Consider the following 143,076-nt stretch of genomic DNA (forward strand, 5'->3'; position numbering starts at 1 on the left):
ATGGAGTGCCTTGCTGCTCCTCACTGTGAGTGTTGTCTTCATCACCCAGCAGTGCCCTCATCATCTGGGTCCCAGCCTTGAGGAGTCCCCTTTTCTTGGGATGAAACCAGACTCAAGGCCCAGAGCGGGAGACAGTGACACCAGCCACCATGCCAGCAGATGTGGGGCTCACGGGGTGCTGTTTGCAGCCCTTGCTCACGCTGTCCCTAGCCCTGCGGGAGGCAGCAGCCTTTGGGCCACCCCTCAACCTTGTTGGCCCCTGGTGATGGGGCTGCCAGAGCTGAGGTCCTACCAGACCTACCCCCAGCTCGCCGTCAGACACCAGAAGAGGACATGGTGTTCAGCCAGCGGTGTTTGGTTTCTGAGTTTGCCTTCAGTCAGCATCAACAAATGCTCACAAATGTCTGAAAATTCACAGTTGGATGTGGTCGATCAGCACCCCAACCTTGGCTGGAAGAGAGACCATCTCTCTCCACCAAGTCTGGTAGAGGAAGACATTCAGCTTAGTCTCCTTCTGCAACACTGTGCCACTACAGTCAAGCTATGTCTTGCTCTCCACCACATTCTGGAAAAAGCATTTTGGGAGCTTCAGCTTCAATCTTGCTGAACTTTAAAAAACAACCTTTTTAACCAAAATTTCACCTACGCAAAAAGTGTCTGAGCAGCTCCCCTGGCAGTCCCGCTGCATGTTTCCCACTGCCTTCTCTGCTGGAGGAGTGGAAACTCTGACCTACCTTCTTCACTGAGACCTCCCAGAGACCTGGATCCCTCTGTAATAGATCTAATCGAGGCATTACAACTGTAGGAGGAGCTCAGCTGGGATGAGGATGAAATGGCTCATTGAAGAGGCTCATCTGCAACACTCAGCACTTGTCGCTGCTTGGATGACATGCTCACACTCAACTCTCCTGCTGGTTTGACTGGCATTGCTGCATGTTGGCTCTGCCGGGCACTCATGTTGGGGTGAACTGCCAGGGCCTCTTGTTTGGCAAGATGGTTTCTTCTCGACGTTGTTGCTGCAGAAGGTGGAATTACCTCTGTGTTTTATAAGCTTTGGAAGAAGCAGTGGCATCAGCCACAGCTGAGCCCTGAGCAGACATGGAGCCGGCTAAATGCCATGTGCTGAGCTCCACAGAGGTCACAGCGGGTCAGGTATGAGACGGTGGATCTCCCTGGGGTGCTCTCTGTCCTCCATTTGGTTCTGGCTGTTGGTTCAGAAATGGAGAGAATTTAAAGCCTTTATCTTCAGGGCAAGACATGAAATTTCCAGCCATAATTATACCTGGTACAAGCCAATAATTTCATTTTCCACTTAGGTCTTCCAGAGTTGCCATCCCACCTGGCTTATGAAAGCAAGTGGTCAGGAATGCAGCACTTCCAATAGTCAGTTGGTCCAGTAGCTAATCAAACACCTTGTTAGAAAATATTACCACCCTGACTTTACGTGGCTACAGCTTGATCTTGTTTCGTATTTACTGGCTATAGGTTTGTCTACAATCTCTCCTTGTATAACATGCATGTCTTTCTTGGTCTCCCCCCGAAAAGTTCCATACCGTCAGCTGGTTGCTTGCTGGCTGTTAGCAGCAATGACACGCGTGTGGCCATGAAATGGGCCAGTCTGAGCCCAGCAGAGACTTAACCTCCACAGAGAGATTTCTAGATCTTGGAAAAGATTAAAAACTTTCACGGTGAAGTACTTCCCATTGCAGACAGGGCAGCGGATGAACGTTCTTTTAGAGGTGCCTGTCCTTCCAGTGGTGGGAAATGCCTCGATGACTCTCAGACTGGGGGCTGCGCTTCCAGACAACAGGAATTGGGTGTAATAAAGGTCCCATCTCCACTCAGAGTATTGAGACCTTGGGTGAAAAACATCAGCTTCAGCCAGTTGCAATCACCACCAGTGGCCTCTCAAACTGAAAAGAGCCTAGGAAAGGCTTCGCTGGGATACCAGCAGATCCGAACACAAGTTAAAACAATCTGAGTGAACACAGGGATGCACTTTTCACCTCCGTAATTAATTGCCTCCGTGGGCCTGGGAGGCAAAGCTGTGAAGAGGAGAACTGGGATCATTCAGGAAGCAATTAGAGACTGTCCTCAGGGAAGAATGATACGGAAATTGATATGCACTGATGGGACAAGTGGACATTTCTAATTCCCAGTGTCCATCTATTTATTTAATGTGTGAGTAAACACCGTGGTTATGGGGTATAGCATGCGTTGGAGCTGCTGGCTGCAACATTAACGTGCCAATAACAGCACTTTATGGTAGAAACATGGCTGCGTTATCATTAATAAATTGAGCCCGGAGGGAGCTGGATGGTGTAAACTGCTCATGTGCAGCAGCATTTGTGCCAGCAAAGCGTCAGTACCTGGCAGACCTTTGTCTGAGTGTGGGTGAGACGACCTGGATGGATCTGGGCATGTGCCACCCCCTGCCTGCAACCTGCCATCTGTGCGAGCACCAACCACCAGACACTGCCCTGAGCCCCAGCGCTGCCCGCCCCCGCTTTGCTGGCCTGACTTCCCCACCAAATGGTGTCTGCGTGGGGTCCTCCCCACCGGACTTGCAGGATCTGCACCGGGAACGTTTATTCATGGAGCAGGATGCTTGGGCATGGATCGGCGCTGTGCGTGCCGGCTCTGCTCGCAGCTGGTGCGTGCACGGCCGCGGCAGCGTGTGCGGGCGTGCAGAGAATCACAGAACGCCTTGGGTTGGGAGGGACCTTTAGAGGCCATCCAGCTCAACCCCCTGCAGTGAGCAGGGGCATCTTCAACTAGATCAGGTCGCTCAGAGCCCCGTCCAACCCGACCTGGAGTGTTTCCAGGGATGGGGCCTCCACAGCCTCTCTGGGCACCCTGTGCCAGCGCCTCACCGAAGAGGCACCGTGCCCCTTTGCCCAAGTCTTTACCCACAAGCCCATCCACCTGCTGGAAAAGCAGCTGGATCTCCATTGTTTTGGACCTTGGGGTTTTGGTGCTGCGAGTGCTCGGACCAGCTCCTCTCCCTTCCTCAGCCAGCTGCCCTGCTGGTCTCTTTGGCTCTCTAATATAGAGATAGCAAAATTGCAGAGTGCCTGGTGCCTCAGGAAGCAAATACACCACATAAAAAACCCTTGCCAGGGAAAACGTAAGATGCACATTTAGCATCACAGGCTCCCGAGGAGATGGCAGTCGCCTGTCAGCCCCCACGCCGAGCAGCTTGCTTGCAACGTTTGAAGTTAATACCTCCCGACGCAGAGACGAGAAGACCTCTAAAAGCACAAATTAATAAAAGTGACATGCCAAGAGGAAGCGTGAGCGTGGCGGTGACAAGGAAGAGGCTCTTTGATGTTATCAGAGCAGGAGAGAAGGCAACAGAGGAGGATATTAAAAAGATGAGAGAGGAGCTGAATTTGACTGGATGGGTACGATCAGGATCAAAATGAATTAAGATTTTTTACAAGGAAAAACCATATGAGAAATAAGTTTCAGCAACTCAAATTAATAGGAGGAAAACTTCAGCTTCCTGTAGACAGGCTGGCTGTATGATGTACAGAGAGAATTTATGCCTCCTGGAAAATCTCTAACAGTTTTGGCGGGTGTTTAAAAAGCAGTGCAGACAGAGGGAAGAAATTGGAGCATCCAGAAAGCTGGCTGTTGGCAGGAGCTAGATAAAACTATCTCCAAAGGTTTTATTGTAGCTGCTGGAAAAGCTTCTCTGATGAAAAGAAAATGCTCAGTTTGAAGGGGTTTCTCTTGAGAAAGGCTGTCTTAGAAACTGAAGGTAAAAAGGGACAGTTGGGATGGCTGGTCTTACCAAACTGCAAGGGAAGTGTTTCATCTCAAAGAGGCATTTTATCTGGAGCTGAGGTTTGTGCTACTGGGTGCATAAAGCAAGCTAAAATCAAACATGAGGGTTTAGTGTTACTGAGCTGAACTCCTTTGAATGGCCCCAACGGCAGATAACAGGAGGGAAAAGCTGTGATTGATGCTCCTTCCTCTCCACTGCAGAAGGACAAACACCACAAATTTTATGGCTTTGGAAAGGAGACTCCAAAACCGAACCCATTTTGCTCGGATGCACCCAGAAAATGCTGCAGAGCCTTCTGGTGTTGCCATGAGTCAGAGAAGGGAGAATCAACAGGGAGTCACGAGCCTGAGCACGCCGCCAGCATTGTCCCTCCATTCTCGGATGCGTTTTGAGTCAGACGTGGCGTGATAGCAGCACTGGCACTTAGAGCTGGCATTTGGGCACCCTGCAAAATGGTCCGGACCAGGGTGTCATCACTTTGCTATTTTGGGCTCTCACTTGCACACAGACGCCAGAGGGAACGATGTGACAGACACACGTGTGCGCATGTGCTTTTTAATTTTTCAAGACTTGTCAGCTTGAAAGGGGAGGTTGGGAGATGTAACAGCTTTGTCATGTTCCCTTATCAAACCCACAACAGTGACCTTCTCTGCTTTTATATCAATTACATCAGCTGAACAGCACATCTCCATCATGTGCTGCATCCCAGGAGTGGCTTATTTTGCCTTAATGCTGCAGAGGTCGCTGGGAAGGTTGAGAGTCAGCAGATGAGCTGGCTGGAGGAGGCGGGACGGTCCCCCCGGGAAAGCCACCGGTGATGAGAACAGAAGCCTATGTACAGGAGACAGTGCTGGGGGTGGCAGGGAGATGGCAAAGCTGCAACTCGAAGCCGAGACCCATCAGACAAGCTGGTATACCAGCATCTTATAACAGGACCATGCCAGCGAACTGCCTCAGAGACTTTCTGATGGGCTACTAGTGCCTTGCAGGGATATTACATATTTGGAGGAGTATCTTAGCACGCTAATGAAATCCCGAGGGCATGTGCAATAATTAGGCCACTTGACAGCCACGCAGAACCACCTTTGGCTGCCACAGGCAGCCTCTTTGCTGTATTAAGTGCTTTTGAGAGAGTGGCATTGCTCTCTTGGGGCAGAAGGAAGTATGAAGCTGGGGCATCCTGTTGATATTTTATTCATGCTGTCTTGCAAGTCAGAAGTGGCTCAGCTCCAGCAGTCTCAACTCCTCCTCTCTTTGTTAATGCCTGAATTTTCTGGAGAATGCCCATCTGGCTGCTGGGCAGGAGGCAGTGCCCAGCCTGCACCCTTGCTAGCCCAGGCAAGAGAGGCCCGTGGGCTAACACACCACAGCCACGCTGAACCCGCTGAGCTGCACGTTCAAGACTGTGGAGGATCCAGGGCATGTTGTCTCAGCTTGGTGTCTTTTCCCTGCCTTTGTGGTGGCAAATGGGCCATACGCCTCTCAAAACTCTGTATGGGGAGCACAGGTCAGCAGGGCAATGCGCTTTTATCCAGCTCTTCCTTGGGCAGGAGGGGAATCCGTGCAGGGAAGGTATGTCCAGGTTTTTCACAGGAAAGCAACAGCACCAGGATTGAGTCAGCTTCTCACACACTTATAAACGGGAATGGAAAACCTCCCCATGCCCCAGTGTTTTCTGCGTATTCGCTGATCTTGTCTGGGTGCTAAGCAGGGAAGCTGGCTGCAGGCAACCATTTCACCATGCCATTCCCCAGCTCATTTTCTGTCCTAATCTCTGTTTTTTTCAGTAGTTCTTTGCCTGCTATTCCCACTCCTCCCACAGCAGTGGGAAGCTGCAGCAGCATCCCTGCTGTCAGCAAACAGCAGGAACGCCGGCTCCCAAGGTGCTGCAGGCATCGGAGACAGGACATGGCATTGCGAGGTGCCGGTGTCAGATATGATGGTGGAGCATGTAGAGAGCTGCAGCTATTTCTCCTGGTCCTCATGGGAAAGGACAGATGTTGGATGGGAGGCAGAGGTGGCCACATACACAGAAGCTGCTGGAGACAACCTGGATAGATGGCCAGGTGCTTCCAGATACCTCGAAGGATTCCCCCAGGCATAGTTTGGAGGCATCTTCATCTGGATAAGAAATACATACATGTGGCTGAAAGGCAGAAGCAGGAGGAGGACGCTTTCTGAATGCAGGATGAACTGAATGGACAGCATTGGCCAAGGAAAGGGAAGCATTTGATAAAGCATAAACAAAAGATTATTATTATTCTGACATTGTCAAAGTCAGTACTCTTTTTCCTTCAGTGTGCAGCTGGCTGATTTTAAAAAGAGGAGGGAGAGGGTTAAAAAAAAATCCGTGACAAAAAAATGTGGTTTGGGCCACCTGAACTGAGGGGATGTTTTAAGTTCTTTTTTGCATTCATGCAGGAATTGTGCAAAAATTAATAAATCCTCAGATATGAGGCAAATCATCCACCCTGTCCCACATCCTCCTGTCTTGCTCTAAAGCCCTGGGAAATGTCAGAGCAATAGTGCAGGATTCATATTTTTTTAGAACTGTTTTCCCCAGGAGCTCTTGTTGCAGCTCCAAAATATCTTGCTGATCCTCTCTGCTGGCTCAAGCCTTGTTTATTGCTGCTTGTGCTCTTCAGTCCCCCCACTTATATCTCCCCCAGCCCTGCCCCGCTGGTGGGCTGAGCTCTGCCCAACTCGTGGGCGTGAAGGACCCTGGTGTCCTTGTGCTTCCTCCAACACCAGCACTCGTCATTGATAACCTCGGCCAAGCCAGCTGCAGGATGCGACCGAGTAGAAAGCTATTTTTGCTTTTGAATTCATACCCACTGAGTGCTTCTTCCACCGATTCCAGTCCCTGGACATCTCTCGCTAACAAACTTCTCCCAGCAAGCACTGAGGCTACGCGCAGGCTCTGCTTTGTACCTTTGTCTCCACCTTTGTAAAACAAGAAGAAAGGTCTTTGCTTTGTGGAAACCAGCCCTGTATGAGCAGCTGGGCAAGCGAAGCTTGGGTCTTCTGGGCTGGGTCCTCTGCTATCTGCCCATGATGCAAGCTCTGATTGCCCAGTAGGGACATTTGGGGCGTCTACATCTTATTTTGTGCTTATTGAGCTCTCTCTGCATCCTTTCTCTCAACATGGGAATAATGAACATTTCTTATCTCTCAGTCATCCCTAATATCATAATTCTGCAGTGAGGGCACCCAGTAAAGGATTGCACAGGGGCAACGATCACAGTAGCTCCTTTGGGACCATGGGCACATACCTAACCCTGACCCATGGGACTGTGACCGTACAAGTTTCCCAAAAGCCCTAAATTATCTTTGCACTGCTCAGCCCTGTTCAGAAGGAGCTGAACAAAGACTTTTGGGGAACAGCTTCCTTCTCCCTGGCTCTGGACACCACCAGGAGCTAAAATGTCTCAGGCTTGGTAGGAAACGTGCCACCTCCAAGCACGTGCTGCTCCGAAAAGCAAGATGTGAGAAGCCATAAGATGTAGACAGGGCTCATCCTCATGGCAGAGATAACTGGGACTGGGCTTTTGGCAGAAATCTCTCCCTGCAGGAAGCAAGAAACCTGCCAGAATATTTTTTTTTACAGTTTTATACCCACCGGGCTCTGCCCACTCACTGAAAAGGCTGGGGATGCTGGTTGGAAAAATGCCTCCCATCAAAATAAATATTTTTTAAAAAGTCTTGTTTATTTGTTTGTTTTAACTCAGGATGTGGAAACATTTTTATTCTCCTTCAAAAGCCAAACCTTTCATATCCAGAATATTGGGCTGGAAAACAGTTTTGCTGCTTCCAGATTTCACAGCAGAGGGTCCGTTTTCAGCTGCCAAGAACAACAAACCGGTCTCTCTTTTCCTTTCATTTGCTTTTTTCCCAAGCCCTTCCATTTTCAAGCAGAAACCTTTGCAAAGACTGAACCTGGAGTTGCAATGATCTTTTCCCTGAAGCCGAAGGGATTTGCCCTCAGCCCGTGGCCAGGAGGCTGCTCCCATGCCCTGGGCTCTTCTGGCATCTGGGCTCCAGCTGGAACCAAGCAACTTCCAGCCACTTCTATCTTGCAAATACAGCAGCCTTTGACTTCCGAGGCATTTCAAGTGATTTATTGATCTAATGACTCCAGCCGTGCGGCCCAGAGTGTCTAGCTGTCTTCCACGAGTTTGCCGATGTAGCCTTGTGAGCTTTTAATGCTTTTCTTGGCAAAGTGGCCTCTTCTCCTGCAGCTTTAGCTCTGGACTTCTGGCGTAGCCATCCCCATCCCTCCCACCTGTTTTGGCTGAAGTTCATTCACAATTTCTATTTTTAGCCACTGTCTTGTGTTCCTGACTTCTCAGACATTTCAGCCTTTGTATGTGTTATTCCATGGCAACTTCAGCCTGTGATAGCTCATTTTGGTGGCCTTGGGAGCGTGTTATTTATTAGTGTTGGGTGTCTGATTTGTGCACTAAGAATCCTGCTCTTTACCTGTCCTCCAGGAGACACCAGAGGATCCTTCTCAGCTGAAATCCACCTGAAGGGTGGTCAAACAAAGACCAAACCCGCACCATCTCACACTGCAGTACCTGGCTGGTGGGGCCAGACTTGGTCCAGAAGATGCAACCCATACAAAACCTTAGGGAGCAGCAGCCACAGCAACCGGCATCTCCTCCCATGGTGGAGATGGGAGATTTTGCGATGTTGTAAGTCCCCCAGATGCCTTCAAGGCGGTTTTCAGAGAGTCTTTTGCAAGAGCTGATGGAGCACCTTGTGAAGTCTACACCCAGGCCTTTGAAGCCATCTGAGCACTCACCCAAAGCACTCCCCCTGCTTTGTCTGCTCACAGCTGCTGCACCTGGATCTGCCAGGGGATAAGAGCAAAGAGGATGATGCCTCCAGGAAGGAGGCAGGAGACATTAAACCCCAGCTTGCTCTTTAGCGGCTGCTGGCAGTGCAACGTGGGGCCATCTCATCCTGTTAGCTTCTAGCAGGCTGAGAAGATGCAGGCTGCTTCAGTTTTAACAACACAGAAAAAATTCCACCTTCTTTCTGACCTTTTCTTTTTTTAGTGCATGAGAAATAAAAAACAAACCCCAAAACCAAGTTGCTGCATCTTAAGGTGATCTAAATTTCCTTACCCTTGTGTCCTTCAGAGCCGTGTGAGTGCCCAGCCTTCAGCTGGCTGCAGTCTCTGCTCTTCCATGAAACATCCAACAGATGAGTTGCTTCAATAAAAATTGTGCTGATGGAATCAGCTCAGGAAGAAGTGGAGCCAGAAAATGTTTCTAAATCCCCATGCTCTTAAAATCAAAAACTTAACCAGGAAAAGTTTTACTGGGCCCAGGCAGCAGGAGGCTGGTGCCCACGGACTTTCCCAGTGGAGGCTTCCTATGCTGTAGCAAATATTAATAAATAATCAGGAAAGTTGTTTATCAGCGAAAGGGTGCAATTGCCAAAAAAGCTGCAGCTGCCTGAGATAGCAATCCGCAGAAGGATCGTACGCCGGCAGCGCAGACCTTTCTTTTCCAGCCGGGGAAAACAAGGCGCTGCAGCGCAGCCATCACCTCTGGTCCCCTTCTTCAGACAGCTCAGCAGACTGAATGCAAAGCGCCTTGCACCGTACAGACAGATCACAGCAATAAACAGACAGTAATGGGGTAGCGGGGATGTGCCGTGCCGTGTCTGTTACGTTCCTCTGTCCTTTTGTTGAAATGTGCTCTAAGCCAGCGTGGGGCTAATTTGCAGCAAATAATTTATAAGTGCTTAGAGCTGCCCTTTTTTCTTGGCAGATCTTCTCACACTTCAGCATAGCTGTTCTCTGTGCTTGCTCATCAGGTTGGGTTTGGATGTTGCTTTTTTTATCTGAAACCCCCAATAATGCTGCTTTCCTTGATCTTTAATCACCCTTTTTTTTTCCCCTCAATAAGGGACTATTAGTCCCAACAGAAGATGGGGTTTTGCATTGGCAGTGCAGTCTCCTTCCACCCTACCTTGTCCAAGGGGGCTGCGGGTCCCTTTTCCAGGGAAAGCCTCAAACCCTCAGCTGGCTCATTGAGTTGGTTTCAAGTTTTAATGTCTCTCCTGCTGCTGAAGAAGTGGCAGAGCTGCCACTTGGTGCCCGGACCCAGGAATGAAGCCGCTGCCAACACGCTTGTTAAAGGGGAAGGCTCGAGCGGACGCGCTTGAATGTCACTTTATTTTCTTATCACCCTTTTGAGCCAGGTAAAGTTGATCATAAAGGGAAAGGTGTAACCAGCTGCCAGCGTAGCGCTGCTCCGAACCTGCCAGCCCCAGCTGCGTGGGGTTTCACAGAGCGGCTCTCCCTGGCTGCTAAAACCTATGGCTTGGTGGAAAGTAATTGCTCCTTGAGCAGTGGCCTGAAAGAAACCTGATTTCTTATGGCTTCATGCCCTTTATCCCCCCTTTGCCTCCAGCAATGCATGTGCACCCCCCGCCTCCTCAGACAGTGCTTCAGAGAACGCAGCAGATGCTGGGAGGAGCTCGGAGCCACGTGCGTGGTCCATCAGCCCCGCCGCTGCTTGGGCTGTGCCTGTCTTCATCCCAGCAGAGCTGCCAACTTGGTTTCCCCTCTCCTACTCAACCGGCGGTACTCGTAATGTGCAGGACCTGAATTATTTCTGAGAACCCACTGCCAAATTTTCTTGGAACTGGCTCATGGATTTGAAAGCTGCCGGGGGTGATGAATGAGCAGACAAATGGGCTGACAACAAGATCTCGTTAGGTGTTTCCTCTGGAGATGGGGTCAAAGTCATGACTTGCTGTTGCATCCTTAAAAAAAAACCATAGCACGGCTACAATTCCTGGCTTTTTCATGACCCCATCCAGGCGCAGCACGTCTGCGCCCGCCAAATCTGCTTGCCGATCCTGGTGGGGGAGAGGACAAGAGCTAGAGGAGAGCCAGAAAGCTGGTGATTAGGTTGAGGAAAACCCTCCAGCATGCCATGCCATGGGCTTTTAAAATGGTGGGAGCGTGCTGCCAGCCCTTGTGAGCGTACCCTGAGTCTCACCAGCTCCTCGCCGGGCGGGTGGGTGGAAGCAGAGGATTTGCGTGAGAATTGCAGTTTTCTTTGCACATTTCCAGGCTTCCTCCCGAGCGCTCGAAACTGTGAAGCGAATGTCACCTTTCTCGCTCGGGAGGTGGGAGGAACAGGAAGAGAAAACAACACCCAATTTGGATTTATTTTTTTTTTAGAGGAAATTCTTATGATTGTTTAAGGCAATCTTGTGATTTTGGGGAGGTTTGCTGCCGGGTGTTGTTGCTCTGGGCATGCAGAGCAGGGGTGAGCATGTGAAAATACCCAGTGGTTGAATAGCTTCCAGAGGGTGTTGAAAAGCTCCTGTCTGGTGACTGCAGCACCAATGTGTCTAAGCCCTCATGGGATGATGCACCTTCTCATGAAGTTTCTCCCACCTCACTTGATTCAGAGCTCCAAGATCTGAATACTTGATCCCTGGGATGCCAGGAAAGGGGATGTGAGAGCATCAGGAGACGGAGAAGTGCATCAGGAGACAGGTGTGAGGATCAGGACCTGGGAAAAAGCATCAGGGTGAGGGTGAGAGCATCAGGATACTGGTGAGAAGATCAAGAGAGGGAAGTGGGGTTTTTTTGTTTGTTATTTTGTTTTGTTTCATTTTTTCCCAGCAACTGTGGAACAAACCACATTTCCCAGCCTGCAGAACTTGAGCCTCACTTATTTTTTGACATCTTGAAGAGAGAAACACCATGAGGTTTCTGTGCAAGGGGGTTTTGAGACTATGGTGAGCTGCAAGACATGGTGCAGTGCTGGGTGAGAGCAGAGAAGGATTGCAAAGAGCTTTTTAAGCCTGAGGATGGGACTTTTCTCCCAGAGCTGAGTGCTGCAGCTCTTATGAGTGTGGTGGCACTGGGAGAGGTGATGGAAGATTTGTCACCCCGGGGCACAAGCAGGGAAGCTGCAGGATGTGAAGCTCTGCTGCCTGCTAAGGAGAACCCAGAGGAGCGAACCAGCTCCTTCACTTCCCAGCACCCATGGGTGCACAGTGTTAGGCATTAGAGCAGGAGAAAAACAGGTAAAAATGGGAAAACTGATCTGGAGAGGCAGGAGGAGGATAGGGAGAGCAAAGCGAGGGCAGAGAGGACTTCCAGCATGACACAAGTGCTCAGGCTGAGGTTTTAAGGCAAGTGTTCAAGTACATTTTTCCTTTGGCCAGCTCAAAAGTTTATGTTTTGAGGACCACACACCCAAGCCTTGTGGGTCCTGTGTCACCAGGTGAAGGCAGCTGTCCTTCTGGAGGGTTCATGACAGTTTCAATCCCTGTTTTATAGCCTGGACAAGAGTTGTGGATCGATGTGTATTGCTTACCCCACCCCATGGGGGCTCTTGCAGCAGCCCCAGCCATCGGGCTCAGCTCAGCATCACCCTGTGATGCCCTCCTGCCTGCTGCCATTGAGATGCCTCTGAGCACAACAGCCCCTAAAAGCTGAGCTGTTTATTAGTGCTTATATTAGTGTAGGGAGTGGGCAAGAATGTCCTCAGCCACCCCCAGGACGTGGTATAATGTTCCCTTTCTTCCAGTATGAATTTGGCTTTGCAGCTGATAGATAAAAGACAGCCGGAGTCAACACAATGTGCGTTGCCTCTAATCAATTGACACGCCAGACCCTTGACAGAAAAAGGCTTTGTACCCAGTGGTAATTATTTGTTCCCTGCCAGTCTTGGAGATCACACCGCTTTCAGTGTGATAAGCGATTGAAATATGGACTTTTTTTTTTTAAACCACCCCTCTGAGGCTGAAAGTCAAAGACGTCAGAGATATAGCCAGGAGTGGAGGAATAACTCTGGTGCAAAGACCTGTCCAAGCTCTTGCTGTGAATTCCTAGGGAAGAGAAAGGCTTGCGGATGTCTAAGAGGGGGAGAATCCAGTACAAGTCCAGCTTTCTAAGGCCTTGGGTGAACTCAGACACCAACAGGCTCAAATGCAGAGTTTTGGGGTCTTCACGTCTAAAACCTTTACTACCATCTGCAAGGTCTTCTTCATAAGCCAGCCCAGAGAGTGCTGGAGGGATGGAGACCTGCTCTAGGAGCACATCTATTGGGAAAGGATGTCCTATCTTGATTTAAAGACTTCAGGGGCTGTGGGACCATCTGTGGTCCCAGGCAGGCTCTTTCATTTGAATGCCTTTAGCTTCCCCCTGTCATGACCCCCCTCTCCCTCCCCGTTCTGGCTTTGTCTGCCCAGTTAAAGAACCCTTTATTAGAAATCTCTCCACAGAGGAATTTCTAGGCTGATGGACCCACCTTTTCACCTTCCCTTTGTTAAACTAAATGACTTGAACTTTCGTCTCCCTGGCAGGCAGCTTGCCAAGCCTCGTGCCTGCCCTTGCAGCTCTCGGTTGAAGCCTTTGCGATGCACCAGTGTCCCTCCCCAGGGCTGCTGCCTGAACGAGGCTCCATGTTGCACGGGAGGGTGGCAGTGGGACAGCTGTGGATATGACCTGCCTTAGCAGAGTGTGAGGCTCTTAAATTTGGGATATATTATACCGACCACTGGCAAGAGATACTGTGTTTTGACTCCTCCAGCCCCTCCTTCCTCCATCACCCACCCCCTCTGCTCCCCAAACACAGGCTTTTCAGGAAGAAGAGGGCAGGCAGCTGAAGGGAAGAAGGCTCTTGAATGACCACCTGTGCTGAGCCTGCCTGAGAGCAGAGGTGGCTCCAACCAGCGCTACCTCTATGGGCTCAGTGGACACAGGAGCAGCCTTAGAGCTGTGGGCTTGCAGAGCCGGGCAGCATGAGCCATCAGCATCGCTGCTGGAGAAACCTCAGGGCCAGACCCCATGGTAGGAGGTGGGAAGGGGACAGCTTCTAGGCAAGTATAAATCCACCAGTGTTAAAGCTGCCAAACACAGTGAGTGCCCCAGAGCGACCCACCTTACACGGAGGGATGGAAGACATCATGGCTAACAGTTCACCTTTTTCCACCTTCTGCTACCCTCCTGCTCAGACAGCCGGTGCCCCAGGGCACTTGGGGCCAGCACAGAGCCAGAGCAGTATGTTTGCAGTTACCGCAGCCCCCTAAAGCATGGGAGCACCCCAGCGCTGGGTGTGGGATGGCTTTTCATCGCAGCTGTTCATACATATTGAATTCACAGGGCAAAAGGACACAAGGCAGCCAGAAGCTTTGCAAGCCTCCAGCATGGCTGGTCTCTGGGTCAGCTTGCTTTCAGCGTGGGGTAGTGGCTGTCCTTCAAGCTACCCACTACGCTGCTGCTGTCCCAGCTGTGCTGATGTGATGCAGTTTGGCGGTGACCCCTAAGGTGCCTATGGGGCTCTTTTTGTGCCTTGAGACGCATGCTTAGCAGCCAAACACCTCTTTTGGTAAAGGGCTGCCCCACAAATTTAGCAAAGTATCCCAGGAGCTGAGATTTATTAATTTGCCCAGTCTGGTGGTATCTCCTCCAGGCTTAGATGTCAAATGGTACCAGCTTATCTTCTAGGGACGGGCACTGTCGGCAGTGTCTCACCGCTCATCCCCCACCCCCTCGCGATACCTGCACTCTGATGGTGAGTTGCTTTTGCATTTGAGGGGATGGATCCTGTAAAGTCCCAAGTTCACCCTTGGACTCCAACACAAAGGTGGGGACACTTCTGCTCCTTCAAGCACAAAGAAATCCAGTACAAAGGTCCACCATGGGTAGAGGGACAACCCCCTTCCCAGCCATTAACGTGCATAAGGGATAGAAAGACCAGTTTGTACCAGAAGCCCAGACCAGGCTGGTCTTTGATGGCTGGTTCGACCCAACGGGCATGGCTAAGAGCCTGGAGATGCTGCAGTGAGTCACCTTGAGCCAGGCCTGGCACGAATTTCCTCCACTGGTCCAGAAGGGACGACAGGGACCAGGCTGGCACAGGGATTTGGCAACAGGAGACAGAGCTTGGCAGCTCTGCAGCTTCACGGCCAGGCTGTCGATGAGCACTTGTTACCAGCCGATGGCTGCTGGGCAACCCACGGATAATGAACGCGTGGCCAGCGTCCAGGTCTCAGGAGATAATGAAAACTGATAACACAAAATGAGCTCTTCAGCAAGTCTTTTGGAGAGTGTGCTTTTCAGGAGCAATCTGAGATGCCATGCCTGGGCCAGCCTCTCTGTTCAAGTGGCTTTCCAAAACTCTTCACAGCACCTCTGGGCACCCCTGTGGTGCCCCACCTCATCAAGCTTCAGCAGATTTCCAATGACTCTACCAAAATTTCTAATGGAGATTTAATAAATTGCCAAGTGGAGAAAATCATATGCATGGAAATGACTCTTGGAGTCACTGTCACCCTTAAGCCTTTAGAGGACACACATCTGAGCACACGTCCTCTAAGCACTTCTCTGCCAGCCTGGAGAGAATTGGACTGAAACCCATCTGCTGCTACTCACTATCTGAAAGGACTCTGCCTGCCTCCTTCCTTGGTGAGGGTTTTGTTGGGCGTGTTCAATCCCACAAACCAGGTATTTTGTTGGGAGCCTTGCTGCTTTTATTTTTGTCTAAGGGAGAAAACACCTGAGGGGCTGTAGAGTACCTTCTGCTGTAGAGCAAGGCAGGGAGGCGGAGGTTGCAGCTAAATAGCCTGCAGGATGTGTTAATGTGGTTCCTTGGTGCCACAGCTCATGTTTGATTGAAGGAGGACCCTGATGAGCTGGGAACAGCTTTGCAGCAGCCAGAGAAGACCCCTCCAACCCAGCTGCTGGAGGAAAAACCGCAAACCACTTCCTATGGGCTTGGGAAAGCCACGGGCATGGCTTGGGAGACTGAGCTTGGGGCGGGCTCCAGCCTTTGGCGCTGGGGCAGCTTTGGATGGCTTGTGCTGTGTCTGAACAGGTGGGTCACCATCAGAGCAGCTTCTTGGGCTTGATGAGCAAGTACAGGGGAAGGGAAGAGCGGGGCTTCAGCCTGCCCTTGGCGGACAGTGAGCACGGCAGAGGGCTGGGCTGCAATCCTGCCCCTTGGTCTTGCTTCAGCAAGGCTCTCTTAACACAGTCAGCCAAAGCAGGGAGGTGAGCCAAAACATCTCCAACCAGGGAAGGACGCGTGGCAGCTCCAAGGCACGGAGCTTGCTGCATCGGAAGAGCCCATTGCTGCGGCTGCCCTGCCAACGTGCTGCTTCGCAGGGGCCATTTCGGGCAGCCGCAGCAGCACAGCTGGGAGCGTTGCTCCAAGGCACTGCCTTTGGCATGGTGGGGTGGGCAGTGGACTCGGGTTTGGTGGCGTGTGATGGGGGGGGACATTGTTCGGGCTCTGCAGAGACAGGATCTGCCTTTCCCCGAGGCAATGGAGTGCACTGAGGTTGTCTGTGTGGTTGCCCAGCTGGGACTTCTGCCCAAGCACAGGGAAGCTCTTACTGACTCATATGGCCCAGGACAGACCCACCCTGAGCACCCTTGGCCGGCTGCCGCTGGGGGATGGTCTAGTCCAGACCAAGCGACAGACTGGGCGCCCTTTGCACCATGCTCTGGGCGGCAGCAGGATTTGTCCCGCAGGAAGGCGTTTCTGTGCATGAACATGAGCACTCAAGACAGGCTTGGAGGATGGATTTGCACCTTCTGCAGGGCAAAGGGATGTCCTCAGTCCCTCAGCTGGCTGCAGACCCCAACACATCTCCCATCTGCAGCATCCCCTGTGTGTAAATCTGGGCTGGCCTCCACTCCCTGGAGTCCCAAGGTTTGGGACTCCATCACTTCTCCCAAAACAACTTTTCAAAGGCCGGCTGTGATTCTCCCGGCTGTGGCCACTGTGTTGGTGAAGGTCACTGGCCATTCAGCAGCACCCAGCCATGAGCTAGCAGAGGTGCAAACACACCCACACGTTGCACCCTGCTCCAAATCCTCCAGGCTACAAAACCAGCAGAGTTTGGAGCTCCAGGAAAATTGCCTTCTCTCTTTATTGGGGTAAAGCAGCATCATTTTGACCCTGTTTTATTTAAACTCCTGGTTGCTAATAGATAAGACTCCAAGAGATGACCACACTGCACAACATCAGAGCTGGCCCCACCATCACAGAGCAGATGGGGATAAAGCTGAGCATGGCCATGGCATCATGCCCACCCCATCAGGAGGTGTGTGAGGACATGGTGGAAGGGGTAAAAGGGGGGTGAGGGATGAGGAACGGCTCCGGGCAGCCCCTGGGATGGGCTTATTCTGGTGTCTGCCCCTCACCCTGCGCTGAGGCTGCGCCGGGGGCTTCAGCTTGGGGTGGGGGGGCAAGGCAGAAATGACACAGCCTGGCCATTTCCACAAGACCAGCTTTAATATCAGTCATGAGAACGAGGAGAAAGCACAGAATCCATTAATGGGAAAAAATAAAAAATATTTTTTAAAAACATAAAAAAATATATAAAGAAACCCACCGCCCCGTGCCCACCCGCCGCAGATGGACTATCCAGGTACTGCAGACAGAGGAGCACGACACAGCAGCCGGGGGGACACGATCCACCGAGAGCCACCGGTCCGGCCCCTCTCCAGGGATGCTCACCTTGGGGTGACTGGTAGCGCTGAGGAGCCCCGGCGGTGGCCCGGCCTTGGGGGACCTGGCTTAGCTTAAATTCATCACAGACTGACACGAAGGACAAGAACGTAAGAAGAATCCAAGAGCTGCGACTTTTTGTTTCTTTATTCTAATTCAGCCTACGACGTTAGTAATGGTGATTTCAGGGGATGGCTGGGCCCGCGAGTTCCTTCTTGTAGTGAAAATCAGAGACTGTAAAGAGGAACAGAGCTTATAAAGACAGATAGGAATATATTGCCATAAAAAGAACTGGCATGCAAGTGCTTTATACATTTGGCAGTATGTGAAATGGTGGGGCCTCGGTTTTGGTTTTGGTGGTGGTGGTCTCTGTTTTGTACAGTTCAAAAATGAGCTGCTGCCTTCACATCTTGAAGACAACCCCCCCCACAGGAAAGGACAACACAAGTCAAGTCCAAGGTGCCTCTCGCTTGGTTTTGGCAGAGTATATATATAATATATATATATTTATTTTTTTAAATGCATAGCGATTTTCTTCCTTTTTTTTTTTTTTTCCCCCGTTGCAAACCTGAGCTCGGTCCCTGCTTTCCCGTGCAGTTTTCCTTCCTTAGGTGTTGGCACTGTGGAGTGGTCGGACGGTGTCAGCAGGCGATCTCCTCCAGCGTTCCCAGGGTGGCCTGCAGTGGCACGTTCACAGTGTGGCTGATGGTTTCCGAATGATTTGGCATGGGGTCGCAAGTGCTCTGCGGACGGAGAGCGGGGGGACAGGGTTACCCCGGGACCGCTGGATGCTCCCCGTCCCTCCCCAACCTCTATCTCCTTTCTTTGGCTGAGCCATAGCATTAATCCTTTGGGAATAACTCAAGCCGGGGCTGAACGCTGCATCCGTATCGAGCAACTTCACCTGCCTACGGAGCCGACCGCAGGGCAATTTCCTCCTCTCTCCCAATGGGGCTCCTTACCATGTTCTCATCATGGCTCCCCTCCTCTTCCTCCTTTCCGAGTAGGTCTAATAATTTCTCCTTGATCAGCTGCAAAAGGAGGAGGTTGGGTTAAGGAGGGCAGGAACATGCAAGACATCTGTCATGCCTGCGTGGGCATCCGCGAGGCACGGGGCAGCCTCACCCAGCGGGGCTGGGGGCGCAGCCCTGGGGACGCGCTGGCTTTGGAGGTCACCCTCCAAAGGAAATGGAGGAGACAAGCTTTCCAAGAAAACCACCCCAAGCATCAAAACTGACCTCTTCCTGTGGCAACAAAACACCAAACCCTCAATTTTAAAAATATATTTGGGGCTTTATTGAAAAATGTCAGCTATGTGAGCGTTATTTCCCTTAACAGCCACATTATTTCTCTGTCAGCCGCTGCTGCCAAAAAACGTATTTTCAAGGGAAATCCCAGAACAGTTGAAAAGTGAGTGTTTTTCTGAAAAACTTCCACTGGGAGAAAAGGAAAAAAAAATGCAAGCAAAAAACATGAAAAATTGGGTCAGTTCCTAAGGAAGCAAGGTGGCTGGTGGCTGGCATGCAGAGGCGAGGGGTGGGATTCGGGACCGCGATGAGCCCAGGAGCACAGCTCTGCCCTGGGGCAGGGCCAGGAGGATTGCACTGGGCGAACAATGAAAGAAAACCATCTCTAGGGTCAAATCATCACCTGATTTTGGCTAACCCACTGGAGAACCTGGCAATCTCAAAGAGTTTATACATGCTTTGGTTGAAAACGCAATGAGTTTTAGGTGTGCTGAGCCCCACCTTGAAAAAACCTGTGCAGATTAGCTCAGCCACGTAGATTAGGCGTTGCTGAAGACATTTTATTCCTTTTCTCCCTGTCTGGTTTGGGTTAAATATCTGTCACGGGTGACCATGAAGATGCCCTGCATAGGGCATAGCTGGGCAAACCTGCTGGTGCATCCCCAGGTGTGCACAGGGAGCCTCTCTAAGGAGTCAGGATACTCTCTTAAGCCTTGTTTGCCCAAAAAGCAGAAGAAAAAAGGAAAAAAAACCCCAACAAACAACACCAAGAGGAAACTATTTGCTAAGTTTTATAAGCAGATGTCAAACAAAGGAGTAAAAAGAGAAGAAAAATGCAAACTTTGCAAGGTTTCTTATTACCTTCTTATGAAAGAACCCCAATAAAGCTGGAAATAGGTGATTTTAATGAAATATTGTGTGCATTCAGCCTGAGATATAAACTGAGGCACAGGTTTTGTTTGCACTCTGAAGTCATTACGAGCTTTATGCTTGTAATTTTCAATATATTTTATTGCAAAATAATGCCACCAAGTGCTAACAGCTGCCCAGAAGGGACTGTGATAGGGAGTAGCTGTCTTAAAACGTAAAGCCAGCAACCCGACTTTAATAACGTTAAGGGTTTTTTCAAGCTGCCCCAGTGAGTTTGGAACAGGGACCGAGGTTCCCTGACATCCCTGTGCACCCACCTGGCTTGGCACACACTAATGCAACAGCCACGAACAACCCCTGCCTGCAATATCCCATGGGATTAAAAATCCCTGGTCCCATTATGATACGGGGCTGTGAGAGCGCTGGGCTATGCGGGTCTAAGATATTGCGTATTTGGGTTCAGGGGGCCCAAAGCCATTGCATTTAAATCACCAGGCAACGGATAGATGAGCTGAATTAGCAGGAGGCACCTTCCCAGGGACAAGGGCAAAGGCGCTTGGGCTGGGATGTCCCAGATCTGCTGGGAACTGCCTGTCTCCATAGGCGTTTGCATCCTCCATGAAACTATCCCAATCCATAAACTCATTCTTTCCTGCTATAAAACAGGACACACGCTTGCGTGTTCAAGTCCCTGGGGTTATCTTGGTGTAAACTGGGTGCTCCTCAGCAGCTCATATCCAGCTGCAGCCCCCCTCCCTGCCTCAGTTTCCCCTTTTATAAACAAAGATCACGAGCCTGACCCCCAACATGAAGCCTCTGCAGTGCAGCGATGAATACTGGGAAGGAAAATCAGCGACTGGTGGGGAGGATGCTCCAGGGAGCGTTATTTTGGACTGTAGCCCATTTAGGTGAAAAAGTAGGGTGGAAAAAGTCCAAATAGGAGAAGGGTGCAGAGAGCACCTGGAATCTGCCTCTGTGCTCGCAGGGGCAGTGGTGGAGGATGCTGGCGGGACGATGCCCGCAGGCAGGCTGTGACAGCATGGGACCACCGAGGCCTGTGTTGGCACAGGAAAGTCGAAATCCCCTGGGAGATGCTGAGCTGTGCTGCTGGGCCGAGGCATCAGCGTTCACTTGGGGAACTTGCTTAGTCAAAATAAGATTAAAAATATACAAGTTACAAGCAGTAACTCCGCTGCTGGAGGGCAGGAGGAGGGAGGGCTGCCAGAAGGCAACGTCCCTCTGGACTGCTTATTGCAATAATTCCCAATAAAAAGGGCTCGCGCTTCTCCCTGGAGCAGCTGCTCTTGGCCACTGCGGAGCCACGAGACCACGCTCGAGCTCATTTTGGTGCTTCCTAGAAAGCTCCTTGCTCCAGGGCTGCTGGCAGAGCTGCAGACAGCAGATAACAGGGACTGGGGTTTTTCCACCTGCCGGCAGCAGTACAAGGTCTTGCCTCACTATTTCTCCCGCCTGACGGCTGGACTGGGACTCACTCAGGCATTAAGTAAGGGTGCTTCTATGGGATTATGATACCGGTGTGCTGCTGGGAGCAGCCCAACTCGGGACAGGGACAGGAGGGTGCATGAACAGGTCCCCAGCCAGCACCCCAGGCAGTGCAAGCCTCAGGGTGGGCAGCAGCACAGCCACATGAAGGTGGTGCTCAACTAGCCCAAGCGAGAAGCAAACCTCATTAGTGGAGGCAGGGCGCCAAGTGAACCTGGCCATGCCATGCCATGGCTGCATGCTAGCCCACCCCCACGGAGAGCACCTGCTGACGCAGGGACCTCGCACCACGCTGCACAGCACTGTTGTAGAGCATTAATTGTGCAGTATCATTAATTAAAATCAATAATCCACATGGGCATGGGGGTTCTGGTCCATGCCCACCCCAGCCTGGCATCAAGCTGGCAAACCCACACCCTGCCAGAGGAAAAAGGAAAAGGGCGAAGGTCTTACCTCGTATATATAATCGAAGAGCTCTAGTATAGTGAGGATGCTAGCACCGATAAATAGCCCCATCTGACCTCCAATGTCACCTAGGAGAGAGAACAACGTGCAGATAGATGGCTTTTACCCCTGGGGTAAATGTTTTTAGGGGCACCTGTGCAACTGCGGTGCAGCTGCCCTGGGTGCTGCTGTCCCCAAAGAGTGAGGAAATGCATCACTCCCAGAAACACCAACAGCTCTAACGGCATGAAAAGCATGCCGGGAAGGACGTTGCCAGCCACCGAAGCATTTCTCCTGCTAAGGGGGCCGTCAGCTGGAAGCCTGATGAGGATGCGATACCGCTGTAATGCACGCACTGGCATCCAAGGAAGCCATCTGTCAGAGTTAGACAGCAGGTTTCATCCCAGGAATCCCACAGCCCAATTCCCAAACTGAGCGGGGGAAGGAGAAAGATGCTGGAGAAAAATTAGGTAACGTCCCCTGGAGCTGAGAAAAACCCAAACCTGCCAAAGAGAGGAAGGGGAGAAGGAAGGGGGCCTGCTTTCTGGGGGGGCATCTCAAGGCTGTCTCTGCTTGAGGCCTGCGATTCCCCAGGGCTGGGGAAGGACTGCAGAGGAGGCACCTTGGGGAGAGGAGACTTCCAGGGATCTGCTGGGAAGATAACTCCTGATGTGAGATGCTGTGCTGTGCCAAACTGTGTGCTTCAGGGAAGACAAACCTCACGGATTTTGCTGCAAAATGCCCATGTTTCAACTGTGTTGCTGCTCAAAGCAAAGGCACCCGCGGGTGCAGGGGCTACAGGACCTTTGCTGTGGGTGTCCATGAGACAGAGGCAGAAGAAAGAGAGGAAAAAAGATGCTTGGGGATGAACTGCTGGTTCAAAAGGGGTTGGCAGGCTGGGGGAAGATGAGACTCTGCCCAAAGCCCGCAGTGCCCTGGGAACAAGGGTTGTGCAAGGTCGTGCAAATAAGGAGGCTTATGTCAAAGAGGCTTCATCACCAGCCTCCTCTTCCTCACCGTAACACTCTTTGGGAAACCCACAGCGGGTGCAGAAGGGCTCATGGCATGTATGTTTTGCAGAGCTACCGCTGCAGGGTGACGTGGGGGCACCCAGTAGGACATGGGGTGCTCTGCTCCCCGCAGTGTTCCCCATCCCGGGGCAGGCTCGCAGCACCCAGCCCCACGGGATGGCCCAGCTCCAGCTTTCAAACAAAGGTGCTGATCGCTCCCTCGTTCCAGGAGGGATCTGGGGACTCAGGGTGGCTCATGGGGGAGCTGCAAGGCTGAGCACGGCCACAGAGCATGCTTGCTTTTCCCGACTGAACACCTCCACCCTGAAGACCCAAGCACCCAAATCTGTAGCCAGCGCCCATAAAGCTTGACACAATTTGAGGCTGAGCAACTCAACAACTCCTCCACTTTCTCTGTCAAGCTGCAGGGAACCACCCAAAGGCACAAGGTCCTGGCTGGCCTCCCCGGAAAGGAGGCTAGATTTGGAGCATGTAAGAGGCGATGGGTAGATGGTTTTAAGGGATGCCCTCCTCCACACGCTACCCTTCCAGCATGGGGGGCACCACAGAGAGCATCCATCACCCGCTCGGCCCTGGGATTTCCAAACAGGGCCCTGGTAACAAGCTGAGATGGAGCAGCTCATGTTAGCCTTTCATGGGTGACACACGGACTAGCTGTGGTCTCTGAGACATTCCTGGGATGGCTTGGTGTTGGAAGGAAAATAAGGGATGGGGTTGAAAGCATGCTGGCCAGGAAGGTGGCAGGACCTTGCTGGGATTTTCAAGGCAATGCACATAAGTTGTGCACCCACTCGTGGCATCCGTCTGTCCCATAAGCACACAGGGACTCCAGCAAAGGCTCACACAGACTCCAAAACGCCCCCCCATCTCTCCTTACCCAGTAAGGCTGCCACCTCATAGGCTTTCTTCTGCTCAATTGTCTCATAGTTGAGTGCTTCAAAAAATATGTCCAGCACAAGAATATTCTCTCTGTAGAAAGAGGACAACAGCATCAGCCCATCAGCCACAGTGGCCTCATGTGCTTTGGGACGAGAAAAAAAATGGGACTTTGGGGCTTTATTCCCCTCCCTGTCCTGACTGTTCTTTTCCTGGGGTCCTCAGCAACCCACAGACACTTGGACCTCCTGGAGACCAAGACACGGGCACCATTAGGACTCTGGCAGCCTTACCAGAAGCTGGAAAATGTTTCCCCAAGATTTCTCAGGATTTCTCTGAGCTCTGGATCTCACTTTGATGATAACAGCAAGAGTCCAAAGGATGAGTCAATAATACAGGCAGGGCTTGGAGAGGTCCAAGACTGTGGCTGCCTGAAGTCCACAGCCCAGGCTTAGGTAGAGAGCAGCCGTGTCTCAGACAGGGAGAGCAAGACAGGGCTTCCCTGTGTAAAATAAGAGGAGTTTTTGCACTTTTTTTGTGGATATGGACTATGCTCATGAAGGCAAGGCCAGGGAAGGAACATACAGTTGTCTGGAAACACGTCTACTGAGGAGAAAGCAACCGACACCTCATCTCTTCAAGGGTTTCACCCTAACCCTCCCTGCAGGACACACCTCTGTTCGGTGATGGGAGGCATTGGCAACGTCTGCTCTTAGCACAGGCTGGTTTAAACAGCCAATGGGGCCTTACAGACACTTTGCCTCCATAAAGCAAAGGCGATCTATTTTCTGCAACACTTACGAGATATATTTTTCTGACTTGTTGAACTTCTTCTCCAGGTACTTGGCCGAGGTCTTGCTGGGGATCTTGACCATGGAGAGCTCTTTGTTGTATCTGGTAAGGTTGCAGGGTGTCCTGCAGATGCAGTAATTGCTGTCCTTTTCAGCAAGCAAACCTGGAGGAGGTCACAGAGTTAGATCTCATGGAGTCAGGGACATACAGCAGATGAGGGAGCAGAGGTCACGCCACCCAGAGAGGGGCCAAGGAGTCACATTTCAGAAGAGCCGCAGGAAACCCAGTCCTGGCCATCCCCACCATCTTGGAGAGAGGCCTTTTGCTGGAGGCTACCAGCATCTGCTCAGGTAATGTGTGGTGACTGAGTCTCCTAAATCCAGACCTAGAACAGTTCCCTCCATCCCAGACTCAGACCCAAACCAAGACCCAGAGACACTCCCCATCTATATATCCTGGGGTGCCCATTATCCCGAGGGTTTCTGTGCTGAGGGAGCCCCATGTCCTGTGTACAACGAGAAGAAACTTTGTCCCAGGGTGTACCCAACTTTTCCCAACAAGTTGGGTCTCATCAAACCCCATCGCTGGGTTGCAGCTGCTCTGGATGACCCCAGTCCTGACAGCCAGGAGGATGCAGGTTGCTGGAATTCCCTCCAGCTTGGGACACCCGTGGTACCCAAGGATAGCTCTTGGTACTCACCGAGTGCAGGCTCTGCACATTCCTTGTACTGCTCCGGGGTACAGAAGGGAGCATCCCCTGCATGGAAAGGACACATCCATCAGTGGGCATCAGCCACCGCTGCTGCAAGGGAGCTGGGGACTGCTGGGCTCTCCGCGGGGGCCACAAGGACCTCCCCTTAGCCAGGTGAACCCAGGCTGGGGGTGGGCAGCAGAGGTACTGCAGTGTCTGCCCCACTTCTGCCGGCCACGGGGATCTTTTCTTGCAAACTGAGGAAGGGGCTGCTGGAAATGCCGCACTGGCGTGTTAATGGGGGCTAAGTAAGAGGAAATCAGACCCATGTCCCTCTGCCACATCTTGCCCCTAGTTCAGGGCCCTTTGCAGAGGATATTAGCACCCTGCTTTCCTTCAGGAAAGGTATTCCCAGCTTCTTTAATCCCTGGTCCCTTTCCAGCTCGTTAATCCTTAATGACCCAGGCTGGGTGGAGGGAGGGGGTCCCTGTCCCTCCAGCGCACTGACCTGGCATGTGAACCATTTTGCAGTTGCAGTTTTCCACAATATACCGGGTCTCGCAGTCGATCCTGCAAGCCGTGATACTGTAAACGGGAAAGAAGTCTAAGCCCATATCCGACGAGCGACATTCACCCCACGGCGGAGGCAGGTACGTCAGCTGCAAGAGAGGGAGGAGCGGGGTGTCAGGGGGTGCTGGGGACCGACAGTGAGGAGTGGGGCGCAGCATCTCCCTCCTTTTGCACAGAAAGTGCCATTTTAGTGGTGTTTTTAAGGAGAAGACCAAGCAGTGCTGTTGCAAGGAAAGGTCACAGCATGATTTTTGCCAAGTGAGAGGTTTGAGCAAGCTCGTTGGCTCCAGAGCGGCTCTCCTGCACCCCTCCAGCCCAGCAGCTCTGGGAGCAGAGCCGCAGCAGGATGGTGCACTGGAGATGTGCAGCACCAGAAGTTCTGCAAGACCAGCTCTGTGGTCTTTCTTGCACCATCGGGAAAATCCTGCCCATGCAGGGACTGAAGGGGAGGCTCTGACCTGCAAATCATCTCCGACTTTGGTGAGAGCAAGCACGGGGTCGTTGGCACTGCTGTGTCGACAGCTCCCACTTCCAGCTTACTCTAATCTCCTGGCTGTGCTGCTACATGCCACTCATGGGGACAATGCAGACAGTGCTGGTGACACTGAGGAGCGGAAAGGGGTGGCAGTGAGATCCTGGCAATGGCTGTGATTGCTCTGGTGTGAGAAAGCTGCCACATTTGCACCCTTCCCTTCTTCAGGCACTTTTGTCTTTGATAAAAAAATGCAGCAGTTCACAAGCCTCAGAGAAGGCCAGGGACTTGGGAGCACACGGAAGGACCAAGAACAGTTTAACATCTAGAGGTAAATGCCAAGGCAAGGGCGTACCAGTGCCAGAAGAAGCCTCCAAACCTCCATGCTCCCCATGGAGGGATGGCTCTGCTCAGAGCAGTGCTACCATGGGAGATGGTGCTGCGTTGCAGAGCAGTACCTCGCTGCAGCCTCAGAGAAGGCAGACAAGTCAATCATGTCCTTTTCCAAACACCCAAGCTCCGGGAGAGCCCCATGGAGCTGGATACACTTTTCCTGGCACCCCATGATGTTGAGGAACCTGCCTTCTTCTCCCATTTGCACACCACCTTGTGTGAGGCTCATAAGTTGCTCTGCTCAGTGCTAGTGCAATGCAAACTCTTCTGCTGTTACCGCTTTATTTAACACAAATGCAAAGATAAGATAAGCAGAACTCCACAATCCAACTTGGAGACCTTAATTCAGAGCCAAGAACACGCTGGAGGAAAAACAGTCGCTCTCTGGCCCCCACGGCCAAATCTACCTTGTTCCTCTTCTGTCTGCAGCTTGGCAGCCTTTCCCGTTTATCTTTGCTAAATGCTCTGCACTACTCTTCGCTAGAGAACAGAAAATAGCATTCCCCTAACCCCTCCTTCTTTGTGTTTTAAAGCAGCATCCAATTTGCTGTGCTTTGCTCCAAACATAGAACGTTTTGTGCTGGCAAAGCACGTTGGCTGAACAAAAACATTCCTTTAAAAAAATGTAGTAACATTAATCACATCCGAAAATAAATATGTAAACATATGTTGAGGGACTATGAGCCTAGAACCTAGCGGCAAGGCTCTGTGGCGCTTGTTTTGGGTCTCTTCTGGAGATGTGTGGGAAAGGGAGGAGAGAAGAGATGACCCACGAAGTGGAGGCACATTGCAGATGCTATTGGATAAATAACAACCCCATGAATCCTTCAGGCATGGACGTGGGGTAGCTATGACAGCACTACCATGGCACGAGCCATTCAGAACCCATGGTCTAGGTCTGCCCCATGAGATCTGCTGTGAGAGCAGAGCTCCACCTCTCCAAAGCACCCTGTGAAAAGATGTTCACCTTGTGCACCAGCTTGCAGTGCTGTGGGGCTGGTAAAACTCCCTGTGGCTTTGACTTATGAACCACTCAGACGTTAAAAACCTGTAATGGCCTTAAATTGCAGCCAGGAAGAGAAAGATGAGGCACTGGGATGAACACGTCCTGTGGCGAGGACACTTGGGTATGGGAACAGTCTGCCTTGGCGGGGCACAAAACCTGGAAGCTAAAGGAGAATTTGGGGAAGATGCCAGGCTTCAGAGAGGGTGATCCTGCCCTCTGGGGCTGGACAAGCTCTCAACTCAGCCAAGCCAAAAGAATTACTTCTCTAGGAACAATTTTGCCATGAACAGGTCCCATCTAGCAATCCAGAGGCGCTTTGCTTACTCCAGCACTTTGCTTGCTGCATCTCTGGGCACTATACTGGTTCCCAGTTACTTATGTCTCTACCAGGCTGATGGAGGCTTTGTGGGACCAGCTGGAACCACGGAGGTGGCAGCCCTGTGGCATACCCACCTTCTAGATGAGCCTCAGGTGCTCTCCATGATGTTCAAGGTCTCCCCTTGCATGACCCCAGGATACACCTCAGAAAAGCTCAGACCCTGCCTGCACAAGGGTGAGGGGGGGGTCTCCATGTGATGGTGAACCCCCTGTGGCTCTGCTTCCCCCACCAGCCGGGCATCACCAACTCCCTTCCCTTGCTCCTGTGAGCATCATCCCCAGTCTCAAGTGTCAACAAGACAGAAAACTTTGCAGAGATGCTCAGTCACGGCAGGTCTGCGCAGCGCCTCTGCATCCTGTGCACACCTGCAAAGAACCAGGGTGCTCTGCATGCCGGAGCTAGCATCGCCCACAGCCTCCCCGGGCTGCTCGCTGAGGGACGCGAGCTCCGGCGTGCCCAAAGTCTGCCTCAATCCATGCTGCTGCTCGGGCTGCTCTGAAAAGCAACAGCAGCGAGAGCTATTCAGCTGCTTTGAGCAACACGCACTGACCTCTGCGTTAAGCGGGCCCGGTCTGAAGAGCAGACAGTATCCACAGCGGTGGGAGATGCAGCAGGGGATGGAGGGATCCCATCTGCGGGGACCGGCTGAGGCATTACGGGGGAAAAACCACAGGTGCCAGCAATCCTGGCATCCTCTAAGAAACAGGCCTGGCTCTGAACGGGATGGTTTTGAAAGTCAGCAAAGCAGCACCTTGGAATGAAACTATCAAAAGCATCTTTGTGACAATAGAAAAGTGCTGTTTGAAGGGGATCTTTTCTCATTTGCTTTACACTTGTAATATAACAGAGTACCAGATGCCATCATTTAGTCATCTGCGGTGGAGAAAGGGGCCCATATGTTGCACGTTGTATGATAAAGGAGAATAAATAATCACGGTCTCAGATGGAATCAGCTCTCTTCCAAGCACAGCTACACACAAATCTTTTAAGCCCTTTAAACTGTATGCTGAATGTAGGTGACTGGATCAGAAAATGATGGAGTCGTGATCAGATATTGAGCTTACTCCCTTTTTTGTTCAGCCAGTGTTGCATTTGAGCCACGGTGCTATAAACCGGCACTGCGACCGCTGGAGGTGCACGGGCCAAATGATTAATTAAACGCTAATCGATGCAACTTCATTAACAGAGTTATGGCCTGTTTTGCAGCCAGGACCGTGAGCACTGACTACTTGCATACCGCGAAGCAAAGCTGGTTTGCAGGTCCCCAGAAGCATGGCGTTCCTTGGGGACTTGTCGCCTTGCGATGCACACACTTGCACGCACGCACAAGTGTGCAAGTGCAATTCACTTTTCCCTGGTGTCCTAAAAAAGCAGGACTAGATGCAACACATCTCCCCTGCCGCATGCCAAGACTTTTGCTCTCCCCACCACTCTCTGAATCGCTGATACTTAAGAGCAGAAAAGCCTCTTGGCACTTTTGACACCTGTGGAGGTTTTTTTGCTCTGCGATATAAAGGCTCTCCCTGTTTTGTGTCTGGGACTGACAGGAGACTCCAGGGAAGCTCCAATTTTTACTTTTTAATGGAAATTTCCCCAGTGAAACTCCTGGCCATGGAGCAGAGCCTTATGGGGTGTGACACAGGCACCTCGGTCCTACCTTGGTTTATATTAAACCCTACCTCTTCTGTCTCTGTAACACAGGGCAGGATTTCCTGCTGCTGGCTGTGCCTCCCAGCAGAGCCCTGAGATGCAGCAGCTGTAAGCAAAGCATCTCCCACACCCAGGGGACCGGCACCGGGAACCCATATGTTTCCCCTCCATCACCAGCTCGGAGGGAGGCAGCGTCACAGCAAGGGTTTGTTTGAAGTTTGACAGGCAAATCTGTGCTTCTTCCTTAAGGGCAAGATTTTAGAGACAAATCTCCCTGGGCTGGCGGGCTGGACCCTCCCTCCCTTTGAGCAAGTCAGTGAACTCTCCTCTCTCCAAGGAGCTCATCAAAGGCTATTACCTGGAGCCTCCATGGCAATTACAGCTTGAAAGACTCCTCGCTTGCCTCGCGCTCTGTAATTTGTAATCAGAAGCAAACTCTCGAGCGATCAGCAGCCAGATAAGGATGTGGGACCTCTCCAGTGGGAGAAGGCACATCGTTAGGGACTGGGCTCTGCAGAGAATAGCAGCGCCACACTTCCCAGACCTTGCCTCAACATCCAAAGGAAATTTGGCCCAAGGAAAGCTCCTTTTGCCTTTCCCAGGTGACTTTGGTGAGCAGACACCAATGTGCCGAGTCTCTGAGGTAGTCAGCTCTTGTCCTAACCTTCTATTTCCAATTTTCTCTGAAGGCAGCTGCTCTGTTACCGTCTGTCTTTGGAGCCGCAGCAGCATCGCTCACAGGTACACGGCGACTGCCAGGACTGCTGGGTCACCTCCTCTGAAATGCTCCCTGTTACTCTTCAAAGAGAGGACTATCCAGCCCCAGAGCTGGGTATGGTTTTACTCAGCAAACAGCGCACCCTGCGGTGAAAGACTTAAACCGAGGGGTCAAACTCTTTGCAGCTCACGGCGGGTTTCCTGCCCTGAAGTGCGATGGAGCAGGATCCCACGGTTCTTCCCTGTGGTTTCTCCCCCCACAAACCAGCCCCATCCCTGCTCCCGTTGCCTCTCCCGCCTTGGCACAGGCGTCCCAGTGCCCTGCGAGCCCTGGGGTTAATGCAATGGTGAAGCCATCCATAAAAGCATCCCTCCTTAACCCACTCCTCACCAAAGCGCGTGCTTTCTCGGGGCTGCAACCTCAAGCAAAGCTTTTACATCCGAAGCGCTCAGCCCCGGAGAGCTACCCAAGCAGCTCATTTTAGACATTTGACATCTGAATTTCCTGCCCACGATGCTAGCGAGGCCACTGCATTGCCTGGAAGAGCGCACTGGGGAGCCAAGCCTGCCTAGTTGGCCAGCAAACAGGATCACGCGCGACGGCGCAACCCCGCAGACTGCGGCCATGTAAACAACGTAAACGGGAGAGATGCTAACTGGATTTGATTCCTCCCCCCTGCAGCCACTCCTGGGCGGTGTGCAGTCACACAGACATCTCCTCCTCTTGCGAGAATCACTTTCCCCTCTTCCAGATGATGCTAGTTTGGGGTTGGCGGGAGGGCGCTGGTGCTGGACCAGCGGAGGCTGCCCGAGGGTGATGAGCTGCTCCACTCCAACCTGCTCTGCAACCACCAAAGATGCGCTAATTCTCTTTGAAGCTGAAGGGAAAAAAAACCCACCATAAAAGCAAAAGGAAAAGCAAGGGTAAAAGCAGTAGGAACAGTTTCTGCCCTCGGTTCCTGCAGGAGAGCAGCGCTGAGCTCTAATTCTGCTCCGCTGCCATGGCAGCTTTCCAAGGGCTGCCCGCGCATACCCCTCCCTGGCACTGCGTGGTCTCACGCTTCTAGAAATTCAGCTTCAGCCTCTAATTGAGGTTGACAAACTCACACCCTCGTGCTTTCACAATTGTTAATACTTAATTAATTAATGAAATGCTTTTTAAATTCTCTTGATCCCAGCTATTAGGGATTACGACAATCAGTTGCAAACTGGCAGGAGCCAAAAGGGAAAGGAACAAATTGACTTGTCTCCTTAAAAGCAGGATGGATCTTGCTTGCCCAAAATGCAAGGAAAGGAAGGGCTGTTCTCGGCAAACGGGCTGGGGAGGCTGTGGGTCGGGGAGGCTGGGGCCATCCAGCGCTGCCTCCTCCCTGCCACAGCCCTTTTTCCTGGCCACGCTGCTGCCCTTCGCACGCTGCTTTTGGCACTGAGCCTCCTGGTACATCTGTCTACAGCTGGAGAGATCTTTTTAAAAAAAATTTAAGTGATATCACGCTTTTTTTGCATAATTAATTTTATGCAATAGGGAAGATACGGAAATGCGGCAGCGATGTTTTCAGCATGAGGTTGGGGCAGTTTCAGCCCGGTTTGCAGCTGGGCTCTGTGGGTAATCCGGCTTTGGGGATGCATCCTGCACTGACTCGGCGCTGGGCTACAGCTCAGCCCCTCTCCTGCCTCCTCCACGTGTGAGTCCCCAGCCGATGCCATCAAAATTCAGGCAGCGATTGCCAAGGAGGGGTGCAAACCTCTCCCTGAACATCGCAAGGTCTAGATGGGGTGTGTTTGCATTTGCTCCAAATGAAATAATAACCAGAAAGCTCTGTTCTTTAATGAGACATCAAATAGCATCAACTTAATAGAATTTCAATCCCAGGCAACTTTAGCACTTGTAAAATGCTTAAAAATCTCGGCGTACCCACAGCTCATTGGCACCATCTCCCAGTTAATGACGCTGGAAGTTATCTATTTGCCGCCTACCTTTGCCGTGCTGGGTGTGATACGGCTGTTCTTTCTCATTTGCTCCCTTCACACAGCACCAAAAAAGTTTAAGGACAACAGCTTAACCCTTTCAGCACCTGGAAGGTCCCCCTGAGCAGAGCTCGGGAAGTTATAGAGCCCACGAGTCCCCAGGTGCTGGAGGTGAGTGGGCATCAGAAGAAAAACGTGATTTTGGAGCTCCAAGCTCATCCAGGTCCCCATTTCCTTGGAAATAATTTTGCAAATGAAATAGCAATATTGAAACCTTCGGTGGCTCCCCGAAGAGTTGAGGACAGCCCCTCCTGAGCCTCATCCTGGGTTTGCTCCCAGTAGTTGGACAGCTGCTTCTGGTGTTTGCTGTGCTGAACATCTACAGCTCGCTTCTAGCACCCCGCTAAACGAGCTGGACCCTTTGCTTGTGTGCGAACTCCGTCTTAAATTGCAATAAACTCTACCCTGTCCCTTTGGTCACCTCCTCGGCATAGCTACAGCCAGCAAAAGTCCTCCCCCCCTCATTTTGCTGGATGCCATTGGCTGTATTTGTTGGACTACATCGGCCAAACTCTTACACAGGTGCCCAATTTGGGGGGTGCGCCATGGGGGCTGGACTCACCGAAGCTCTCCTGTTCTCAGCAAGCAGCTTCCCATCTTTTTAAAAAAAATCCTCTATCCATATAATATGTTGAAGGGCTAGCAGGAACACCCAGACCATTACTTCATCTACACCCTTGATATTTTCTTTTACTGACCTCCTTCCTAAGCGAGCCCCTTCCAGCCTCCCCTCATTCAGACACACCGCTCCTGGCCCCGAGTCATTTCCACCCCTTGCCTCCAAACCCGTCCTGTTACAGCCTCATTCACCCCTAACGCTGCTTTCCAAGCAAAGCCACTCTGCTGCCCGACAAAAAAAGCCATGCGATCGTTTTCTTACATCGCCGGCTTTGACCCGCTCCTGTGCCACGAGGTTTTCTATGGGTCTGGCCACCGCTGCCTGCCAGTTTGCTGCTTCTCGCTGAATTAATTCAGAGGCTGATGACAGACTGGAGGAAATCAGCTGGGAGGGTGTGTGGGACTGAGGCAAACAGAAGGAAATCAGAGAGCGAATGTTTCTCCAGGAGGAGGTGTAAGACCGTAGGTAGAAGGAGATGTTCTGAGTGAGGGTTAGGAAACATGGGAAATGCTATTTAATTGCTCCCAATTTTCAAATGCTACTACCAACACCCTGTTCGGGCATACAGGCGCCAGAGCGATCGCTGCCAGACCCCGGGTCCCGTTTTCCTGCCTCTGTAATTGCACTTCTTGATACTGCAGTTGTCAGTAGCTGATGCTCTCTGTCCCATGCTCCATTATGCGGGGATGAGTCTCCAAGGCACACTAGAGCCCTATTAAACAATATTGCTCCATCTTTGAACCTGTTGCTTAATTGAAGCCTCTTAAATTTTTATTGCCAAGTTGGCAGAAATTGCCATTTTTTAGTGCGCTTTTCATCTTCTCTAACGCGTCACACCGATGGCATAGCGGGGAGCAGCCAAGCTGGGGAAGTTACATTATCTGATCCCACCCGTTAACGGGAGAGGCTTGGGTGACGCTGCTGAGATGCGGCAATGGTGCTGTAAAACCCAGCTGGAAAAAGGGGATTAAGAGGAGCAAAATCCAGGAGAAATTTGTCCTTCTCCAGGGGATCAGCCCCTCAAAATATAATTCCCAGCGTGTCTGCCCATGCCTTGGTGCTATGGTCGGTGCAAGGGTATGGGGGGACACTGCAGCCCCCCCAGGGCCATGCACAACGCAAGGTCTGGTCTGTTATAGTGCCAGACTCACCCAAAACAGTCAGGAAAAGGGAAAAATTGGGGTGGATCCCCCCAAAGCCAGGAGCAGCGGGAGCTGAAAGGCACTGCCCTAATAGGGGTGGTCCTGCCCTCCCTTGGGACCCGTCTGGAGGGTGACGGCACGGCATGTCCCGCGCCAGCTCCTGCGCAGCTCGGGGGTTTGCCCATTCATGAGAAAACAAACCTTATTCATTAGATTCAGCAATTGCCATGGAAACCGGTACCCTGTGAGGCCGGAGCATCTCTCGCTGCAAGGCACAACGGGGACCGCAGCCGGCTTGCCCCGTGTAAAACAGTGTGAAACCCCCAGAGAACAGCAGCTATGGCCTTGCACGTCCACGTAAACCACCCTAGCCCCTTTCATGTTGCATTCAGACCCAGCCACTGCCGTGGTGCGCAGAAGGTCACCCACAGAGGATGTTTTCCGCTGTTCTCCATCAAGACACTCTTGTTTTAATTGCAGCTGTCCCTCGTGTGTTGCCTTCTGCTGTGCCACCTCCCGAGCTGCTTTAGGGAGCTTAGTCTTGGCTCCCTTTAAACTTCAGGCGATAGATTCAGTCTGAGATTTCAGACAGAAAGCATCTCCCTTTAGGCATGAGTCTGCAGCAAAGAACCAGCTTGGCCTACATAACAACCACGTTTTATGGGGGAAACCTCCTTGCAGGATTGCTTTTGCTGACTCAGCACACGCAACCGACACATGTGCAAAGTCCTTCTTATGATGCTACTAGTGCAAACCAGCACGGCATTGTTACTGCATTAATGATGCAGTTCCCGAACTGGTAAATGTATCTGAAAAGTGTCGCTCTGCAGGAACCAGAGGGCTCAGCCACTACAGAAGGAGGAAAACTGATTTTGTTCCCTTTTTGAGACTGACAGCTAATTTTGAAGGGAGATCTAATGAGATCATGGAACCAGAGTTTGCTTTTGACAAGGGGCTTTTGGAAAGCTCTCAGTATAAAGATCCAGGATTTACTGCTCTGTCACCAAGACGCAAGTCCTCGCTTGCACTAAGTGGCTGCATACCTGGAAAGGCAGGAAAACAGTAACTAAAGCCCAGTAAATACTCCTATTTCCAGACTGGGATGGTGGGACGAAGGGATAGATTTGAGCATGGCCACAGGGGATAGTAGCAGAACCCCAAATAAAGCCACAAGTCTCTAACCCAGCCATGAATAAATCCCTTTCACCCCAAAGCCCAGCTCAAAGATGATGCATGGCTCCCACCATCATGCCAAGGTGAGTCTGCCCAAATCCACTCCTATTTTTTTTTAGCACTGGGAGAAGTGCTTATACCTAACACAGAGGCTGCTCTGAGCTGGGAGGTGTGAAACGACCCCCTCTTTGTCTTTATTTCTATACTTCTCCAGCTGGAGGATCATTTTGTTTATGTTTCATGGTGTAAAACACATTGTTTAGGACCCCAATAACTGGCTGGACTCAGTCCTCTGGGTGATGCTCATGGGCTTTTCCACCTTTTGCTCTGACTTACTGAAGAAGCAGCATGTGACTGCCCCAGATGTAGAGATTTAGTAGAAAAAAATAAAAAGACTAAAGCAGGGGTCTGAAAAAAAGATGTGTGTTCAGGGCTTGGGAAGGTGGGTGATGCCTGGCCGGTCCCTGCAGTGTAATTAGAGGCGTCAGTAGCACGTGTACGCTCTAGTGGTTGTAATTAGGTTAAAAATGACTTTATGGAGAGGAGGGATTGGGGTTGGCAGCAATGCCTGGGGAGCTGAATGCTGCTCCTGGCAGGTGGCTTGAAGAGCCCTCCGGGTCTCCTGGGTAAAGGCATCACAGCCCATGGTATAATTTTAAACCAGTTACAGAACCCCTGTCCCTGAGCAGAAACATGCCCTTCCCTCTCCCAGCACCAAAACTCTGGCAAAACCTGCAGGAGAGGGGACACACTCGAGCTATAAGTCCCTCAAATGATTTTCTTGTCATGTTCTACATCTTCCCTGCCTGGAAGGAGGGATCTGGGGAGGGATGGAGTTTTCCCCCTCTCTCTCTCAGCTGGCTGTCTTCCTGATAGGAAGTCTGATCTTTTAATAGAAATAATGAAATAGTTAATGCCGTCAACAGGATGGGGAAGATTTACAGCAGCTGTCTTAAAAGTCTCCAGTATTTATGCTCTTTCTATCTTAAAACAAAGTCCTTGAGATCCTCCCTGCAGGCTCCAGCTCCCAGCCACGCTCCCAGATCTTGCTGAAGCCGGGATGTTTAAGGAAGACAAATCTTTCCAATTACCGCTCGCGCTGCCAAGCGGGTGCGATTCGAGGCGGTGCTGCCAAGCTCATGCAGCATCAGGCGGCTGCACCGCAGCACCCGATACCCTGCCCAGCGCTGCCTGCTAACGGGGGATGCAAAGTGCCATGTGAACGGCTGGCGATGCCCTTCTCAGTCGCCAGCCTCGGCACCTCCGCCAGCTTTTCTGCAGGGCTGATGTGGTCTCACTAAGGGGGTGGTGATTCTGCCGAAGGTGTTTTTCACAGCTGACAATTTGCTAAACAAAAAGCCTGCTCTTTGCTGCTGAGAAAAGAGGAGACGGATTCGCTCGAAGGCATGTGCATACTGGGGATGGAAATGCAAGACCCCAACACAGGACCATCTGCTCTGACACAGACTCACTGAATGGTTTGGGCTGGAAGGGAGCTTTAAAGCTCAGCCAGTCCAACCCCCTGCAGTGAGCAGGGACATCTTCAAGTATATCGGGCTGCTCAGAGCCCCGTCCAACCTGGCCTTGAAAGATCCCAGGGATGGGGCATCTCCCACCTCTCCAGGCATCCTGTGCCAGTGTTTCACCACCCCCACCATAGAAAATTTCTTCCTTATTCCTAGCCTGACATGGGACCCTCTGCTGCGACACTGACTTCCTCCATGACCTTTGGCACGTCACTTGTCGTCCCTGGGGTAAGCCAGCGTCTGCGAGCTGCCTGCCAGGTGCTGGCATGGAACGGCTCCCATATGCAGCTCTTGTAGGGGACAACCAGCCGCTGGCCCTAGCCCCAGGGCCGTATCCAGGCCCCACTGCCAGTGGCAGCTGCAGGCACGGGGCTGACCCCAGCGCTGCCGCCTCGGTGTGTGGAGACCCCCAGACTGCTTCAGGAGATGTCCCCAGGAGAGAGGATGGATAAAGCATTCAGTGCCCAGTAATTACTGCCAACAGTAGTTAATGTTTTCCATCATTCCAGAGTCTCTACCTTGCAGCGTGCCCCATGTAAGCAATGCCAAACACTGCTGGGTCCCCTGGGACAGCAGAAAGCAGCTCTGGAGAGAGGTGAGGACGCTGGGGACACGTGGAAGGGCTTGTGTGAGGCGAATGGGCATGAAAAATGCCCACAATGGGTTTCCAAGCCCATTTCTGGCTTGGACTTCAGCAGCTGCTGCCTCATCCCCTGGAGAGCTCTTTGCTTCGCTGTTACTAAGGTGTTACACTCCAAACGAGAGCTCCGCGCACTAATAAAGCTGCTCATTTTCTGCAGCCCACCGGACTTCCCACAAGATACGAACCGACAAGAGCGAAACATTTCTCTGCTTTAATTGAGAAGTTTCCACCTGGCGCTCGCCCACCAGGAGCCCACACTGTTCGTTATCTCCTGGCTGATTACACACAAGCACGCTGTAATGAAGAAGATCTGCATCCAGGCTTACCGAAATGCAGCATCTTCAGGTGTATTTTGGTAGCCGGTGGCCACGGAGAGATGCCTTAACGATATATTTGGTGGTGAATTCCTTGTGTTGCTCTGAGCTGAAGTGTAACGGCTGCAGCTCTGATCTCCACGGAGGTTTAATCAGAGCAAAGCCTTTAACAGCTCATGTTCACTCTCCTCAACTTGATTTATGTCTCATTTGAGGGTGGCTGCAAAAGCAGTGAGGAAAATGAGAGAGGCAACGAAGCAGGAGGGCTAGGAATGACAGCACCAGGGCCAAGCTGGGGGAAAAAATCATTCCGCTGGATGGCTTTCTGAACACCTACCCAGGGTTTGGGTCTAATGACGCTACGTCACATCGCATCCATCTGCTCTGTGATGATGTGCCACCGTTGGGGGCTCAGGGAGGGTGACGTACCCCGAGCCACGAGCATCCCACCACAGGTTGTAACAAATAACGCAACTGAAAGGATTCACGCTGATCTACATAATGAAACACTCTCCTCTCGTCTCTTTTTATATCCTTGGAGCGTGAGAGCCTTTTGGCAACAAGCATCCTTTCTCGGTGGGTGGGGAAGTACCCAACACATTGAGCGACTGCCACAGTGGAACGATAACCGTGGAAGAGCAAGGCTGGGAAATTACCAGAGATGAAGTCCCTTCTGCAGCCAAAATTACAAGGATTGTGGGTGATGCATGGGAAGCAACGCAGAGAAAGCTGCCCTCATCCCAACCAATTTGAAGCAAGGCATAAAAATCACAGAATCATAGAATCATTAAGGTTGGAAAAGACCTCTAGGCTCATCAACTCCAACTGTCAACCCAACACTACCATGTTTCCTAAACCATGCCCTGAAGTGCCGCGTCTACATGTCTCTTAAATACCTCCAGGGATGGTGACTCCAGCACCTCTCTGGGCAGCCTGTGCCAGTGCCTGACCATTCTTTCAGTAACAAAATTTTTCCTAATATCCAGTCTAAACCTCCCCTGATGCAGCTTGGGGCCGTTTGCTCTCGTTCTATCGCTACTAAGTAAATAGCTGTTAACGATCAAGGTGCCTCTCAAGGGGCATCAGTACTCAGAAGCAACCTCTCATACAGACCCACTGAAGGCATCTTGGTGTGTAAATGAAATTTAGGACTTACCCTTTGCTCCTGGGTGGCTACAAAGGTCTGGAATCCAGGAGCCACCCCGAACCCCAGCTCCTGGACAAAAGGTGGCTCAGACTGGCTGTGGATCTGGACTTTGACTCCAGCCTCGAACGTCGTCTCCTCTGGAAGAAGAAGAGGGGAGGTTAGCAGGCTGTGGGGGGTGGGACGGTGTCCACTGGCATGGGCATGTTTGTCTCGCTGTGGAAAATGGTATCCAGCCAAGCTCCCCTGCTCAAAAGCAGGAGGTAAGCAGTTGGGAGGGCTCCACCTGGATGATCAGACTTCTGGGCATCAAGGAAGGAAACATAGCAGCAGCATTTGCTGGGAGCAGAGCACACCTGGGACTCAGCCCAAATCACCACTGCTGCCCATCGGGGCCAAGAACATCTCCAGGCTCCTGGTCCTTACACTGCTGCCCATGGCAAGGGCTCACCCTCCCTCTAACACAGAGATTCGTGATTCTCCAGCTTGGCCTGCACTTCCAAGCTACAGAAAACAGGAGGTGACTTCTACTTTCTAGCTGGCTACAGAATTTTAAATGCATTCCTATATTACTACAACAAATAAACGCCTTCCCCCAAACGGAGACGTTTCTACTATCCATAAGGTCTCCAATGCTGAAAGCATGGGTGCACCCTGCATCCGTTGCCCTGCCTCTCACTCTGCCTGAGGCCACTTGGGAGACAATGTAGGTAATTAAATAATGAAAAAAAGCATGTTAAATTCCAAGAAGCTCATGTTTTTGGCAGCTGAAGCTGTTCCAAGCCGGACAGAGGTATTTTGCAGTGCACAGGCTCAGACACATCACCGAGTTATGGGTGATGTGAGGTTTCCACATCCCAAATCTGTGCTCAACGCCGCATAACTCGAGGTCAGTCCCCCCCTTCCATTAGAAAATAAAACCCACTAGAAAAAGACTTTCAGAAGCAGAATTAATGGGATGCAAATCAGACCCGAGTGTGATACATGAGCACTTTGGGCTCCTCTACCACACAGGCATCTTCATGCAGCTGGGGCGCGTAACCTTTCTCTCTTTAGCATCGCTGCTACGGTCTCGCATCCCAACAAACTAGAGGGAGCATATGGGACTAAGGGGTGGGGGGCTGATTTGCAAAGGAAGTTGTTAACTCTGCATAATTTGGCCTAAAAACTGAGTTACCCACTAATACGAATCCATGCCTGTGGCCAGCAATGCCGCCTCTACAGCTAAAGAGCTTCTGTTTAAAGATGAGTCACTCTATTTTCTTTGCTTACTATTCCTTGGTATTTTTCTACTATTTTATGATGCCTTTCAATTTTTAACAGCACTGTATTCAATCCAAAGTGTTAGAAACTCAGCACCAAGGAATCACAGCCGCAGAGCTGTTACACCAGGGACTACATAAGATTTGCAGCAGGAGACGACAGCAGAAGACACCAGACCATGGGGTGACACGGGATGAGGAGAAGGACAAGGGAAGAATAAAGTGACACTGGATGACATGAGGGTTACAGGTCTCAGGAACCCATCGCTTAAGAGGATGCAGCTCTGCTGACTGAATCGGGCAGCAAAGGGATCAGCCTTCCTCTCCCAAGAGAGGACTTTCTTGAACCCTGCTCACACAGTAGCCCCCAAGGCAAATGAAGCCAAAGACTGCATGGGTGGGAACGGGCTTACGCATGGATTTGTTGGGCTAAAGGAGAGCATCTACAGTGCTCAGATCTACCTCCTTTACAGCTAACCATCCTCTGAGGCTTCAACACTCCGTCATGGCCAAACCCATCGAGTGTTGGTCCAAGAAGGCTGGCCCAGAGACCTCCAGAAACTCCCAGTCAGACATGCTGCCGTCACCTTCATCCCCTACTGAGGAAACCAACCCTCCCCGCCAGCCACAAATCAAACCGCACATTTCATTCAGCTTTTGGGAACACACAACATTTTAAAAGCCCCACTCTGACAGCAAGGCTGCTTTACTTCTTGGCTACGTGAAACTTAATGCTCTGCACCTGCAGTGATGTGTCTACCAGCAGCATCTCCACATCTCAAGCATTTTATCTCAGCAGCCTTTGCAGACTGAGCAGCTGGAGCAGGCTATTACTGTTTAACCCTTTAAAGCCCAGCTTTTCTACCTAAGGCACAGGAAAACAATTTGGAGATAATCAGGATTTATTAAAACAGTTACCTTCCCAGGCCTTGCATACGTCTGCGAAATGCGGGGGGGTGGCGAGGGAGTGAGCTCTCCGCATGCTTGGTCGAGGCTCATCTCCAACCAGTTGGAGTTGGACTTTGAACCAGTCAGAGATGTTCTGATCTGCAAGGCTCACTCTTGAACACACACTCCCATGGATTGATGCCTCCAGTGCCTGCGCTAATCTGCGTGCCCATGCACTGGCTCTGCGATGCTCCACGCAAGGTAATTTTATGTTTTTCATAGAATCATAGAATTATTAAGGTTGGAAAAGACCTTTAGGATCTTCAAGTCCAACCCCTCCAGGCCTCCTAAACCATGTCCCCAAGTGCCACGTCTACACGTTTTTTGAACCCCACCCAGGGATGGTGCCTCTGGGCAGCCTGTCCCAATGCCTGACAACCCTTTCAGTGAAGTAATATTTCCTAATATTAAGTCTAAACCTCTCCTGATGCCACTTGAGGCTGTTTCCTCTCGTCCTGTCACCGATGACTTGGGAGCAGAGACCAGCCCCCCCCTCACTCCAGCCCCTCTCAGGCAGCTGCAGAGAGCGAGAAGGGCTCCCCTCAGCCCCCTCTTCTCCAGGCTAAACCCCCCCAGCTCCCTCAGCCGCCCCCCAGCACACTTGTGCTCCAGACCCTGCCCCAGCCCCGCTGCCCTTCTCTGGACACGCTCCGGCCCCTCAAGGCCCTTCTTGTCCTGAGGGGCCCAAACCTGAGCCCAGCATTCGAGGTGGGGCCTCCCCAGGGCCGAGCACAGGGGCCCCATCCCTGCCTGGCTCCTGCTGGCCACACCAGCGCTGACACAAGCCTGGGGGCTGGTGGCCTCCTTGGCCACCCGGGCACTGCTGGCTCATGCCCAGCCGGCTGTCAGCCAGCACCCCCAGGGCCTTCTCCGCCGGGCACTTCCCAGCCCCTCTGCCCCAGGCCTGGGGCGCTGCCTGGGGTTGGTGTGACCCAAGGGCAGGACCTGGCACTTGGCCTTGTTGAACCTCAAACCTTTTGCCTCGTTGTGACAGAAGTGGTTTTGGTATATAAAGCATGCCTTGCTTTAGGGCATGCAGCATTGCTAATTGCATGGGGTGGCATGCGGTGGATGCAGAGCCTGGGTGCACCTCTTCTGAGATCTGCATCTTCTCTATGGGTCACGGGCACAGACAGCGTTAGTTTATTTTGGCTTTTCCCTACACTGAAGCCTCCTGGAGCAAGACTAGCATTGACCAGCCTTGCTCTTGGCTTCCACTTCTGCTCAAGACCCATCAACTGTGACCTGAATCACTCCCCACTGCCCTCCTGTGATGGGGGTTATGGGGAGGAACGCAACCCAATTACTGGGACCCACCATGACAAAAACCTGCCTTGCCTTTGCCTTGCTCAGCTGTAATTGGGCTCCTCTCCCTCCAAGAGATGTCAGATGGATGTCGACACATCCAAGCTCTCTTGCTGTCTGCTCTAGCTTTGCATCTGCCCACGCACGGGGGTCCCATTTTTGGGTCTCCTCCTTGCCAATACTTCCCCAGTGCAGATCCTCCAAAACACCCCAGCGCTGAGGGTGAAGCCCAAACCTCCCCCCAAACCTTCAGCAATGCAGAGCGTCCCCATCCAACCTCATCGCTGCTCAGCAGCACCGCAGCAGCCCCGGGGGCTCCACAGCTGATTGAGCACCGTGATGTCCAAGCCCCACGCACACCAGCATGGGTCAAACCGCTCTCCTGAGCACCCACCAACTCCTCCAGTTTCAATCCCGATCCTGTTATCCTCCCGTGACGCCCACTCCTACCAATCCCACCCAGCTCCGTCGCTTTGCCTGGCGTTGATCCCCTTCCAACACTTCAGAGGAGACACCATATGCTCCCTTCAGTAATTACCTGACAAGTTGGAGGAGAAAGCTTCTATTTAGTCTAACTTGTTGGGCAACGGGAACTGTTTTGTTAAAACATTTTCCATCTGAAATTATTCTGCCCATTTCTGCACCTGCCCCGGGTCTGTTCAGCTCTGACTTAATTCCATGTATTTCCAAGACTGGGTGCTGTGCCCAGGTCCATCTGCGGGTAAATCCCTGTACATCCATATCAAGCAAACAAGATACAGCCTGCAAGTATCCATGAGAGACTTAAAAGCAACAGGGTTTGTAATTTTAAATAGAAAATCCTGGCATGCAGCCAGTTGCAATCAGGACGGGGAGGGAAAAGCATTTTCACTGCCATAGAAGAAACCTTGGTTTTAAAACACATAGTTATTAATTTTCATCATCGATAATAACAAGAAGAGCAAAATAAACAGTGGTTTTTTTAGAAAACCTGCCAAAAGCCAGTCAACATGCATTGCTTTTCCTGCAAGAAACACATGCGAGGATGAAACTATAAACAAGAAACTGGCTTTGAAAAACTGTCACTTCTGCTAAAACTTCATTTTCTATAAAATAGCTCTTTTCCACTAAGAGAGAAAAATTAAAAGCCCAGCTACAAAACCCTTTGATGGAATATGCCTGGACCGGTCCTCAATAGCTGCATCTTAAACTTTCTAAGCTCTGTGCTGAGACTGAGAAGCACTAGTGTGGATTAAATAGTTGCTGCAGGTGTAAGGAACAGGTCTCAGAGGACCCAGAAGCTCAAGACTGTCTAGTTTTAGGTGCATTTAGGTTGCTAAAATTAAAGTCCCTGGGCAGAGCAAACCCTAAAAGGCTCTGTGGCAAACCCTGGGTCTCAAGGCTGTTACCCTGAGACTGGAGAGGTGCAAGCAGGGGCGCGAACATCCACAGAGACGCGTCCCAGCCACGGTTTTGCCAGTTTTAGCATCATTTTGAATGGCTTCTTCTAGCAGTACCTTCTGGAGGCAGGGGGCTGAGTACCACTCCAAGCTGTTGCTGCTGTTCTCTTAGACGTGTTTCCTGTAATCACCCGTCAACAGGGAAAAAACAACCCTGAAAATGCTCTGATTGGCTCCGATGCCAGAAAAACTTCAAATAGAAATTCCGGTGACTTCGGGTTTGGTACGTACCTTATGGTTTTTAAACTAATTTTGTGATGTTGCCCAACCACAGCCCTTCATTCACGCTCCAATCCCACTTTTCAGAGGACAGTGCCTGTAAATTCATTTCTTAGTGCATCCCAGGTTGGGAATAGAGCAAAAAATCCTTGATGACTGCATTTTTATATACATTAATATACATTATTGTACACAGGACAGTGTTCCCAAACAAATCCTGAGCTGTTCTTTTCACTGAAGGATTAAAGTAGTGTTAATTAAATTGGGGATTAATTCAGCGTGTGCTTCAAGCTGGCTGCGGAGTATTTTGTGTTGCAGATTGCACAGCTTTCTATTTCTGGCGTTGGCTCTCCATGACTTCATTGGGCCCTTCTGCTTAGATCATCGCTCGAAAAATCTTAATAAAGCTCCAGCTGACTGTACGCTCGGGTGCGGGCTACAAAGCTCATCCCTGTGAATCTGCAAGAAGCTGCAATTAAAGTAAGAAATGCAGCCAAAGGCACGGAGCTACCCTTCTCCCCCTGCCTTATTACGTCCAAACTGATCCACTTCTCTCTGGCAATTAACATCTGAAGCCGTGCTTAGCACTAATTTATTGGGAATTGAAGATACAGCCTGAGTCACGGGTCATTTCCAGCTGGAGCCGTCACCTGCCAGCTCTGCCGGCAGCACCGGCAGCTCCACGGAACACCCTCCTGCTCAGAGAAAACCAAAACAGATCCCATATGGCTCAATCTGAGCACAGTAGATGGTATTTTCTTGGCTGGTTCACATAGTGACTGTACTAGAAGGTGGCCCGAAGGTTTATTCTGGGTAATAAGCTTTCTCCTGCAGTGTGCAGAAGTGAGCACTGAGCTGGGAGGTTTAGGTTCTCCCCAGACTCTCGTCATCCTTTGCCTCAGTTTCCCCATCTGTAAAACAGGAGCAATGTTGCTGCTTAACTCATCGGGCTGGAAAAGCCACCTGTATGTCCTCTACCCTCTGCACAGCGTAGTTCAACAGCGCAGCGTATTACTGAGGTGCAAAGGCAGCGACTATCTCACGGGGACAGTATCCTTAAGGGGTACGAGCAGCACTAAGCGCAACATCTGGAAGGAAGCACAGATGTTCATCCCTGTGCCAGCTGCACTGCGTCCAGAAAAGGTATGTCAGGACCACGGTTTCTTGTCTCCCTGGGGCAGGAAGGCTGCCCAGGAGCAGGGGAGTTCCTGCGGCGGCACAGACATGCCCAGAGACGCTGTGAGATGTCACGGTTCATCTCTAGTTGTTATGGCATCCTTTGCTCAGTATTGCCATGGAAACAACGCGCATCAGAGCAAGTGCTCCTCCACCTCCCCTGTCGGGGTCTGGGCGGGTTGGCATCCCCGGCACCGGGGCCGAGCACCCCGAGTTGCTCTGGGCGTGCAAAATAGCATGGCCCTGTCCCCATGCCCACCAACCCAGTGACGCCCTAAATCCCTCCTGCATCCCTCCCGCACGCCTCCCATTTAGCTCAGCAGCACGTGGGACCTGGCTCATGTCCTCACATCACCCAGGGTCTGTGCCCGCAGCTCAGCACCTCCTGAGCACGTCAGGCTCATCATGCCGGGGGGCAGCCGGCACCCACAGTGACCCAGCAGATGTGCCTTGTGGTCCCACACTTGGGGGTCAACTGCCACTCCATCCACACTATATCTGTGCAGAAATCTTAAATGAATGTGCAACATTCACATTTTTCCTAGACAAGAATTTATAGATGGAAAAAAAACCCACCCCCAAATCGCCATGGAAACATAAGAAAGCAGGACCGCCAAGCCTACTGCAAAATAAACCATGGAGTTATAAAGAAACCAGTTTAACGCCAGCAAAACCAGTTTCGCGCTCCCCTGTGCATGTTCTAATTTCTGTGGAAGCATCATGTTTTGCTTCACTTAAAGTTGCTTGGATACAGGACGAAGTGAAGCTGAAATAAGAGTATTCGCAACCGGGCTCGCGGAGGTTTGATAGCATCCGTTTGACAGGCGACCAAATCGACGCAACTTTCCCCACTAAAAACCAGTCGCTTGAAATTTGTCCTGTGTGTTGTGCTACTGTGGGATGTGCTTTGGCTGCTGTTTTGGAAGCAATCAGGGACTACCACCAGCTCTGGCAGCTGTCGGGAAAAATACCATGTGTCCCGTTCGGATGCGGCAGCAGTGAGGGTCCCAGCGGGGCTGTGCAGAGCGTGCGTGAACCCAGCCTGGCTGCTCACCTCCATTTAAGAGGGACAAATTAAATCTACAGAACCCATCGTGCGAGGGTGGCCAGGGGAGCGCGGAGCCTGTCGTGGTCTCATCCATCTGGCCAAGCTTTGGAAGGGTCCGGCTGCTTCCCAGTGTTTGGTAGGGCCAGCACTGGCCCAAGGGAATGGGGATAAGTTGATGCTGGGGAAGATGAAGAAGTCCCTAAAGCAGCCGAAGAAAAGTCCTTGTTGTAGAAGAGGGGAAAAACTCAATAACTGCTTTCCAGGAGGTGGATATTACATTTGGGGTAGGGGCGATAAGATGGAAAGCCCTGCAATCTACAGGTTATAGCCCTATATAGAGGACTGACAGAGACCACCCAGCCCTTCGTTCTTAAGGATGGGTCCCTCAACCTTGTCCCCTTTCTGCTGGGAGCCCAAAAGGCAGGACGTCACCTCCAAGACCGTTCCCCTTGGCAACCTTTTGAGCGCACTGAGGAACACCGTCTTTCCTCTCCAACATGATCCCCTTGCCACAGTCCATGCCAGGGTCTTGTGGGTGCTGCAGTGATGCCCCCGGGGTCCCTGCTGCTGCTGGAGGAATCACTGCTGCTGACAGCACCAATACAAGCTCCGGGCAAGCCCTGTGCCCAGCTCTGGACAATTAAATCTATTTTCAGGCTTTTCCTGTCACCGAAGAAGAAGGGCAGCCAGCTTCAGAGTGATTCATCCCATCCCAGGGAGATGTCTACAGCAGGATGAGTCACGTCCAAGGTGTTGCAACTTCCCTCCACCGAGCCAAGGCAACTCCTTAATCTCCATAAGCAGATACGATAGGATCAAATAAGCATAACCAAGCCCCAATGGGAAATTCAGGCGTTCCCTTTTCAGAGCTAAGGAACTGATAAAGGCAACCAGCCTCTCTCTCTACAAACCCTTCCCCGTAGCTATGAAATCAAACCTTGCTGCTTCAAAGTGCTGCTGACAACCTGCAGCAGGGACCTCCTGTTCCCCTGGTTCTCTTGAACAATCAGTGTTGGGATGAAACAGGGGGAAAAGGAATTGCTTCCTGGCAGACCAACTCATTCTCTCTCACGGAGGTGGGAAGTGAACCGAGACCCCCCAAACATCGCCCATGAGCCGGACAACCCAGGTAAATGTGGCTCCAGCACATCAGCGGTGATCTCAAGGCTACTGGAGGCTTTGATGGTGATGGAGAGCAGATGAAGAGCAGCACAGAAGCATCGTGTGACAAGCTCCACTATAGCAAGTCATCAGGGACTTTGTGTGCAAGGTTAAAGATTTATTCTGGGAAAACAAACCCAAAAGCCCTGCACCTGAAAGCTACCAGCATGAAAGGCCACCAGCTTGTATTAAAGGCAAGTGAGGTAGTGGTATTAGCTACAGAGGTAAATCAATTCTTCCTCTTTATCTCTTGGGATACAGTCAGTGTATTTCAGAGGTTTTTATTTTTTTCCCCTTTTTCTTTTCTTTCTTTCTTTTTTTTTTTTTTTAAATGAAAGAATACTTTGAAAAACCTCATGTCCTCCTATCTGAAAGGTGCAGACAGCCCGGCTCTTGGGGCGGCGACAGGAGCACGGAGGGCTGCTTTCCAGCTTTGACTGCTCTGCGGAGGGCATGGCAGCACTGCTGTCACCCAACTGTCACCATGAAATGACACCTCTTGCTTCTTGTTTCTTTTTGCTTTGGCAAGAAATAACAGCAAGAAGGGATTTGCATGAAGAGGAGAGGAAGAAGAGAGTCTTCTGCCTGCAGAGCCTGCAAGAGGGAGGCTGAAAGGAAGATTTGGGAAGGGCAGGAGATGGACCTTGCATCCTTCTCTCTCTTCCCACGGCCCAAAGGCTGGACAAGCAGCAGCGAAGCCTCTGCCCTATAATCCCAAGGGATGAGGGCGCAGAGGCGATGCTTCCGCCTGGCACCACTGGGATGTAACCGCTGTGTGATTCCTACAGTGTGAACTGGGATAGTATATATGGAATATAAACCCCCCAAACCCAAGCTAACGCTCCAGGACATAAGGCAACTACTACACCTAGCTGGTACTCAAAGCTTTCCTACCAGCAATTCATTACTTAATCCCCCACTAAGCATTTATGTGGGTATCTTCTACTTAATTATCTGGTCATGGTGCTGGAGCAGGCAGGAGACGGGACATGACTGAGCTCCTTCACTACAAAAGGCAAGCCCCCAGCAGCGGTTTTTGCCTGCTCACTCCATTCCAAGCTCTCTGTAAAGCGCAGCCGCGATTTGTTACTCACCAAGTAACAGAAGGTGTTATAACAAACTACATTAAGCATATCTGCTATTTTTAGTTAAGCATATTGCATTTGCATACTAAATCTGAGGGGCCATATGTCTCAACGTATATTATTAAAAAGCTTGTTACATAATAAACGGGGCAGGAGAAACCGGCAGGTCTCCAGCAAGTCGAGCCCAGAGCTGTTAAAGTGGTTTTGCTGGACAGCAAGGAGCCAGCAAATGAATATTTTAGTTCCTTGCTTCTCTCCTATTAAGCTTAAGTTTTAATCATTAAAGTGGGAAAACAAGTGTCTCGTAACCTGCTTTATTGGCGGGGTCATGCCAGGGCAGGGAGGGTTGCTCCTGCCAAGTTTTGCTGCTCATATGATCGCTTCTTGGTAGGGAAAGAAAATAAATTCCCCTCCCACTCAGCATCCTTTGGGAATCACGTGTGGCTGGGAAGGGCCACCACAGGAGGGAGGATAGCAAAAAAATCAGGGGGTGGTCAGAGCCACCCCCGTATCTCCTCCGCCCCTGGGAGCTGCTGCCAGAAATACAGGACAAGGAAGGGAGAGATATTCCCTGCAGAGGGGAGAAATATCCCCTGCATCCAGAGCCGGAGGTGCTGGCCCCCAGGTGACCCATCTGCCAGTTTCTGCTTTTGCAAGCGGCTGCCACCGCAGTGACAGAAATGACCAAAAAAACCACCCAAACCCTAGAAAAGGAAAAGAAAAAGAAAGGACTCGTTCTAAAGGTGCAGAAGCGGTTCTCGCACATCCCTCCCCGCCTCCAGGAGCCTCACCGCTTCCCCCAGAACATCTTGAAATATTAAACAGTGAAAGAGCTGCTGCTAATTTTGGCTGGTAGCAGAGCCAGATGGAAGCAGATTCCCAGTGCCGTGGCTGGGTCTTGGCTCTGCTGCTGCCCTTGTCGGGGTGGATGGACGGACGCAGGGGACCGGGATGCCGCGCAGGCTAAGCCCAGGGCTCCAGCCAGCTTTTGGCAGTGACAGAAGGGAGACGGCATCTCCATGTATTTGGAAGAGGAGTCAGCAGGATGTGCTTTCTCAAACTGGAGGTCCAAAGAGGTGCCAGGGAGATCACCTAGCTCTGAGCATCACTGGCTCCCAGGAAGCCCCTCTGCATCCTGACACCTCTCTGGGAATGTGGGTCCCATGGGAAGGCACAATAGTCCCAACGTGGGACAGAAGAAGATGACTGGGTTGGGTCACCATCCCAAGGTGGTGGGTCACCACCCCAAGGTGATGATCCCATCGCCATCACCACCCCGACCCGCGGTGAGAGCCTCCACAGGACTCCAAGGTCCGTGCAGGTCACCAGAGCAAGCTGTGCCAGGTCCCAGTCCTCCGCAGGATCGGTGCTTAATTTTCCTGCCTGAAGGATGCTGTAGAGCTCTCACTGGTCCAGCACCACCAGCAGATAACCAGGCTTTGCTCCTGCTGGGCCCTTATCCTGCACGGACCAGACTTCCCTCTCGAGCCAAGCTCGTGCCTTCCCATCACCCACCCACTTTCCTCATTCTGCAGCCACTCCAATCAGTAATAACGTCTTACAACTATTTATTTTCTCCTGGTCCCTCTCCAGGACACATTGCTGGAGGCTGAAGCACAGAAATCCCTGCAGGCAGGAGCTGGTCCCATTTGCTTTTGCAACCTTTTGGAGAAAAGCAATTTCACCCTGAACGCAAAGCCGGGCTAGGTGGAAAAGCTTTGGAGTTAGTGTGCAATTAAATAAAATCACTGCCGGCACAAGGACGTTTGAAGACAGGCGGCGGGCAGAGAGGTTTTCACCATTTCGAGAAACCTTGACTCCGTGCCCTGCCTGAATTGCACTGACAGCTGTGGTTATGTCTATTTAATTTGCATCATCTATAAATGTCAGTGTTTTGAGTGATGTAATTTCTGAGCACTTTGGTGAACTCGGCAACTAAGTAAACACTTATTTTAATGGAACAGGATGTGCCTCAGATGCAGTTTATGATTACAAAATTTCAGGAGAGAGCTAGTCTATCAAAGTAGGGAAAAAAACCCAAGTATTTTAGTGACATCGGTGAGGGAAATCCTTCTCCTGCTCATGCATTTGAGATTTCAAAGTATTGGCCAGTAAGGACCAAGATAGACCTGAAATCAGCAGCTGACTTTTCTGGAGGTGGGGAAAAAGAAAAAAATAAGGAAAAAAAGAAAAAAAAAGATAAAAAGAAACCCCAACCCCCTGCTCCACTCAAGGATACATGGGTGTAAGTCTTGGTCTCACATTCAAAGAATGCTTCAACAACTGGGATGTAGGGTATTTTAGAGAGATTTAGGTTTGTCCACACATTTCCACAGGAAGTTTCAGTTCCCCCATGTTTCCTTAGAAAACTCTCCACCTAGTAATTTTTACCCCTAGCAACCAAACAGATTTTAGAGCTAAAAGAGCCACATAGATTTAAGAGAAGAAAAACTAGAAGTCTGCAGGCCTGGGGAGTGGAGAATTTAATATCTCCTATTTGTGAGCTTCTTTACGTCCTATTTTATAGTGATTTTTCAGGATTAGGGTTACCGAAGTGGGGAGAGCGGGTGGTCGCAGGAGGTGATGCTCCTCCAGGGTCCTGTCTGCTCCTCCAATCTCAGCTTCCCACCTGCAGACCTTCTAAGGTGCCTTCACCACTTCTGTCATCCGCACACCAAAACCAAACCCCTCCTGCACCAGGGAAGGATTCTCCCTCTCTATATGTGTCCCATCTTCAGCCCAAAGCGTCGCTGCTTCCTCGCAGCATTTCCATCTCCCTCCCTTTGCCCCCCAAAGCCCCCGGTGTGTGTCCCCCCAGCCCTCTCTCCTCCCGCCATCCCCCAACGCTGCATATGGAAGATGCTATATATAAAAATATTTGCATTGTGTTGTAGCGTGCTGCCCACAGTAAGGCCAGTGGGGCACAAACAGATCTCACATGGCAGCAGGCAGTCTAGTATTTTCCTCTGATAAAAATAACCTGTGAAAATTACACCTAGTGCAGCCTGCAGTGCTGCAATGAATTTTGCTGGGGGGTGGGGAGGGGGGGAGGGAGAAAAAATCCCTCTGTGCTAACCTGGTGGTTTAAGCAGAAAATGGCATTGCTGGTACCAGAGGTTGCTTCTGAGGCTTTTCAAGGTATGGGGAGAACATGGCAGTACAAGAGACCAGGCTGGAGGTGAAATACAGCAACAGGACAGATGCCAAGGCATAGCTGGGCCCTGCTGAGGTTTTGAGGTGATGAGGTGGATTTTGCAAGAGAGACAAAGCAAGGGGAGCATTCGGCTCCTTGCGTTTTGGCCATCTCGGAGTTGAACATCAAGTCTCAGCCGCTCACTAGGGTCCCTCCACAGCCCACGGGGAGGGATGGGGGATCATCCACCCCATCCTTTGAGTGCTGCTTGACGCATTTAGAGGAGAAACCTCCTTTCAATGGGCAATGGAGGGTGGGATGGCTCCACTCCAGCTTTCAGAGCCCTGTCACCTTGTTCATCGTGCAAATCTACCTTCTCAAGTGCCAACACACAGAAAGAAACGATGCCTGCAAGCCAGGGGACTCCAAAGTCTCAGCAGTGAAACCTCACCTGAAACACCGTCATTGGTTCTGGTCACCGGAGCCTGATCGATGGAGAAGGGCAAAGGAGTGCACCAAAGCTGCTGGGATGGCAAGAGGAGCGGGGAACCTGGCATTTGGGAGGAGTCCAACACAGCTTGGGTTGTGTATCGTCTGGCGAGACGAAGGCTATGAATCCTCACTATAAATACATCAAAGGCAAACACCAGAAGGGAGCAGAGCGTTTCCATCGACAGGAAAATATTTGTAAAAATATAATCCAAACTAGGATAAGCTGATGGTGAGTAAGTCTAACCTGGAAATCAAGTGTTCTGGAACCAACAACACACAGCCGTGGAGAAAGTGTATTGCTAGCACGGACAGCTTAAATACCTCATTGCAGCACTGGGGCCAGGGTACAGTCATCTGGCCTTCGAGAAGCTTTGCTCTTTCAAAGCCCAAAGGGATTTTGGCTGCAAAGGCTCAGGAACAGCCCCACAGCTCACTTCCAGGCCCTACAGTTCAAGGCAAAAGACTGAGCTCCTCCATCGTCCCGGTGCGCACCATGCGTGGCTGCGCCCGCTCTGCACCCGCTTTTGCACCCAGAAAGCAAAACCATCAGGGAGCCGGGCAGGGGAACAGACCGTCCGGGTTAGGAAGGTACAAAGGCTGCCTCCCGCATCTCCCCACTCTTACCCGGCCCCTAGGACCTGCATCGTTCCATTTTACACACCCCAACTCCAACCCCAAGGAAAGATTTTTGCCTCCGGAAATCTCAATTCTTGCCCCATGCCGGGGCACAGCGAGAGGGTCCCCGTGCTCAAAGGACCCACTCAGTACCCTTATGGCAACAGCTCTGGGCTCACACAGGCTCCTGTGTGTCCTAGGGCAGAAAAATGACCAAATCCAGCGCCCAAAGCCTTGGCCCGCTCCTGTCCAACGCCCAGCCCTGCTCCCCTGGCCGCAGCAGCGCGGGATGGAGCTAAGCCAGAGATGCAAGTGTTCTTGCTTTTATGAGTTTGCAGCTTTCACAAGTTCAGTACTAACTTGTATCGCAGCAATAATGCTTAATTTTTGTTTTTATTATTGAAATATTTATGGAAGCCCATGCAACATCATACAAACAACCCCACGAGGCCATTACTACCGTTATAGAAATAAATATCTGCACTGAAGGGCATTATGATGAGCCACTGAAGATAAATTGTTCTTGGCTCCTGGGATGGAGTATAACAAACTGCTGTGTAACGTTAAAATGTCTCAATTTTTCCCTTGGGAACATGCTCGGATGAGAGCTCAGAGCGTGAGAAATGCATCTCCATCAGGACATCACTGAAATAAACAGGATTTTTTGCCATTTTTCCCCCAGAATCGGCTCTGACATTCCTCATGCTGTGGCTACACCACAGAGCTCCTTCAGCCCTAGCCTGGAATTAGATGGGAGTTAAAACTCCGTGACCTGGATGTCTTGGAGGAAGAGGTCGGCAGGAGAGAGTCCTCTAGTGAAACAGCCTGGATCATGGAGGAGCAAACTGGGGGGGCCTTCTGCTCCTCCACTGGACCCCGCAGCCTGGACTGGATTCAGACTTTGTGGCAGGTGGTGAAATGTGGCAAAATAAATTAGTTTTGGGAGGATGCTGGATGGCTCAAATGCCATCACCTAGTGCGCAGCTCCACGGTGCTCAGAACTGCTGGAAAAAGAGTTTCTTGCCTGAAAGGGAGCCTTCAAAAACAACGTCCGTGAGCTGATGGTCTCTTGCCCCAGACCAAAGGTGACCAGATCACAAGGAAAAGCAGAGATGGCTCAGAGCCCTTTTTCTCCAGGCTCCTGCATGAATCCTTTGCTATCTTTGGCCTTTCCCCGTAAAGAGGAGGACTTCTGCCCAGCACGGTTCGGGATGTATACAGGGCTGTTCAGTAACAATAACTTCTTTCACATCCCTGTTTCCAAAGACACCTATTTTGCTTTTCTCATGCTGACCTTCCACTGGAAGGAAAGAGACTTTTCCTTTTGTACGTCTATATTTGAGTGAAGGCAACGGCAATCATTTCCCTTCTCCACTGCTCACACTCTAAAATATTTGAGTTAACGGCACCATGTAGTATAATTTGTCACTTGGCCAAACGCCACAGATGGCATTTCCCTCTCTTAATCCTTATAAGCTTCTCCTTAAATAGTGGTAGTGGAAGTAATAACCACAACAAAAATATTAAAATTGATAAACAAAGCACAGTCGCGGTCCTCTTTATGAAAGCCACCCAGTTTCGCAGGGTGTTTGGTAGCAAAGTAGACATCGGTGGTGGCAGCGTGCCAAAACCGACACTAAATAGCCCCAAAATGCTTGGGTTTTTTTCCTAGGTAGCGGTGCCTCTGCATACCATGCAGCTCTAAAACAGCTCATTTTTTATTGCCATGTGGCTTTGAGATCTCACTCTGCTGTCACCAAGCAGGAAAGTCATGCAGCCCCACCAACAGCCATGACCTGGCACAACTCTGCCAAAAAATGAGAAAGCATTAGAAACATGTCCCGAAGAAGCAGAAGAAAGATGCCAACGCGCCAGCAGCACAGGTGACTGGTACCATCACCCACGCGTCGCCCCACAGGGCAGCCAGGGCCAGCTCCTGCCGGGGTTCCCATGGGCACCCAAGTGACCTGGCTCAACAGCCAGGGCTGGAAGAGCCCTGGTAAGACCACCAAACCCAACCTCCTGCCCCAGGGCTGCATCACAGCAGTGCCCACGTTCTCCAATGGACCATCATCAAACCTGTCCCCAAAGCCTCCAGTGAAGATCCCCTCACTCCATTATGGGCACAGGAGGAGAAAACATCTTTCCAGGGCTTCACGCAGTGTCCTCCCCACCAGCCAAGTCCGTTCGTCCTTCACATACCCGCCACGGCTTGTCCTTCCCTTTCTCCCTAGCTTAGTCTTCCTCATACCCAAAGACTTATCCGAGTTTCTCTTTCACCCTCTCTAAACCACCCAGTGTCGACTCCTTCCCCATTTCAGCCGTCCCAAGTGAAGCCCAGCGCTGCTGCAGGTAACTGCGCTGCAGCGGACCTCACGTGGCACCAGGTGCCACCACCGTATCATTGCAGCGGACGGAGCTCTGGCAGCACAGATAAACACCTTGCAACACTCAAGCTTTTTTCTCCCTTTTCACCTTTCCTCCACGCATCCGACCATCGCGGCTCTCGTAAATACAGCGGCGGAAATGCACTGCTCGCGGGCTGGTGAGAGAGGAGCTTTGACTCTTTCCTGCCCTCCTTTTAACCTGCATAAAAGCTGAATAATTAATCACAACTCTTGTTTTTCTCTCCTCTGCTCTGCTAAAATAGCCTTCACCTGCTCTCCAGCCATCCAGAAGCACGCTCTAGATGCTCTTTGCCATCTCTGATTCCTTCGAGTGCTTTGTATTACTGCAACAAGACACGGTACAACCACAGGCAGCTGTGCTCTTCGGCAGAGATGCTCGACGTGGACCGCTGGCTATTTTGTCTTGTAAACAAGCAAGGAGAGAGCCGTAACTGAAAGGACGATGAAAATTTGGTGATGCTGCCTGACGATGAAATGAGACAAGGTTAAGGAGCAGCCAGCACGAGTTGCAGGAAGCCCTCACGGTGGGTGGCCACTGGGGTTCCTCAATTTCTTTCACAAAGTCCTGCGTTATCTCAGGAAAGATACATTTTATTTGCTCCATATCTCAGGCAAGACAGATTCTTTCCTCCTTCAGAGCTGGCTGAAGCAATGTTGTTTTTAAGAGGAGACTGTCGGTCTCTACTCATGCTGCTCAGCGCAAGGGAAATGCTTCCAGAGCACCTACAGGAGGGGAAACCCCTTCCACCGTCATCCTCAGCACAGCTTGACGCCGCGCGGGGACTACAGCAATTTGCCTTAGGAAACACCTGGGAGGTCTCAAATGTCACCCAGAACCCGTGTCGCTACGGGCTGGACAAAGTCGGAGCAAAACGGTGATCCCTGCACTAAAGAGATTAATACAATTAAATTTAATTAGCACTTGCAAAAGACTTTTATCTTCAAAGCGCTTTCTCACCACAAAATCCCCTGGTACCTCTGTGAGACTGATTAGTATGCACTGAGCTCTTTCTCTTCCAGGAGGGAAACAGAGACACCCGGGGAAGGGTCACGACCAGAGCAGGGGGTGACGACCTAGATTATCCTCACATAAAACCGGTGCATCCAGAGGGCATCCCAAAACCTCACCAGAGGCACTGATGCCTCACTCCCAGTGCTCAGAAAAAAAGAGCAATAAGCCCCAGGTGTTTGGGTGTTTGCAGGCACCTTTGCAGCTCCTGGGACAGCCAAGGCTGAGGCTGCAGAGAGCAGCCCCCAAACCTTGTCACCTCGGTGCGAGCCACCCGGGCACCGGCCGACAGCCACGACACTGGCCATGCCAGGCTTCTTCTCATGGCTCCTTCCTACCCCACAAATTACCGCTATTTTGAGCGCTCATATTTCAGCTACAGACATTTAACTTTTCACACCAGCCACAAAGACTCCAATGAAAGTTACAGCATAAAGTGTATATTTAATTTTAATGCTGCATGGCATTGCTTTGTAACATGTATCCATTGATCTTAGGTGCCTTATCGCTGCTTTATCAGCTTTCCTAAAGCCAGCTTCTAGTTTTTATTCCTTTTTTTTTTTTAAGAAAAGCTTTTGAAGCATCCTCCTCCCATAAAGGATTTTCTCATTAAGTCATTGAAACATATTTACAGCCTTCAGTTTAATGACTGTATGTGACTGGGGATGACTGACTGTGCCTGCTAATACCAGCCCTGCAGAGGACAGAGCCTTGCTGTCACAGTAGCTCACCCACCTTCCCAAGCAGGAGCACAGGAACAGGAGCAGCTTTTCCAGCCACGTCTGAACTGCTCCGCACATACATGTCCCTACAGGGGACTGGGTGCTCAGAAAGGAGGAGACGAGACACCTGCAGCAGACAACCACTGTGATTTTTTTTTTATTTTATTTATTTCTGGGTGTCTAACTGCCAGACAGGCATAAACTGGACTTAGAGGGTGTTGCATGATGTGCTGATTGCACTCGGGTGGGCTGAAATACACTCCTTCGATGAGCTCCTGGGCCACACCTCAGCATCAAGCTCGTCTTGGGGACCAGAGGGGCTGATGGACAAAACACAGGGATGCTTCCGACTCGCCTGCCCTGCCTGGTGAGGAAATCCCTTGCAAAAAGCCCTCAGGTTTCAGGCTTGTGTTCGCTTACCCGCTGCCAAAGCTGTTGAGATGTTCTGGATGGTAGGTACCTGTTTCGGGCTCAGAAATCCAAAAGCTTCAAGACTGGCTACAAATGAACATTTCCCCCTATTTCTTAAAAACAACCAACAATTTGATTTTAATACCAAGTTGAAATCCTCCCCCCCCCAGTCCTTTCCTTCCACAAGCAGTGTTGGATGGCCAGCATCAATCCTTGGGGCAACCTGAGCCTGGATCAGCTCCTGACAATTTCCCGGGTGCACAGAAACAGCAGTACCCGCTACATCGCAAAAGAGAAAAACCAGCTTTTTCAACAAATGCGTTGGCTCTCTCCAGCTCCACGATGACATCGAGAGGCCCCGGAGAGCAATTCACCATGAATGGGAGTATATCGGTTATGTGACAACATTAATGACACAGCCCAGACACAAAAACCCAAGTAACCTTTGAGCTGCCTCTCTTCGCTCCGGCGCTATTGATGAGTGTGCTCAGGCAAACATAATTAAATTTTAGTGGCAGCCTAATTTTGTGGATGCTCTGGTTGTCAGGGGGCTGGTGGAAGGTGGAAATAACATTGACCTTTTCTCCCTGGGAAACCTGGCTAATTGAATGAATTCTTGCTCTCATTAGGAAAAGGTCCAAGATGCAGCACACTTTACACCTCCCTTTAGGTGACACCAACCAGCCTCCTAAAGGTCAAGCTGTCTTTGATGTGTTGATCTGATCTGAGATCAGAGTTTCCTATTGCAAAAAAGCAATGAGTTCTTCTGGCCCGAACTCCTCGGTGTTATTTATGCTCGAGGCCACTGCTGCTTTATAGGTACCATTTATCTCTTTGGACGTTCAAGTCTTCAGAAGGATGAATCAACCCTGGGTCATTGGGGTTTGGGGTGTTTTTCTATTGCCTTGGCTAATTATTGCTGCCTGGTAATTGCTGCCAAACCTTTGCATCATTTCAAACAAAGCTGCGTTCTCCCTTTGCAGCACTGACTGGGTTTCAGCAGAAGTTGTTTTGTAGCATTTAATAGCTTATATTTAAGCAAGAGGAGATTTATTCATGGAAAGCTCTACTTCATTTTGCAGAAAGGGACATAACCACCAAGGAACATTTGACTCTCTAAGGATGAGTTTGATGTCACGCAACAAATTACTATCCTAGTGCAATCTTCTTCATCACTTTAACGGCCTCTCACTGCAGATTTTAATCTGAAATATTTCAGACACGGAGGTGTCTGTGCAGGGCTCTGAACATACCGATTCCCACTGGTCAACTCACAGCTTCATAAACACTGATACGCAAGGCTTGCCCTTGGTGATGGGGGACACCAGGTTCATGGCTTCGTGGCTGTCTTGACTTACTCAGATTTTGATTTTGTGACTTTCTGGGGCTCTACGCTCTTGCAAAAACTGAAAGCTGATGCTAGCCAAGCTTCATCTCTCTGCTCTGGCTTGCTGGGAGACAAGGTGCTGGCTGGGAGAGGATCTGGGGAGGGATGTCCAGCACCGCTGCCACAGCACGACATCGCCAGGCCTGTGCCCTGCCCTGCAAACCGTTAGGAGCAGACGGCTACACCTGCCACCTCCCCTAAAGACCATGAATAAAGCTGCAGTGAAGATGCTGTGGTGTGTCTTATCTGGCACTCCTTATGAAAAGATTAGCTGAAGCTAATCAGGAGGGAAAGTTGTTAATTCAAGATCCCAGACGCTTCTTTTGCCATAACAGAGGGCATTAACCCGAGCGCCCTGCTTAAATGCCAAGCAAAGCCGCCCCCCTCCGGCTCCCCACGTCCCCGCTGTAGTTTCCAGATCAATTCAGTATTATTTTCTCCATCTTAAACCATCCATCATGTATTCTTACTGTGAATAATAAAAGCCTTTTTGGTCTTTCCTCCTTCCAGAGGGAGCAGCATTTCATCCGCCCGCGCTGTTACACGTACACGCGCGGTTTGTTAATCAGCTGGTGAAAATGCTCTGGGCTGAAAAGTGCCGGAGAAGGCAAGTTACTCTTACACACACCTTGCCCTGCCTTTCCTCTTTTTTTTTCTTCCTTTCCTTTTTTATTTTAATTGATAAATTAAATTGAGAACCAACCTTTCCAACGCAAACAAGAGTTTCAGCTGCAAAAAAGCTGCCCTAAGGCTGCACGCAGGAGGCAACTGCTTGCAACATCCCCGTAATGGAAAGGAAATTGCAAGAGCGCCGAGAAGCCCTGGAGTCAGCACTAACACATGGACTTTCAGGAAGCGGTTTCTCATTTTAAAACGTGCTCAGGGTTTTGCATCAACACATGTACAGGATAACCCCACGCAAGCCATCGCCAACCACTGCCGTAGCCCACCGTCCTACCACGGCACATACCTGCACCTACCCATCACTTCTTCCACTCCCAGGTCATTTCCTACTTATTTTATATTTACGGATGGGTTTTATGTTAATTACAACAATTCCACTTCTAACTCCACAAGCTGCGAATAAAGCAGATGCACAAACCAGTGCTTTTTTTCCTTTTTCCCAAACTCTGTGGTTAAAACCAGCGGCTCAAAGCCTGCAGATGATTCCCCCTGGTGTAAATCTGAAACAGCCCCTCGGACCACACCAGGAGCCCAGCGGGTTTGGCAGCTGTGACCTGGGAGAGGCCAGGCTTCCTCCTCCACCACTTGAACTGAGATCTTTTGTAAGCAAAAGGAGGCCTGGATGTATGAAGGACCGCCGCTAATCACATGAATATGCAGAAGTAAATGACAGAGAGTGCTTTGTGCCTCTCCACAGCTGGCAAATCAAATGCTCCAGGGCTTGGGCTTATTAATGCGCCATGCACAGAGGCTGCACAGCTGGAGACCAAGTGCTGGGGCTGGGGAGGCTTTGGGGAAAGAGTGGGGACATCTGACCCCCGAGCTAAATCAACTGTCCCTCCTTGCTGTAAAAATCCTTGCAATCAGATGCTGTAGTGCAGCAGGAACGACGCTCTGCGGACCCACCTCAGCAGCACAGAGATGCTGTTTGAACCTGTTTTGCCTGGCATGAAATCCTAGAGGGTGGGGGGGTGGGGGGAAAACAACACAAAAACCCAAACGCCCAAAACAACAACAAAACCCAAAACAAAACAAAAAATCAGAGAAACCAAGGAAACCTTTAATTTGTGCCCGTATCAGTAAACTTTCTGCAAGATGAATTTTCAGGGTTGGCAGTGCTGGCCTCCAGCCACCTGCACCTGCCTGGGGTCACCCTCATCCCCTCCAAATCCTCTCTGCAGCGGCTCGGCTGTGGCATCCCTGAAGTTATCAAGGCTTTTGTGAGCCATGAGGAGGAACAGCCCTGTCTCAAGCCAAAAGCATCATCGTGGTGCTGGTTGCAGGGAGTGAATGTGGATGATTTGTGCTGCAAACCCCTTTAAACTCACGCCTGGAGCATCCCAAGCTTTGGGCAGGCCCTGGAGATTCTCCACTACAGATCCCAAAACCCAACGCAGGCAGTAGATCCCTCAACACGGCCCTGATAACCTGTTCTTCTCCAGAAAAAAGCCACCAGAGAGACAACGTCTCTAAAATATGACCTACCCCAAGTTGTGCACAAAGCGAGGCTCGTGCCAGTGTTGGCATGATGTCCCAGGGCACGTCTCTGCTCCGCAAGCATCCCACCACGAGCCGGTCCCCAGGGAGATGAAGCTGGAGGGAGGTCAGGGCTGGCTGAGAAGTGCTGCTCGTCGCAGCATGGATGGAACCACCATCACTTTTCCCCCCTTTAGAGACTTAAGGAGGACCCAAAAGCCCTTCCCAGAACAGCCAGCAGCTGCCAACAAATCCAAGCTAACTTCTACCGCATCAGGGCTTGTGTGAGCCGGTTCAAAATTAAAACCACACTAAATCAATTTGTCTAAATTGAATCCATTTGGAAAAGGAAAGAGATCAGCGGAATTAAGGCGGCTTTAATGAGGAAGAAAAGCAGCGGCATGGAAATTCAATGCCACCGAAACCACCTGCACCGCTGGCTAATTTGGATTAATGCTACAGACATGCCTCAGCTCCCCCCACAGCGATGCCCGGAGGGAGCGCGAGCATCCAGCGCCTCGGGAACGGCAGAGGTTGGTCCCCGAGCTCCCACCACACATCCTCCGCTTTCCCTTTTCCCAAACCACAGCCCCCTGGAGAGGGGCTTCCTCCAGCTACCAGCGGATGGTTTTCCCTTGCATTCCCCCGCTTGATGGCAGCGGTCGGTACCCACCACTTGTAACAGCATGAAAAAGCCCTACTGGGAAGCAAAAGATAAACCGCAATCCAAATGGGTTGGGCGTGAAGGAAATGGGCTCGAGATCCTTCTCTGCATGACCTAGATCAAAACTCTTCCTCGCAGCCCGTGTTTTTTATCGAGCTAAATAATAGCAGCCCATAATACTATGTGATAGGCTCCTAAGTGGATTGAAGCCTCGAGCTGTATAGATTTCATGCTTCTTCTTAGTGCAATTTTATAACGCTTTTCTCATCCCCCTGTTTTTTTATTCAGCGTGTTACTTGATTAATTGGTATGAAATGTTCGTCTTTATCCAACAATTCCTGAAACACAAACGCAGAACTCTCCGACTGTATTTCTTATTTACAGCCCTGTAGCCTGAGTGATTTCCAATTTACTGTGCTGCTATATTAGGTCAATATATAATACCTTGGGCCACTCCAGAAAGATTAACCAGAAGTGGATTCCCTTTCCAATCAAATTGTCACCGCTATAAATTAGTTTCTTTTACTATATTTGATTGCATTTCTGCCAATTTTCCTATCAAGGGCACTAAAACAAACACCCTCCGCAGCCCCGTCACGCCCCGGCACCTAATCTGGTGAGACAAAGATGCGTAACTGCAGAATTTGGGAGACTCCGTGCCATATGTACGACTGGCTGCAGCTTCCACCTACGCTCCTCCGAGTCTGTGGTTTGCTGTTTCCCCCCTGGTTACTGGAAAGTTTTCCCTGGTATAAATTCTTTTCCATCTTGCGTTTTACCTCCAGGCAGGATTCCTAGGTTTTGTTTGTTTGTTTGCATCATGGTTCCCATCTGGTATATTTAAGGCTTTCTTTAAAGCAAAAAGGTGATGTGAAAACTTCAGCCACAAATTATTTTCCCACTCTTTTCATGTCTAGTACGCTCGTGGTTAAACTAAATGCTAGAAAATATAAACTCTAAAGTGCAGAATTCAGATGACAGAGATTTCCAGTTCTTTTTGTCATCATTTTTTTCCACGCGCCTCATGATTTTGACAGTCCTGACACAATATTTTTGCACACCCAAAGATGGCAAGGCTGCCTGATGCCACGACATCCAGACACAGTCAAAATACCCTTTTCTTTGCACTTGAAAATCAAGACTGAAGCAGTCTGTGTGTGCTCGCTATTCCAAAATTAGACTGCACATAAATTTAACATGTTCAAATAATGGGCTTGCACAGGCAGTCAAGGAGAAGGTATATTCTTCTATTACAAGCAACTTGTTAGACAAGATATTTCAGCTTCCCAAGATATTAACGGATACTCAGTAAAGGTCTTTTTAGAACGACAATAAACGCCATTTTGTTTGCTGAGATGGTAACAATTAAATCACTTTTTGGATTACAAAGCATATGCCAATATGACATGGTGGCAGCAGCTCCTGGAGCAGCCCTATCCCAAGCTACGAACCAATATTTTCCTTCTCCACTTATTTGAATTGCAAAGAACAGTTTAAAAAAGAAAGCAGAGATCCTGAGGCATGCAGCCAGCAACAAAATGAGGATTTTTTGAGTCCACGTGCCAACTATTTTCATGCGGGGCTGTGAAGGAGAATGTGGTTTTACGGCATCTCCAAATTGGGAGCAAAAAGCAAAGCAGCTACCGGACAAAATACAGAATCAGATGACACCGTTTGAACTTGGCATTGATAAAAATCAGCCCTGCATCCAAGAGAACCACAACTGCTCTGTGCCAACGAGGGCCTGAGCGGCGCGGGGTGCAGGAGGAAAGGCCCCATGGGGTGTCCCAGCCATGGTTGGAATGGAGACGCAGTGAGCTGGGGCCTGGAGGGTTCTTTGGGTGGTTGTTTTCTATGGGACAGACCCTTGCAGGAAGCAGGAGCCAAGGCCACCACGATGGGCCAGAGAAATGCATACTTTTCCCTGTGAAGACCTCCCTGTGGTGATGGAGGTTGGTCCACCTTCAGCACCTGTGAAGCCCTAATGGGGCGCAAACACCATGTCTCAGACAGCAGCTCGGTGGGGACAGCTCTAGACAGTTCTGGGAAAACTTGGATTAACGTGGGACAACCAGCTGGGAGAGGAAATGTTTTGAGCAGCCACATTTAAGGGACATTGCGGAAGTTGGAAACTAGACAAAAAAGGTCAAGTAACCCAACCACACAAAAATCCTTGCCTAAGAGGCAACTAAAAGACCAGCTGCTGGTACAGGGTGGTTACTGGGAAAATGGAGCAGCAAAGCCAGCCTGTAGAAGTGTCTGAAGGTTAAAGTTAAGGAGAGAACGGAGCGGCTCAGGTGATAAGGGAGATATGAACTCACTGGGAAGAAAAAACTCAACTCCTTCCATCCTGGAGGTACCCCATGGCTGGACCTCCCCCTGCCTACATGTGGCTTCGGCACTGCAATGTGAAGATCTCACCCCACGTCCGCCCCCACCCCTCTCCACAGTGCGGCTGAACTTCACCGCTAAGAGCTGCGTGCCCTTGACGAAGCTTTTCATTGGCGAGCCGAGTTTGTGCAGTCCCAGTGGTAGCAGCTGAGGAGATGGAATTCCAAACACTTTTACATTATTATGCAAATATTTGGAAATCATCAACTCTATCACTTACCTACCAAGAGCTGAGTTAAGTGTTTCCATGGGAACGACAACTATTAACGACTATAGTTAATATTTTTATTCTGGTAGTGTCCAGAGAGCTCAATGAAGATTGAAGGCGGCTTGTACAAGGCACCATATGAATGTGGAGGATGAAAAAGTCTCTTGTTGAAAGGCAACGATTAATGTTTTTATGAGCTTCAAAGTTAAGTACCAGTTCTACCTGGACCTGTAGGAACAAAGCCAAATTTGCTTGCAACGAGTCCAGGAGGCTCTCCTACAGATTTAACCAAATCAAGACCCCTATTTATATAGTTTTGCCTTGAATCCTCTAGCATTTCATGGTCAGAGATCTTAATAACTATCCCTGTGCAATCCAGCCCCATAACATCAACCCAGTTCTAGGGATGTAAGAATCCCTCCCTACAGCTCCAATCTTTAGCTGAGTACAGATTTAAGTTAAATATGCATGAGATTAGCAGTAGTGAGACCATGGAGGGGCAGGACGTCATCAGAGGCATTTTGAAAACATTCAAACCAGTACACTGCTCCCTTGCACGTGGTCAAAAGTCAAGCCTGAACTCAAAAGACCCTAAAAGCCACAAGATTTCTGAAAAAGAAATTAATGCATTTGGGGTTGTTTCCTGCTCCCCCCCCCCCCCCAGGTTTCAAGTCCACAGCCACGGCCAGGTTTCAAGCACCTTTGCCACATGCAGGGCTTGAAAGTTGGCTGTAAAGAGTGACCGGAGCAGAAGCTGCCATCCCACCTAACCTCTGGATCACAGTGATGCTCACAGACATGGAGGTACCAGACTGGAAATCTCCTCCCAGCTGTCACAGGCTCTCCTGCCCAGCCTCCCTGCCAGACGGCAAGAACAAGACCTGGTTGATTCTCCTCCCTCATCTTTTGTCTGCCCAATTTATTTCTCCACTTGCTTCTTTTTTTTGTTTGTCTCCTGTGTAATTAGAGTCTGGTTTACCCAGCTGAGACCGATCCACCTTCCCCAGCACCGCAGCGATAGAAAAGCACGGCTCTGAAGGCAACGCATTTCTGTATGGGTTCCTCCTAAAGGTCCTCCAAAAAGCAGCTCAAAAAAAAAAAAGCCTAAAGTGAGAACGGTGTGCCACAAGGTCTGTGTCTCCATGGGGAACCTCAGAACGGTCCAAAACCCAGCAAGGTTGAACACACACAGCTCGCGGCGTGGCTGTCCGAGCCTGCTGCACCCCTGAGCCGTCAGCGCGGTGGTTCCCTGCCCCCAAGGCAGCCTGGAAGCAATAAAGCATCAGAGGTGGAAAACGCACTTCATCTTCCCACTCGGTATTGTGAATCTGTTTTGCCTTTAAAAGGACAAGACTTCAAACAAATGCAACAAGTCAGAAATGATTATCTCAAGTCACCATCTCCTCCCCCTCAACCGGGCCAGATCAGGCTGACTTTGAGTACGAGATAAAATCTGGGAGAAAAAGCTCTTGCTATAAAAGCCTGTGCAATTTTAAATGATTGATGGGACTGTAGGAATCTGTTTAAATCTTAAGAATCAAACACCACACAAATAAATTTTAAGTTTTGAATGACGGCAACCAACTCTCCTCTTTGCTATTGAGCAGAAGTTTGAAAGGTGCTTGAAGGGCCTCATTTGCACAGGATGACGAGTGATGGCAACACAGAACCTTAAGTGATATTTGCTCCTCTTGCTTTCCTGATACCCAAAAATAAACACAACCTCATCCTGAAAAACTCCAACTGCAACGCTCTGCCTCGCAACTGCCACAGAAACAGAGAGGCCGGCAATTTTTCAGACTTTTTTTTTTGATGTTTTGTTTAAAATGCCAGCACGGGTTCATTAAAACTGCAGCCACCACTGCTGAAGAAGTGATAAGGCTTGCTCTGAATAGGTGCCTTTGGTGGCACGTGCCACTCCCCAGGCTGTCCCCTGCCCGTGCCACCCCTCTTGAAGAGTCCAGCCTCTCACCTGCCATTTTTGCAGCAGGGTTCATTAAAGAAACCGGCACCAGCATTGCCAGTAACTCCCACCATGGCAGCTCAGTTGGGATGCCGGGAGCCGCTGAGCTGCCCTTGCTGGAGACAGCGTTTCCACATCCACGTCCACTCCAAGGGCTGCCATCCCAGCCCACGAGGGCGGCGAGGCAGCACACAGAGCCCTCCTGGTCAGTACCTTCTGCCCTTCTCTGCGCCAGGGCTAGAGGGCTGCAGTGCAGCACATTGGCTCTTCAGAAGATGCCTGACCCAGTAGGGTTCGTTAGGGGACAGATGCCGTTCATCCCAAATGCTCCGAGTGCAATGAGCCGAGCCCTTGGTCCTTCCCTGGGTGCACTAATCCGTGCAAAGACAACAATTAGGGCAACGAAGGTCTCCAAATTTCAAGGAGGAGGAAAACACAGACAGCAGCTGGAGGCCCACCTTGAACACGGCCTCCCAGAAATGCCTTTCTGGGAAAAGGGATGTGCTGGAGCATCTGGAGGAGACACCACACCTCTTGCCACCCACAGGTGCCCACCCTTGTCCCAGGACAGGCGGTGAGACTCCTGTTTGGCAAACTTCGGTGCCAAGACACTCGCTGATGAGCTGAACTATGGAAATGCTGGTCCCAACTGGCAGCTGCAGACACTGAGAAGAAAAGCAGCTTGTTTCTGTACAGACTGGGCTCCTCTTGCTTTCAAGAGCTATTAGGTTTAGACATTGGTTGGGGAGGACGGGATGGTCTCTCCAAAAAAACCCACCAGTACATAGATGTTTGCAGAAAGAAAAAGGTGATCTTACCTGTTTCTCCCCATATTGGCAAATATTCATCCTGCTGTATGTCTAGCATGATTTCCAGTCCATTGCCTGTCCCACCCTTAACCGTGGTAAGAAGAGGCCGTCCTTCTTCTCCTGAGTTAAACATGTAGCACTTCCCATATTTTGTAAACACCTGCGGGGAGAAAAGAGAGAAATAATATAATATTTCCCATATAATCGATGCCTCTTCCCACCTGATCGCAGGCAGAGGGATGAGAAACGGCCACGCGCCGCAGCTCAAAGGGAAATGTCTGCAAATAAATCTAATCCAGTTTAATCATTTAGCATATTGTGCTCTCCTTACAGAAAATAAAAGATGGAAGAGAGGAAGGGAAAGCCGATTTAGAGCCGCGAACAAATGTCTTCAGCAGCTCGCCAGAGTCATATCACGTTAAGTCTCCAAGAATCACACGTACACGTTGTGTTTGAGCTTGTACTAAAATATAATGTAATTCCACCTTTTGTGCGAGGCCCCTCAGTCCCCCGCCGCTGCCCGCTCACGGCTGCACGCCTAGAGGCGGGCTCATGCCCAAAGCACGGAAACACCAGCGCTGGAGCCCACGCTTACTCCATGTTCCTCCAGCTGCTGAATCTCAAACGCTGTAGGCACATCATGCCCGCTGCTTTCCACCCGAAGGGAGCAATGCGAATGACGCCTGTGCTCTCCCGACAAACAAATGCAATATCCCATTAACTCCTCGCGCCACCACTACTTGGCAAATAATAAGAGTTAAAAACACTTGGGCAAACGAGGGAAGATTTCCTCCATTGCTTTTGATCTTTCTTTAGTCTCATTTTGGCCTGTCTCTTGAAAGAAACTCCGGGCAAAGCCCAGGTGGGGGCTGCCAGGCCACCAGCAGCTCTTGGTGGGGAGCGGAGATGCGACATCTTTGCCCCCAGTGGCATTGCCAGTCTCGGGCATTGCCAAGTCCTTGCCAAGTCCTGCACTCAGCCTTCCCCTTCACTGGGAGAACACATGGACAACCAACGATTAAAACACCCCAAGTCCCTCCTATGCCTTGCCACATATCTCCTATGCAGATATGTGGAACTGCTTCCTATACTGAAAGAGGACAAAAGGGCTCAGAGCCATTCAGAAATCCCCTAAGCATTGCACGTGGTGCCTCCTGACAAGCACCAATGTGAAACGGGGAGCGTGTGTCGTCTTCGAGTCACTCTGCTGCTTCACGGCTCTGACAAGTCCAGGTTTTGCAATCAGTGAGCAACTGGCAAACATCGGTTAATGACTATTCAGAGCGGGGGGAGCCCAACACCAAGCAGCACGCTGGCTGCAGCCCTGCCCGAAATCGCACGTCCCTAACGCAGATGCTGAGATCATACGACCCCAAGATGATTCATAAAACCAAACAGAAGCTGGAGTCATCAGCAATTTATTCTCCTCAAATATTGACATATGCCTCACAATCACAGCATCAGGGAAACAGGGGAAAAAAGAGAAATATGAAATCATATTCAAGTTAAAAACCTCCAATCAGAGCAAAAGGGACACAGAGATATGAAGCATGTGCAGGAAAAAAAAATATGCCCTTTAAAAAAGACTTAATATCCAAGTGAAAATTCCATTTTAATACTTGACTGACCTATTAAACCATTCAAGCTGGAAAGATAAGCTGAACAACAGTAAGCCTGGGTTAGCAGCCAGTGCCTGTAGATGGGTTTTCCCAGATAGGCTTTGAAGGTAGAAGTCAAAAATATCTAATTAGGATACTTTAAAATACAGCAAAAAGAAAACTTGCATTAGTGAAAATCACAGGACAAGCAAGCTTATATAGAGAGCAACAGCGCAACGTAAATGCTGAATAAGGATTTAGATGCTGATGTACCCAGTGCAGTCTTTAGCCAAATAAATCCAGGCAATTTTATGGGGTTTTTTATACAGCCCTTTGCAGCTATAAAATTTTAAGTGTAAAACCTCCAGTTCGGAGGAGTTAGGATGTTTATCCAACAAACAAGACCTCACGTGACAGGGGCCCGAGGCTCACTTCAGCTGCGTGTCTGGGACCCCAATCCCAGAAAAAGAAATCAAATGGTGACTTGAAAAGGACGGGCCGTTCCTCCATCCCCTCCCCTCCACTGCCCCAGGGCCAGCTACCTCCTCCCTCAAACCTGGGGCAGGCTCCTTCCACCTCCTCTGCTGGGAGAAACCCCGGGCAGCGCGTGCCCGTGTGGACAGCCTCCTACCAAACCATAGAGAAATGCCATATATATGTATCTATAGATGACATTTATAGCTATTTATGGCACCCCCAGATATAAATCCTGCCTGCACGCAGCCGAGCCGGGCACAGCGGGTCTCAGCCACGGTGCTCAGTGCCCACGGTGGCGGCAGGCTATGGCACGGCACAACCGCGGGTACCCCTCTCGAGCCTCAGCCACAAGGGCTTCCATCTTTCCCTAAGAAGCTATAAAAGACTATTTATAACAGCACTTAAAAAGACATTGCCAAGTTCAGAACCCCATATGCGTTCATTTCAACTCACAAATGGGGTTGTGCTGGTCCTCACCTTTTCACCTTTGCTATGAATGATTATTTGGGAAGATACAACTTTTTTTCAGGGGATCCTCTTGGTTTCGGGCTCTTTTGAACTCCCTGATAACAGGGGAGGATTCAGAGCGTTATCAGATCATCAGGACAGAAGGGTAGAGCTGTTTGGAAAGGGCAACATCAGTATATACTAAGTGCCATGATACACCCGAGACAGTAAACACGAGGCAGAGCAGAATGATTTAACCTCAGTTTATTTGTCTTAGGGGAAAACAGCACTCCTTGCTGTTAGCAATGTTGTAACTTGCAATAAAACGAAGGTCCAGCACAAGCCAAAAACAAAAATACAAACACGTACCTTGAGAATAGTCTATAAAAATACCAATTTTTTTCCTTGATGGACCACCTCTTTGTCAGCTCATCTGAAAATCCCCATTTCAGTACAATGATAAACGCATTCAAAATCTGTGAAATAGTATTTGAGTGACACAATGAGCCCTTCTTTAGCACGTAAAGGGAAAAAATCCTGTATCCTGTGAAATTAAAAAGCAGAGCATGGGTATCTCAAACAGGCTGCACGTACGAAACAGAAGTCAGCGCCATCAAAAGCGCTGAGACACCAATGTATATCCTGCTGTGTGTCAAACCAACAGGGCAAAAAAGACTGATATTCAAAATGCAAGCAAGCCTGACCAGAGTAATAGAGAAAAAGGTATTTCACAGTTTATAACCGGCATACACAGAACAAGCATATCTGCTGATAAATTATCCTCTCAATATGGAGCAAAATGATGGTAAAAGCAAGTAATTTGAAGTCTGTAAATGACTTTTCTAAATCCGGACAAAGACGCAGGCTAGAGCTCACTGACAAGGCAAGACATTAGTTGTCAGATTAAGGTACTAGCCATTGAAAAGAGAGCGAATTAACATCCTTCACGACCATTTTCTCCACAATTGCGGTACACAAAGGTTCAGAGACATGTGTCCTATCAAACCACATCCAACAGCATCATGGAGCAAAGAGGAAAATGAAGGGACCTTGCAGACAGGTCCAGGAGAAGGGGAGCACGAAGCTGAAAGGGCCTGGGGAGAACAGAGATGGGTTTGGCCAGGAACGTACATGAGATGATGGGAAAAAGATCCTGCTTAGGAGGAAAGACGACCTTATTTCTGAATTTTTGGCACAGCGACGCATTCTCATAGCTACCAGCTCTCCCATGGCACCTGCTGAGCCAACGGTGGCATCGAGCCATGTCATTATTTCACTCGAGGTGCAAGGAACAGCACGGTCCGGTTGGCTCCATGCAAGCACATCACGATGGTCCATTTGCTCACACCCTGGCAGGAGGCAGCAGTACGTTATTTAAAACGAAATGATGGCTGCGAAGAGCAAATCGCAACGGATGCCTACAATAAACAGGTTTCTGAAGCGTCACATCCCAAGAGGATCTCTTTCCAAAGGAGAACAAGCCTGCAATGACAGCGTCGTAAGGAGGGAATCCACACCTAACGGACAGAAAGGGCTTCACCTCCCTTCCGAACTGAAGCGCAGAAGGAAAGAAGGAACCAAGTCCTTATCTCATGCAGAGGGAGATGCAAGCCTAAATGAGCATCTTCTTCGTTGGAGAGGATTATGTATCTCAGTCCTACAAAAACACTGCGGCAACACAAAAAACTCACAGACTCATGTATTCAAAAGGTGACTTGGTCAGTCAGCCTCAAGAAACCATAAGACAAGGCACGGCTCTTTCAAACATTAACGTAAGCCACGAGGGAAAACGCATATAGATGACATACTTTGTTACCTTCTCCCCCTCAAAGGTTAGCCATGGATTTCTCTTTAAATTCGTGTTTGTTTTGTATTATCAGAAACCTGGCATAGAAACATGTCAGACAAGCAAAATATTATCCATCCTTCATGGTGTCAGGTTTAATCTCGCAACGGAGAAGAATAATGGGGATGGAGCTCCCTCCGGAAAGCAGAGCCATAAAAGTTGTCAGAGATGTGTTTACAAGGACAGGGTTTTCCTTTCGGCCTCCAAGACTGAGTTATCCCAGCGGGGCTTGTCAAGCAACTCTGCAAGGCAAGGCAAGGAGATGCTTCGCTGAGATCAGTTCGATGTCTGCCTGCACCCCTCTGGGCACCACTGTCGCACAACTGTATGGGAACAGCAGGGATGTCAGCTCTGGTTTTATACAAGTCTGCTGCTTTTAAATAAGAAGTTATTGAGGTCCTAGGTACCGCCTGAGGCTAAGATAGCCTTGTACTGGCATTAATGTTATTTCTTTTACAAACTAGCAGCGGCCAGCATCCCAAATGTAATAGTCTACCATTGCCAACAACCTGCTACATAACGCATAATTCTCCTCACACATCGATCTCCGTCTTCAAAACCAGTTTTTGCCACTGGACAGGACCAACTCTCTTTTTAATTTATTTTATAGGATGGCATTAAATGTTGCCCAGCGGATCACAATTCATACCCCGATATTCCACCCTTCAAGAACAGTTACACTCTAGCAGCACTAACGCAGAGGCGCGACAGGCTGACACGTTTAACTCGCTGAGAAATATTGCCGTTTTCTTATTATTTGTGCAATCGGCCCCTCCCTGTAATGGCACATTGGTGCAAGCATTGGTTTGAGCGGTGAGTGCTTATGGAGGGTCCTTATAGCTGGCATAAATCACCTCCACAGCCATCACTGCAATTTAGCACTGGTTGAGTGGATATTTAAAAAGAAATATAGCACTAATATTCTGGCAGCAAATGAATAAACTATAATGGTGAAGCTCCAAATACTTGAGAATTATGTTGATCCATAAACTAAGAAAACTGCTACCCTCTCTCTGATCCCCATCAAGCCCTAATTACTTCCACACATAGCAAACTGACGCAGAAGAATGCGACAGGAGCTCTGTCCCACCGGACCGCAACTTATCAGTCGTAGGAAACAATATCTGCATGTTCCCACAAAGGTTTCTCTCCCACATGAACAGAAATTAACCCATGAGCATCTCTTAATTTCCCAGGGCTCAGTTTGCAGAACACGATCCACCGGTCCTTCAGTAACCTGATGCAGAACGCCTGCCGCCACTCTTTACTGGCTGGGGGGGGACAGTGGGGTGTTTTTAACAAGAAGTTTCTAATGTTATGAAGGTCAGTGCCCCAGCACAAGTGTGAGGTCACCCGGCAGGTACCAACATGCATCGTACGCGGGTGAAATGAGGTCAACGGCCCGAGACACGCCAGGCCCGGCCCACGATATCACCAGACCTGGGTTGAACGAGGTCAGACGAGACAACAACCTGGACGATGCCCTCAGGAAGCAGCAGATGGTGTGGAAAGAGGAGAAAGGCGGGTGACGGTGTATTGCTTTCCTCCTTCGTGACCACCAAGGCTGTCCCTCCACCAGCAGCAACCCGCGGATGAGCTCTGCGCATCCCGGCAGTAGGAGCCCCGGAGCCTTTTAACAGGTGCCAGCACACGGCTTGAAGGCCAGGATTCATTTAGATAATAATTACAATCTGTCTTCCTAACCTCTCCCCACTGATTCGTTTAATGAATTGTTCTTCATTACCCTTGCTGAACTCCCTACCGAGTAGCAGCACAGCTCTGTCTCCAGCCCAGCAGCAGCTCTGGGACTGACAACGGCAATGATGCTGTATGGCCCTGCCAAAAATACCTCGAGAGCGTGCCACAGGAGGCCACGGATCCCCTCAGTGCCCATCCACGTGAAGACAAGCATGCAGGTGCTATGGAATCTTAGCAAAGAGGGCGGACAAAACATTTGGACTTGAAATATCAGCGTCACACCCAAACCCCTCCAGCTAAGGAAGGATATCACGTACCAAATGAGCTCTCCAGAAAATGCTGATTGACCATTTTCAGAACTCCCATGCACCTTAAAACCATCAAGCAGCACCCCACAGCCAAAGGAGGGATGGGGAAACTCCCATGAGCCGGTCTGTCCTGGTCCTCCAGGGTGAGACTGGCTGGAGACTCCTCAGCCATGGCCTTCAGCCCCTCCACAACCCTCCCGAGATACTGAGAACCTGCATGACGGTTCCTCCCCAGCCAACGCCAGAAGCGTTTGCTCCTCGCTACAAATTCTTACGTCTGGAGTTTTTTAGGCCATATCCTGCCTAGAAAGTCCAGCCTTTCCGCAGAGCCAGCACAGGAGGGAGGCATCAGCCGCATGAAAAGGACAAACAGCTCCGAATATTCCCAGTGAAGCAACTTCATCTCATGCCTTTTCTGAAGGAGAAGCAGCAACCGCTTCCCTCGTCCTTACTCAGAGGAGATTAAGTACAAAATGTCGTACTGAAAACAGCATCTCTGTAGCCAGCGAAGCTTAAAACTGCGGAGGCTTTTACTAGTTACAGCCCTGAGTGTTACAACTTCGGGATGAAGTGAAATATTTGGCACACAAGGAAAAGCAAAGCCTGTCCCCACCCAGCACAGGCTCAGGACCAGCCTGGCCACCATGGCCAGTGTGAATTGCACTGTACGTTCTCACCAGCATCTGACCAAGCCATAACTCAGAGCACCACCATTTACGCTCTGAAGTTCTCTCTACAGTCAATTGAGAAAGATATTTCCATAATGCACTTGCAGGCATTTTAGTTAGAGGTGCTCAAAAGTTAGCACAAGGCACTCTCTTTGACTTTCTTGTGACGGCTACATCATTTGGAAGCGCGAATGTTGGGGCGGCTGTATGCATGGTGTCCTTCTCGCACCTGTTGGCTGCACATAGACCTCCCAGCAACACCCCAGTGCTCTCCAGTGCAGAAAATCCCAGCAAGCAAAGCTGTTCTCCGTTGCTCGTGCACGCAGAGCAATTCCCCATCACTCGTGCACGTGTCGTCAGCGTGGTGGCGAGTCTCCTCTCAAGGACACCCTCTGAGTGCGTGGAGCTGCCAGGACAGGCAGCTGTCATGTTTCTCACCTCCTGCGGGGAAAATGCAGCCTGTGGATAGGTAAAATAGGGCTATCGGCAGTGCCTGACTCCACAGGAGTATGTGAGGACACCTGCATTGATGCCTGCGAGGTGCTTGGAAATTATGGTAATACGAGGAGCGCAGACATTGTAGCCGTGTTTATACCATCCCGTGCCGAACGCAGGCAGTGGGAGTTCGCTACAGATGAGCGTGAGCTGAATCAGGCCTCTAATTAGGTAAAATGCTACCACTTTTGACACACTACTATGCAACCTTGCCTTGCAGAGCGAGACAACCTCCATGCATCGGCTCACAGGAGGCGGCTGCTGCACTCACGGGGCAAGCAGTGCACCAGAGGCACCTCGGTGCGCGCTCCCGGGGCTGCGCACGCCTGACCCCATCGTGCTCCGCCTCTCTACTCCCTGCCACGCAGGTGCGTTATGGTATCGCGGGATTTCTGCAGCCGGAGATAGGACAAACGAAGCAGCATTACCTAGAGTAAGATGTCGGCTGGTCTATCCCCAGCTGGAACCAAATTACTGCCAATGAGAAGCTGCAAAACAAATGGTCCCCTTATAGCAGGGAAAATAGGAAAGTAACAGCTAAAGCAGATTTTATCTCACCTAAATTCAGGCCTTTACAGTAAAATGTGGAGCCAAACCCTGCTACCAAGACTCCTGCAATCAGTGGAGAAAGGCAAAGCAGGGAGGGAAGTACATATGGAGGTACATATACAGGTACAGTTAGACGTAAACACAGATACAGTTCATTTTAAGCCTAAGTCTGATGATGACCAGGATTCGTTGCACCCAAGCACCTGTTTCCCCAGGACGGATCCATCCATTTAAACCACATGGGACAAGAGGGACAGCTCTATGCAGCCACTGGTTTATAGCAAGGTATAAAAAAATGCTGTGCTTGAAAATTAGAGTGAATTTCTTGCAAAAAGGGCATTAGTAACCATGGCCCCTTCCTGCTCGGCTGGCTGTCTATAGGCCAAAGATTGACCTATCGAATTATTTGACTATGAAGTCAAACCTTTTCGCTCTTTTCCCCCACTTCCAGCTGGCCAGAGCCAGCGCAGCTGGGGGCAGCAGCAGCCCTGTTTACTGGCCCATTTTTCAGCCACAAACACTCACCCAGGGGTGCAACTGCAAGTTTATATCCTCATCATTGCCAAGGACATGACAAACTTAACTTTCTGATTCCAGGGCAAATTGGTACTGGCAGGCAGGGAAGAAGAATTCACACTTGTAAATGGGGCAGATTGGATCTAGAAATCAGTGAGTGGCAGTAAAGCAGGCATGATTTGTTGGTATTTTTACAGTCAGATTTTAGAGCAGAGCGGCGCTGGAGGAGAGCACGGCATGGGGCTGCACCCCAGCATCGCGGTCCCCGCCAAGGGGCCTGTGCAGCGAGATCTCCAGCCACGACAGCAGCGCGGCAAAGAAAACGCTCTCGGCAAATCCACTTGACTCCCACTGGGTTAATATAAATCGTTCTTGATAAAATTCTATGTGGGATTGAATCAGATTTGGAGTATGGAATATATACGCTGATATAATCAGGCAAGCAGCAACAGCCGGGCTCTGCTGTTCACAGCAAACGTACATGTAGCATGGTTGTTGCATGACAGCTTTTTGGAGACAGCCCTAAAAAGACGCTATGAAAAGGACAGGAATATTTTTCCAGGGGAAATTAAAAACCAAACAAACAAACAAAACCACTACAAAAAAAAGCCAGCAACAAAATAATGTTGCATTCTCTGTTCCCGAACTTCACACAAGTACCCCCTCCACAGTCCGCAGCCAGAGCAGCACAGACACTCTGTAAGCATCCTTTGGCTAAAGGATTAACCTCAGTTAGCCTTTTAATCTAAATTACCGCTGAAGTAGCTGATTCAGCGAGAGATTTTGTAGCTGCTGTTTATTATTTGTACAGCCACAGCTCCAAGGAGCCCCTCACCGTTCCAGAAAGGCAGTGGGACACAGCACCCCACGGCAGAGAGCCGGTGCTTTGAGTTACGCGGGGGATTTTAGGAACTACCTCCAAATGACTCGATCGAAGCCCCAGGACCAGACGCACACAGCGAAACCCCGGCTCTCGCCACGAGCCGGGGTGTGTTAAAGGACCTGCTGCACACAGCCCTCAGCTGAGCAGCAGCAACACGGTATCTAGTGCAAGAGACGAAGCACCGGCCAGGCACGAGCATCTCCTCTGTGGCTGCGTCCCTCCTCCATCACTGATGATGGACGAAAGCCTGATTAGTCCAAAGGCAAGGTGGTTTTTTTTAATCTCTTAACTCTTTATTTGACTCAAACCCTTCACGAGAGATCCCGATGCATGTGGAATTTCAGGTTAATTATAATGACACCGGTGATCCCACGGGGAGCGGCATTGCCCAAGGATGTCCCCAGACCCTGGGACAGGGATAATTTGCTTTGTAAATGCAAGTGTGAAACGCAGCAAGGCAAGAGAAAGTAAGGGATATCCCTTTATTACAGCAAACACAGGGTGAACCAGGACATGAGGGAGCTGGGCAACTCATCTGCATCCCTCCTCAAGACCAACCCTCAGATATTTTTGGCGGAGACCTCCATAGAGCCTATTCATGGTCCACCACAGTCTAAAGTCTATTTACTCACTACCAAAGGGCTTAAGTACCCACGAGGTCCTTTTTTACGTTTTTGCAGCACGTTTCACACTCAAGGGGGACTCAAAGCACTTTATGGACCATCATAGTTTCCCAGATGGGTTTTTTTTTTCCTTTAAAAAATATTTAGATATAGAAATATTCAAACTATGCACTGCCTGCCCCTTGGTGCAGATGAGAGACAGACCCCGAGCTGTAGGAGGTAAGAAAAAGCACAATTAAACTTTTGCCAGACACAAACCACCCCTCAGCTCCCTGGAGCATCCTGGAGCCAGAGATCTGGTACCTGGAGCTGAGCACACGTGAAAATGAAGCCAACGTGGCCCATTTCAGTGCTTTTAGTTGCTTCTAGCTCGTAATAACATCAGAAGATGTTCATAACCCAGGCAAGGAAATGAGTTTGTTCGGTGCACACAGCACGGTTTTAAAGTAGAAAAAAAATATATCCTTTTAATTAGCTTGCCAAGTATATTTATATATGTGTCTCCACCAGAACCTGCCAGCCCCCGAACCACACCGCCTCTTCCAGCTCCGAGGCTGAGATGAGGGTCCTAGTTGCACCGCAAAGACCCTTTCGGCACCAAGTGCCAAATCCTTGGTCCAATTATCCGTCCCCCCTCCAAACGTGACAGTTTGGTATCCAAGCACCTATAGAGAGACTTCTCTTTCTAACGTACGGGCAGAAGCGCGTTGCCGCTGGCCAAGCTGATGCTGGGAGGGAGCAGCATTTGTCGGACAAAACCCGCCACCCTGCTGTAAAAGCCACTGGCTGCTGCTGCAGAAGCAGAAGATTGCAATAATGCAGAGTTCTGAGAACCTGCACTCAAAACAACTATATATTTTTACTTTCAAGCTCTCCCTGGGATGCCGCTGGACAGCATCGCTTTGCCCTCGCCGGGTGTTAAGTTCACAGCGCAGCAACCAAATGTGCTCTGAAGAAGCCCAGATGCCACCAGCGGTGGGAACATCCTCTGATCCAAAAGCAAATGTCCCTAGAAGCGCAGCGCAAAGGCTTCCAAAAGCAACTACATAAAATGTCTTTATACCTGTCTTCTTTTCGCCTTTTAAATTTTATGCAGGTAGCATGCATTGGTCCCTGCCCTCCTAACTAATAAAAGCACCCGAAAACACTTTCTCAAGGAGAAAATACCCACTATATATATATATATACACACACACACACACCCACCCACCCACCCCCCCAGGACGAAAATCCCTGAACCCTCAGGATGAACACCCCAGTCCGGCCCTGGAATTACAGATGCCATGACTCCCTTAGCTTTCCCTTGGTCTTGTTTAATGGTTCGCTTCGCAGGAGTAAGCCTACAGTAATCATGACCAAAATTCAACTCTAAAAATGTAAAAACCAGCTGTTCAGAAATGTAAAGGCCTTATTTTGTAATTAATTTGACACATTCCCTAAAAGGCTCGGTTCTTCAGCACTCCATTTGAGCAGCTCACTGAATAAAGATTTTCCTTCTCTCCATTTCAAGGAATTTATTTGATGCAATTTCAGTTCCCGATGATATCCTGCACATCCAGCATATAAACACACGCAGCTCTATTTGCTTAGCGGCACCAATGAGAAAGACTATTTCAGAAACTCCTTCAAGTGGACTTGAGAGAGATTTTGACACCAAACCTACCTATAAAAAGGGAATTTTAGTTTGATCCGTGCAATTCCTATGCAGGAAAACCAAGAGCGGGCGCATGGCAGCATCCTGCAGGCAGCAGGGGAAGGAGGCCACGCTTGCAGGCGGGTGAGGGGCTGGGAGCCACACGGGGCTGCGCTCGGTAGACTCTGTGTAGGGCTGGGGATGCTGCTGAGAGTCAGGATGCTGCAGGGATTGCAGTGGCCTGGGGATGCAAAGCTGCTGCAGCAAGGGACCTGCCTGCACAGGATGCAAAGGGAGAGCGATGCTCGGCTGCAGCAGAAACAGTTCTTGCAGCCAAAATGGGCTGTGTTTGAAACAAGGGCTCCAAGGGATGGTGCACTTGGAAGTAAAGAGCTGTTGCATGACCCGAATGCCAGACGGATTAATTAAATGACATCGATGGAGAATTATCTCTGGGTAAACAATAGGAAGCTCTTAAAATGCAGCTTCAAGAGAAAAGCTTTTATGAACAACCTGCTATTGGCAAAGTAAATCTAAGCAAGTCTTTGTGGACACAAGGTCTGTCCCAAGAGGCCAAGAAAAACAAGAGGAAAGGAAAAACAAAATGGGCATCACTGAAGTGGGTAAACCCAGGAGCCCCCAGCCCCAAAACCTTCCCTTGGGTGCTTTGGCAGAGAGGGATGGAGCATTTCTCACTGCAGCAGATTCTACCACAAACAACTTTTCTCTTTTCCTTCCAAAACCATACTTTGTTATAACTCCATATATTCATAGCTATCTGCAGAGCCTCCTTACAACCCTAGTGAGACCACATTTGGCGTACTGTGCCCAGTTTTGGGCCCCCCAGTTTAAGAAGGATGTGGGAACTCCTTGAGCAAGTCCAGTGGAGAGCTACCAAGGTGATCAGGGGCTGGAGCATCTCCCTTGTGAGGAAATGCTGAGACCTGAGTTTGTTCAGCCTGGAGAAGAGAAGGCTGAGGGGGGATCTCATCAGTGCTTATAAATACCTGAAGGGCGGGTGTCAGGAGGATGGGTCGGGCTCTTTTCAGTGGTGCCCAACGCCAGGCCAAGGGGCCATGGGCACAAGCTGGAACACGGGAAGTTCCACCTGAACATGAGGACAAACCCCTTCCCTGTGCGGGTGCCAGAGCAGGGGCACAGGCTGCCCAGAGAGGCTGTGGGGTCCCTTCCCTGGGGACATTCACCCCCCGCCTGGACGCGGCCCTGTGCCCCTGCTCTGGGGGTGCCTGCTCAAGCAGGGGGTGGGACGGGGTGAGCTCCAGAGGGCCCTTCCAACCCCTGCTGTTCTGTGAGTCTGGGATTCTGTGAATCCATCAAAGCCTTAGCCCCACCAGGGAAGTACATGACAGCTTCATCAGGGCTCTCCATTTTCAATACAGTCAGTTTTCCTTTCCCCACCCCCGACTTGCTACCCTGCAGCTGCCCTGAGCAGTCCCTTGGCCGTGGGCGGGCAGACATGATCTTGCCGCCACCATCCTTCACAATGAAATAAGAAATACAGAAGAATTTCTGGAAGCTGTCTGCATTTTTCACGTCTCCCTGGTGACTTCTTAAAAATATTGCCAGATCCTGGAAAGCCTCATATGCTCTGTCAAGGGCTTTTGCAGCTACTTGTTCCCAACCAAGTCAGCTGTATGGAGTCAGCCTTGGAGATATTATTTGTCTGAACTAACTTAGCCTGAGCTGGCACATTTTGTATCACGGCGGCTGTCACAGCTGACCTGTCCGAGACGCCAAGTCAATATAGAAAGGAGTGGAGGGAGTTAGTGGAGGGAAAAAAATAGCTGAGGGGAGAGCAGGGAGGGATTCTTTGCACGGAGGTGGTCCCGCATCAACAGAAAAGGGTTTTTTATCCTTTCTTAGCTTTGGCTCCCAAAAGGCAAAACGGGATCTCATCCTGGGAGACCATTTTGTGATGTTTTCCCCATGATTGCTTGCCCTGCTTCTGCCTTCACCCTTATTGAGGGTCACCCCGTTCTCCATGCTTACAATTACGCCAGTAAGAAATAAAGGCTCAAACTGACCCTGCTATGAGACTGATGCTCCAGCGTGAGCTGGATACAAACTCCCAGGGCAGGGGACTGTCTCCATGCACCTACTGCTCCAGCATCGTGGTCCAAGGCTGGGTTGGAACCATGGTTTCATGAAGCAAAACCATCAAGTCCTGTCGGCCCAGGCCTGGCCACCGCTATGGTTTCCGTCATGGATAAACCCCATTTCCCAGCCTTTTGGGTTTCAACAAGAAGGCACATACCAAGTACCCTCCGAGCCGTGTGATGCCACGTGGCATCGCAAACAGCCAAGCATGTTGGGGAACACGTGCTCCTCAGTCCCCTTGTTTTTTTCCTGGATCTCAACAGCTTAGTGGGTCTTGGCCAGCCTGTCTCATACCCTCCGGGAAGCGGCTTAGCTCCTACACCAGTTAGGTGCCTTTAGGAGATAAGCTGCTCCATATACTATACAGGTGTACAGATACATACCTCAAACACAGCACAGTTATGGGAACTATTTACCAAGAAGGTCTGAAATAATGATGAGGAGGGAAAGGACCAGCTCCAGGGACAGGAGAACAAGTGTTTCCTTCATCTACACCAAATCAACTAACAGAGACGGATTATCAGAAATGAAACTAAAAGAGGACCTGGCCTGACTATTCAACCAGCGAGGAAACGTCCCGTGTCCCTACCAACAGCCATCTTCAGGCACTAGCAATTACTAGTCAATTAAAAGCAAAGCAGCATTAGGTTAGAGCAAGAGCAGCTGTCTGAAATGCTAAAAGCTTCTGTAAAGCAACGTAATAACTTGGGTCTTTATTCCCTCCACACATTATAATTTTGTTAGTCATCGCATTGGGTTATTTCACTTTGCTCCTGGGCTACTTGGCTGCCTTGCAAAGATGCGTTAGTCACAACGCATTTTATTATCAGCAAAGAAGGGTTGACAGCTTGAAAGTTTATTGTTGCTAACGTAATAACAGCCCTGGCATAGAAGCAAATTACAAATTGCAGAGGCAACCGGCCGGCCCCACACAAGCGAACCTGAACTGGAAAATGAGCAGAACTAAACAAATCCCTCCAACCTTCTCCTTCTGACACACACTGGGATGAGCTGAGGCCAAATCCACAAAATTGAGATTGTAATGGGAACAGGGAAGCGAAGCACGGATTTCTCTCCTGAAGTTGACGGCTCCACGTTGGGTTATTCCATTATTATTTGCTGATGTGAGGACCTGGCAGGGTGGATAGATTTTGTTAAGGCTCCTCTGCCTGGAGAGATGTTAAGGCTGAGCCTAGAGATGGTCCTGATGCGAGGTGCGGAGGCAGGTTGTGCCATTCTGGGATGCTGTCGGGTTTCACCCCAGAAAGCCACACAAGAAAAGAAGTTTGGGCAACTCAGGAGATGGGTGTGTTAAGGTGTAAGGGACCAGAAACTTGTCTCAACATTGTCGGCAGAATGGCTTGACTACCAAGGCTTCACCACGATGGCAACTGAGGAAGTTATCTATATCTCGTTGTCTCGGAGCACATAGGCCCCGTCCTCTGCACATGCGCCTGGCCCCAGGGTCATCTTACAACATACGGGAGGGGGCTTGGACCCCCTGGAACCCTCTGGAACCGTCGAGCACCCTCTAATGACGATACTGCCGAGTGGGAGATGTGGCCGTGCAAACCAGGTCATGGACTATGCAACGAGACATGCTATAAATGGCGGAACCAGCAGAGACCAGTGGGAACGCTCCCCCGCCGGACTGACGATACATCGGACTGACGGGGCGCCGCAGAGCCGTGGTGGTAGCTATTGTAACTCTCTCTCTCTCTTTCTCTCTCTCTTTTTCCTTTTTTTTGTCTTTCTCTCCTTTTCTCCTGCGTACTTGTTGGCGGCCAAATAGAGTGACTTGGCACTTGACTCCATTTGGAGTCTTAATTCTGTTCCCGAGAATACAACAAACCTGGTCACGATAACACACGCAATTGAGCATCACTCCGAAGTGAAGCCCAGCCGCCCAGAGCCACCCAGAATTATCCGAGGCTGGTTAGAAAACAAGGGGGCTCAACTTCTGCCGAACTGTGCAACCCAACAGTGGATCAAGACATAAGGTGAGCATCCAAGGAAAGAAAAACTGAAGGCAGTGGGGACGCCTCAGGTTATACTAGAAGCCATGGAAGGATCACGAAGCAAATGCAAACTTATTTTTAATTTCTACATCACCAAAAGCAACAGGGTCAGCAATACCAGCGTGGGCAGGTCCATGCTTCAGGGACATGACGCACAACAACTTCAAACCCATCTCAATTAAAGCAGCTGAACTGACCTAGCTTGGAATTACGTATGCAATTTAATGTAACACAGGACGCAACACAGACCTGGCTCAAACAACCTTTGCTTCTCCATAATTTCTTTTGTCTTTTTGTTTTTTTTTTAAAAAAAGGGAACACCTGTTTTTGACTAAAAAAAGGGAAAATAAAATTAAGAACTCCAGTCTACAACATAGAGACTTTAGCTCCAAAGGACTCAGACTGCCTGTTTCTGCCACAATGCAATAAAGTAAAAGCAAAACACAAGCAGAGAACAACCGCCTGGAGTTGGACTTGGGGTGGATAAATCAGACCACAACCAGGAGCGTTTGCAGAGCAGGTGGTGACGTCAGAGGTGACGTCAGACACTGGCCTTGCCACTGCAGACACGGAGAGGGTGGCCGTTTGCAGAGCAGCGAGCTGTTAGCATGAGATAGGGCATGCAGAAAATTGCAATATGCCATAAAAGCAATATGTTTTCTGAAGCCTTTTATGTCAGTAGCCTGTAGGATTGCGTGTTTTGGCCCCAGGAGTGGGTTTTGAGCTGTATTTGGCACCTCTGCCTTGTCAGCTGTGGGATCAGGGATGGTTTGGGGGCTCTATAAAATGCTCCCGTCGTGATTGCTGGCTGGGCCACGAGGGTTCATCGGCGGTCTGTGACCGCCTGCGGTCAAGGAGAGCCCAGGATGAAGTGTGGCGCTGGCCGAGATGCACCACCACGGAATGGCACATCCCTGCCCAGTCTCTCGGCGACGCTGGGGACAGAAGCACTTTGCGAAGCTCCTTCACCCATGACCACGGCAAGCCACAGACAATCCCCCAGCACAAATCCACTCATATTTGGAGATTTTTTTAAAAAAAAATGTTATTACTTTAAAGACTTTCTGTCCAGAAAGTTTTATTTAAGATTTCATTTTAATAGCTTGAGCTCTCAGCGCCAGCCAGCGCTCGCTGCCAAAGGGCTGCGGCAGTGGCACCCCCGCCTCCCCCACCTTCGCTGTGCCACTCTCGTTTGTGTCGCTAGTACATTCCCCATCACTTCCCAGCACTTATGAGCTCGGATGGATCCCATTAACTAATCAGTGTAAACGGCTACCTGGTCTATCTTATCCAGGTCAATGGATTTTGAGGAAAGCAGATTGATGTTTAAAGACCTCCACATCTAATAAGTCTTTTAATTATCCTCAGATGCTTGTAGGGGTATACATGCGCTGGATCAAAGAGTAACGTAATGAGCTGCCTTTGGGGTCCATCTCCCTGAGGCTCCACTTGGCCCCATGGGTCCCCCATGGCATATGGTGGCCATATGAAACGACTCTTTTTATCCAGAAACAAGGACTAGAAGCAAGAAGAACACTGTAGCCCCCCCCCCGGGTAAGGTTTCCAGGTGCTTAATACATCTTGAAGAGCAATGGGGGTTAGACAGCAAGAGCACAATTAATCTCCCTTAATGCTATCTATGAGCAATGTGCCAGGTACAGCAACAGATGCTGCAAGGACACAAGGCACCCGATCTCCTCCATATGCAGGATAAACTGAATTATGCCTGCGTGGTTCTAACTCCCTTTGCTAACGAGGGAAACCTACGGCTCAGATAGTCTCTCCCTGTACGCTGCTGACACCCCACAAGCACCGCTTTGCTTTTACCAGGTTTTTCAGATTTTATATACAAAAAAAAAAAATTTAAAATCCCTCGTGGACGTTAAGATCTTCCCCGAGGAAGCGGCAAGCGTTTGGGGCTCCCGCTACGCCGCCGCCTTCGGTGCACAGCGATGCTCCGCACCCCTTGCCATTGCCCTGCACCTAAGTCACCCCCCGGCGCTGTGCCATGGGTAGGTACAACAGAGCCAGACCCTCTGCCTGTCTTTTCTCCACCAAGTTGGAATGAGCCACCTCCTTTGTAACTTGTTGCTCAGATTTCAACCCCTGCGCTAACCCCAACCACCCGCTGCCCACGCATTAAACGCAATCAAGTTAATTCAGAGAGATAATGCCCCCGGCTCCCCAGCCTCCCAGATGCATTGATCGTTATTTACTTAGGAAGTGATTTTTGCAAATCATGACCATGCGAGGACAGCAGCAACAATACCGAGGCATGGAAAAAATGGCCAGGTTGCTTTTGATTTAGAGCACAGGGATTTAATTTACTGTCTCTACAGGAAATACCAGAGCTGGGGTGCAGCCGTGCTCCTAAAGGGGGTGTCTGAGAGGCAGAAAAGCCTTGCTTGCACCCTAGCAAACCACATATTATAGCCCTATTATATACATTATAGCTAGTAAAAATATATATATGAAGCAATATCATAAATAGCAATCGCTCCTGTGCTGTACCCATCCTCTTGCCCTGTCCCACATCAGCGCTGCCGGGAGCCCCAGCTCTCCCCAAAGGGCTCTGACGCCGATTTCCCTGCAGGTCTCGACAGCGACTCCAAGTTAAAGCTCTCGTATTCACCGTGGCAAGCTGCTGTCCCGCAGGTGACCACACGAGCCCTCTCGCCCTGCGCTGCTGCTTGGCTGAGGGATAAATGCGTCCTTCTGGTACAGCTGTGATTAATGCCCAAGATGACCAGTTTTCTCACTTTTCCCCATATCTTATCTGAGAATTTTTTAACCAAGGTGACAGGCAACACCACTGACATTTAATACATCTGCCTGCTGTAAAACACTTCCCAAATGAAGCCTTAAACTCAGCAACAGAGCAGCCTCCTCGCTGTCTCCACTGTCCCCACACTGGCAGGCACTTTGCAGGAGCTTTCCAGTCCAAACCTTTGAAGGCAGGTCTGCTCGGGGATATTTCCCTTGCCAAATCCCTGAAGGGCACTTGTCCCAGTACTTCAAAACCAGACTCTTTCCTACTAAGCATAAAAAAAACCTCGTTTGCTTCTTTTCTTTTGTTTTTTCTTCCTTTTAACTTTTTCCCCTCCTTCAACAGCCCATTGCCAGCTCCCACTTGGGGCAGTGGCCAAGACGACAATTTCAGCCCATGAAAAGAAACCTTGGGAGTTGAATCCAGCTGACACAGAAACCGTTTAGACCACCCTAACATATCTGAGGATGAGTCTAAAAGCCACAAAACTGCCATCCGTCTCCATGCTCTGCCACAGACTCCCCGCGGGACCTCGGTCATGTCACTTGTCTTACGCGGTCCACACCACACCGGTGAACCCCTGAGAGCACCCACGTGCCTGCTGTTCTCATGCTGTAACTCAGCACATCCTATTCCCATCTGCTATTGCCTGGATGCCTGCAGAACAAAGCTCTAATCCCAAATCCCTTTTCAATATATGCTATAAATAAATCAACTATAAGCACTGACCAAATCTGTTTCTACACATCAGTATGCTCGCCGTGGCGCCAGTGATGCTCTCTGCGGTACAGCTCCTATTTAGCCCTTTGCATCACGCCCTCCCAGAAGCTGGGGAGGTACCACCCCACAACTGCCAGGCAAGCTTCGTAGGCGACAAATCCATCCCTCTCCTCCCTGAAGGAAAGGGTTTGCGTGGCAGTGGGGTGGGACCGAAGGCAACTTGCAAGGATGCCGGGCTCACGGCTGCACTCCAGCAAGGTCCTTCTGCAGGGGTTTAAAGGGAAGCGGGTTCTTGGCTCAAGGCTGTGGTTGGTAGGTGCTACACGAACAATAAGCTCCAACTCCCTAAAGCCAAAACTGAGCTGGAAAATTAGAAGTGACAGAGATCGCGACGTTACCTGGGGACAGGGGAGTTAGGCTTTAAAGAGACTGTAGGATGGACTCAGGCACAGGGTGGCTAAGCTCCCCCAACCAACTTTTAATCCTGTCCCAGATCAGCAGCCAGTGACAGCGTCAGATCTGGGGAAAAAACCCCACTTTTCATGCTCAACTCGTTGCCAAACCGACTGCCATCTGCACTGACCACCCTGGCCCACCGTGGATTTCAGAAGGAGCGCGTGCTGCGTCCTGAGACGTGGCACAGAGTTGCCCGGACAAGCACGCTGCATCAGCCGGCGAAACAGCGAAGGGAATCTAAGTGGATTGATGAAGTGCATTAACCTCAGAGTGAACCATCCTTTCCAGTCCTGCCATGGCCAGACTTGGCTTTGAATTTTAACTAAACAAGGTTAAAGCCTCTAATTCCAGTGAACCATCTCACAGAGAGCTTTAATGTGCTCTAATGAGCTTCTCTGAATCCTAACATAATTTTCCACTTGCGGCATAAACTAAAACATTGAAATCATAATAAAGCATGAAATTGGCCTGTGGATGGGGCGAGAATATGGTGCAAAAATGAAGCTTATTATTATTATCTTGGGTTGTCAACAGTCCCTGCAAAACACCCACTACAAGCGGCCGATTTGCGCGCCCGGCTCTGGACACGCGTCCCAGGTCTCCTCCTCTAACCAGGTCAGTGCAATGTACAGGCTCTGTGACATCTCTGTATTTAATTTCCAGTTTTAAAACAGACACAGGGAAAGCGCAGGGAAATGTAGTTACTCAGCCAAGAGACACGAACTCACAAAGGGAGCGAGGAGAAACGGCCGGGCCAGCCTCCCCCAGCCTTGCCGGAGAGATGCTCCGCTCTCCTCGGGAGATGGACGGGGAAACCACTGCTGGGGAAAGCGGGTGCTCTAATAGCTTTTCCAGCAGGAAAACAAGCTGGGCAAGCATCCAGGGCTATAAAGGCAGATATAAAGTTTAATCAAGCCCAACTACTACACAGGTTTCAGTATGAGGCTTTCTATAGACCCTTCTTCATGCACCGTATGGATCGAGTCACGTTGCAAGCCGACCCGCAGGTAAATCCAGCCAAATGCGATCCCAATTAAACACAGCTCCAAAAGAGCTCGCACAAACGAATTGCAGGCAGAGGGCTGTTTACCGGGGGCAGCAGGCTTTTCATTACCCGCTCGCAGCAGGAAAGCCTGTAACCGGAGCTGGAAAGAGATGTATTAACAAGGAGGATGATGGTGCGACAGGCACACGTGCTTTGCTCTTGGTCACCCCGAACCAAGGACACGGGCTATAAATTGGGTAACAAATTGGCTAACGGGACGGAGGTGGGAGGTCACCCCGAGCAGACGTGGGTCAGTGAGGCCCCGTTAGCTGTTGGCTTTGTTTCTTAATGACCGGGCTAAGTCTGTCAAGTGGAAATATTAATACCGCCGGTACCACAGATTGTCTTTGGGATGATTGAAAGCCACAGGCGTGGGAAAAAAATAATTAAAAAAAAGGTGACAGATTTTTGCATGCGTAAGTCAAGAAAGATGCATTTGGGGTGGGGGAACTAAAAACAACACCAAAAGACACCAAGCAAGGAACAGCCTCCCCCGCGAGCGGGTAGCGAGCAGAGGAGAGAGGACTGGGAGCACCTGGGGATAAGTGATTTTTCTCCTCGGGACTGCAGCTATAATAGCGAGCTGGAGGATAAAACCACTGGACACGCATCAGGTCACCTCCAGCTAAAGGACAGGACTAGTTTTCCCCGTTTTCTCATTCTACAAAAAAACTTGGACCCTACAAGCACTTATAGGACAGGGAAGTTGCCCAGGTCCCCATTTCTGAGCTGTCTCTGGCAACAAGGCTGAGAAGCAGCACTGAACATCAGTGATTTTCCGTGGTGGTTTGCTTTCCTTTGAGGAGAGGAACAAGGAGGGACCTTCAGCGTATTCCCTGCTGCCCACCACACCCATAACACATCCATCATCCCCCCAGCAGCGGGCACCACTGTCTGCATCGGGCCACAGAGGCTGCTCCCTGCTCAAGCCACGGGATGCAAAGAGCTCCTGAATTCCCCCTTGAAGCCAAATCCCAAGGCAAGGATGGGCCAAGAACACAAAATCACCCCAAAGCCTCCTGCTCCCATCCATGGACAGACAGGAACCGCCTGCGCCTGGCTGGCAGAGGATGTGGCTTTCAAGAGCAGAGACCGACGCCAGAGAGAGCTCATCCCTCCCGAATTCACACCGTTTCTGCTGACATTGATAACATCAGCCAAGACCGACTATGGGCAGGTGCAGCATCACTCCAGCTGCGTCGCTGCTGTCTAGACTGAGCCTAGAGCAGTGGCATCCCCTTCTTGTCACTAATGTGTATAGACGGTCACCAAAACAAGCATGCACTGCATTTGATCCGCAGGTCTTGGACTCCAGCTGCCTCTCCTAGTTCCTTTGCAATTTAATCTACTCTCTGGAAGCTTGGTTTTAAAGAGCAGTGAAAGGAGATACCCAAAGATGTTAATTTAGAGGCAGCACATTTCAAGTTCCTTTGAACAGAAGAACTAAAGCAAGCAGAAGCCAGGGACAAGCCAGTCCCACTCAGAAGCAAAGATCAGGGTGTCTTCAAAGAAAAGCAACACTAAGGCTCCACTAAGGATTTTGAATGAGGAAAGAAAAACAGAAAAACAGATATACAAGCCTTACTTTGCTTTGCTCCACGAGTGCTATAAAATGCCGAGAACCATGCAACGTGCCACAGAAATAACGTTTTGTAAAGAGGCGAAAAAAATCCAAATGAAGGTGAACTTCTCGTCGTCCACCCTGGAGTCGTGTTTGCTGGATCCACGCTCCGGCTCCAACCCCGCACAAGCCTCGGGAGAGCCATCCTGCCCAGCAACGCACTTCAGCAACAACAGAAATGCAGAAGGGAAACCAGTTCTCGCCTCCGCAAGCCCTGGCAGACGGCTCGGTCTTCCCCTGCAGAACAGCATCTGCAGCTGCACAGCATCGTACGGCGACCTGGGGAGCATCCTACAAATCCTTGATTTGGAATTAAAAGCCTCCAAATAAGGCTTTTTCTCAAATTCCACACTTTTTCCCAACTGTTTGGACAAAATTCCAAGAGGTGGTGACTCAAGAAGCAAGAAGTGGGTGTTTTTTCGTGGTACCACTCCATGCAAGTGAGAAGTCCCTCGGGCAACGGTGGTGGCCGAGGGGAAAACCGAGCCAGACCATCTGGGCAGGGAAAGAGCTCAGCAAGAGCCGCGCGGGTGGGGACCGTCCCCGTGCACATCGGCGAGCACGGGCAAGCGTGGCACCCCAGCCGGACGCGATGACGGGGGGACCTTCATTCTGCCGAGGCAAAGTGCAAGGTGGAGCAGCCCATGGGGGGTAAGAGGCTGGAAACTGGGAGCACTGGGAGCAGAATGCCACCCATCATGAGTTATTTAGACTCACAGTGAGAGAAATGGGATGCTGAGCGCATATTTTAGAGCCTCAAGCAAAGCAGCGCATCACAGGCTTTGACTGTGCTGGATTCTTGCAGGCGTAAGTGATGAGGGATGTCCCAGATGTCCCCGGGACTGATGCTCTCCAGAGGCAGCATTACACCACCTGGAAGGGGTTTAGGGCTGCAGGAGGGTCTAAGGCAGCTGGACGACAAAATTTGAGGCCAAAGCGCAAGCTCTCACATCACATTGAAATTAAAACTGAATCCCAACAGGGCTTGCATCTTGCCTTAGCACAGACACCTGGTACAGAGGCGTCCACCTCTCCAAGGCTTCCTCTGCCTTCCTCATGGAAACCCCAGGTACCCAGCAGCATCTCAAAAAATGAGGTTTAAATATGAAAATCTTGTTGTCATTACCACATCTAAGGAGCTGCTGGGACACACAACTACACAAACCGAGACTGGTAGGACAGACCTCCCCTCCAGAGCTTCCTGGCAGTATAATTGCCATCTGAAACAGCGTGTTCAGTGTCTCATTTAATGAATATACGCTGGTGCTTTGTGCTGGCAGGCTGTTCACATGGCTCTGCAAGGGCCTTTCTCATTTCAGAGACCAGATCTGCCTTGTACATTTTGCATTTTATTCAAAATACATATATCCTGCCAGTGACATTTATGGATAAACTACAGCTCCTGTAACACGAGAGCACAGTAAAATCCTTGAGACCAATGCACTTCTCTTTGCTTTCCCAGCTAAGCTAGAAATCCTGGCACAGCTAAAGGTAAATAACATGCTTTGACAGGTTTTGTGGGCAAACAAATCATCTGACGAAACATCGCTTCTATTTCTGGGCTCCAATCCTGGGGAACCGCTTTGCTCCTTGCAGGCTCCAAGAGGTGAGCATCTCCAGCGCTCTCATTAATCAACTTTTAATTGAAAGCAGACAAAACCCCCCCTCACACCTAATGAGGAGGTGAGGGAGCCCGGCAGAGATGCACGCTTCTGATTATCCCTTGGCAATAGGAAGGGTGGATTTCATCTTGAGAAGCAACCAGAATGCCCTATTAGCTCAATATTGTGGATATACTCTGCTGCTGTCACTGGCATGGAGTTAAGCACAGATGCCCTCAGGGTTTGCCTCGCAAACGGTTCACCTTTGTGGCATTAATACTTTGGGCTTTGGTGACCATCCCTACTCAGAAGACATGGCGTACATCATGGAGCGACCAAAGGCAGCCGGCCGGGCAGATAACCATGTATACCTGCTACATTTTCAGGCCATGCAAGTAAAAGCACATAGAGAAAAAGCTTTCCTGCAGCTCCATAAAGCTTTATATTGCCTCATGCTGAATATATATGTGCTGACATTAGAATCATAGAATCATTAAGGTTGGAAAAGACCTCAAGGATCATCAAGTCCAACCATTAACCCAGCACCCCCAGGCCTCCTAAACCATGTCCCCAAGGGCCACATCTACATCTTTTCTGAACCCCCCCAGGGACGGTGACTCCCCCACCTCTCTGGGCAGCCTGTGCCAGGGCCTGACCCCTCTGGCAGGGAAGGCATTTTCCCTAATCTCCAACCTAAACCTGCCCTGACGCAGCCTGAGGCCGTTTCCTCTTGTCCTATTGTGCAGGACCTGGCACTTGGCCTTGTTAAACCTCACACAGCTGGCCTCGGCCCATCGATGCAGCCTGTCCAGGTCCCTCTGCAGAGCCTTCCTGGCCTCCAGCAGATCCACACTCCTGCCCAACTTGGTGTCACCCGCAAACTGACTGGGGGTGCACTCATCCCCTCATCCAGATCATTGATACAGACATTAAACAAGGCTGGCCCCAACACTGAGCCCTGGGGAACCCTGCTCATGACCAGGTGCCAACTGGGTTTAGCTCCATCACCACAACTCTCTGGGCTCGGCCATCCAGCCAGTTTTTTACCGAGCAAAGAGTCCACCCATCCAAGCCATGAGCTGCCAGCTTCTCTAGGAAGGTGCTGTGGGAGACAGTGTTAAGGCTTTGCTGAAGTCCAGGTAAACAACATCCACAGCCTTTCCCTCATCCACCAGGCGGGTCCCTGGTCATAGGAGGAGATCAGGCTGGTCATGGAGCCATGCTGGCTGTGCCTAGAGCCCCTCTGAGTCCCTGGTGCTAGTGGTGCCCCAAGAGATTTGTTTTACAGACCCTTTATGTAACTGCAAAGCCATTGCAGGCAGGCAGGTGATTTTAGGTGCGCTGCTTTAAACGCTGGTGGTGTTTTGGGTGAAGCCAGGTCTGCCCCTGTGCCATACAGGAGAGCATCTCCTCATTGTGGAGCATTATGGTAATTTCTGCAGCAAAACCTCATATAACTCATGCAAGCACAAGCAATACCTCTGCCCCAGCAGCTCAAATTCCCGCTTTTTCACTGTAATAGCATCTCTGTTTTTAACAAGTCTCCCATATTTTGAAGCAAAGTTCCTTTTTCTGCCACAACCCCCTGGTTTTTTCCTGGAAAATGGAGGAGGGGGAGGAATCAAATTTTGCTGCAGAAGAAGGAGAAAGAGCATTTGAGCACAGGCTTCACCGTCCTCCCCAAAACTTGCTGCTGTACACATTTCAATACAGCCCAGACACACAGACATGTACAGACTTGTTATCAAGGTTAATTAATTAAAAAACATGAGGAAGTTCAGGTGAGAGCCCAAGCATCAGTGTGAGAACACTTGTGCAGGCTTTGGGATGTACCAGAGCCTGCATTTGCTAGGACGGTGAATATTTCCTTTTTAGAAAAAAAAAAAAAAAAAGGAAGAAAACGACAATTTGCACAGCACTTGTCTCTAATGGCAGCATCTTTAATTAAAGCATCATCGTAGCTGGCAACACTGATTGCAGCTCTCACGGTTTTAAATGCTATTACAGCACAAAGCCCTCTAAGATGTGGATGGCTTTCTGTAAAACGCTTGATATTCTCAATTTCACCTCTGGTCCATGCAGGTCCACGTGGATGCCGGGTATTTAATCCGATTGGTCTCACCATCAAATAATAAAATAAAATAATAAAACCCGGCAGTGAAGGGAAGCTCCTTCTCTTCGGCGTGGAGAATAAAACCAAATTGTTTCAGCACTGTTAAGGTTTTCTGGGGGAAGGCTGGGATTTTTGTTTCTCTCTTCTCTTCACAAAATAATTTTCAAAGACATCATCACGATGCTAATTTCTTGATTCTCTGCTCCCAAAATCAGCAGGCTCAAGCGCCAAGAGCTGCAGCAGGCAGGAGGAGGCACACAAAACTCATCATACAGCAGGAGCGGTTTCAGGTCAGGTATTTTAGCAGTGGCACATCTCCAGGAAAGAGATGAATTGCAGCTTTCCAGAGGACAGAAAATCATTCTGAAAGTTGAAGTCCAGCATTCAACAAGTGTAAAACATCAAGGCCCTACATTCAAGGTCAGCCACTGGAATCAGCTCAAATCAAAGTGTGTAGCTGCAAAGGAGACACAGAGACACGTTGGGGGTTCACCCAGACACGTCCCCATACTGTTCAAAATATAACTTTGGGATAAAAGCCTGAACGTGTTCAAAAAACCAGCAACTCTTTACAGAGAGGTATGTATTTTAACTCCTGGTTGCCCACGTGCAACACCTCCCCTGGGCTGGGACTAGGGCTGGGGAAGCGAGCAAAGTTGTCTCTCCTTCAGTGCAAACACGCCGGTTAACGCCAAACCTTTCAGTGACCCCAAACTGCAACACTTAAGTTTCCCATGAAGGTTTTCACGCTGAAGAAAGTTTTGCTTTTTGTTTTCATATAACCCAAATGCAAAGGATAAATGAACTCGAGCAGCTCTTGCAATGCAAACAGCAAGCACTGACGTCTGCGGCTCAAAACCCGAGCAGTCTTCTCCACGCCTGAACAGCTCAAGTTTTAACTCAAAACAGGCACCCTCTCCACACTGCTCTGAAAAACTCAATAAAATGAGAATATCCTATTTCTTTTTAGCCCTGAGATAGGAAGAAAACACATCTTTCATGAGCACTGTGGGTTTCCCATGCTGGTTGGGACCCCATGGAGACGTTCAGCAAAGGACGCGCCTCGCGGTGCCATTCCCAACCCGCATAGCTCAAGCTAAGCTTTCCCACCTCCGGGTCAGTAGGTGACACCAGATTAGGACACGTACAAAGAAAAGAGCCCCAGGGGCTCAAAATCTGTCTCAGTGTGACAGCACCCAAGTGAGGCCTGGATCCGCGGCTCCCTTCCCTCTCTCCTGAGCTGGGAGCATCCCTGGACATGAGCGATATAAGGTACCAGTCGCCCCCGCACCCAAGGGGAGCCTGGTGACTCGCATCAAGATCAGATGCCGGGCCAGATCTGTGCTGCACATCAACCCCCCGTAATAACTCCTAACCCACCAAGTACCAAAAAACCTAAGGAGTGAAGATATCTTACTGCCAGCTCTTGCACCACACCATAAAGCTGTCTTCTATGGCAAAGTAACTGTCTAGCATTTCTAAGGTGTAGCGATGCTAAATGATGCACGTGCGACAGAACAGAGGTTGGTGCTGGGATGGTTAATGCAGCCTCGGTTGTGATCTCCACCGCTGGAAATGCTTGGAAGTGTTATTTTTGTTTAGGGAGCACTCTAATGCTCTCTCTTCTGAACAGCATTTAGCAGCTTTAACTGTAGCTTAATTATCACTGGTAGTAATACGAAGCTGATATTATGAAGGGTAACAAGTCATATTAGCGTAGTTATTATGCAGTCCAGCCCAATCAACTTATTCAACAAGTCTCCACCTGAAAATTGCCTCTAAATATATATATTACTTAATGTAGGAAGGTGAAGAAAGCCTTGTTGGTAAACCACAGCTAGAGAGGCTGGACGGGAAACCCATGATTAATTGAATCGCTTAGCCGTGTCCGTGCTTTCATTTTCTCTTCTAAGTGCTCATGATTATATGATACACAGGGAAATGAAAATTAATAAGTATATCCTAACCCACACAAACACTCTGGAAAAAAGATGTGCTGCAGCACAGCCTGTCTGCTGCGACAAAGTTCCTTAAATATAAAACACGGAGCTGGGTTTTTTAACATTGTTGAACATGATTAAGTAGGAAACCGCACTCCCAAAGCAAACGCGGCTCAACGCACCGACGCTGGCACGCAGGGCTTGCTGTCCCCCGAGCCCCGAGCCGGCGCCTGCTCCCGTCGGCTCCGCTCGCCGTCGCTCCACGCTCCCAAAAAGCAAATCGGTTCATTCGGGAGGTTATTGCAGCCGGGCGCGCTGGAAACCTGCGGCAGCCGGAAGGCCCGAGCTGCGGGGAGGCACCGCGGGGTTCCCGGAATCGCCTCGTGTTTTGGATAACGCACTGATGGAGCTGAGCCCAGCCCAGCGGGGAGCTTTGCTTTCCCAGCCCGGCTGGAGCCCAGGGTTTTACCATCCAGCTTCTGGGCTGTGTGAGGACAAGCCCGTGACATCCATGTGGCTACACCCCCAGCATCACCCCAGCTCTGCTATCGAAATAAAAAGGCTCCTGTGTTCCCCCTGCACCTGTAAACCCAACACGACATTAATCCCTGCAGCACAGTCCCTCCCCTGCCATGCCCAGACCCTCTTGAGAGCCCCAGATTTCCCATCTCCACGTCTCACCGACCCCTTTAACAGTTTACAATTAAAAAACCCTGCCTATGCTTACACCACAATTTTTCTCTGGTTCACTCTTTCCTCTAATTTCTCTTATTTCACCCCGGGGGATTTACAACCCTCTTCTCCCGGGCTTAATGCACCAGCCCAAAAGCGGAGTGCTCCATCGCTGTTGTTCCAGGGACTGAGAGCACCGTAGCGTCCCTACAACAATACCCCAGAATGGAAATGACTTTCCAGAAGAGCCAGAAATTACAGGAATTAATTTGCTTCTAATCTTTCAGCAAGCTCTTTATTTTGTACGGCGATGCCGATTTACAGTCTCCTCAGGCACCCACCTGGCAGGTTTAAATTAACTCACTAAACAGGCGGAAAAGAAGCGCAAAGGAAAACATTCAACCTTTCCAAAAGGCAGCTAAGACCTTCTGAACCAAAGCGCAATGGCAGGCGGAGGAGATGAAACCGGGACTCTCTCGAAGAAGAGAAAAAACACCAACTAACTGGAGGAATTTCTTCCTTTATCACTGCAGCTCATCATTAAATAGCAGGTTTGGGCACTGGCTGCGTACGACGGAGATTTTTAGGCATCTGCGGGGACTAACAAAGAGTAGAGGGTTATTATTGGTTATTATTATTACTGGTTTTACTTTAATAGCGGCCAAAATAATTTAAGGGCAGGACACAAAGCCCTTTCAGGAGCTGGCGTGTGTTGGACACCCCTCTGTCCACGCATAATTCATGTGAAGCTCCTCGCAAACCAAAGCTGGTGGCACATCGGCGCCGGCAGCACCCAGACCCAACCACAGGCTCTCCTCCCCCCTGAAAAAAGGAACGTATTTCTGCTTTCTCAAATATTTCTCTCTGGAATATTTCTTATCTGTTTTATCATACAATAAATAGTAAAGTTTGGATTTTGTCTAGCTGCACCCTTTGGTCCTCCCAGCCTGACTCCTCACCCCTCCCCACTCCTGCACTGAGTGTGACAGTGCTCAGCCCCACACTGCAACTGTTGGGAGCTTAAAAACTAAAACATCCCCAACCTCAGCTCCATCCAAAAAGCTGCTTTGAATGACCTTCAGGGAACGACTGCCTCTGCCTTGTCCCCAGCACACGCCTGCAAATCCCGTTAGCATTAGCTGGGCTCAACCACGGCGCTGCAAGAAGGGTCCCAATGGCTTTGTGCTGCAGCAGAGCTCGTATTGACCAGGGCATGTATCGACGAGACCTTCTGCCACATGGCAAGATTATGAATTACAGCCCCAGGGCTCACACAGAGCCGTTCTCAGTGAAATCACCTGCTTTAAACTCGGTGCCCGCTGCTACACATGGGCAGCGGCCAGATCTTATCTTAGACGTACAGATGCCACCGGGGCACTTGCAGCCCCACGGGCCGGTGGCACCAGACAGGGAGGACTTACAGAGTTATCTCCAGCTGGGAGAAATCGGGGTGAGAGCTAAGGGTGGTCCTTTTCCACTTTGACAGCGAGGAAGCAATGGTCTCAGCCTTCCCGTCAGGCAGGGGTGAGCCACGAGCCCCTTGCCGTGATGCTACATTTCCCCGCCGACTTAGCGGGGGCTCGAAGCTGGCAGCACGGGCAGAGCTGACATTAAAGCCCGGTACAAAGCAGCTGGTCAGGTTGGTATTTTTATGACTCAGAAATGCACTTGCGGCTGTGCTTTTTAATCAGCCAAATAAACTGCGGCAAGACCTTAAAGTACATGGCAGTAGGAAATGAAAAATTCTGTTGCAGGTGTCAGAAGAGGTCGGCAGGCGATGCTTTATTTGTCCCTTCCCTGCATCCTCATGCCGCCCGTTCAACCAGCCCCTTTTCTGCCCATCAGCCCAGGGCTGCAGCTCCTTTCTCCCTCCCGGGCAAATCCAGGAGAGCAGCTCACAGAGCAGCTTGTCGTTGCCGTAAATTCGCACGGAGGTGCGTGAAAGCAAGGCACCTCCATCCCATCAGCAAGGGCACGGAAAGGCTTTCGTTAAGAGACCTGAAGCAGCGTTTCAACTCGCCGTGTTATATTAAATAGGTACAACTCCCCAGCCTCCCTCCTCCTGCTGCACACACCACAGGCTGAACTCACCGAGGCATAAAATAACTGCGCAGGTGAGCTATTAGCAAACGTGTCAAAACCTTCCTTCCAAATCTATTACTCCGCTAACTCATAAAAAAGTACCACTACATCTGGGGCTTATCACAAACACACACCAAAAAAAATAGGTCAAGAGAAAAACGTGCCTGAACAGCATAAACAGGGAGTGGAAGTTGGAAGGGCTGCTGCTCGGTCTGTTGTAGGTCGATGCCTTGCACCCTCGCTCTGCAAAAGACCGAAATAATGCCGCTATTTATAAATGGCCCTTTAAAAATAGAAATGTCACCCTTCCTTGCTAGGAAATTGCCTGATTTTTTTCTCGAATACAGGTGAGAGGGAAGGGGGAACAAAGTTATGCATTATACAAGAGTCATTTTTTATTAGACTTCTTGCAGCTACATCATCACTGCATCATTGCAGAGCAACGAAGTAATGACGCAACACCCCTGGAGCGAGCAGCTCCTGCAAGCCCCGCAGCCTGGGGTCCCTCCCGCAGCGCAGCAGCCCCCTGTGCATGAGATGGAGAGACGGAGCCACCATCCCCAGCATCAATCACAGCCGCCGCACCGGTGTCAAACGCAGAGCAGCGATTTACACGTCACCAACTCGACGCAGGCGCTCGCTGCCAAGTTTCCGCGATGTTTTTAAGGCCTTACACCACCAGTCTCTGCCTTCGCTTGCAAGCCGATGGCTGGTTTATGGATGCCAGACCCAAAACTGGGAGCGATCCATACCCAGCACAGCGTAAGCACCCGAGCATCCCCCGAGCAGCAGGCAGGACCGCAGCGGGGCTGCACCTGCCTTCCCCTCCACTTCCAAGCCAGGTAAAACCCTGGCAGAGCTGCCCAGCGCACGTCACGGCCCCGTAGGCAGAGTTACCGTGTCCAACCCCTTCAGTGGCTGCCGCTTCCACCCTCCGTTTGACCATGTGAAGGCTTTACCAAAAGCCGTGCACGAGGAGCCATGAGGAGCTTCAGCACTTGGCATCAGTAACCGCCGATGTGCGAGGTGGGGCGCGTAGGACTTTGTTTTGAAACACAAAAAGTCACGTAAGCTTCGTGTTAACGGGGAAATAGTGACTGATCTTACTGAGTCTGGGGAACAGACAGAAAAGGTACAACGGGTTGTTTGGTCGCTTCTAGACTAAATCCCACCTCCCTTTGCTACATGGCAGCCGGATGAGGCGTCTGCCGGGCCAGGTTACAGCACCCTCCCAGCCGAGCGGAGGAGTAAACATGCAAAGCACAGGGATAATACAAGGGATTGAAGGGTATGAACGTGTAAGGTAGATGAATAAGCAGGTAAAAATGACACATTTAACTGGAAGAGCCTGGAGCTGTTTTCCCAGAGATGGTATTTTCTGCTCCCGTTAGTCACCAGGTACAGAAGGGGCAGCAGCTAACTACTGTTTTTTCTGCTGCGAGGCTTCGCTTTGGTTGTCGCAGCCCAGAGAAATCACTCACATCTTGTTTGGGGTAAGCACACACATTCCTGTACTTTCCTATGTATATCCCAAGAACACCTCTGTAAAGAAGGCAGCAACCCCGCCTTTTCTTAACGAACAGCTTTTTGGCTAAAAGACCAGACGTTTTCATCAGCCCTTCATCCACATCCGCACACGTACCCGCACACACGAAGACACACAGAGCCTCGGTGCTCCCCAGAACACGGCTGCAGGCAAACTTTAACCCTCATTAACCCCCAGCTGCAGCTCCCGAAGAGCAGAGCCCCCAGGAAAACACTTCTCTCGTCCAAAGGCACAACTGTGATTATGTGTGTCACGAGCACATCTCAGTGGCTTCCTTTATTGCTAAATAAATAGAGTAAGTCCTCCTTTGCATGCAGACTTGGTTCTCAGTACAAACCTTCAGCTTCGTTTAATGCTTATTAACTTCCTATGTCCGACAGCCACGTGAGCCAGGAAAGAACACAGCAGTTCCTCGCTGCAAAGAAGCCGGCCACGCACGTGCGCGGCATCGGCAAAGCCTCAGCGAGCTCTGCCAGTCCCCTCACAGACACTTCTGCAGAGCGGGAGGGCCGCGGTCGTTAAGGTTAAATTAAAGCAGCTTGCAAAAATAAGCTTCATTTATCTCTTGATTTGTTCTTTCCGCAGGACGTCCCCAAAAGCCAAATCTTTAAATTTTAAAAACTTTTTCCTTCCTCCACTTGTGAGCCTTCCCAAGGATTAATTTGCTTGGAGTATTTAGTCATTACGGTTTGGTGATTTGTGGAAAGGAAGACGAATGAAACACAAGAGGAGGAGAGCGCAGCAGAAACTCTGTGCAAAAGCAACAGCCCCATCTCCATTTTCCTTTTCTCTTTTAATAAAGGCATCTTTTTTAGAAAGGCTCCCGGGGCAGAGCAGCTCAGCTTTGAAACAGGCACTTCAGTCCAACAAGAGGTTCTTTAAACCCCGATGCCCAACTTTGCTCAGGAAGAAACTGGGTCTGCTTTCGCCAAGTGGTGGGGGTTCAAATCTTGGAGCAACCTGCAGCAGAGCTCACTGCTCAGGGCCCGGCCAGGCACAGCTGAGCTCCGTGTCACCGTGGGGAAGAGCTAAATGAGCTGGGCCCTAAACCAGCCCTGGGGCAGCCCGAGCGTGTGCGCTCAGGTGCAGTGATTTTCTCCCCCACCACTTGCCACCCAGGCACCCCAAAGCCAGGGGAAGGCACACACGGGGCTTGAAGCCATCAGACCTGCTCCGCATGGGCTTGTTTTCACCTGCCAGCCCCGGGCAATGAGAGTATTTGAGCTTAGTAACAGGTTGGTCCTTCCCAGCCACAGGCAGAGGAGCAAATCCCAACAGGAATGGAGCAACTCCCACAACAGCATCTGTTCTAACACTTTGATAACCAAGCCCCACAGGTAGATATCCTTCAAGATATCCTTCAAGATATCCCCCAAATGACTGAGTCCAAGGTTTGTCCAAGTCCTGGCCCCACAGCTCTGGTTTATTAATCCAGCAAGAAGAAAACAGGGCAGGAACCCACAGCTCTGGGATGCCACCTGGGGCCAGCACCCAACTGCAAGGAAAAGCTCAGCAATCTACGCTGCGCGATACCTGCAAAAATATAAATAAAAATGCACAGCAAGTATTCTGCAAGTTTGAGAGCCAGATGCACGAACTCTGAGGTCCTAGGTCAGCCCTTCAACGAGTCTGTAATTCAGGGGTTTAGACCCTATCCTGGATTCATTTCCCCATGATGAGGCTGGCAGAAATCCAGGCTCTGAACAACTGGGACATGCGCCATGCTGGAAAAACCCTTATTTTTCCCCAGAAAGCACGCTTGTCTCTGTCAGTCCAAACTGGCACTTGAAGTCCCTGCACATCTTGTCCTCCCTAAGGTGTGCTCTGCCATCCACGTTTCCTTGCACGTGTGGGTAGGGCTGGGTTAGAAAAAGACTTCAGAGAGAATTAAGTTCCCCAGTGCATCCCCCAGCCTGCCCATTAGGAGAGAAGGGAAAATTTCCAGGCTGGAAATGTTTTTTAAAAAAAAAAAATCCCCAAATTATATAGACATATATAAATCCCCAAATTATATCTATAAATTATAATCCCAACCTCAGCCAAACTATCCACAAAAGGACATGGAAATAGAGCCACATGCACTGATACGTCCTGTCCATCAGTCTTGAAACCATTTATTCCAACCCTTCTCCACCCAGTTCCCATTAAACCCCAACTTTTCAGATGCTGGGCTCACTGCGTTACCGCTCCACACCACAGCAGCCTGTTCCAATAGCAACTAATTGCTAACAAGCTCATTACAAGACGAAAGCAGCAGGAGTGTAATGCTGGAATTCTTTTTTGCCTGTCTGCAAAGTGAACAGCTGGCCACCAAACCTAGAGGACTAATCTAATTAAACAGCAACAAAAATACCTACATCAATGGCAACCCCCCCCCCCTTTCACTTAGGTATAAACGCTCACTCCTCAAAGCTCATCAGAACTTCGTCGATTCTGAGACCGTTTCTGACTGTCGCGCTCGCAGGGAGAGCGAAGATTCATGATGGGAGCCCAGCTGGGTGCTGGGAGGGAAAAAAAGTAACAGGAGGAGGAAAAGCAGATGTTGGCAAGGTAACCTTGCTGTGAGAACGAGGAGTCACGGGTGGCGTTTGGTGTACGGCTGCTGCTTTGGAGCCACCTTGTGCAAGCGAGGCTCAAGCCGGAGCTACGCCAGTTTTGCCAGAAAATTGAGGAATTGCATGATCTGCTCTGGTGTTTCATACCTAGAGCTTCCTTCTTGCAAATTCTCGTACTCGGTCGTTGCTGTTTGTTTTACTCTGTGTTATGCTGGACATCAGGGGTTCTACCTCCCCCAAATGCCCATGGACAAGAGCAGAGAAGCAGGAGGGACGTGGGATAGCACCCATCCAAGCACAGCCTGTCTGGGGGAAGCACGTCCTTGAGCGCAGGGTAAGTAGAGCTCTCCAGCAGAGAGCTACCGAGATGGCATGGGGCTGGAGCATCTCCCTTGTGAGGAAAGGCTGAGAGACCTGGGCTTGTTCAGCCTGGAGAAGAGAAGGCTGAGGGGGGGATCTCATCAATACCTATAAATACCTGAAGGGCGGGTGTCAGGGGGATGGGGCCGGGCTCTTTTCAGCGGTGCCCAACGCCAGGCCAAGGGGCCACGGGCACAAGCTGGAACACGGGAAGCTCCACCTGAACATGAGGACAAACCCCTTCCCTCTGCGGGTGCCAGAGCAGGGGCACAGGCTGCCCAGAGAGGCTGTGGGGTCCCTTCCCTGGAGACATTCACCCCCCGCCTGGACGCGGCCCTGTGCCCCTGCTCTGGGGGTGCCTGCTCCAGCAGGGGGTGGGACGGGATGAGCTCCAGAGGGCCCTTCCAACCCCTGCTGTTCTGTGAGTCTGGGATTCTGTAAGGACATCAGAGGAGTTTCCAACCTACCTTCCCTGCAGCTTGTCACTCTGCTGCAACATGGTCCCCAGGCAGTTTGACTTTGAACCCTTGCTCACATGCAGAATGCACGTAGAGAGGTGCAGCCCAAGATCAGCTCCTCCATCTCAAGGTGTAACAGAAAATCAGGCTGAGGTAAAAAGAAAACTGTGAGCAAATCTACAGCTGATGACCCCAAGCCTGGGCTGAAGCCCTTGTGCCAACGCCTGCAATCCCACTGCTTGCTCCACCACGAGAGAGACTCCAAAGCTCTTGCTGATCCGTCATTAAAGTTCACAGGCAGCCAAATATTCACCTGCTTCATCACAGCACGGGCGATTTGTTTTACAAAGTTTGAGTCATCCCTCAAGGGCCAAGGTTTTACAGCATTTGTTTAACCAGGATTTTGCAGGCCTGCAACAGTGCCAGCTTGCTGCGTGGTTTGAGCTGGGCTTGGCTCAGCTTTTGAACCAAGTCCTCCAACCATCAGCGCCTCAATGCCCTGCCAGTCCATGCAACAAGGACAGCAAAACGTCCTCCTTCAAGGCTTTCCACACTAGTATTGGTACAACACTAAATAAAGTCATTTTGAAAGCACTAAAGAGGCACTAATTCCTGCATCATGGACACACGGAGCTTCCAAACCACTTAACAGGCAGAGCATGAACGAGCCCATGGCATTTCCCAGCCTGCTGCTGAGCTTCTTCCAAAGCAGCAGCACATCTTCATCACGATGAGCGTTAGCCTTACTACACACCAGCTTTTCTTCCACCCATTATTTAGTTGCTGCTGCATTATATATTTAAAAGATAAGGAAGTATGAATTGGCAAATAAGCTCTGTGTTTAATGAAATCAGCTTGCTACAGGTGGCTGTAGCCCCCGCGCTCCGGCTGGGATCCCCACATCAGCAGAAAGGAGCCTGTTGTCTTGATATCTAACATCAAAAGGGCATTGCCTTTCCAAACCCAGAGGAGAGGAAGATGAAAACGGAGCAAGTATCAGACTAATGCTAACAAGCACTGATGTCTCAGGAACAACTTCTAAAACAAATAGGTTGCCAGATATCAAGTGCTTTGTCTGGGGTTTTTTCCTCCCTCCTGTTTAGTTGCTGGGAAAACACCTCTTTTGAGGCATCTCAGACCCTTTTGCACTTGTTCCTTGTTCCCAGACAGAAGGTGAGAAGAGGGGGTGATCCTTCGGATGGTAAAATTAGAGGTGAAGACCTGACTATGGCACTGCTGCCCCCCTCAGCACTGGGCTTTTTAAGACCAAAAGGCCAGCAGTCCCACTAATAACCTGCCTTAACACGGCAGAAGGGCTCGCGCAGTTGGCGCTGATGGTTCGGTCTTCCCTTCATCTCCATTGGAGCTCATCTTTAACAAGACAGGCAGGAAACAGAGGCCAAAGAAGCAAAAACGCTTCAAAGAAGTGGAGGGGAACCAAAACAGAATGCAGTATTTTTCCACAGGAATTGGCTTGGGCTCGTGTGCCCGGCTGTATGGAAGGAGACCGCACCATCTGGGTGCCACTCGAGAAGGCTGGTTTCTCCAGAGTCACCCAGTGAGGACATCTATTTATTAGTTGGTTTTCTATTTCTTCATTTAACCCATCTGGTAGCTCCAGCCACGCTCCTGGAGAGCATCCCCATTCACCCCTCGCCACAGAGCACCGCTCAGGGTAGCACTGCAGCCAGGCCTGCTGTGCTTCATAACGTGTTTGAAAGACAGACTAGCCATTCTAGCACTTTTATTTCACCGTCTTAAAATTCTCCTCTTAGAAATGAGGCATTTAAACATTTTAGGTTAGTAGGCCACAAAAACGTCCGAGCATCACGACGATCATACAGATGAAAAGCCTCTTGAGCTACTTTCCTCTCCCCTTGCACAAGCTGCCCAGAGTCACTCAGGGGCACCTGCATGTTTCAAAGTTGCTCCCATGCTTTATTTCTCTCCTTCTTCCCCTTACAAACTCTTTTCCCCAAATCCATCCTCCCTTCACACCACCTTGGGAGAGACAGCTCGGGGCTGAGGTCTCTGTCAGCTGCAGGAGGTGAACACGGACAAGACGAGGTGAACATTGGACTAGATGATTGTTGTAGGTTCTTTCCAACTGAACAATTTTAACATCTAAAAGCTGCCAAGAGTGCCCTCAATTCTGACCTTCTCCCTACCAAGCAGGATAATTACCAGTTCAAACATTTCCATTAAGCCTACGCAGCTGCCAGCTCCACACCCAGCTCCAGAAGCCCCTAGAAATACCCACCTCCCCGCACCGCGTATTCTGGGTTGGGGCATGAACCACCTACATCAACCCACGGTTCTGAGCAACGAGCTGAAACAGGTTGGGGAAGGGACAAAACGAGAAAAGGAGACAAGTGAGAAGGGATGGGGGCTCATGAGAGCACAGCCAAGATGGAATTGCCATCGCAGAGACGTGGGTAAGAAGGAGCCCCAGGCCCCTTTCGGAGGTTAGGGAGGACCCCCAGCTCCCCTTATCCTGGCATGTATCCCCTTATCCTGGCATGTATCCCCTTATCCTGGCAGCGATAGCCTTTCTGTAGGGACCCCTTTTTCCTTATCACACAAAGTTTAATTTTCTCCTTGAAGCCAAGGGTTGTTTTCCATTTCCTTCACATACATATTAACAGTTGTGATTGTGTAGGGCGCTGTAAAGGAAAATCCTCCCCCTTTTCCAAGACTCCTCTCCATCACGCGCTCCGGGAGCACACTCAGCAGCACGGGGACTCGGGCACATCCCACCAGCACCTTCCTCGAGAGGCAATCACCACCCAAGACAGGATGACAAGCCAACAAGGAAGATCCCCAAAACAGCGACGCCCACAACACTAATAAAAAGGTAGACCGATGACTCAGCCAGGCTAGGAAATGCAGAGAGGAGTGCATCATGCACTATTTCTAATGTTTGGATAGCACCCACCTACCACAAACTCAAAGCTCTTCCCGAGCACTTGGCATCTTTCTGCCTGTCTTGTCTGACCGTCTCCAAACCCCTCCAGATGCTTCCAGCAGCAGGAGAGTTGTTGTAACAGATCGGAGTAGCTTATCAAATGCACACAGCTCCTCTTTGTGCGAGGCAAAAAAATAAATCACCTTGGCAGATCCTATTGGGATGTTAAAAACAATCAACTATTTCCTACTAAATCCCACATTTCTCACCTCCATCCCTGAAGCCAGTGACGTTTTTAGGTGACCGTATCATTAACAACATGCGCGGACATCACAAAATTACCCCGGGCTTTTGCTGCACACAGCCAAACCCCTGGACTCTGTAATCCCACAGTACTTGATGTTTAAAGGCCAGTGCTAAGGACACTCATGAAAACCTCTATTTTCAGGTAGATGCTTTCTAAATCTAATTGCCCAATCCTTACCATTGTAAAGGAAAGCTTGGAAAACTCCCCTCTAGCAATGCCCATGCCAGAAGGCAAAACACAAATACCTAGGAAAATCTTTAACCCTCTTAAAATGATTATTTTTATTATCCTTCAGCCAACTATCAGGATTTGTTCCTGCTAAACCATTTGGTGCATCTTCACACAAAACAACATCCTCTGCTGACATACAGAAACTGCGACGGGGTTGCTTCTACCCAGCGTCCCAGCCTGTGTACGGCTACAAAACCTGCAACTTACATCGATGGAGATCACCCTCACGTACATACTATCTTTGCCAAGAGGTGGCCGATCTCAAATCCAGGAGTCACTCTAAATATAACCTCCCCAGCCCTGGGAAGGATGTGACGTTGTAGGGAAAGGGGACCTGTAATTTCACCATATCGCCAACGCTACAGCCGGGCACTTGATAATGACGGTGTAATTCAGTGGGAGTAGCAGGGCACCAGCTCATATCTGTTGAAAAGAAACTCTTGTGCAAACTCAAAGTTGAATAGTTTGACTTCATGAGCAAAAGGTCTTTTGAAAAGCAGGAGGTATTTATGTGAATACAAAGACAGGAGGGTTACAAAACACTTGCGCATCCCACAGCTATAAATCCCCAGCAGCCAACACAGAAGAAACACCAAGAGTTGAGAAGACGCTTGTCCAAGCAGCAAGTCACGCTGTCACAGGACGCTAATGAATTTATTGCACTTCCCTACCCAGCCAAGAATGTTATTTATACCTGCCTCTTCCAACGGCTTTGCCACGCAAGTGCCTTGGACGTGCTGGCACATGTAATTAATTTAGCACAAAAACGTTAAGCCAGGAGAATCGACAAAAGCAGTGAAGTGACAGTGAATTGCCCAACGCTTGGAAAAAAAATCAAAGGCAGAGGACGTTCTAGAGCATGGTAGCACTCGGTCAAAAGGTTTGTGTTCAGTATTATGCAGAAAATACTGCTCAGCCAACACAGCAACGTGGGTTGGACTCAGGCAACGAAGCAGCAGTACCTGGTAGTAGCAGTAGCACTGTAGTAGCACTCTGGCGCTCAAGAGCCAACCGGCAGCTAAAAGCTGGGGATGGCAGCGACGGGAAATGCAGCAAGAGCAGCACGGAGGTGATGGAAAGGAGAGGGAGGACGAGGGAAAGTCACCTGGAGGGACCCAGAGCACCAAGGAAGGAGCCTCTCCAAAGGCTGTGCCAACGCAGGGGCAGGCCGGCGGCTCGGGAGCGGCTGGGACTTGCAAGTGGGAGGGGGGAAAAAAACAGCCAACACAGGCACATCCATCTGTCCAGTCTCTCTCCTCACTCCGCTTGCCTGGCAATAAAGCCACAACAAAGCCTCTGCCCTCCAGCATCATGAAAACATATGATCTTAGAGTCAGGAAGATCATACTTTTAATGCCTGTAAACTGCATTTTAATTATTTAATGAGAGAGCAGCTAGAAGAAACCGTGACACTGAAATAGCCTCCTACAACCACAAACCCACCCTGTAGAGCAAGGGGCCATTATCTCATCAAAAGGTTGGGGACATTTGTGTCCCCAACCCCAGCACGGAGGGAAAGAGGAGCGGGGTGAGAGCAGAGAGGGCAGGAAGGATGGAGGATTAATGCTTCCAACCACATTTGGAGACTGATGGAGGGAAAGGATGAGGGAAACGAGAGCTATGTTGAACGCAGGGACAGAGAAAAGGAGGCAAAGTCTGCAGACATAAAGCAAATTAACTTTTCAGAAGAAAACCAGCAGCTTTTCGTGCACCCTTGGCTGGTTGCTCAATTGAAATATGTTGGAGGATGCATGACAGCGAGCATCGAAAACCAATAATAAAACGCACGGCGCAGAATCCAGCGCAGCCCTAGGTGCAATAAGTCATCCAAGACTTGTAGGAGGTTTCTACAGAGCGACTATACGGATGCAGACATTATTAGAAACAGAATGATTGATGTGTTTGATATTATGGAGCATGTTGATTTTATGATGGTGTAGGTAGCTGGGATTATGTGCGTGCAACGTCTGGATTTGTCACCTTATACAGTAAATATTTTAAGTATTGTTTTGCAGTGAATAACTCAAGGCAGGGTGATACCTTATGTTGAAAATACACTCTCCGGAAGGAATGCATTTTCGCATTCAGCTGAGCATAAACTGGTTTAGAGACCAGGAGAGGCTTAATTACCATCCAATGCAGGGAATTAGCTGGTTATCGTAACTGGTACATTCCAACCCGCTGCGCCAGCTGCAAAGAGGTAGACCCAACGTCAACACTCCCACACCCCACCGTGAGCAGTGCACACATTTCCATGCGTAGTGCCAGGAGGTGGTGGCACAGAAGGGAAAGAAAATAGAGGGTGAAGACTAGCAATCCCTTAGAGAATCCATTGCTATTGCAAAATACGTGTTACAAAGTTGTATGCACCTGGGGGAGCCGTGTGACACACATCGGTGGGTTTTAGGGAACCTTTCGGGCTGCTTTCTGGCTGTAGTGCAGCAAAAAACTTGCCTGTTTTCCACTACTTTTGGAGGCTTTTGGTAGTTTTTACTAAATTTAGCAAGAAAAGAAGGTCTGAAGAGATGAAGCCCCACAGCGCAAGCCCCAGGGGAGCAGGCTGGTGACACGGTAGCGAGTGTCCCTGCGCTCTCCCATGGGGTTGTGCAGGGAGGAGCAGCCCCAAGGGCTCGCTCCCATTTTCCGTGGTGCCACGGAGATGTGCGAGTGCATCCGCAGCTTGCCTTGGGACCTAGCACCACCTTCAGCATCCATCCCTCCTCAGCTCCCCACGTGCAAAAAGGGGAAACCCGCTCCCCTAGCTCTTGAAGGTGATGGAAGGGCAATTCCCAAGACGTGGTGCATGCCAAGACAGGCACAGGGCAGAAGACTGGGCATGGAGGAAAAAGCAGCAAGGAGGAAAAAACATTCCTTCTAACACTCAGCAAGGAACAAGCTTCAAAAAAATAAAATACAACAGTGAAGAGATGCTCACAAGCTGCATTGCTTTCTAGACTGCAACAGGAAAGGACCATTAGACCTTCTCACCAGCCATCTCTGTAACCCAGCCCATTAAATCTCTGCATAGTGGTTACTTCCCTCCCAGCACCTTGAGAAAGTGCTGGTGAGAAAAGTCCATTTAAATTTCAATTCCCGTTTTGCAAGTGATTTCAGACCCATTTTCCTGGGTATTTTGGCCACCGTGTTCGCCCTCGGGCAGAGCTGGAGGTAACTACAGCTTTGCTCACCGCCCGGTTAAAGACATCAAGGAAAGAGAGGGGTTTTCCTCTCTCACAAGCCCACGCAGAGGAAGCTTTCAAACGTCCCATTCAAAAACATGAGGCACAAACCACCCAGGATCTACACGAAGTATCTCTCATTGACGTTGCCTCCTGGATGGAGAAAAGCCAAAGACTCCTGGTTGGAATTACAAGGCTTTAAGGAGCATAAGCCCAGGTCAGAGCCCAAAGGGCCTCATGCACCAACTCCATATGATTTGGGATGAAGCCTGAAGCATCCTTCCACAAGGAACACGGTTTAGGGCTCATAGCCCCAGGCAGCAAGTCCTCTAAGAGACCACAAAACTCTACTGCAGCCCCGAGCAGCCCGACAGCACGTGGAGGTGTTTCCAGCAAGCCCCCAAGCCAGAGGGAGATGCTACGCAGCTCCACCATGCCTTCAGCTGCTGGCAAAAAGGTTTGACAGCTCCGAAATCGATGCTGTTTTACAAGTGGGTTGTAGCTCAGAGAATACAGCTCTAAGGTCAATCTGCCGATGCTTTTGCTCCTGCCCACTGCTCAGACAGATTGGGGTCCTTCCGCAAGAGTGCGTTGGGAAGCACTGATGCATTAAGTCTAATAAAGCTACAGGATGAGGTTCTTTTTGTCAGTAACATATGTTGGGAGCCTATAAAGATTTACATGCCCACAATGAGACACTTTCGGTCATTACATGAATTTATTTCAAAACACAGAGTGAATTCCCTATCACAGGCTTTCCTTGGTTGCAGCTGTTGAAGTGTTCTTAAAAGGCAAAAAGGCAAGAAAAAAAAACAACCCTCGAATCACAAAGGTTTCAGTCTTTTCCAATCGTATTATGCAAGTTTTCCCCCACACTGGTGACAGTAATTCCTGCTTGTGAATCACAGCTAATTGTATTATAATAGGCCATTCTTCTTGATTTAATATACCATATGAAAATCAGTACGTGAGCGAGTGTGGTCATAAGATTAGTAACAGCTCTAGTTCTTAATTTATGTTCACACTTTATTATTGAAGAATTTAAAGCTCAAGGGTGTTGAGGAGGATGTTTTGCTGGAGTTTGTTTTATTCCAGAAGTAAATTACAAAACTGGGGGAGAGGGAAGTGGAACAAACCAAAACAAATGACAGATACCTGCTCCCACGGCCTGGAATTACAGCACTCAGGGTGAGGGCGGGGGGGAAATAAAAACCAGAGGAAGAATTCCCAGAACTGCCTGAGAGCAAAATGAATCAGCTGCATTATCACAGAGGTTTGCAACAACAGGGTTCCCCACTTTCAGAAAGAAAGAAGAAAAGTGGAGGGAAGAACATACTCCAAAATAGATCAAGATTTGTGGGTGGCTTTTGGCTGGGTGAGAGGGGGGACTGGGAAAAGGAAAGGAAATTAGGGAAGGGTGAAAGAAGTGGCAAAAACTGCAAAGAAGGTGAGACAGACCAGAAACGTAGGGGAAAAAACTAAACAAAATAGAACAAAATGACAACTGTAAGCAAGCGAAAGGGCAGAGAAAAGCAAAGGAAGAGGAAGCAGCCCACTGCTAAACCCTGACCAGGGCTGCCTACGTGCTTTTAAGCCTTTCAGGGCCAACATGTGTCTTTTGAGTTTTATTTTGGTTTTCTAAAGCATGGGCAATCCATTACAGGCAGGATTTCCCCAGCCAGCTTCAGCCCCCACATGTGCACACAGCAATCGTTGTCCCTGCAAGAAGAAATAAAGGCACTGCACCATCCCTGCCCTGCAGCCAGCATCCGTGGCCAGGACCAGTGCTACCCACCAGTCGGTGCCGACTCCAGGCTGGCCTCTGCCTGCACGGTCAGGGAATGGGAAGTGTGACCGTGGATGGCATCAGGGTGCAAAACTTACAGGCAAGCAACAGACCCGCGTGCAGGCTTAGCCCTAACCAGGGATAAATGCATTTGCAATAACGCCCCGCAGTCTGACTCGAGCAGTTCTCCTCCATCCCAGCTCAGGAGAAGGCAAGCCTACAGCCAGGATGGAAAAAAGAAAGCCCATAAGAAAAAGCTCATCCCAGCTCCAATTTCAGCCATCCTGCTGGGAAAAGTGACTGTTACCAGAGCCAGCCCAGGGTGCTGCAGAGCCCTTATGGCTCGATGTGATGCTCCAGCCAGCAACAAACTCCGGCAGCCCAGGGATTTCAGAATAAATGACATTACCCTGAATTACACCCAGAGTAAAGGGCAAACCCCAGCAGCCTCCAGGGGACTGCAGGCTCCCCACAGCCATTTTCATTAAACAAACTCTCAGCATCATCTCGCAAGCGCGTGGGGGCCGCACAGAGCCCAGGTCTGGCTCCCATCCTGCAGAATACCTGGGCTTCTGCTGCATTTATTTAACCTCCCCACACCAGCTTCCTTTGGTACCTACGTAACGATACAGGAATTATTATTCTTTGCATTCAGTACGTATTAGTAGATGATCGGTGGATCCCGAAGCAATTTGCAAATATTAAGCCTTAGCAGAATGCCCGAGTGGTAGGTAATGGTAATTATGTCCCTAATTATATAAATTCTGCTGTAGGGTGGCAAGTAATTATTTGGATTCTATCATATAACTAAAACAAACCTATGTTGATGATTACATGTTCAGCACGTGACTAACCGGCATTTCGTTTCCTGACTGATGGCTTCAGCATAAAAGAAAAAAAAAAAGCAGGTAGAAAAAAACCACACAGGAGAGTCCTGCTAAAAATCCCTCCTCTGCTTCTGCAGTCTGATTCTCCTCTCCCAAACTCGCTCGTCCCTCCCCTTGACAAACTGCGTGTCTGCACGTCCCTACGCAAGCCAAGGGGTTCGGTCCTGTGCTCCAACCCAGGGACAAAACAGGACCAGAAACTGGGAGAAGCCCAGAAGTTTCGTGGCAGTAGTGCGAAAACCTTGGCTGAACCATTTCCCCACTGAACAGATTTTCTTTCCTGCCTGAAATAACAGTCCCCATAGCTTCCACCCCAAACGCTTGCCCAGGTTTTGTTAAAACCTACCAGTGCACGAAGTTTAAACGCTTGCTTGTATCTGGACCCAGGTCAAGTGGGCTGTAAAGGATTTGGGAGCACGTATCGGCACAAGCACGCCCCAACCCCGTTCTTTCCAAATGCAGCGGGCCCAGAGGTTGCAGTCCTTCCTCCCTTTACAGCCGCACAACCCGCGGCACATCTGTTCTCCACCAGTCCAGCGAGGAGCCCCTAGTGCAGCCCCCCCACCAGGAAGACATTTAGTCGTCAAAGACATCCTCCACACCAAGCACGTGCAGCGCTACCCAGAAATGCAGACCAAGGGGCCGTAAAACCATAAAAGATAAAGAACCTTCAATTTTTATTTTTTTCCTCCTAAATTAGCCAGGCAGAGCAGGTCTCCCTGAACACCCTCATCCTGCGCAGCCCGAAGAGTTCACGGCAAGAAGCCGGGCAGCACATCTCTGCGTCAGCTTGAAAAATTCCACCGCGGCCTTCCCGGCGCTGCGTATTGATGGAGCTTGGAGACATTAGTGCTGACCCAGCAGCGAGGTACATTCCTCAGATCAGCTTTATGCCAGCCTTTAAAACCCAATGTCATTTTTCAAATTAAAAAAAAAAAAAAAAAAAGGCAAAAGTCAGAGAAGCTTTGCTGGACCAAATTGATTATCCACAAGACAGTAAAGGATTGTTCCCTGCAGCCTGTTCTCAATAGCCTGTCTCTGGTAGACGACCAATTAGGCAAGTTTCTGTCCACCCTCATTCTTGAATCTTCTCAGTCCGTGTTTCTCTGCTCCATCCCAAGCACATCCTCATTAAAGGCTACCTCCTCAGAGATGCACGTCCAGCTCTCACAGCCACCCTTGGCTTGGGCAACCTACGCAGCTCCCTCGGTCCTGCCTCATAAATCAATCCCCACAGTCAGGCCTCTTTTATTGCCGTTATCCTGCAAAGTCGCCTCAGTTTGTCAATATTTTTCTTCTTTCAAGGAGATGCTCCAAAGACAGAGGGTGGAAAAACACAGTTTTGTTGCAATTGCATATTATCCCTCTCGTGTCTGGAAGAATGCTGGTTTGCACTGTATTAAAAGGTACCAGCAATGATCTATCTAAAATATGCTCAAGTAAGAACTGGCTAAAAGTGTTCCGATGGAAGGGTTTTCAAAGCACCTTCATTTTCCGATGGAAAATCATCAAAGGGTTCCACTTTGACTATATGGTCGATGCTTAAGGAGAAGATGAAAAGTCAAGATGATGACACCAAACCGGAACGTTTTCAGAGAGTGTTACAGGACGAAAAATTCTAATATCATACCCTTAAAAAAATTAATTCAAACCAAGTCCTCCCAAGAGATGGGAGGGCTGAATTTCAACCAGACCTAACCCACCTCCTGAGAGCCACAACTGGGAAGGAGGGCCAGCCCTTTCCGAAACAAAACGTACGCCTTCTCCACGCCTGATGCCAAGAAGCGCAAAGCGCTTTGGCCGCCGACCACGCTGATGAAGATCAGCGCATCAAAGGGCTAAACCCAACTCCAAGGAACCATAAATAGCGATGGAAGCGGCAACCCCTTCGCACCAATGCGTGTCACTGTCAAGCCAAGCTCCCTGCACCGATGGGTTGATCATTTTAGTTCCCTCCCGGTCCCTGACTGTGCTCCTGCTCCCAGCACCATGCCCACCTCCTCGCCCAGCTAACCCCTCGCTGTCCCTCCGCTCAAATGTCACGGCAAACAGTCCTTACAAATTCAGCCCAGCATCAAGGTGGCATTTGTCTGCTGGTGCTCTGCTGATGTGGCCTATCAACCCCATGAGACGTGATAAATTAGGCTATCTGCTGAAAAAAAATAAAAATAAAAATAAAAAAGGACTTAGGTACCCACATTCCAGGCACATCCCATTTCAGACTCCTAAATCAAAAATATGTGATAATAAAAGCCCTGCAGAGCTGCTGACTACCGCCGAAGGAGCCTGTTCTCCACAAGCATTAAGCTCCCAGATTAAATGAGAGGAGAAGCCCACGACCCCAGATCACGCACGCTGCCGAGCTTTTCTTGCTCCGTGGATTTATGTGGGATCTCAAGCTCTCCAGAGCAAGCCCGCTCGGGAAGGGCCAGCGCAGCGCCCGCCGGGCGACGCTCCTTGGTCCCTGCCCCTCTTCAGCAGCTCGACGCCCATCTCGCACCCAGCCAGGATCCAGAAATTAGGTGCCAATCTCCAAGCCAGCTCATCTCACTGTGTGTTCCCCAGCCTAACTGCAGTCACAAGCACCTCAACAACCGAGCCTGCAGGAAAACCTCAGTGCAGGGACCCCTCGACCCAAACGTACGCTAAATCACCCCGAGCCCCTCTTCAGAGCCAGCCCACCTCTCACGGCGAGCGTCACCAAGGGCTGTGCTTGGGCAGCGCTTCACTCTGTTCAGTCCTCGTTTCTCCTTGGATTCTTTGATGCTAACTAACACAAAATTAGGAATATTACTTAATGCCGTTGCAGTCTGGTGAAGAGAGCACGGACTTGGCACTGCTGCTTTAATGAGCGAGACTGAATCCAACTGGCTCCCCTCGTAGTTCCCTTAAATGGCAGCTGTACAAATCGGGAGCATATTTAAAGCTTCAGCCCCACATCAGCATAATTAAACTCAACCCACTTCCCTTCCAAAAGCAACAGTAACAGCGAGCCAGATTTAAGTTATGTTTGGAACTGGTGCTAAAAAAAAATTTAAATAATTAAAAATATAACAGAATAGGGGTCTGAAAAGGAAATGGGTAAAACAGTTTGTTTGTAGTAGAGTGAGCAAAATCCCCAAACAAACAAAACCACGCACGCACGCTGAAATCACCACACAGTTAGTTACGGTGGTGCTAAACACGGTGCTTACGGCTGCCCCCAGCCTCGGCCCACCCAAGGTGGTGGCACGGCGCTTGCTGTCTGTGGCCACAGCGAAAGCCGGTGTGAACCCGGTGCTGGAAGCGTCTCATTAGTTTGATGAGTGTTAGCTTCACGCTGGGCACGGCTTATTATCTAGTGGGGAAACGGCAAAATCGCATCTCCCCCCTCCAGCATTCAGGAATATTTTTTAAAACGCACTTTCCTGCGGCAAAGCAGCACCCAGGTCTCTATGCCACTGCTACTCCTTAAGGCCCCTGTTCTGGGAGTAACTAAAAATGTTTTCAAAAAAAAAAATAAACGGTGAGCAAATAAAACCCCTAACAGGTATTGACTGCAGAGCCTTCGAAGCAGGCCCATAAATCACAGCCTTCACCAGGGCTTGTTTCACCGAGGCACAATCAGGATGGAGACCGAAACCTGCCACCACCACCCGCCCCCGCAAAGCCCCTCTCTCCCCCTTGCAACGGGCAGGTCGCAAGCTACAGCTTCCCAGGCGGAGCCACAGGTGACGAGTTCTATTTGGAAAGTTATTAAATCAGGATGAGGTAATTAGACCGTAAATCCCAACCTGTGAGACGCATTAATAACTTTCTCAGGAAAAAAATAAAAAAAAAAAAGAAATCAATAAGCGCAGGACAGGACAACCAAGATAAATATTTTGGAAACAAACAGAGCTCAGTGGAATAAATCAACACCCAAATTCCAGCGATGAAGAGCAAAGCAATCCTCCACTTAATCCCGATACTCAGTTACAGATAGATGGGGCCATTCCTGCAGGGGAAAGCAAATACTGTCTTTAATCATTAAACTGCCCAGTTCCAACAGTTTTATATTAGAAATTGGAAGAAGTTTCTGAAGGACACCAACTGCTGAAGAGTTGCTTCCCTTAAAGCCTCTGCGCCAAGGTGGCAGTCGAGCACGTGCATAACCATCGCCTCGTGCAACGGCCGAGCTTTTAGGTCCAGCCTATGGGAAGAAGCAAACGCACGTATATTGCCAGAGGGGTACGATCCGAGTCTCCATCCTGCCCATGTACCACCATCCTCATCCTCATCCAGCTGGAAAACGCTGCACGCAGCCGACAACACCTACCTCACGCCGTCAAGAGAATAACTCAAAATTGAGTGCTCATAAATACCCTAAACATGCCCAACGAAACCATTTCAGTCCTGCAGCACCGAGTTCCACAAACCAGTGCAAACCCCAAGTATTCACATAGATCGGGGAATAAAAAAGGCAACGCTACCTACACGTGTTGGTTTTGCTGGGCTTATTCTCAAGCAGCCCTTTGGTTTTTCACGTTACAGAAGTGCAATCGCCACCGTACCTGAACGGGATGAACAAAGCGAGGCTGAAAGGAGAGTGCACCTCATACAAGAGACTGCCTAACAGAGTTGGGAAGAATAAAAGGAGACCAGCTCTCTCATCCAGAGCCTTTGCTTCTGCTTCAGATCTAAGTAAGGACTTGTTTGCTCAAAAACAAGTCTGGTTTACTCTGTTTTGGTTTTTTTTTTACCCAATGAAAGCTATAACCCTGCAAGCATTACCTCACTCCTGCCTTTTAAGACAGAAGCAGCTCTTTATGCATCCGAGCAGGTATAAAAACTGCAAAATACTCTTTACACTATCATTTATTCCATTCGCATTTGATCTTTTTCACCCGCTTTCCTTCAGATCTGTGCCCAGTTCAAGCCACACAATGTTCTTGCCCCTCCTTGGTGTTATTTCCTCCCAACTCAGGAGGAAAAGCAGAAGCTTCAAGTAACCCAGACGCAAAGGGGTGCCGGGAGCTGCTCACCACTCCAAGCAAACCCCAAGCTCCGAGTTTGGTACGTCGACCCCAGCCCCCGGGCCCCGGGGAGCGAGGTCCCCCCGCAGCGAGCTCTCCGGACACACACCAGGCCCCAGAGAAGTTGTTGCCGGCATCCCCCCAAGAAACATCTCTCTTTAGTAGGGATTCACAGGTGGAAAAGCCCCTCAGCCTTTACTCAAGGACAACACAGAGGTCACTCTCTTTTGCTTTAAAACAGAGAGGAGGAAGGCTGCGCCGTGACGGAGGGAGCTGGCACTAACACCGCCCGCCCTGCTTCACGCAGCAGCAACTTGGTGCAGGGAAGGCAGATCCAGTTGCTCGCCCTGGCTCAGCGGGCTCCCATCTCCCTCCACCCTGCTGTCCTTCCCTGGGACCACACACCCTGTATTTTCCCTATTTCCCCAGCTGAGCTATTCCAGGCGATGGCACAGAGCTGGGGAGTGCTCCCCTGCACCCTGGGTCCCAGCATGCTGCAAGCTCCCACCCAGGCTCCCAGGGCTGACACACACCCGTCTCCTTCCCTCCCACCCTCGAGGGGCAGCTTTTCAGGTCTGCGCTTGACGGCTGGAGAAGACCACATTCCTTAGCCCTCCTCAGTGGTATAAAACAGCCGCTGCAGAGAATTTAGTGGCCAGTTACATCAGAGGCCACCCTTAACTCCTGCACCTCTCCCCGCAGCACCCTTCGCCCCTGTCAAGCCAAAGCAGCACTCCAGGCTTTCTGTTCCTTGGGAGAACGTGAATCATGCTGCCTTGCTCACCGCAACTCGGAACAAGAGTTCGCTAAAACCTGCAGTCAGGCCCTACTGACGACCAGCAAACATCACCACGCTCGTAAACTGGGGAACGGGAAAAGGGAGGCAGCTCGCCACAGCCCAGAGGCCAAGCACCTGTTTCTGCCTATTCTTCCCAAATTTCCTTATGCCGCTGTACCGGTTTGCAGGCTCGTCCTGCCAGAAGGGGCCTGTCTCAATACGATTTTTTTGGTTTTTTAAGTGTGCCATTTCTGTTCTCATCTTTGCAGCAGCATATGTTAAGTCAACAGTCCTGGGCAGCTCACTTCATCCCACGGGGATTTTCTCTCTCCTCCCCTTTACAATTTAGCAGCCAACTATGCTGATGTGACAAGTCCAAAGAGACCGTTTCTTTTGATTTTAGGTATGCATCTCAGGCAGCGCTTTCAGAACAGGGAATTCAGCTCCTCTCCCGTGTGCGGAGCAGCAACAGCTCTAACTAGTTATCTCTCCCCACAGACACCTGCACCGCTAACAGCAGCGAGAGTATTTAATCACAGTGTATACCTCTCTCTCCTGGATATCTGCAGAGATTAGAAGAGTAGAATATTCCAGCACAATAAACATCCAACTGCTGTCAATGAAGTACGAAATGGTCATTCGAGAGTCCAGTTTCAGCTCTCATTTAGAGCCACTGCCATTCAGCATCTCTTACCGCGCCGTACCTCGCCAACAGTCCCACAGGAATTTTTTCAAGCAGCGATACCCTTGGCGGTTTGCAAAACAGGGCCCTAAGTTTAGGGGTTTGATCCCACCGCAAAGTCACCAGACAAACTCCTGCCTGGTGCGTCAACCCTCCCACAAAGGGGGCCGGGGCCCTTCTAGAAGGTAAAGGCGGCAGCTCAAATTAGCTGAGTTCATCACCTGCAGACCGCAGCCCTCTGCACAGCACCCCACAGCTGCGCGGGGTGCAGCTCAACTGACCCACGAGGAATTCCCTGGGCAGCAAAAGGAGCAGGCAGCAACCCGAGTGCCCCACGCCGACCCCCGGCAGGGCCCCAGCTGCCAGCCCCCTCCTCCTCTAAAGCCTACATCCGCAGCCAGAGTTCACCTGGGGAAACTTTGCCTCCGGGCTGGAGATGGAAAAAGTCGAGATGCAACTGTGCAGAAGGCAACAGGGAAAGTGCGGCAGAAGTGGCGGGGATGGCTACAGCATTTTGTTTTTTTTAATTAAAAATTAAGGGGGGACCGAGCCCCTCACCACCCACTGCTGATGGCCAGAGTTACCCTTGAAATAGAAAGCATCGCCTTCGGTCCGGAGGAGAAATAAGCATCCAGGCGCACAGCTTCGTGGGCAGAGATCTGCCGGGCAGCTTCTGGGAGGGGGCTGCGATGAGAACCCCGCAGGGGCCGTTCGGTGCCCTGCCCGGGGTGCTGGGACCCGCCGCCGGCCCCGAGCGCCACCGTGGGAAAAACACGCACCGAGCGGCGGCGGGAGCCCAGGCCGGCACCCGGGGGGCGGGGGGGGGGAGCGGAGGGGTACGACAGGAGGGTCCGGGGAGGGGGCTCGGACCGAGGGGAACCGGGGAGGGGGGGCTTCACCCGGCGAACTCACCGCGGAGAAGTTGTGGGGCCCGCAGAGCTCGCCGCGGTACTTGCAGGAGAGCAGCATGTCCTCCAGCTGGTGACCCAGGCGGTCCATGAAGTCGGCGCTGATGCCCTCGTAGTGCCGGGGGGGCAAAAAGAGACGAAAATCGGCCAGTTTGGCGAACCAGCGGAGCCGCGCCTCGTCTCCGCGCAGCAGCTCGGTGAGCAGCGGGCGGGCGGTGCGGTTGGGCAGCAGCAAGCCCAGCCAGTGCCCCGCGTAGTACAGATCGCCCTTGGAGAGCCGCGGGAAGCGGAGCGGGTTGTTGTTGCAGAGGGTGACGGCGGGGAAGGGCAGCTGGCGGCTCCACTCGGTGCGCACCTGGGTGTGCGAGGGGAAGGAGAGCCAGTGCAGCAGGCGGTTGGAGGACCAGGAGAGCAGCAAACCCAGGGAGGTGCAGAAGGCCAGCACCCACAGCGCCCGCCGCGGCAGCGCCGCCCGCCGAGAGCACATGTGCCGCAGCCCGTGCAGCCGGGGGTGCGGCCCGGGGGGCAGCCCCGGGGGCAGCCGCGGGGGCGGCCCCGGGGGCAGCCCTGTGCGCAGCGGCGGCGCCCGGCGCCCCCGCGCCATGGGCGCTCCCCGCCGCCGGCCCGGGCTCAGGGCGAGCCGCGCCGCGCCATGCCGGGTCCCGCCGCTCCCCGCGCCGCGGCCGGCAGCGGCCCCGAGCGGCGGGGGGAGCCGCCGCGGGCGGCCGGCACCGAGCTCTCCGCCGGGCAGCGGTTCCGGCAGCGCGGCATGCCGGGCCCCGCCGCCGCCGCCGGGCCCCGCGGGGGGCAGCGGGGCGGCCCTGCCCCTCAGCCGCCGGCCGAGCCCCCCGCCCCGCTCACATGCTGCGGGGCCGCTCCCGCTCCGCGCCCCCCCACCCCCCCCCCGCCCCGCCGGCACCGGGGGGCTCGGCACGCCCCGGGCACCCCCGGGACCTCCCGGCGCTCCCCGACACCGACCGCCTACCCGAGCCCCGGCGGCCGCCCCGGGACCCCCCGGCGCCGCTCCGCGGGGCGAGACCCCCCACCCCCCAGTCCCCGGGCGGTTGCTTAGCCCCGACCCGCGCTCCGCCGGCCCCGGGGGGCTCGCATGCTGCCCGGCCGGGGTGCCGCTGCCCTCCGCTCCCCCGAGGAAAGCCCTCGGCCGGGCGCGCCCCGTCCCCGGGCGAGGAGGAGGATGGAGAGCGGGACGAAGCTTCCCCGAGCGCAGGTCCCGGCGAGCCCCGCCGCTGGGCGCCAGCCGCGCTGGGGAGGCGGAGGGAGGGATGCTCGGCCGCGATCGCGCCGTTGCCTCGCTGGAGCAGCCCCCTCCTTCCCCGCTCTTTATCCCCGGCAGCGCAGGGGGAGCGCGGCGCCGCTCCCGGGACCGCCGCTGCCGCCGGCCTTGGCCGGGGCTGCCTCCCTCCCTCCTTTCCTCCCTCCCTCCTTCCCTCCCTCCTTCCCTCCCTTCTTCCCTTCCTCCCTCCTCCCGCCGGAGTTTGTTTTTCTGCTTTTCAGCATCCCCGGGGGAAAACATGATATCACCAACACAAGCAAAGCCTCTAGAAATAGAGGCAAGGTTTGCAGCCTGCTGTTTGTAGCGGTTGTTTTCTGGGGAAAGTGGTTGATTGTTTTGGGGGCGTTCCTTTTTCTTTTTTTTTTTGCTTTCCCTAGCAAAGCTGCTCTACTGTCCTCCGCTTCCATGAAAGACGAGTGGAAGCACGGAGAAACGCATTCCTAGAAGCATCGCCCTCCCTCCGACCCTCTCCCCGTTTGCCGGTGTCACGCTGACGCCTGGGGAGCCCGCTGGGGTCAGAGGGCTCGTTTTGCCCCGCGTCCACCACACGAAAAAGCCCCTTTTCGCCAGCGCCTTCACGAGGCGGCAGTAACTTAGGGTACGTGTTGGCATCTCCTGGGGTTTGCTTAGCTCTGATCTTTGAGAAACAGCTTTACCTTCCTTTGGATTTCAAACAGTACCAAGAAGCATTCCTATAATTGTGCCCAATTAAGCTGTAAGTGCCGGTAACTGCTTTGAATCCCCTCTCATATTTTTTTTGTCTCTGAATTAAATCTCTGTGTGCATTTTGATCCGTTGTGTATTTTCACCCAATAGATGGAGCCGTTACAGCCTGGTTATCTCCAGCCTCTCGCCCAGAGTTTCTTTTTCACTGTGGCAAACCTGCAGACGTGCAGCAAACCCCAGCAAACCCCCGAAATCCCACTCCCGGCCCTGCGGCCACGGGCAAAAATGAGTTTGAGGGGCCCTGCGCGTGTGCCCCCGCGCTGGGGTTGGTGGCAGCAGTGATTCGCACAAACACCTCGACGTGGGCTCAGCTTTACTCCCTTGAATAACCGATGATTTGCCTGGCCCCAGCTCGCGGCGTGCTTGTGTCCAGGCTCTGCGGGAGTTTTCCCATTTTGCAGCGCCGCTCGTAAGTGTCAAATCCTTCTCAAACCCAGAAAGATGGCCGTGACCTTTCTTAAAGGGAACGGGAAAAGGCCAGTAGTTACAATGTTCATTATAACGCGGTATCTGGTAGCTCCTGCTGAGCCTCTCAGCCTGGTTTCAAAGCAGATCTCAGCTTTTTTTCCTGCCGCCTGTTGCAATCAGTGGGAGTTTTTCCCCTTGGCTCGTTCACGGGGTAATAAACATCCAAACCGCTTCGCCACGAGGTGGTCTGAGATCGTTATACCCATGATATATTGACACAAACCCGAGGAAATAGAAGTTGCCTGACTATAAACATCCTCAAATATTCCCTCCCCCACAAACCTCATCGCTACCTTGCAGCAAAGACACTCTTGGACGGTGCCAGGTTCTCTGGCAGCGCCCGGGCTATGGGCTGTGCCTGGCTGGAGAAGCACAGCGCAGCCCTGGACTTTCTCCACTTGCTTATTTTCAACCTCTTCCCCTTCTCTAAAGTGTTTTTCACTTGTTTTTTCGGGTGGGGGGAGCTTGCCAAAAGGGGACTGTAAAGGAAAGTTCATGTGGAAAACTGCTTTTTTCCCTTAAACGCGCCCACTCCAAATTACCTGCTCAAATCTCCAGCCTGAGTTACAGGGAAGCACCTTTTCTTAATTTAAAAAAAAAAAATAGGCGTAAGACCAACTTCATCCTGACCTGAAATTCAAAAGCTTCCTCATGAAAACTTTATGAAGACAAACCAGACAAAACCTGACCATAAGATTCAAAGCCTGCGTCAGCTGGCGTGACGTCTCGCCTTGCCCAGCCTTCCCCCCTTTGTAAACCCGTTCCCATTTTTCAACTTACTTGAGAAACCAGCTCCTGTGACCCGCTCGCCCCGTGCGCTTGCTTAATCAGAGGCCTGGTTAATTCTTTCCACAGCCGGAGCAGCTTAAAAGCTTATTGGGCTTAACACATGGAAGGAATAATAGAGCTGGGATCAATAAATATTGCTTATTAGTCAACAAGTCACTTTTAAAATTATCCCTTGGGGTGGGTGAGTTTGCTACTTCTGTGGGAGAGCAGGGTTGGGATGGAAAGAAAACTGAACAGGAGAAAATCAGTGAATCATTTTGGGCGGATGCTGCCATTCTCCCCCCCAAGACGTGACCTGCGCGCTCCCGAAGCGGGTAGGAAAGACAAATATTGTCAAGTTTTTTCTTCTAAACTAGAAGCGTTGCCTTCTTTTGAAACTTCATTTTCACTTCAAACATCAACTCGGGTTAAGACAAAAAGGATTAAGTAAAAGCTTTAAAACCCCTGGAAAGTAAATCGTAATACGTTGTTCCAGCTGGACCCTTTTATTATTGTTATTTAATTCATCCCATAAGGGAGCAAAAGGAGTGAAAGGTGAAAGGCTTTTCCCTCTGGACTCGCAGTGTGACTGGCAAGCTGAAACCCCCCCGAACCCGAGCCCTCCAGCCCCCCAGGAGAGCTCAGGTCAAGGGGACGTGAATTTGGTGAGAGTGTCCGAGGTGCCCGGGCTTGGCGCGCAGGGCCGCAGCGTCGCTCCGCCCCGGGAGCGGGAGTTAGCGTGTCCCCAGGGATTTACGGGGTTCATTCCCTTGCTCAGCTCTGCAGAGCAGCGCCTGGCGGGGGAGCGGGCAGTGGGTTTATCCCCGGTTTGGCACCACGACGCGTTGCGGGTTGGCGGCGACAGCGCGAGCGTACCCTGGATGTGGCTCGGCTTCGCAAACGCTGCGGTATCTTGTTTATAGAGGTTCTAGTCCCTAAGAGCAGGAGGCGAGATTACAGGGGTGGGATCAAAGGGTGCGGGGCTTGATCAGCACCGTGCGGCGCTGGGTTTTGCACTGTCAAAGCCCCTGAAAAACACAGGGCTTGATTTTGGCTCTCAGGAGCTCAAGGCAAGGAAATCAGGGGTCAGATATGAAAGGTTGTCCCCAGGCAGGAGGTTCTGGTCACCACTGGTCAGACAAGAGACCCTCTTCCCCTGCCCAGAAGCATCCCCTGGTGCCACCGGAGGTGCTGGTGGAGAAAGCAAAGGCTGGCACCGCCCCCGCGCAGCTGGGCGCAGCTGGGCACCGCTGGCTGGCAGGGCAGCCTGCGAAGCTGCCGGCTCTGCTGGGGTGTGATTCGGGCACCGCCACACAACAAGCCGCCCCGGTGGGGCAGATCTGCTGATGCAGCCCAGCCAGCTCCTCTCTCGTGTTCTGTGAACACCAAGCTCTCCGGAATAATCCTCTGCTTTGCCTAACTGCTGCAAAAACAATTCCTGCTGAAGCCACCATGTTATGAGAAAGTCATAAACTGCTTGGAAATAGGGGTTTCCATGGAAGCTACCATCTCAGCCTTAATTCTATTACTGCTGCCTCAAATCCCGTAGTATGCAGCAAACCCGCCCCAGAGCGAGCTGAGACCGGCACAGCTCTGGGGAACCTGCAGGGTGCTGCCACCCCACAAACAACGCCTTTGTTCCAAAGGGGGGATTTGTTCTCTTTGGTTCTGTTTTATTCTCCTTGAAAGTAAATTATTGAGCTTCCAGCTGTGAAATTCTCTGAATTAATTGAGGATTCTCAGAACAGAACCCCCCTACGTACAGCCCTGCACTGCATCTGTTCTAGGGATTCTTCTGGGTCTGCAGCATTTTGGGGCTGCGTGTTTTTAATGTAGGGAGGTGAAATACTTGATCCATAATAAAATATTGAAGGCACATAAGTAATATATCAGTAGCCTATTTTTTAATCTGCTGCATGCGTTCTGGCATCAGTAGAGTAGTAAAACGGTTTGCATTTTACAACTCCGCTTTCAGATCCAGAAATAAGGAAACTTTTGATATCTCATTTCCATGCCTCGTGCGTGTATATTAAAAAAACCCAAACCCAAGAGAGATCAAACAAATGCCCAAGTGAGTAAAGATGCGGCTGCCCTTCTGGGGATTGCGCTGGGACTCGCAGTGCGTGAAAAGCAAATGAAAGTGGGGTTTTCTTGGGTTATGCAGGAGGCTGCTAAGGATTAATTAGAAAGACTTTGGGAGGAGCTTCGTCTCAGCTGGGGGGGGGGGACCCAGCTGGGACTCCCTTGCAGAGGTGTCACCTTTGCCTTTACATCAGCCGGGACGCGCATGCGGGGAGCCCCCCCATCCCCGCACGTTTGGAAGGATTTACTCCTCCTTCACCCCACTTTTGTGGAGGGGACACTGAGACGCATGGCTGGAAAGGGCTGGTCCCTGGGCTTAGAATACATTTAGCAAACACCGGCAGGTTTTCGAAGGCGCTGCGCAATGCCACGCGCGACAGGGCTGCCCCGTGTCCTCTCACGAGCAGAGTCTGGTTAAATCTGCACTTCCCGACATAACCGTTATTCACTAACTTTCCTTAAAGGAGCAAAATGGTAATATATGTGTATCTGTATATGCCTGTATATATATGTATGTATATTTTCCTTCTGCAGGTAGAAAAGAGCAATTATTTTAATCCATTTTAAACTTCCTAGCTGGCATCCTCCCAGTTATCTCCCTTTTTTTTTTTCTTGTTTTCCATTTTGCCACTGAAGGAAAGAGGAGAAGGAGTGAAACAAATGAAAATACCTCTGGATTTCTAAGAAGTAATTTTAACATGAATTCTATTGAGCAAATTAAACAGCAAAGTTCTCACAGCATCTTAATAACAGTAAGCTCCTTTTCTATGGCACTCAGTAAATCTGTCATCGAGCATGGGGCGTCTGGTACCCACCGGTGCCCTGGTCACAAGGGAAGAAGGGGACTACCCACCTCCTGCGGCAATGCTCGCCATGCATTTTGGCGGCCCTGTGGCCACCATCCTGCTGGCCAGAGCTGCCAGGGCTGGCCAAGAGCCTCCCTCCACCACCGGGTAGCCCCAGCCCTTGGCCACCTGCAGCGTGTTAGCTCAGCCCCAGTGAAACACCGCGCGGTTGTGCTGGGCAGGAGGGGTCAGGCAGCACCCTGCGAGCTGGAGCAAATCACTGCTTCTCTGTCTAGGGGATCAGAAAGAAATGGAGAGAGACAGCCAGAGGAGGAGGCTGGCACCCGATACCCCAGCTTTTGCTGTGCTTCTCCCACATTAACTGGCCCTGCCGGAGTTTTCCTGGATCCTTCCAGCCCAACACGAAGCACAGACAGGAGAAAAGAGAAAGCAAAGCCTTTAAAAAGCAGCGCTGCAAGACTACAGGAGGGCTGGGATATGCATGAGACATGGCCAGAGGCTGGAGAAATTATTCCATCTTCAGGAGGACAAAAAAGAAAGTTGAATAGTAGCTCCTTTTTAGCGAGAGAGCCTGCGTCTCTGAACCGCAGAGCCTTGGGGCGGCTCTTCACTGAGCAGTGCTGCAGCCACGTTTTTGTGTTGTCATTGCTTTTTCTCACCCCCCCCCGCCCCGTGTATGAAGGGCTGAAGTTTGCTTGGAGTCGCCTGGCATTTTGCTGGGTGAGCTCCTGCTATTTTAGCTCACGTCTTTATTTGTGATGGGCTGTGCAGCACAGGAGCAGGAGCGATGTTGTCGCTGCTTCACTTGGGTGTTTAATCACACTCCAAAGCTTTTTACCGCTTTGTGTTTGCCGCCACAGGAGACGTTCTGGTTTAATTAAAAAAGAATCTAGGGAAAGAAAAAAACCTCTAAGTTCGCTTTACTATTCAAATCTGTGTGATTCTGTGCTTTGGTCCTGGGCTGCGTGGCCATGAGCTGATCCATACGGGGATCAGACGTCACCTATACCTTCATATGTGGTAGGGGGCTGTAGTAGTGGGAAGTGTGGGAGGGAGATCCCCCCTCCCCTGTCCTGGGGGGATAACCCTGGATACGACGTGGGCATAAGCCTCGAGTGTGAAAGTGGGTCTTGAGGCTCTTCTGGACCTCACCTGGCCCCAAATGTCACACCCCAGGGAGCAATAGCACCTGGAAAATGGGAACCTGGAGCTTCCCAGTGGACATTTGGGGCTGAGTGTGGCATCAGCACAGCAGCCCCTGCGGTCGCGCCATGGTCAGGAGGAGTCTGGTGAATATTTCATGTCACCTCCTCTGTCTGGAGAGAAAATTTACCCGGTCTCTTAATTCCACCCTTCATGCCTCTGCTGAACCCTTTTTTCTCAGGTTAAATTTACTGGACCTAGCAAATACAGAGGAAAGCTGCTTTGTGTTTAGATGCTGAAGGGGACTGAAAATTATATCTCTCCCAGGGAGTTTTGCTTCTAAATCAAGTTAAGGGAGCAATTTCTTAAGTTAATATTTATCCTTTGTCTTTCCTAGGTATTTGAAGACTCTTCTGAGAGCCAGGTGGGAAATAGCCCTTTCTCCTCTTAAACATGTTGCTATTATTTCAAATACAAGCGAAGGCAAAGAGGCTGCCGCAGCCCTGTTCTTTATAGCAGCAGGGAGGGAAGCAGGGAAAGCCATGCTTCAAATACTGAAATATGAGCACGGCTCGGTCAGGATAAAAGGGGACGGTCACCTCTTGCATGAAGCAACATCAGACTTTCATCCTACAGCACTGGGGCCACGTTTGGAGGCTGCTTTATTTGCTGCGTGAGGGTCGTCTGCTGGAAAGCAACTATTTAACGCTCTGGGCCAGTTTGGGGTCTGCCCACAGAGGCTTTGGCCGGAGTTTTAAGGATTAAGCAGCCTTGGAACAGTCCCGCAGCCAGGCTCTGACCCAAAAGCTGCCAATGAAACCTTCTCACCCCCAAAACTATTTGTTACAGGGACTGATTTGTGGCACAAAGAATTGCATGATAATTTGCTGCTGCAAAAATTCTAGTTTAGGGTTTTTTTTGTCTTTGTGAGCAATTGGCTCTGCATGGGGAGCGGGTACCAGAGGTCCACAGCACGAACGGCCACCTGGGGACAGATGTCTTGAAGAGTAGGAGAGAGGCGTGTGCATGGGCCGGTGTTTGGGAAGAGCACGGCTCACATCCGCATGCACACCCTCATGCTTGCTCGCAGGCTCGTGTGCTCTGGCTGAGCGCAGAGGTCACATTGGAAGAAATCAATAAATGCAATTATTATAAAAATTGCCGGTGTACCTGAGGGATGCAGCTGGAAGCATACGAGGGCAAGTTCCCAGCAGCTACAGCTTTGACCTAACTCTGCTCCTGGCATGGTCACCCTGTGGCGTGGCAGAGCGAAGGCACGCGGAGACTCCCAGGGCGACAGCGGCTGGGGATTTTCAGTGATATTTCCCAAAGGAAACAAGCCTTTTCTGCGCATGGAAAAGACTCCCCCTCTCCATCAAAAAAACCCTGATTTCCCATCAAAAACTATTTCAAAGAAAAAATTATGACAGCCCCAAAGTTGCTCCAATTCCTTTCAAATTCAGTGGGAATATTGCCGGGTGTGTCAGCCCGGGTTCATCGGGGCAATTCCCATCCGTGGAAATCCCAGGTCACTGCAACTCCTCCTGACACCAGCGGCTGCTGCAAAAAGGGAATTTCGGGGCTTTTACCTTCTTACTGTGATTTGGCCAGGACTAGAGGACAGTGGGTCGGAGTTAAAGACTGTCCCCACTAATATTCCCGCTGCCCTTGGCAGGGGTGCAGCGTACCCGCAGGGGTGCGGGGCAGGATGCGAGCGGGGCTGGCTGGAGGGGCAGGTAAGTGCTACCTGCTGAGCTGCCAAACAGAAAGGATCCATCTAACGTTTCTTTGGCAGGCTAATGGGTGACAGCAGTTGTGTGGGAAGACTAATGGAGAAAAGGTTTGATAAAATAGAAGCACCATCCCTAAGTTTTTCTGATGCTTTTTGCAGTTATGTAATTTTAAAATGACATTGATTTAAAAAAAAAACAAAACCCAGCACTGGGAAACTTTGAACACTTAGAGCTGGATTCAGCTTTCACTGTCAGCAGGCAAAGTTTAGGTCCCTCTCTATGAAGTTCAGGGGAGGCTCAGCACATTTTCCCAGGAGAGGGAGCGGGAAGCAGGATTTGGCCCTGCAACTTGAAAAGCCTCTAAACGCCACCGGTGCTGTGCAGGGAAGAGAAAAGGGGCTGAGCTGTCAGACGCAGGGAAGTGTCTGCAGTTTGCATCCAGCCATTATTCCCTGCGCATGTTGTTACTATGCCGACCGGCATCAGCGCAGACCGGGATGCACGGAGGGGGTCACACCTCGCGGGGTGCGGCACCGTCGCCCCGGCGGTGGGTCTGGTTGCGGGCACTGTCCCAGCCTCACGCGGACCCTTGCAGGTGCCTCTTGTTGGGCTGTGCAAAGCCACCTCTGCAGTTCCCAAGGAGCTTTTGAGGATGCCTGGGGGAATTGTAGCTCTCATCCCGAAAGAATCTGGCCTCGGGGCTTGTTTGTAAGGGAGAGTTGGTGGCAGAGGTTAAACCCAAGGATGGCGGCATGTGAAGGAGCAGCCTAGGCAAGCGGTTGGATGGCCAGTGGAGCTGTGAGCTGAGTGTCAGACCCTCACCCCTAGTTCTCCATGGCCTGGGTGCACTCAAGGCTGGGTGGCTGCTGAGGGAGAGCTGGGACAGCAGCCCCAAAACCCCGCTGGGCTCACAGGGCTCTGCTGCAACCCTTCGCTGGGCTGCCAGCTGCCCCCAGGGCACGCGGAAAGGACACTGGGGGTATCACTCCTGCTCTGAGACGTGAGGCTGCACACCTTGCTCTGTGCCTCAGTTTCCCTGCCCCACTCTCTAGTGTAGACCAGCAGGTTTCCAGGCACAGGCCGGTACAGCATGAAGGACAATGGGACCTGACTTGGGTCGAGCCTGGCCTCTCTCCAGGCCAGGATCCAGCCCCTGGCAAGCTGTCCCTCTCCCATCCTAGCCAGTCAGGACTTTTTTATTAATGCTTCCCTGTAGGCTTCAGCATTTGGCTCATCTGAAGACTTTTTTTTAATTATTATTAAAAATAACTGCTTTCTTCTTTAATATAATCCCATGGGAAGCCAAAATGAAGGGAGCTCTCAGATGGAAAAAGCCCCAAAGAAATGAAACTGCAGCAGAAAGAAGGTTCCTCCAGGAGGGAAGTACTGACTGACTGATGTGCCACAAAGAAAGGTGTTGTCAGGATTAGTTTCCCTGAAGAAATGTGCTTTCGGGGAAGGTTGGAATTGATTCTCTTACCCCTCCAAGAGAAGTGGTTTTGCTCCAGGTATATAATAAGGCACAAAGGTGAAATTTCCTGGTCTTTTTTATTTTCCTCTGTAGCAGTCCCCATAAACATTGTGTACATTTATATTCATATTCCTCTCTCCCACTCTCTCCTACTCTTAAAGTCATTGGATGTGGCTGGGTGAGCACGAGGCGGGTGCATGGGGTGCTTTGGTGCTTCTCTGAGCAATGGTTAATGGACTGGATGATTCTCCGAGATGGCACGTCAATGTTTTTTTCTTGTCGAGGCTTTTTTGTCTCTGCATTGATATTTTACAGCAGTACACCTGAAGGTGTAAAACCTCCATGGAGAAAGGTTGATTGGAAATGCACCTACCAAACCCTTTCTGATCTCCTCTGCGCCCTCCTTTTGAGCGCTCGCCTCCACTTTCTCCTTTATATCTGCAAGAATATGAGTTGTTTTAACAACATCACAGGAGGTTTTTTTTTTAAATTTTGCCATTAAGCTTGCAAACAAGACGATCCAAGGAAGCAATCGCTCTTGTGCCAATGTACCAGGCTTTAAAATCTGGGGAACGAACACGTCCTCATATTCTTTCCCCACTTTGCCAGGATCAATTCCTTGGTGCCATGAAAGGTGATGGCAGTCATGGATCTTCAAATAAGCGGCAGTCAGCAGCTGGAAATTTACATATTGCGCTCCAAAAAGCCTCCTCGAACCTTCCACGATATAGAGGAGAAGCAGGACCGGTTATGCTCCTTCCAGCTACTCCTAAATATTTTTGCAGCATCCTCCCGCATTCCCCATTTAGCCCCTGGGGATAGTGACACCGCATCTCGGAGATGGACAGAGAGGGACTGAGGTAAGACATTTCCACATGGACACTAAAAACCCTTGAATAAGTTCCTTGTGGTGGGTGTATTTCATGACAATAGAAGGTGGTTTTTTCTGTTCATTGACATCACATTATGCAGTAAGTCCCCAGGGAACTGTTCCCAGAATAATTGCACAAGACAAATAATCAGTATTTCCAATTTATTTTCTTCAGCTCTTCCGGATGAAGTAATGTGGTGCTGCTTTGTGATAATTGGAAACACCTGATGCTGACCTTAGAAAAAGAAGGAAGAATTCAAAATATTGATCTTAGAGTCACTTTAAGGGGAAAACTGGCATCCTGTGCTTGGAAAGCCTAGCCTGGGACAGCTCACATTGTCCTCCACAAGCTCTCGTGCAGAGGCTCAGCTCTTGGGCAGCAAATCAGCGCTGGGGTGCAACCCATTTCCTGGCCATCAGCCTGGCCACCACCTTGGCTGCAAGCCTGGGGGCTACAAGTCTCCCTGCCAGTCCTGCCTAGTTAATCCCCACCTTTGCTTCTGCAGGGAAGTTTACTGTGATATTGTGTTAATGCTTGTCAGTGCTCAGCAAAAGGTTGGTTTGGATACCAGTATCTCCAGTGCTAGGAGGTCATCCTCTCCGGCTGATCCCTTCTGAGCGCACCTGGAGTCTGGAGTGCACCCAGAAATGCCAAAGAGAATTAGCAGATAGGGTTCAGAACAAGCAGAACAGTGTAGTGCTCCACATCATGCATGGTGAAATATCAGCTATTAATACAAAGATAGACCTCTGGCTTTGCTAGACTGAGCACAGGCTGATAGAGATTAGCAAAACGTTTTGGGGGAACGGTTACACGCTGTCCTTATTCTTATCCTCTTCTCTAGGCGTATGTTTTTATCAGAGACAGGATATTGGAGAAGATGGACTCTGGATCTGATTTAATCCAGCTACTCGCATAGCCTTACGCTACGCTCCTGACATTGGAGACAAAGAGTGCAGACTTTGCAAAGTGGGACATGCCTGAATCCAACAGCTTCCCATTAGGCTGCTGGAAAGCAAACGGATTTCAGCTCAGTGACAAGTCAGTAGAAACAAAACGAACCGGCGTTTCTCTGCACCGCAAACCACATGCGCAGGGACCTTCCCTGCACCTCTAAAATCGAGACCCACGGTGCTTGCCAAAGGCTGCTGTTGGGCTTGCAGCAGAGCACAAGGAACTTGGGTTGCTCAGTCACCTCCTGGGAAGGAGCAGAGGGCGAGCACGGCTTCCGACATGCCTGCGACACCGCTTGCGGCAACAACTGCCCTGTGTTTTACACAGACTGGAAGGGGATTCACAGGCACGGGTGTGGATGGAGAGTTTATGAATAACCCAGTATCAATCACTCTGTTCAAGCATTATAAAGATTTGTGTACTTTTCAATTAATATCGTATAAAGATATAAAATAGTGAATTGTTTGAAAAATGCCAAGAATCAGCTGCTTGTTACCTGCATATAACTCAGCCAGTGCCCGGAGCAACCACCCACCACAGCCCAGTGAAAGCTTTCTGCTTTCCTGGATTTACTGGACTAAGGAGCTGGAGGGATGATGCTGCTCTGACCAGTGTGCACCAGGCAGAGCACAGAGCTTGTGCAGCCTGGGCTACACCGGAGCAAGGAGCCAGAAACTGCTGTTCTGGGCAAAGGCTGCGCTCACCCAACCTTCCCAGCACGATCGGTGCCGGGGGCAGACAGGATCGCGGCCGCAGCGCTGCCAGGGAGCCTGTCCTCGGGCTCCTCGAGGGTTTGCATCCGCTCAACCTTCAGGGTGCAGCAGCTCATAAATGAAACACAGGCGCTATGCTCTGCCTAGTCTAGTACGGCTGGATCTCCTCGCATAGGTCCCTATAGACTTCTCTGGTGGTATAAAAGAGACTTTAAAGGTAATACATGCCTAAAGCTATGTGAAGTGGCCTCAGTGCGATCCAGGATCGTCTCATCTCCAACAGGTTTCTCTAGGTGCAGACCAGATCCCCTCCTTGCTGGTGTAAACCTAATGCACCCACATGAGCTTGGTGGTGAAATTCAGATGAGCACATGGCCCGGAGCTACTATCGTGAGTAACAGCTTCATGCATCTTAAAAGGGACTGAATCAGCTACCAGAATAACTCTGGGCTTCCATATCCAGGCAGCGGCATATCCGCCCCAGATTCATCCACGCTTTCTGAGAGTTAGGTTTGTGTACACACGCTGTGCTTGCTTTTATAATTATCATCTCTCAGTTGCCTTACAAACAGTAGTCGCCTTAAGGGCGATAGTCTGAGCAAATTCCCCTGTTTGTTAAGAAAACAATACGGGCCTGATTACAAGCTGAGATCTACCTATTGCTAAGCCAGCTAAATGTGCTAAATTCAGGAGCATTGTACACATGCTCAAGTGGTGGGGAGGGCGCTCAGAGAAAGGTTGGTCAGGGAGGATTTACCTCTCAGAAAGGCCATGTGGTTTCTGGAGAACTGCTTGTCGCCTCCCATTGCGCTGCGCTGGAGGGCTGGGGAAGTCAGAGCAGTGTTGTAAAAACCTCGACAAATGCAGCTGGGCTGAGCAAAGCAGGGCAGAAATGGTGACCTCCCACCCGCAGCGGGTACAGCCTGGACCTGCTTCTCCAGAGAACCAAAGCCCTGAAACACGAAGGGATGACCCTGGTGAACCGCGGCGCAGGTGTGTAAATAATTAAAAATTAACCTTCTTTTTTTTTTTTCAGTTGCACGGTGCTGGAAGGATTGCCAGATCCGTCCTTTGGGTGACTGTTGTGGTTTAACCCCAGTTGGCAACTAAGCACCGCACAGCCATCCGCTCATTCCTCCCCAGTGGGATGGGATGGGGGAGAGAATGGGGAAAAAAAAGTTAAACCTGTGGGTTGAGATAACGACAGTTTAATAGGACAGCAAAGGAAGAGAAAATAATAATAATGATAATGATAATGCTGCTGCTGCTGCTAATAATAATAATAATAATAAAATACTGATAAAGAATATACAAATGAAGCGATGCACAATGCAACTGCTCACCACCCGCTGACCGATGCCGAGCAGCGATCGCTGCCCTCCGGCCAGCCCCCCCAGTTTATATACTGGGCATGATATGGTACAATATGGAATATCCCTTTGGCCGGTTGGGGTCACTGTCCCACCCGTGCCCCCTCCCCTCCCAGCTCCTTGAGCACCCAGCAGAGCACGGGGAGCTGAAAAGTCCTTGGCTAGTGTAGCACCACTTAGCAACAACTAAAACATCTGTGTGTTTATGATTCTCATCCTAAATCCAAAACGCAGCGCTGCACCAGCCACTGGGAAGAAAATTACCCCTGTCCCAGCCAAAACCAGGACAAGGAGCGTTAAGGATCACACCATGGCCTTGCTGAGTCAATGGTGAAACTCCCTTTTGCTTTCCTGCTATCAGGGTTTCATCCCATTAACAGGGCTACATCCCATTAACAGGGCTACATCCCATTAACAGGGCTACTACATTTAGTGTTTATTGGGCTTGATCCTGCTGTGACAGTGGCGACAGGCCCGGCCAGAACATGGACCACCGATGCCTTTGCAGAAAGGCGGGGAGCATGCTGCTAACCCAATTGCATCGGAGTGAGAAGCTCGGGGGTGCCGAGGCCAAACTGTTCGTGGCACAGTGCAGCAGAGTGCCGCAGCCGCCCTCCTCTGCAGCGCGGCCGAGCAGGAGCCTGGTGTTACGTCAGAGCAGACACAATTAGCCAAGAGGAGCGTGTGTGATTAGCAGGGCACTGCTGGGTCATTCTGGTTGAGCTGTTTAACAACCACCGCAAAGCCCTCTGTCAAAACAGCAAGGTTAAGCCCAGTGGAAAAGAAGATGCTCACCCGGCACGTAGGAAAAGTCACAACACACCAGAAAATGCTGATGAGGAAAACAGGGTAGTGGCGATGCAACGGGCTACACCACACCAGTGATGGGCAAACACAGGGCTGTGGAAAGGAGGCAGAGTCCAGACTGTGCAGGCTGCGCTCTCGGGTGCCACCCGTGCCTCTGCACCTCTTCTTTGCTACCAGCTTCTCCAGGCACCGGCAAAGAGCAGGAGCCGGGGGGATGCAGGCAGAGCATCAGCCCTCTGCATGCGTGTGCAAGGCCGTCGCACACCCCTGGCGCTGGAGCGGGTGGGGTCCAGCCAAGGGTAGCAGGTCAGTGTCTGTTAGTGCTTGGTAAAGTATAACTGGGGAACTCTAGCAAGAAAAACAGCAGTTGCAATAAAAACATGAAGCGAAGAGCTGCCCTGCAATGGTGTGCCCACAGCTGGCCTCTGCCCTACGTGGCACAAACCCAGTTTGGCTGCAGAGCAAGGCAGATGCCACTGAAATAAGCGAGAGGAGGCTCAGAAAGAGAAGCTTCTCTATGAACCCCATGTTTTATCAGTGTGACGAGGGCTTTTCGAGTCGCTCAGGGAAACAGCTCTTTATTTCAGCCACCGTCACTGCAGGACTTGAGGGACTCCCAGAGCAAAGCGGTGGAGATGCCACCAGCAAAGCCCGCATTGGCACAATAAAAACGTCGGTGGCCTGAAGAAAGACAGTGACAAAGCAATCTCTGCAGGAGACAGAGCTCCATCTCTCAGCCACTTTGGTACAAGTTTGCTTCATTTAGTGCACAGTGGTTGAATTAAATATTTCTTGGCCTTATTAAAATAAGGATTTACTCCCCATTCTGTTATTCATGGGGCTGTACAATAAGGACCAGCCAGTCGGAGCGTAATTAGCAAGGAATTATTTACAGAGATGAGAAACTGTTGCTAAAACCAAGCAAATAGTGCCTCCGCGCTCTCCCGGAGTGGCCTGGCAGCGGGACGGCTGCTCGACAGGGCCCATCGGGGCAGCACCTCTGCAAGCAAGAGTAATGATGCCTTCAGAGGCAGGCATGGGAGTAACTCACAGAAACAGCAAACATGCAAACTGTCAGCATGATTCACTGAGTAATTATAGAATAATACAGTGTAAACTATTAGGAGATAATAACAATAAGTCAGGATTGACTCGTCTCCTTTAAAGCTTCAGGCTGCCTCCTAGCTATTTGTTATCTCTCAAAGCCTGCTGCACGCATGAGAGGAGGGCTGAAGGGTGCTGCTGTGCAGGAGCCTGCGCAGGAGCCTTCTTCTGCAGGCTTTGACAGCAGCAAACTTCTGGAGGTGGAGCTCATGAATCACCTGGGCTGACGCCTCTGCCAAAGGCAGATGTCTGCTGGAGGCATCTGGAGAAATGGTCGTGGAAAGGACAGCCCTGGGGCACATCTGGTGGAGCAGGGAGTGGTAGGGGACACCAGTTCTCACGCTTTGGGACTGATTAAGCTGCGGGGTTCAGGTGGGAGTTTCATCTGACCTTTTTTTACAAAGGCACCTGTGATGTTCCCTGGATGCTGCTGTGTGCTAAATTTCACCTAAGCTGAGCTGTTTTTAATAAAACTGAACCCAGAAACTAGCCAAGGGGGCAGCTGAACTCACCTCCCATCTATCTCAGTCCTACATTTTCATAACATTAACATGTTGGGTATCAATTTTGAAATTTAACCTTTTTTCCTTCCCAAATAGTCATTGGGCTCATTTAAATAAAATTAAATTTTAAAAAGGGCTCTTCAGACTGTAACTTTCTACTCTGAAAATGGCAAATGGAGCACTGACATAACTGTGGGCTCCATTGCTGCCTCTCTTCTCTCTGCACCAGCTGTCTTCGGGGTGGGATAGTTGTCAGCTTCAGCCCTTCACTACAAGCCACTTCAGTTAGATGAATGTCATTTTTAGTGAAAGAACTTAATCCAAATAGCCTCAGTTGGCAGGACTTGGTATTGCATTGCCGACTCTCGCTTACTATGGAAAATCCTGGGTTCCAGAAACATTTTTACAATGGGCAATGCCTAAATAGCCTGTTGCCTTGAAAGAATGGGTGCCACGCGAGGCTTCTGGGGAGCAGCCACTCTGCCCCTGCGTCGGGGCTGAGGATTAGACAGGAAGGTGGGGTGCAGATTTGCATGCGTGTGCAGACACACGTGCAGGTGCACACGCGTGTGCAGAGCCACGTGCTTCTGCAGGGTGTAAGGCCAGGCAGGCTGAGGGCCCTCAGGCCCATTCTGCCTGCCCAGCACCAGCAGAAGTGCTCATGCATGGTGTTTGGTGACAGGTCTCTGGAACAGGACGGCATAAGTTTAATTTTGTTGCAAGGAATGACAAAAATGTTACCTTTTTTTTGGTAAATCAGGCCACAAAAAGCCACTTGTTTGGGTCTGCTGGGCAAAAAAATGAGCAGGTGGTTTAGGAAGATATCCTGAAACACGTCTCCAAAGCCAAGCCAGCAGGGCAAGGGTGGTGACCAAGACCAACATTTTGTCGGCTAATAGCCGTAGGCGATGCTTGGTGGGTGGTGCACGGACATTTTGGGTCCCACACCCCCCCTCTGGGACAGGCTCAGCCGGCAGAAGACTTGCCGTGAGACGGCTCGCCCCTGCCGGCAGCGCAGTACTGCTGTGCCGGAGAGCCCTGCGTCAACACGCAATCCGTCACTCGTGATCTTTACTAGGGCAGGAGAGCAAGCAGCAGGCGTAACTGTGAGCCGCCGTTGATCAGAAGACAGCACAGCAGGAACAGCTGTCCATCAGCTTGAAACTTAATTATCCAAGCTGCAGCTCTCCTTTGCATAGGTGTAATCAGCTCCTTATACAGCATATCATGCATTTGCTTACTGGTTATAGCCTCTGCCATGCACTTTCTAGACAGTTCATTCCTTACGCATGTGCTAAGCAGATATCCTTCCCCTCAGTGGGACCTGCATTGCTCCTGAGGGATGCCAAACCCTTTTCCCTCGCTGAAGGGCATCCTACAGACAGGGAAGCAGCTGGCGGTGATGCTTGCGAGGACCTGGAAAGAAGGTGGCAGCATGGACCTTGGAGAAACCCTACCACCCTTGCAAACGTTGGCCATAAAAGCCTGTGGGGTTTGTGATTGAGACCTGGAGGCTCCGCTCTGCACTTAACAGCGGTTCTTAAAGGGGACAGAAGAAGGCATGGCCTGTTCAGTTGTTTCACTCCATCATATTTCCAGGAGTATGACTCCAGGCAAGTTTGCAGCTTGTATTTACAGTTGGATTCTTTGGTGGCAAGAGCAATGAGCAATGATTTTTGTTCTCTGGGCTTCAATACTCATAACATTTCCATTTTTATGGCATTTGATTGTGTGTTAGACATTTAAGATGCATTTATAATAGTAACCTCTCAAAAGAGGCCACTCCTAGAACAGCTCTGTTCGCCTAGTTAAAATGTGACTCTCACTGTTGTCTGTGCCTCAAGTGGTCTGAGTCGATGAATCAAAGATCTGAAATGCTAAAACAAAAAATATATATAAAAAAACACCCACGGGGCTGGGGGGGGGAGGTCGGTCGGTCGTCTTTCCTAACAAATGACCTGTGCTGTAACATCAGCCACTTACTCATTTGTCAGAGCGGCGCGGTTCTGCTCAGCTGCACCGAAAGTTGTAATTTGCAAATCTGAATCCAATTTGATGCTTTGTCATCTTGTGGCACCGCAGAGGGGGGAGAAGGTGACTCAGTACCGCTCACACCGCCTGGCTGGCTGGAGCTGCCCTTCCCTGGCGTCCCACAGTCAGGATGGGGCTGCGCGGGAGCGATGCACCCAGCGCCCCGGTTTGTGGGGCTTCTGTTGAAATCTGGTGCGAAGAGGAAAGCACCAAGCAGGTTTGCAACTGGAAAGAGCCAAAAGCGGTGAAGGGGTTTGCTCCTAGTGTGAGTCCAACTAAATACAGAGCCTGGAGCAGCACTAGAGGTTCCTCATCCTCGGCCAGCGGATGCGCCATTCGATCACGCTGACCCTCCCATGCCCTCCAGGCTGGTTTGGACCTTCATTAATTGCTCAGTCTCTCTAAGTTATTATTTTGAGTCTGTTGCAGGAGCAGCTCGAGACCCTACCGGAGGACGCGGACCTCTCGCTGCTGGGCGCTGCCACACATGTAACCAGAAAAGAGTTGTGACAGCGCAAGGATCTAAACAGGGACTGCCGAAGCCAGCCGGCTGTGACAAACACTGCGGAGAGTGACTATCCATCACGGAATATAACACAAAACTGTCCCAAAGCAAGAGTTAAGAAGCTCCGATTGCTCTGCTCTCCCTGCCTCCTTCTCTCATCTCCCATTAGCCATTACAGGGCCTGGCGTGTCACCTCCTTCCACGGTATTTCCTCACGTCCATGAAATGCTTGACACAAGCACAGTGAGAACTGTAGAAAAAACTCGGGAGATAACAATAACTGTCTTTTTTTTTCCCCTAACAAGCACATAAGGCCTGAGAACCAACACCGAGCATAATGACAGCCAAGGTAGTAAATCCGCTCTCTCTAAACGAGCCGTGTCCATCCCTGCCTGGTGCAGGCAGGAGCTCCCCAAAAGCAGTGTGAAATCATGAAAATAAAGACAGTATCATAACTCACGTCAGAGGTGAGGAGTGGAAATGATGAATGAAGAGTGCAAAGCGTATCTTCTATTCCTCATATCTGAAGCATTTCACTTTGCAGCTTTAATGAAATTCTTTCTTTTTTTTTCCCCGGCTTTGCACTACGTACGCGTACCGCACCCGGGTTTATATTTAACAGTACAAATAGTAACCCCGATCAGAGGCAGAGGCCATATGACTCCAGCAGTGATGCTGGAGGAGCCTCTGGGTTGCTCATACCCTGATGTTTGTGCTGCTACACGCGGGTTGAAGGCAGTGTAGTTATCTCACTGCACACGTGTTATTTTGCTAGGCAGTGCGGGATCTTAATGTATGTACACTATAATTACTTTTAGCTGCTCCCTTCTCTTTTATTGTAATTTGCTTGCTAATTATCGTTACAGAATCTTAACTCAGTTGTTCCCATTAATCTTAAATTAATTATAAGGTAGTCCATACTAATTTAACACCAGGGTTGTTTTTTTCCTTCTAATCACATGTTTTTAGGCTTGTTGCTGATGTGCTAGAAACAGTCATATTGGAAAAGCAGCTCTATCCTGAAAAGTGATGTGGCAGAAAACACAACCGCAACCCGGGGGTGTCCTCTTCTGTTTTGAGGATTCGGGACTAAACATGCTTCATCTGACATGAGAAAAGAGCTGCTTTCCCATCTACTCCCCAGGTCCATGCAGAAACCACGTTAATTTCTTTAATTTTCAGGTGCCATAAGTGTTTTGACACAAGCCTTTTGGATGACCAGCCTCAGGAGGGAAGGACTAAACCCCACGAGAGCTGGGCTCCCGCCTCCCAGAGGATCCCTTGCAAATCTCCGTCTCACTTAAGCATCGTATCAACGGTGCAGGAACTTAAGATGACTCCTCAGCCTGCTGGCCTTGAGGTGCTAATGGGAGGAAAAAAGCCATCCTCTAATGGATTTACACCCCGGGGACAGAATATTTACCAAGCCTCCAGTGAGAAGCATTTCTATGCCTGGTTAGGTGCTAGCGGACCAATATATCTGGATGCAGGATTTATAGGAATGCCTGTTTTTGGTAAGACTGAAGGTTTAAAGCTGTATCATTGCGCCTATTAAATCTCAGCTGGGTAAGAAGCTTTGGCTGAGCCTTTTGGTGGTAAAGATGGTGAGTCAGTGACACCAAGGTTTTTACTGAATTCATGTCAGGCAGTAGTTTTTCTCCAAAAACTCCTCAGAGCCTCCCGTGAGTCGAGGCACGTTCCTTGAGGCATCGTCAGAGTAGGTGACTCCATGTGACCTCACCGCTCTTGTCTCCCAGCCAGACAGGAGTGGGCCGGCGGGCCATAGGGTAGGACACGCGTCCGCCCTCCGCCGTCAGTGCGGCTCCAGCCCAGACTCCGCGGGGATTAGGAAGCCACGGTCACTTGCCCACATGCAATTGCGTACCCCAGGTGGCACGTCTACATTTTTATCATAGAGTCACAGAATGCCCTGAGCTGGGAGGGACCCACAAGGACCATCGAGCCCAGCTCCTGTCCCTGCACAGGACACCCCAAATTCACACCGTGTCTCTGGCGGCCGTGTCCAAGTGCTCCTTGAATATCGCCAGGCTGGTGCCGTGATGCCTCCCTGGGGAGCCTGTGCCAGGGCTCCACCACCCTCTGGGGGAAGGACCTGTCCCTAATGCCCAGCCTAACCCTCCCCTGGCACATCTCCCTGCCGTTCCCTTGGGTCCTGGCGTTGGTCACCAGAGAGCAGAGACCAGCCCTGCCCCTCCTCCTGCCCTCGGGAGGGAGCTGCAGAGCGCCATGAGGGCTGCCCTCGGCCTCCTCTGCTCCAGCTGAACAAACCCAGGGACCCCAGCCGCCCCTCGTACGGTTTCCCCTCTAAACCCTTCTAAACCCTTCTAAACCCTTTTAAGATGAAGTATTTAGGCTTTTTCATAATGTCATGTAAAAGACATGCTCAAAACTGGGGGGAACTCTTTTCTTTAAGTCCAGAGAGGATGCTACAGCCATTGCAAAATCATTTTCGCTAAATTTTTTTCAGAATTGTCTATGAGCTGGACAAAATACTGTATTTTTCCAGAGCTCCCATCCTGCTTCATGTCATGCCCAGGTGTTTCAGCACATTTGGAACAAAGTGCTGTATAAAGTTTGCTGAAAATGCTGATGAAATCAGGAAGGTCCTGCAAAACGCTTCTATTTCCGAGCACCCACATTTGTCTTCGCAAGACGATTGTGTCTGATAAATCTTGACAAATTCTGCTGTCCCTCATGTCGTGGCTAGTTTTATGTACGAGGACTCTGCCCCAAGCATTTGCTGGGTGCTCCTGAAATGCCAAATACCAGGCAGTGCTGGGGCTGAAAGCCCACGTGTCCTACAAGGACAGAGGAGCGCCAGTGCTAGGTCAGGCATGAGATGCTCTGTAAACACTTAGAAATGGGGCGGTCTTTGTCCAGCGGTGTCCAGCGACCATCAGACACGGCCATCACAACAGCTACCTATAGCAGCTGAGGAGAGAGGCTGCTAAAGAAACAGTGGGGCAGCTCTGATCCATAATATATATAAAACCATGGGATGCCTAAGGCTTAAATAATATTGACTTATTTACAGACTAAGCAGGAACATGAAAGGATTGGAGGGAGGATGAGGCTTTGGCAATGGGATTAAATTAGAAGTTTCCTAATGCTATTATGAATTTTGTTTTGTTTTCTCTCCTAATTTTGGAGAGCTGCTGCTCTCACACGACCCGTGGTTAGGGTAAGCGCCGGAGCAGGCCGGCGGCGTGCCAAGGAGTTTGTGCCCCAGGAACACCTCTTATCCAAGAGCTGACGCTCACTTCGAGTGCAGCCGCATATTGCAGTTTTGTGTCTCGTGGAAGAAAATCACTTTGGTTTTTTGGAGGGGAATGCCAAGGGCTCCCCGCCCGGCAACGTCCCTGGCCCCGAAAGCCGGGCGCGTGGCACAGCAGGCGCCGTCGGTGGCTCGCAGCAGCGCAGAGGCAGGCAAGCAGCAGGGTGGGACTTGGAGGAGCTCGCTTTGCTGACAGCTGAGGAACTGAGCCATGGCGAAACGATTGCAGCACATTATGAAGTCTGAGTACTTCCCTCTTTAAATCTCTTCTGGCTTCAGTGAAATGTGTTATTATGCAGACACCCCAGTAACAAATTCAGAGGGCAATTGTGTTTTCTCCTGAGTTTTTTCTGAGAGATATAAATACATCAGAGGAAACACCATATATATCATCTATAATATTTTTCTCCTTTTCCCTGAAGCCCTCAGTGTGCCTCCATACCTTTGGGGCCATGGAGGACTTGCTGTTGCCAATAATTTCTCAGCAGCTTCCTCTGAAGGTTGCAATGGGATGTGAAAGAGTTAGACACAAAGCTCAGCTTTTAAAAGTACTCATCTAGACTCTACCGGGGAATGGCTTTGCTCTGTGTAAATGTTTGGTTTTAAGTGCAGGGATACTCTCCCCTCCCCTTAGCAGAGCCAGCTGGGACCTACCTAGCACTTCATTTAGAAGAAGTGGGGGGTTGTGGCAATGTTGCTTGCAACGTGTGCGCAGGACCACGAGCCCTGGCGAAGGCAGACTGCAGCGACACCGGGGCTGGAGGATTAATGAACACTACGAGCAGCCCATAAAATCCCCCTTGCTTCCCCTTGGTGCCAATGTACAGAATGCAAATCAACCCACCTGTTAATGTTGCAGCATAAATAGAGGCTGAAGGATATTCATGCCGCTTACCGCTAGCTAAAATGTCCCTCAGGAAGCTCTCAATTAGCCTCCCGTCTCCGAGCCTTTGCTTGATACAGTCCTTGTTAAAAGATACTGCCAGAGCATTGCCATTGTGGATGCTTAGAAAGAAATAAAGGGTAAATAGAAAAATAGGCTTGTGCTGATGGAGGGAAGGAGAGAGGCTTTGCAGGCGGGGGAGAGGGCTGGGCTCCTGCTGACACGTGCTCCTCACCCCAGCGTCCCCAGGATGTTGCCGTCTTTGGGTTTCTTTCCAGAAATCTTCCTCTGGGCAAAAAGTTCATTTCAGAGCTGCTCAGCTCAGCAGATGACATGTCACTGGGGAGCTGTGTCCGTGGGAAGCCCATCCCCTGCCTGCCAGGAGGATGCCAGCTGAGGGTGGCTTCCGGTGGCCAAGGATGTTTCATTGGCCAAGCCAGGGCTGGAGAAACCTTCCACGAACAGCAGCGTCTGGCTGAGCAGATCCAGGTGCGGACCTCCAGTGCACGCATGAAAAACCAGCCTTCGTCCCCCTTCTGTTGTC

At 50.5% G+C, this 143,076-nt stretch overlaps 1 protein-coding gene across 2 annotated transcripts; it reads right to left on the bottom strand.

Annotated features, from left to right (window-relative positions):
* Positions 1 to 17,054: 17,054 nt before the first annotated feature.
* On the bottom strand, positions 17,055 to 120,458 carry LOC142067850 (acid-sensing ion channel 2-like). Of its 2 annotated transcripts, XR_012664154.1 has the most exons (11): positions 119,009 to 120,458; positions 66,544 to 66,694; positions 38,532 to 38,659; positions 25,252 to 25,402; positions 24,753 to 24,809; positions 24,062 to 24,215; positions 23,262 to 23,353; positions 21,363 to 21,442; positions 18,252 to 18,320; positions 17,858 to 18,032; positions 17,055 to 17,523 (listed from the first exon to the last, which is right to left on the bottom strand). XR_012664154.1 is itself a non-coding variant. In XM_075116834.1 (10 exons), the coding sequence occupies exons 1-10, from the start codon at positions 119,606 to 119,608 to the stop codon at positions 17,931 to 17,933; spliced, it is 1,584 nt and encodes a 527-aa protein (XP_074972935.1). In that variant the 5' UTR covers positions 119,609 to 120,458; the 3' UTR covers positions 17,055 to 17,930. The 2 variants fall into 2 exon arrangements, 1 of the variants encoding a protein (XP_074972935.1); XM_075116834.1 differs by having other exon boundaries at positions 17,055 to 18,032.
* Positions 120,459 to 143,076: the final 22,618 nt, after the last annotated feature.

The sequence above is a fragment of the Phalacrocorax aristotelis genome, chromosome 23, assembly GCF_949628215.1.
Source record: "Phalacrocorax aristotelis chromosome 23, bGulAri2.1, whole genome shotgun sequence".
Classification (NCBI taxonomy): domain Eukaryota; kingdom Metazoa; phylum Chordata; class Aves; order Suliformes; family Phalacrocoracidae; genus Phalacrocorax; species Phalacrocorax aristotelis.

Bases quoted from the DNA above. Each gene is read 5' to 3' on its own strand.
- LOC142067850 (XM_075116834.1), bottom strand. From the start codon at position 119,608: ATGGCGCGGGGGCGCCGGGCGCCGCCGCTGCGCACAGGGCTGCCCCCG. The intron at 38,660-66,543 runs GTAAGATCACCT...TTCTTCTTCCAG, and splicing joins GCCAATATGGGGAGAAACAG to AGGAGACGACGTTCGAGGCT. The intron at 24,810-25,251 runs GTCAGTGCGCTG...CTTTCCATGCAG, and splicing joins CAAAATGGTTCACATGCCAG to GGGATGCTCCCTTCTGTACC.